Below are 129,661 nucleotides of genomic sequence, written 5' to 3' on the forward strand. Positions count from 1 at the left end.
GAAATGGATTCTCCATAACCAACCCGTATCATAAGCTCTTTGTGTACCAAAGATCTAGCTGAAACTATACTCCGCCACCCATAAGATGGAGAGTATGTTCGTATCGAATTCATAGAATTCGAATTCCGGTAATACCTGGCCTTGAAAACCCGAGCAAAAAGAGACTCTAGTGCCTCTATCAGGCGCCACAATTGTTTAGCCAACAATGCTGAATTAAAATCATCAACATTTCTAAAACCCAATCCACCCAATTGTTTACTACCATATAACTTCTCCCAGGCTAACCAATGTATCCCCCCCCCCCGATTGGCCTGAGCTCCACCAAAACTTTGCCACTGCACTCGTGAGTTTGAACGTGACCGTTTTTGGCAACCAAAATCACGACATAACAAAAGTCGGTACCGCAGTAGCGACAGACTTTATCATCACTTCTTTCCCTCCTCGGGAAAGCTGTTTTGCTGTCCAACCATTTGTGCGACTCTGAAGTCTATCCAGCCAAAGGAGAAAACTTTTGTCTTTGTCCCTGCTAAACTCTCAGGTAACCCTAGGTAAGAACCCATCCCTCCCAGGTTTGTTATTCCAAGAACCTGTTGCACCTCACTCTTCACCCCTTCATCGTTTTTGTGCCCAAACTGCACCGAAGACTTGTCAAATTTATTTGTTGTCCCGACACCGCCTCATAACTCTTTAAGATGTCCAAGATAACACCACACTGATCCTTATCTGCCATGCAAAAGAATAGACTATCATCCGAAAACAACAAATGCGTAATCGACGGACATTTATTCGCGACCTTGATCCCTGTTATCCGCTTATCCCGCTCAGCCTTATGAATATTCGCAATTAACACCTCCGTACAAAGAATAAACAAATAGGGAGATAGCGGATCTCCCTGCCTCAACCCTCTTTCTGGGACTATCAAACCATTAGGTTAACCATTCAGCAGAACTTTATATTCAACCAAAGGAACGCAAAACAAGATCCAAGATATCCATTTGTCCGCAAAACCCATCTTCCTGAGCAAAGCCTCAATAAAACCCCACTCGACCCTATCATACGCCTTGCTTATATCCGTTTTTATAGCCATAAATTTTCCTTTACATGACAGATTTGTTCTAAGGCCATGAAACATCTCCTGCGCAATCAGAATGTTATAAGAAATTAGACGTCCTAGAACAAAAGCTGATTGTGTTTCCGAAATAAGTCCTGGTAACACCGTTTTTAACCGTTGACACAAAATCTTAGAGATAATCTTATACCCCACATTACATAGGCTAATAGGACGCAACTCCGCCATACGAGTTGTTCTAGTCACCTTGGGGATAAGACAAATATGTGTTCGATTTAAACCCTTATCAAAAACCCCCTCCTCAAAAAACCGATTCACCATAGAAACCAAATCGGCCTTGATAATCCCCCATGCCTTCTGGAAAAACAGAGCGGTCATGCCATCCAGCCCCGGTGCCTTATTCGGGTGCATCATAAAAAGAACCCGTCTTACCTCCGCCTCAGTAGCTGGGGCTGTTAAGAGTGCATTCACCTCCTCCGTAATTACCATATCAATCTCACCCAAAGCTTCCTCAAATGAATCTGGATTAATCGAAGTAAACAGATCTTCAAAATACGATACTGCAGTATTGCAAATATCGTCATCCTTCATAGACCAGTTGTTATTCCTATCATAAAGACCAATGATTCTATTCCGAGCGAGCCGCTTCATTGTTTGAGCATGAGAGTACTTTGTATTTTTATCCCCCACACGCAATCAGCGATTCCTACTTTTCATAAACCAATAAACCTCCTCATCTCGATACGCATCCCGCAGGCGAGAACTTAAAACCGAAATGACACTCGGATCAATATTATCATCCCCCTGAGCCACCTCCAGCTGCCTCTTAAGATCCTCTATCGTATCCCTCCCAAACGGAATCTGCGTTTTACGCCATTTAGAGATTGCTTGTCGACAGTTTCCTATTTTGGCCATGAAATTAGGATAATCCTCTACATTGTCGCCAACCCACCCCTGTGAGATAGCATCCATCAAACCCTCCTGACCAATTCAACAACGGTCAAAAATAAAACACTGCCACCCTCGCAGTCATTTAGCACCGATACTGACCACTAGGGGTTTATGATCTAAAGCAATCATAGGCAAATATTCTGTGACCGTATCTGGAAACCGATAATGCCAGTCCTCAGTGCCTAAAGCCATGTCCATCCTGCAACGAATCGGTTTCTTGTCCCTCCAACCTCGTCAAGACAAAAAATCACCAAGAAACAGGAATCCCAAAAAACCACAATCCTGGATCATTCCATTAAAAGTCTGAAACGATGAGGCATGTCTTAGCGTACCCCCTCGTTTCTCATGGTTTCCAGTTAATTCATTGAAATCGCCAACAATCAACCACAATGTTGACCTGGAGGAGCTGATCCTTAGTAGTCGTTCCCACACCAGCTCATGGTTCTTGGGAACTGGGTCACCATATACAAAAGTCATATGAAAAAGCTGTCCGTTATGAATAGCTTCAATATCAATTAACCTGTTTGTCGCCAATAAAACAGAAATATTAAAATCATCTTTATTATAAAATAAAGCCAATCCTCCACTACAACCAATAGGTTCCACTGTTTTTAAATTTTTATAGCCAAAATGGCCTACAAATTGTTCCAAAAAAAAGAAAAGGTTGTTTTGTTTCAATTTTAAATAAAAAATCTGGCCGATATTTATTCCATAAATCCCTGAGATTTCCAATCGTCGCCTTATTTCCGAGACCCTGACAATTCCAGCTTAAAATATTCATCTAACAATATGAGGCTTTGGTGGCTTAGCCCCAACGTGATATCCCTGAACCCCTTCCTGGGTCTTCTGGGTGGTTCCGCTGACCCCAAGTCCCCACTATCCTCACTGATCGTCTGATCCACCGCCTCCTCCTCCAAGGAAGAACCATCAACCGCTATATCCACTTCCTCTCCAAACGTCTCCCCTACCGTCCCTCCCTCCGAAGCCTCCCCGCTATCAGCCTCAACTTCCAAACTGCCACCACCTTTAGTATCCGCAGCCAAAAGATGTTTAGGCAAACTTTCATGCTCGTTCATAATACGATCCATGATAACATCAGGAGCGACAACCTGTACGGGGACCGCAACCATTTCTCCCAACATCCGCCACTGGTACCTCCGAGTTTGTCTAATGAGACCCAAGAAAACTCTCCTCCCCCACAGGTGGAACTGCACCGCTCACATCCTCCTCCGTGCCCTCCAGAATTTGTCCTTCCTCAGAGAGACCTGAACCTTGAGCCACCTTAGCTATCTTTGCCTCCTCCACGGTGGACTCTTGAAATAGAGTTTTTTTAACCTGTTTTTGTTGCCTTTGTTCCACCACTGGGACCCTATCCTCAACAGGGACCGATGATAGAAAGGTACCATTCCGCTGTCGTGTGTAGGCATGACCAAGGTTATGGTTATTACGGTTACGGTTAGAAATATTATATATGGTGACGGTTAGAAATTTTATATAAAGTTAAAATGGTACGGTTAAATACGGTTGCGGTTAAACGGTTACGGTTATATACGGTTACGGTTTCTAATTATTATGATACGGTTAAAATTTAAAATTAGTATTGTGATTATTAATATATATCTCTAATAAATTAGAAACCGTAATTTTTTAAATTTTTTTTACTATATATATATATATATATTAATAATCACATTAATAGTCATATAGTCAAACACATATAAGTTTTTTTTCTTGTCACAATGAAAACAACATTTGGTCATTACAATGAGTTTTGTTAATTTTCTAGAAATATAAAATATTTGTAGTGCAATGATTATAATTAATGTCATTTTTTCATTGTTAATGACTCCAAACAATAGTAGAAAGTCCAAAAGAATCACCAAAAAATGATATTTTAGACTATAGAAATTAGAAAATTTCTTCTGGTAAGAAACCATTACATAGACTAAGTTTATAAACTAAGAATGAGTTGATTAACAGAAAATAGCTGTTATTTAAGGGTAGTGCCGTAGTGGTCCTAGCTAGTGGAGTGTATGGACACATTAAACTTATTTTCATTCGTTTCTTTGTTTTAGTTTTTTTTTTAAATGAACTAAATATATCTCATTTATTTTTTTAAAATAGAAACTGTTGTATTAAGAAAACGCCATATTTTCTAAAACTACATTAAATTAATACGGTTTTCTTCCAAAATGTTTTAAATAATTAGATTTACTAAAAAATTTAAATATTTAATACTAATATTTTTAAATTTGAGCGATAAATATGTCTTATACGTAATGTTTCTATAACATATTAATTATACATGAGTAGTTAATTGTAAAGTTTATTATATTTATACAACGTCTACGGTTATAATTTGACGGTTTAATTATGCGGTTAACCAACGGTTTTTATACGGTTAAGGTTAATTAGCGGTTACGGTTAATAATTTTTGTAACTGTAACCACTATGATTTTACGGTTACGGTTACAGTTTTTAACCGTTTTATACAGTTACGGTTAAAAACGGTCCGATTACGGTCCAAAATACGGTTACGGTTTAATTTTGGTCATGCCTAGTCTTGTGTATCCCCGAGCAAGACCAGCTCGACCCCGGTAATCCTTTGAGTTTCCCATGCTGGAGGAATCCTTGGAAGGACCCTTATGTCTCGATGAGACTCCTGAAGGATGGTCTGTCCTAGTTCGAGAGCCTTCATACTGAGCACCAGTGTGAGACCCCTTGGAAGAGCCAACATAACCAGCACCTCGCCTAGCATCTACCAATACAGCTCCCTTGTAGCTCATGAGTTGAGCTTTCTCAGATTGCACCTCAGAACCAACCAGGTTACCACTGTTAAACCCACCCCCAGATAGAGGACAGACTGCCTCATCATGGCAAAGGCTGAAGCATTTCTTACACCATCCATAAAGCCTCTCATAGAAAAGCTTAACAACCGTGACTTCCCCATTGAAGAACTCAATATCCAACTCAAAGCAAATAGGCTTTAAACCATCTATCGTAACTTGGACTCGACCTCTACCAATATCAACATCTTCGAACACACCCAGATCCGAGCCAATATCACGAAATGTAGGCTCTGCCCAAAACTGAATGGGAACATTAGAGACTTGGATCCAAAACTTCAAAGATGATGGATATGTGGGATCCACCACCGGTGTCCACCGGACCAAAGACACCATCCAGGAATCAAAGTGAAACGGCTCTTTTGACAAGACTTCAACAATATCCGACTCCTCATCAAAGTCGAACTGAAACTTGCCAGAACTGAGATCAGCACCTGCAACCTTCCCCTCAACCTGCCAAATGCGCGGCAACATGAGCAACAAGGACTTCATGTCCTGCATTTGTGGAATGAAACTTCGCCCAACAACCGTCTTGGAGTACCCCGCAATAAGATCAGAATTATTAAAATATGATATCTTGATCCTACGCCTTGGTTGTGCCTCACCCTCCTTCTGACCTAGCAAACCTTTCCCGATGAGACTAACCTGAGACATCCCGACCCAAAAACACTCCCTCAACCACACGGTATACTGAGACAGCAGAGATAAAGAAAGAACCAATGAAGGAAAGCTGAATGAGTGATGCCACAAATTGTTGGATACAACAACCCTTTTATACTGAAACCAAAACCCTCTCATCAATTGTATATGATACATTGAATCTCGAAGATACACCTGACCAATCCCCAAAGAAGGAAATTGATGACCAAACCTCGAAGCACTGAATCCCGAAAACAGACCCTCTTTCCTTAACAGAACAGATATGGAACCCATCAAGCCCTGCTCTTGTGCAGAAATCCCTGGAACAGATTGCCACAGATAAGGAAAACCAATCAGACCATTCAAACCAGGGATCCTCTGATCTTGTGAAAAGCAAAAGTCCCTGCTTATCTCTGCCACCAAACTAAATCGAATCTGTAAAGATCGGAAACCACATCCTTCCTTTTCCACACCAGATAATCGAATCAAGAAACATAAATAACCAAATCGACCCCAAATAAATGAGACCCAAATCCAACCAGATAACCTCTTACTTCATCGTAGAACAAAGAAATCCCCACACCCAATCTCCCAGAATCACACTCGCCTCTTCACACCATTTTCCATCTTAGATTCATATCTTTATCAACTATTCAAGAATTCAATTTTTTTGATAAGAACACTTAATCAATATTTTCAAATAACTTAAGAATGCACACTGAAAATGAACAAATTTGGACAAGTAACGAGGTGTATTAAAAAGCTGACATTTTTTTTTGCTTTTAATTTAGAAGAGATCCATGATTTGAACAATCTTCTTCTTCATTGTTAAGATAGATACAAATATTGTTAATGAGATAGATGTAAATCTCATAGAGATAAGTTCTAGTCTAGATTTATGTATATCTACCCATGTCTATATAAGGGAACATAACGTAATGGAATAACACAAGTCAGTTTAAACCATTCCTCCTTCTTAATCTTACATGGTATCAAAACCCAAGGTAAAAATTCTGGTGGACCTAGAAAAATGGATACGGACATGCTTCTTGTTAACCCGAGTAATAGGGCCCAAGAAGAGGTTTATTATCTGTCCAAGTGGGATCAGTTCGAGATGGAGTTATCATCTCGAGGAGGCGTGTTAAGATCTTATATGTGATCCTTGGTTTGAAGGGGAGATTGTTGGAATACAATCCAAGTCCCACATCTGAAGTTTGATAAAACTATCATTAATATATAAAGGGTTAGGGCCAATTTACTAATTGCCAATTGGTTTTTAGTTAGAAGCCCAAGATAAACCCAAAATTAACATGGTATCAGAGTAGGTTCTCTAACCTAAAAAAAAATGAGTGCTTCTGATGACAAAAAACAAGTTGCAGTCGTAACAAAATCCTCCAATGAGATCTTAGTGAGTTCACCTTACTACCTTCATCCCTCGGATAATCCCGGATCAGTGATCTCAGGGGTACAATTGAATGGTGAAAACTATTCAGAGTGGGCCACCGAGCGGGAAAACGCACTTCGTGCAAAGCTTAAGACGTGTTTCATAGATGGGAGCTTGCCAGCTCCATCCACCACATCTGAACTCCATGATCTGAGGATGAATTCGTTCCTCCATCTCTCCGAAGATCCGCTCTACGGTGATGTTTACACCCGAAGCATACAAGTTGTGGGTTGATCTCAAGAAGAGATTTGCGGTTGGAAACTCTGTTCGGGTGTATCAATTGAAGGCGGAACTTGCCGCCTGTAGACAAGAAGGTCTCTCGGTCCTCGACTACTATGGGAAGCTCTCTTCCAAGTGGGAAGAACTCAACAACTACAAGCCCATAAGTCATTGTTCCTTTAGAGGGACATCGCCGTATGTGAAAGAAAAAGAAGCGGAGCAGGTGTACCAGTTCCTGATGGGCTTGGACGAGTCTCGTTTTGGGAATATTTGCACCGCCATCATTGGTAATGATCCGTTACCATATGTGAATGAAGTTTATCAAAAGATTGTTAGAGAAAAGCGAAGGTTGAATTCTCTGAGGAATGAGCACAAACCCGATGCAGTGGGTTTTGCTACACGATCAGAGACCCATCCTGAGGCTATGAGACTGTCTGCACCTTTGGCTGCTGCAACACGAACACGAGAGCATATACCGTCGTGTTCTCATTGCGGACGAAGGGGTCATGAGAAAACAGAGTGCTGGCAGATAATCGGCTTCCCGGAATGGTGGTCAGAAAAATATCAAGGGACTCCACCAGGAGGCAGGGGACGAGGGTTATCTTCTGGCAGAGGACGAGGAACACCACAGTTCCGCGCAAACACTGCTCAAGTAAATGTCACGACAACTTTGCCGCTCCTAAACTTTACACCTGATCAGATGGAGTCCCTGCAACGTATGTTGGAGCAACATAAAAGCTCCACAATCCCTGAACGTTTGCAAGGTAAAGAACAAACAGGTGATGTTATACTTGATACTGGTGCATCACACCATATGACTGGGGATGCGAGTCTTCTTCATGATCTGCAGGATATGGTGTCTTGTCCTATTAATTTCGCGGATGGTAGTCAAGTGTTTTCTAGACAGTATGGCGTGTTTCCATTGTCGAAGAAGATTTCTCTCCAAAACGTTCTTCTTGTCCCAAATTTGAATTGCACATTGTTGTCTGTTTCAAAGCTGTTGAAGCAAACATGTTGTTTTGCTGTTTTTACTGATACATTGTGTGTATTGCAGGACTGGTTTACGAGGACGCTGATTGGCGTAGGTGAAGAGCGTGATGGTGTTTATGTTTATCGGGATGTAATAGCTGCACGAGTGCACACGGCTCAAATTGTTGAAGACAAGACTTTGTGGCATTGACGGCTGGGACACCCATCTTTTCAAGTTTTATCGTTTTTGCCTTTGGTTTTTGGTGTTGGTGTTGAAAGTAGTTCAAGGCAGCTTAGTGAATGTGAGATTTGTTTTAAGTCAAAACAGACCCGAGCTGTATTCTTTGATAGTATCAATAAAGTTTTCGAATGTTTTTCTCTCATTCATGTTGATGTGTGGGGACCATATTGTGTGCCTTCCTCTAGTGGAGCAAACTATTTCTTAACAATAGTAGATGATCATTCTAGGGCAGTATGGACATACTTGCTTCTTGAGAAAAGCGAGGTTAAGTTTGGGACTGGAAGCAGAAAATGTGTCTTTGTAGGATATCCATTTAGGAAGAAAGGATGGAGGGTTTATGATATATAAGCAAATGAGTTCTTTGTTTCTAGGGATGTTGCGTTTTATGAAGACAAGTTCCCTTTTGAGCAGATTCAGTCCCCTTCTCTTCTCATCTTGGAAGATCACACTCCCGTACAGGTTGCAGATGTTTTCCGTGAAGAAAGTCCGGTTCAAGATACCGAGCCACCAGCTCCTGTTGAAACAGAGGAGGTTGTAAGTAGTCCACCAGTTCCTGTCGAAGCAGAGGAGGTTGATAGTAGTCCACCAGTTCCTGTCGAAACAGAGACTGCAGTTGAAGATACAAATGAGCCTGAAGCTGAAGAACAACTTGGCAAGGGTTACAGGAGAAAGTTTCGTCAGTTAAACTTTGTGGGTATGAGACTTACAATGCTCGTGTACTCCCCGATAAACACCCACTTCACGTTCCTCAACCTGAGCTGCCAGCTTCCTCGTCGGTTCAAGGTAACACTCTGTATCCTTTGTGTGATTATATATCTGATCATAAGTTTTTAGAGCAACATCAGATCTTTCTAGCAGCAGTTAGTGCCGGAGTTGAGCCAGTTTATTATCATGATGCTGTTAAGGATGCTAAGTGGAGAGAAGCTATGGCTAAGGAGATACAAGCCTTGGAAGATAATGACACTTGGAGTTTGGAAACATTTCCAGCAGGAAAGATATCACTTGGCAGCAAATGGATATACAAGCTGAAATTTAACGCTGATGGGTCGTTGGAGCGTTACAAAGCCAGACTAGTCGTACTTGGGAATCATCAAGTCGAGGGGGAGGAATTTAATGATACTTTTGCACCAGTTACTAAGATGACAACGATGCGTGCTCTGTTGGAAGTGGCTGCAGCAAAATAATGGGCAGTTCATCAAATGAACGTTCATAACGCATTCCTACATGGTGATCTAGACGAAAAAGTCTACATGAAGTTGCCACCGGGTTTTCAAACATCTGATCTAACAAAAGTGTGCAAGTTGAAGAAGTCGTTGTATGGCCTCAAACAAGCACCCCACTGTTGGTTTTCAAAGTTGTCGTTGGCGTTGGTGAGTTATGGTTTTAAACAGTCCTATACCGATTATTCACTCTTCACCTACATCTGGGGTGAAACGAGTCTACGTGTTCTTGTTTATGTGGACGACTTAGTTGTTTGTGGAAGTAAAGATAGATACAAATATTGTTAATGAGACAGATGTAAATCTCATAGAGATAAGTTCTAGTCTAGATTTATGTATATCTACTCATGTCTATATAAGGGAACATAACGTAATGGAATAACACAAGTCAGTTTAAACCATTCCTCCTTAAACTTACATTCATCATTTGAAAGAAAATACTAAGCTTAATCAATCGAGACATATAAGATGGTGAATATTTTTAAAATTATGTGTCTTATACACTAAATTATATGAAGCCTATTCTTTTGCACAATTTAGATATATGTTAAGTTTTTGTTTTTTTCGATCATTAGTTTAATTTAGATAAGTATTCTTTCTTCTACAACCGTCTTCGGTAAAGAAGACATATCAAAATTGAATAAGTATAATCTTTTAGGATACAAAGGTTAAATGTATACTTACAAATGACATATGGAGGTTGAACAATCTACATATATCCTGGAAGATTACAAGAGTTTATGCAACTATTGTTTTAGAGAAGATACTTTCCAGTTTTTACATTTTGCGTCCAATATTTTTCTCTCGTTAAGTCAATTTATTTATTAAGGGGGGTGTATTGAATTTGATATTTTAGAAGATTTGCTGGGATTTTAATATTTTAGAATTTTGGGAGATTTGAGTGTAATTTTAGGAGATTTTGATATTTTGGCAGATTTTTTGAGATTTAGGTTTTGAGATGTGGTGAGATTTGATTATAAATTTTAGGTGATTTTAGAATTAAAAAAAGAAAGAAACAAATAATAAAAAAAAAACAGCTTGATTCAACGTCATGTGAAGAATCACATTTCATTCGATCACACTTAAGAAGAAAATAGACATTGTAGTTAAAAGGAGCCAAAGCATTTCTCAATAAAAAGTATTGGATAAAAAATAATAAACCAATAGAAAATATGAAAACAATCTAATATAAAGCACAATAGTATTGTATCATGATTCCATATTCATAGCATCTGTCCACATGTTTTCCGCTATAGTTGCTCTCCAGTTATTAGCAAGCACTCTTTGTTGGTCTTGAGTACCATGAAGCTGTTCTTCTTCATTATTCTCATCATCAACTCTTTCATCAGCGTCAGTTCCTTCTGCATTTCTAACATCTTCAAACAAGTCTGAACGACATTCTTGACGAAGATAATTATGTAAAACAACACAAGCAAGTACTAACTCTACTTGCGTCTTATATGGAAAGGGTGGTGCATATTTGAAAATGAGAAATCTTGACTTGAAGATGTCAAAAATCCTCTCTACTACGTTTCGTAAGCTAGAGTGACGATTGTTAAACAACTCATTTGCAGTTACAGGATCTTTTCCTTGTCCCCTAAAGTCTTGGAGATGATAGCGAGTACTTCGGAATGGAGCTAAAAATTGACGACGATTGGCGAATCCACAATCAACTAAATAATATTTTCCTACAATTTAAAAGTTATACAAATATAAGTGAGATAACATAAAAATTAATAACAAAGAATATTAGTTTTATCATAATGTAATGACGTACCTTCTAGAACTATTAATTTGTTGGTGTTCCTAGTTAAAGCATCGTGTAGTACCTTTGCATCGTGAGCTGAACCTTCCCAACCGCTAAGAACGTATGTAAATTCTAAATCAAAATTACATGCAGCTAACACATTTTGCGATAATTGTCCTTTCCGATTACGGTAGCTAGACGAGTCTTGTCCTGTTATCATTGCGGGGATATGAGTTCCATCAATAGCCCCTACACAATCCTAAGGAAAATAGAAACACAAAATTAGCTAGCCATATAGCTTTTTGAAATACTAGAAAACAAGCAGAAGAAAACAATCTCATACCTTAAAATAAGGATAAAATCGTGTGCTATCTTTTATTTTTGTAGGCACTGCAAGCCCAGGTTTAGCCATATACTTTGGAGCAAGTGCTTTTAACACCTTCAGAATTGTGTTAAAGCTCTTACTTATTGAAAATCTTGATCTCTGAAATCTAGTTTCAGCTGAAACATATCTTGAATTTTGACCAACGATGAACAAAAATGTGGCAAGCATTTCTTCAACTGAAACATATCTTGTGTCTTTCAAACCCATCTCCAATCTCAAAATAGAGCATAGATTCAAAAATGCTTCTGGGTCCATACGGTACAAACGTCGAAAAGTGTCACGTTTCTCATGAACCAATTGGTATTGTATGTATTCATGTCCAAGTCTTGAAGCTGGCTTTTTTATCTGGCGTGGTATCTGCAGAACGGAATATTGAATCTTCGCAATGATTGACAAAACCAGCATCATGATATCAATATCTAACTTGAAATTTCTCATCCGTCTTCTTTTTTTTCTAGCTTGTATCTCTTCGCTTTCATGAACAATGCGATCCATTATCGAAATCCTACACAAAACCATTGACAGACCTCATAAACAAAACATGTATTTTATAGAGAGAAACATCATCATATAGAGAAAGTTTATACATAAACAAGCATGTATATCATCGACTAGAGAACAAGCATGTATTATATAAAGATACAAAGAAAAACAAGCATGCATGAGGATGGAGAAACGTGTATCCTCGTACGTACATTTTTATATAACAATTAATTTAAAAAAAGAAGAACGTACGAGGATGCAACGGCTGCGGCTAGTGTGGAAATGGAGAACAAGCATGTACCAGGATGGAGAACATGTATTATATAAAGACACAAAATCATATAATAATATAACAATGTGGAGATGGAGTGAAGAACTTACGAGCAGCAACAGCGGAGGAAGGCGGCGGCTAGTGTGGAGATGGAGAACAAATGAGAGAAGGAAAGAAATCATATATATATATATATATATATATATATATATTCACCCTAATATGGTCTTTAGTTTTTTACCCGCCATAATATTGGTACGAACCATAATTTACCCGCCATAGGAAAGTAAAAGATGCAAATTTATGATTCTTTTGCAAATTTTGTTTTGGTTAAATATCTCTTGTTCAACTTTCATTCAAGAAACAACAAAAGAGTTGATTATTTTTAAAAGGAAGAAATGTCTTAAATCAAAAATAAAATAAAAAGAGAGCTCATAAGGTATTGCTAATTTGAAAACGAAAACTATTAAATAAAATAAAAGCCCTCTTCAATTTTTGTTGATGCATTCAACTTCAATCTCATGGTTTACGAAGGTTTCCTAGAATCCATCCCTTGCGATCTGCTATAGACATATGGACGAATCCATATTTCATACCTAAGCTGTGAACCAATGTCATGGCCTCATAACACAAACCATCATCCAAATCAGGAATTTCTTTGATAGCATCCCACACGTTATTAGCTTTGTCCTCAGCTTCTTTTTCTTCATTTTCCTTTTCCCATCTTTTTTGTATCATGCCAAAAATCTGCTGAGCTGAATCTTGCAGTTCATCAACAGCCTTGTTTGAGTTAAGTGCATCAGTTTCAGTTCTAGCCTTCTTTCTTGGAGGTAGCTTTCCCCCTCTTCTTGTCTCTAATGCAGAGAAAACTTCTTGAACAGATGTTTCTTCATATGCTATTTCTTCATCTTCTATTATTTGGTCACGACTTGAATTAGTTGTCCCTTCATGCTCTCTAACGTCATATGTATTTGTATCAATGGCATCACTTAATCCCACAGCATTCCTTCCAGTAGCAGTATTTGATTCAAAAATCATTCGTAAATCTCCAAAATCTTCAAATGAGTCATCACGCAGATTTGTTTTACCTGGATGAGCCTATTTGAAAATAAAAACATTTTAGTAATTTTGATACATATGAGCAACACTACTATGTTCACAAATTCTATGTTATAATTTGGTTACCTTCAAATAGTCAGCACATACTTCATCTGGAGCAGTGAATTTCTTCGTTTTAGGGTCCCACCCAAAACCAGAACTAAAACGAAAATGATCTGACAAGCCATTGTACTTATTCTTCAAGATCTTTAACCTATTTTTATACTACTTGAAGCTTTTGTTAATGCCAAGATTTTTGTTTAGTGTCGGTAACACTCTTGTCTCCACGGTTAATTTGCTGAACTTTCCATTACCATCACAAAAACCCTGATTGATTGCATCCACTAGCAGCTGTACTAACATCTTGCTTTCATGTTCTAACCACTGGTTATACTGACCTTTAGCTTTCACAGCCTGTGAATCTCCCATTGTAGTGTGTATGTTAACTATCCATACCATACAAAAAAAAACAAACAAACAATTCATGAGTTATGATATATCCCACAGATCTCAAACAAGTATTATTTATAAACTGGCTGGCCATCAAATCGATTCCAACTTAAGAAATTTCTTTCGTTGGTATGTATATCTATGGGATAACATACACACAAACATGTTTTGTATTCTCTATTTTCTTTATTCCCAAAGTGAGCAACATGATACAAAACGTGGAAATAAAGAAAAGTAAAAAGTAATAGAAAATACTCACTTTGACAGAGAAGAAAATAAACCTCAAGTATGATAGTAGGAGAGAAGAAAGCTGCCGATCTTGAATATATATATACACCAATAAACTAACCCTAGCTAACAAGAAAGGAAGGGGAAAAGCCCATATATTATAGAATTCTTTGATCCAAAAAGAGCAGCCCACTAATGCTAAAAAATTGCCAGAAAGAAAGAATGTCAATTTACATTAGTCACTGCATTCAGCGTGTTACCTCTGTATCGCAGCAGCTACATACTATACCACTTCCTTGCTTGTAACCCTGCAGAAGTTTCTGCGAGAAAAACAAGTGTCAGCAAAACCATTCAGACTTAAATTTGCAAAAAGAATAAACAGAGTTATTCAAATAATGAGGTTAACAAAAGCAATACAAACCTCTTCCATTTGCGGCCTCCAGAAACTTTCTTATGGCAGTCAATACCAAACAGATGAGAGGCCTAAGCATTTGCTATCATGGGTTCGTACAAATCTGATCAGAGAGAGGCCTAAGCATTTGCTATCATGGGTTCGTATAAAGACATGTTTTTTTTTTAACACCAATTTGATTTGATTCACGTTTGATGAATTTGATATCATACCATCAAATTAACACCAATTTCATCAAAAAGTGAATCAAATCTGCAGTTTTTTTTGGGTTTTTTTGCAAATTCAAAAGTACCTAAGAAATTTCAAAGGATTAGGGAAAATAAGCTGTAAGGATTCTCAAGAGGTTAATTACAAAACGATTTGAAGCTTTACTCAAGAATCAAGATACAAGACAGTTTACCTTATCTATTATGAAGTTCCAGATACCATCCATTGATTCCTGCAGAAGATGAACTCGATTACACATCAACAAATTATAGGATTTTTCCAAGAGAGAAAGAGAGAAATAGAGAAAGAGAGAGAGAGAGAGTTCGGCAAAAAAAAAATTGCTAGTGTGGAAGAAAAGTCGCTAGTGTGAAAAAAAATTGCTAGTGTTGGAAGTCGTCTTTTTTTTTTGTAGATCGAAGAAAAGTCTTTTCAAAACAAATATTTTAAAATATCACCTTTAGAGGTGAAATTTTGTAAGCTATAATTTTGAACTAAAAATGTTAGAAAAGTCTCATAGAATCCCATTCAATAGATTTTTTAAAAAAATTTGTGATTTTTTGAATAACAGTAGATTTGAAGTAAGATTTATAAATTATTGATTGAATAACAAGAGATTGTAAATAATTTTTATAAATTTCACATTCAATAACATAGGATTTCAGATGATTTTAAAAAATCATCAATTAAATAATAGGAGATTTAAGAATATCCCAAAATCTCTTAAAATCCCCGGTTCAATACACCCCCTAAGATTTATTGACCACAAATGATTGGAACATTTTCTTTTTTAGAGAGACTTCTTAGCTAAGTCAGCCTTTGTGGCTATTTCCATTTCCTCCTCTATTGGAGTATAAGACAATTCATTCTTTTGAATCAAGTTTCATTTTGCCAAAAATATACATTTATGAGAAAACTTTCAAAATTTTTCCTTATTATGAAAAAGTACATTTAGTATATAAAAAAAAATTGTTATGAAATTGCCCGGCCAATAATCTAACCCTCTATAATTAATCTAAAATTAGAGAGCTTTCCCAAATAATTGTAGTCTGCCTAAATTTTCTCATTGCTCTTTCTTTAAATAGCTTAAGAAAATCACTGGCCATATATCTCTAGTCACAATATATTATATATATGCATATATAGAAACATTACCCTTACCCCACAACAAACAATCTACACGCACAACAACAACAAGAACAAAATGTTTACAAAGTCAACTCTTTTACCTTTTCTTCTAATAATCATCTTCGTCTCAGCATCTCAGGCTAGTCGTCAACTTTGGGATGGTGGATTCAGTGAGATGTTTGGATCCAAATCTGGGTTTCATGGGTTTTCTGGATTTTCGGGGACCTCTGGTGGTTCTGGAGGAGGATTCGCTTCTGGAGATGTGATGAATCCGACACATACCTGCTCGGCGCAAGGACCTTGTAGCGGTAAGAAGCTGACGTGTCCCGAGCAGTGCTACAAATCAACCAACGTTAACAAGGATGGTTATAAAAGCACCAGCCGCAGTGGAGGATGTTCATTTGACTGTACGACCAAGTGTACTGCGTCTTGTTCAAATTAACATGTTAATTTGTATAACATATACATATTACATTTATTTCTTATGTTGTTATGTTATGTTATAGCACTATATAGTTTGTATATATATGAATATAATAAAACGGTCAGTTGTATTGGAGAGTTTGTTTCTTCCTTTGTATGGATCTTGATTAGCAGCTTTCTATTAATCTATGTATATGATATGATTATGAGAGAATCTCTTAACCTTACGTACATGACCTGATTTATAAGGCAAAGCTAATCAAGACATGCATGACAATATTGATCATTTATTTACGACTCTTAATGTACTAATTGATTGGCACTATATACTATAGGAGTTTCATTTCAAGTCTTTTTGAAGATGAACAAGACATAGCATCACATGGGTACTATATAATACTTTAGATTATGTAAAAGGATGTTATAAAGTTATAAGCCATTCATCAGATTCGTACGCATGTCATCACGTCTTACGTACGAATGTTAAAACTCTCACAAATTTTAAGAATCAAAACAGCCAAGTCTGGGCAACGCCTTCATTTGTTTTCGCACGTTCTTTATTAGTAAAATAAAATTTGTTATTTATATAGGTTCATTTGAGAGATCCGAATGATCATTATATCCAAAAGATAGATCTAATAGATTGTAATCTTAGTAATAATTATAGTAATTGTTGGTGCAGGATTTAGCACCCACGACATACCGATCTAAACCGAAGGTAAACCGAGTAACTTTGCACATCAATTAAATCGGAGAACCCCTTTTGGGCTAGCTAAACGGGCCTATAAGCAGAAGCCCGACGAAGACACTCGACCGCCTCCGAGACCGCCCTCTTAGCCTGACCTGATCATCAGAAGAGGAAATTTATCATATCTTTAATCCTTTAATCCGAGATTTATGGAAAATAGACTTATCTTGTAATTAATGCATTCATATAAATAGAGATGTACCCTCTCCTTGTAAAACATCCAACAATTAATACAAAACCCTAATTTCTACTATTGATTGAAAACCCTAGCTTGTTTTCCAAGAAATCTTAATCCTCTTTTAATTTCTAGCTTTGATTCGATTGTTGAGAGAGAGTTATTAAGTGAATTTCTTTATCTCTTCAAACAAATTCATCGTGTGAAACCCAGTTTCTACAATAATTTTAATTAACATTTCGGATTGTTGTTTATATTCTGTCTTCTCTAATCCGTTCATTTCATATCTTTCGTATATGCCTATATATATTAAGTGCTCATTGCATTTATTTAGTTTGTTTAGTTAGTTCTGCTACCAAAATTTAGTATATGAATAACATTTTAAATTATACCGATTTTAAAATAATAATTATTTGACGGCTGAAGTCACTTATGAAATTAGTTGTCAGGTGGTAAAAACTCGGATCACTCCCCGTTTACAAGAAATAGAAATTAGTCTCATAACCCTATTTTAATTATACCAAATTATAAAAAGAATAAATTGCGCATACTATAAGTATTTGTGATTTGAATGATTTTGTCGGATCACAATGACCACAAATACAATCATTGTCATTAGATCACCAATTCCATTTGGTGAAAATCTAATAATATCATTACCGAAACTTATTAATTTTAAATTAAAATCACCATTTTTTATTAGTATTATAGTAAATATGAACATAACTACACTTTTTTGAAACAAGGGAGTACAAAGTACTAGTATTATGCTTTGATGTGATGCGGATAGCTTAAACAAATTATTTGAAAATTTCTTAAAATAAAATCCGAGTAGATTCACTATCACAAATTATATGGTTAACTAAAATTAAAGATAATCCCAAAATCAAAATATTGTAGTCTCCCTTAATTATCTCATTACCCCTCCTTTAAATAGCCTTTTTAATACTCTTCATAGAATCAATTTCAAATTTAAACTTAAACTTCCGGCCTCTCTTATATCACAACTTCAATTAAAAACAGTTCTTACTTCAAAAAATATTTCTTCTGTTCAGTTTCTTGTTATTTAAAGTTTGAAACAAATGGTTAAAGGAATGTCTAAAGCTTTTTGGTTAGTTGCGGCCATCGTGTCTTCGGCGGCTACGGTGGTCTATGGGCAACAAGTGCCGTGTTTCTTCATCTTTGGTGACTCACTTTCCGATAATGGCAACAATAATAACTTGAAATCCAAGGCAAAAGTCAACTATTCACCATATGGTATTGACTTTCCAAATGGCCCGACCGGCCGGTTTACCAATGGCCGCACTATTCCGGATATTATCGGTTAGTTCCCGATTTATTCAATATACATTTGTATATCCTTTATCTAGTTTTGAAAATTGAGAAAGAAAATATTTTAAAAACTCATAAACAAATGAAAAAAAATCGTAATAGAAACTCTATAATTGGTATTCATCAATTAATACTTCGTAAAATAACATTTGATTCGTAAACCATTTTTACAATAATGTCACTAGATACAAGAGAATAACAAATATCTAGGTTAACACATATATTCAAAGTATCATTTAATCAAATATTTTCAAATTTTATTTATAATATATTAAAAAGTTAAAACTGTGACATCAACAGCTAGTCTCTCCATTTCGTACCTTCTGTGTTTCATTCATATGCGTAATAATTACGTATATTGAGATTTGAGAGACAAATACTTGTAGGTTCTATGCAGTTTTATTATTTGTATTATATTACGAAATTTGATGTCAAAAAAAAATCTTAGTCATATGTCTCGTATTATATATATGTATGCATATTCTTTACATGTGTTTGTGTAGATTAATGATGTTTTTTCTCGTTAGATGAACTATCGGGTTTTAAGGATTTCATACCGTCATTCGCCGGATCATCACCGTATCAAGCTCAGACCGGGATTAACTACGCTTCCGGTGGAGGTGGACTTCGTGAAGAAACTAGCCAACATTTGGTAAGAAGTAAGAACTAGACAAACTTATAAGTAGACTTCGTTTGGTGATAAATAACTTGCCGTTAAAATCTCATAAACTTTAGCTTAGCTCTGACCCAGTGGGCGATGCAGAAGTAATTTTTATATGGGGCACAATCTTAAAGAACTGATATTTTTGTTGATGTTAATAAATATACTACAACTTAGCATTTTTACTCGGGGCATGACCTTAAGAAACTGAAAAAAATTCTTGATTTTGATAGATATACCATACAACTTAGCTAATATTTACAAGAATTAAGAAAATGAGTATGGGGCACTTGCCCCACCCTCATAAGCCTAGATCCGCCCCTGCTCTGACCTCTGATTTCTTTGGAATTTGTTTAGTTTCAGTAGTTTTATTGTAATGCATGGGAGGATTTTCCCGGAGGTTATCTATCTTAACACTACTTTTGCTCATACGGGCTTAACTGTAGAGTTTTGATGAAATCTTTTAGTTGTAGTACCTTAATTTTTTAAATAACAAAACACTAATTATTGTAAACTGATGATATCTGGCTATATATATATAGGGAGGTAGAATCAGTCTAAGAAAGCAAATACAAAATCACAAGAGGGCGATAAAGAAAGCAAATGTATCATCAGAAAAACTGCAACAATGTCTCTACGCAATCAACATCGGAAGCAACGATTACATCAACAATTACTTTATGTCAAAGCCGTACACCACTAAGCGACGCTACACTCCTAAACAATTTGCATATTCTCTTATTATTATCTACCGTTCTCACTTGAAGGTAAAGTGGTACCATTTAAATATGTTTGTCATCTAACATATTTTTAAGATACTCGTTCATTGCTTATACTGAATTGTAATTATTTTGATTATGTGCATGTAGAATTTGCACCGTCTAGGAGCGAGGAAGGTGGCACTTTTCGGACTCAGTCAGATCGGGTGCACACCAAAGATGATGAAGTCCCACAGTGACGGTAAAAGCTGTTCCCGCGAAGTAAACGAAGCAGTGAAGATTTTTAATATGAACCTTGACGACCTTGTCATGGACTTTAATAAGAAGGTCAAAGGTTCAAAGTTTACTTTTGTTGATCTTTTCTCCGGTGGAGATCCCTTAGCCTACACTTTTCTAGGTAAACCGTATTGAACTCATGACTTTTAACAAGTTTTGGTTCCCTTGTGTTATATAAGAATATTTTAATTTTAATATAACAGTTGAACTAATTTTTCCACGCTCTTGTGATTTCATATATAGGATTTAAGGTTGGACACAAGGGTTGTTGCACCGTAACCCCGGGGGATGAACTTTGTGTCCCCAACAAGCCAGTTTGTTCAAACAGGACTGCGTATGTCTTTTGGGATGATCTTCACAGCTCGGAAGCCACCAATATGGTAGTGGCAAAGGGTTCGTTCGACGGACTCCTAACTAAACCGTACAGCATCGCCCAACTTGTAAAGGAATAGTGGCTAGCTCCTACACATTGACATGAAAATTTGATGACATTTTGATTTTGGTAGATCTTTAACAAGGACTAGTGAATGTGTATATATAACTCAATAACAAAAGTTTTTTTTGAGGCTAATCTCTGTCTCATTTAGTGGAAAGTAAAAAAAATACTCACATCTTTGTATATGAATTTAATTTCATAAAAGTTGAAATGTTGTTACATTTAACGGTTAGTTTTAGATTAGTGCAATTCTGATGCATTATAGGATTGAGTCTAAATTAATACATATAGGATTTTTTATATATGCATTGGGGATTATGATGACTATAGTCTTATAAACTTGCTGATAAACTAGGATAAATTCAATGCTTCGTTATTAGCTTTTTGATGCTTGTTGGGGTTGAGTTTGAAAACTAGAACTGAACCACACCTTCAATACTTATACCTGCATTTGAAACTTAGTCGAAGCATGGTGTGATTTGATTTCATTCCCTATCTTATTTGAACATAATACTGATTAATAATTATCAAGTAATGCATTGAAATTAAACTAATTAACACAACACACATACTTGGATTATCTTTTTCCTTTTTACCACATTTGTTAATCCAAGTAGTTGATTCCCATTATTGGAACAGCTCACCTGTAGTGACCCACATTATGTAGTATGAGAGGGACAGACGTGGAAGTAAGGACATGCCAAACTGAAAAGAAGTATCGAGAGATGACCGAAGAGATAACAATCGACCGACAGTCGATCAGTAAATCGATCAGCAACCATATGTGAAAATTGACCAGATGTTCAGTCGTACGGTCGATCGTACAGGCGTACGCGGGAAGGATAGGTCAGCTTACCAAGGGCCGTCGGAACTGGACCATGTCCGGGATGTGGGAAGGAACCCACTAAGTAGGATTTTTAAATCATAAAAATGGAGTTAGTGGAGGAGAACCCACTAATGATTTAATTAATTAAAATTAAGCACTAAGTGCAAAATATTCCACTAAGTGATTAATTAATCATAAAATGGGAGTAAGTGGAGGGAATATTCTCTTGGGAGCCACTTGTGATATGGAGTAGCAGGAGAGTGACACCTCACTCATCCATGAGAATCAATCATCAACCCTCCTTGATCCCACAATTTTTCAGAGTTTCCAGAATCTCCATTGTCATCTCTTTACATAAATAAAAGCAATAATAAAAAGTGAAATCTTACCATGGGAAAATCGATCAATGGCTTGGCGACTTTCTTCAAGACAAGAGTTTCTTCGTATGATTCTTTTCCTCTCCCTTTTATCACTTCCAATGAATCTATTTCTCCCTAATTTTCTAGGGTATCATTTTTTTTTAAATAGATCCCTTGATCTTTTTTTTTTAATTGGACAAACTTCCATGAAATCCAAAGTATGCACGAGTTTACGCGACATCCCTTGGCTCACTTCTTTGTTACCTATATTCTTATTCTTTTCTTCTCTTTTTTATTTTTTATTTTATTTTATTTTCTTTTTCTCTTTTTTTTAGAGTTACGAAGGGAAGAGAGAGGGGAACATAATTTTGAAGAAGTGCAATGTCTTGTGTGGCTTGAATGTAGAGATCTAGTCACATGTATACCAAATCCCACGGCTTGATAATTAAATCCGGTTTAGGTCCTATAAATGTTAGAGACAACGTTAGATCATCCGAATATCCATCGAATAGTGACTTTGGGGATTGTAGAGTCGGCTAACAGTCTTTCCGAACTTTGGTTATGTTGTCAAGCATAATCAAGATTCATAAGGGTGTTAATCCAAATCAAATAAATAGCTAGAATAAGATCATAATCCCCTACTAGTTTTGACTCAATAAAAAAAATGTGACTCGATAAAAACGTCATATTATTGATGTAAACAGTGGAAAAATGTCTCAAGTCAACAAAATAGAAAGTAGCATTATTATAGGATGGACATCCTTCCCCCCAGACCTAAATCACACCGTCCTCGGTGGGAAAAAAAGAGTTGAGGATTAAAAATCATAAGGAAAAGGTTAGGGTTTAAGAACAATGTCACCTTGATGGAATGATGTTGTGTCGACTCTTAGACGTTTTCAGGTTGCCTAAAAATTATCTAGAATTTGGCTGTGGAATGATGTGTGGTGACTAACCGTTTGTACTTCCTTTGGTTGCTTGACATCGAATATGAACTAGGCTAAGTCCATTCAAATTGTGTTTGATATATCTCTAAATGCATCCTCCTTGAAACAAAAACCTAAAACCATCAATAATAATGATAAAATAAAAATAGTAAAACATACCTAAGTAAATGAATGGTGATGGATGGTGGTAGGATGGTGTTGGTTTGGAGTTGTCTCACGGTACACGGATTAACGGTCGTGGACATCAGAAAATGATACGATGGGCATGGTACGCGGTACATATAAAAAATGGTACATGGCATTGGCTACGGTTGGTATGGCTGGTGGGGACTCTCGACATCGATCACATGAGGATTGTGATTGATCCGTTGCCTTCAGCGTACTTTGGTCATGTTGAAAATGGTCGGTCAGTAGGTGGACCTTCTTCTTCCCCTTTTTTTAGCTTTTCTGTTTTCTATTTTTTGTGTTTTTTTTATAAACCTGAACCTAAAATGCAAAAATATTAAAAATAATATAAAATAAATCCTAAAAATAAAAACTTACTAGACATGGGTTGCCTTCCAAGAAGCGCGCTTGTTTAACGTCGTTGGCTCGACGTTAGCTTGCTTTCTCAAGCAGGGTGAGGAGAGTTGGTTGTCCTTAGACAAGCTCTCTTGGATGTTTCTCCAGTGTAGGCATCAGGTGTCTCTCTTGCATAATCTTCTTCTTTACATCTTTGAGTTGTTGAAATGAATGGTTTAGCTTCATAAAAAATTTCTCCAATGATGTTGGTGAGAGTCATTCGTCGGTTAGGCCAGTCCATGACGTCTCCAGCTATGGCTAGGAATGCTTCTCCAATGATAAGTGGTGTAAACCTTCCTTTCTCAGCATGGATAACTTGAAAATCAGTTGGGACATTGCAGATTCCGAGTCTTTCATGAATGTCTCGGACCATTCCTTCGGGAACTGTGAATGAGGAGTTGGCGAGTCCTATGCGTATGTCTGAAGGTTGTAAGTGTCTCAAACCTATCTTCTTAGCAGCATCGGTTGTCATGATGTTGATACATGAACCAGAATCACATAATGCATCTTCGAATTTAACTCCATTGATAGAACAGGTGATAAGGAATCGGCCAGGGCTCTCAACTTTGTGTAGTGTTCGCAAATCTTTGGGTTCCAAAATCTTTAGGAACAGATCTCTAATGTCTTCTACTAATTCTCCGCTTTCCAAAAAGAAACGATAAATATCATGTTGGCACCAAGCATTCATATAAGACGTACCAAGGGGTAAAGCTTTAATGGCTTTGTTGAACTTCTCCAAGTCTTCCTTGCTAATGCGTCTTCTACGCCATAATTTTTGTGTTTCGGCTGGTGCGTTTGGATAGAGAGAGAGTCTCGCCTCTCTAAAGTGATCCTCCACATGTTCCTCAGTAATATAGCTCTCCATGAAGAAACGCTTCAATGAGGTTTTGCTCCATTTTTTTTTCGAATGAGATGTGGGGTGGAATAGCTTTCATCAAAGTCTTAAACTTGTCTCTTTGGGGCTCATCACATCTAGAGACTGTTTGAATCTCTGAAAACTTGACGATTTGGTGCTCCTCTCCTTCTCATACGATCGGCTCAGCTTCTGGTTCTCCTTGTTGAGGGTTAGAAAAATCGGATCCATCATCTCCAATGGACTCATTCTCATAATCGGTTTCATACTCCTCTTCTTCTTCAGCGATTTCTTCTTCTCCTAGACCTTATAGGTCTCGTGGTGATGAGGCTTCAAGATTTGTTACAACAAAACAATCCTTGGTAAGGATCGGAACTTCTTCTTCTCTAGAGATCTCTTGCAAATTGAGTTTAGAACTCTTGGTCTCCATCAAACCTTTTACCTTGCCTCCAACGAATTTTTCAAGTTATTCTTTGGATTCTAAGGTTGCTCCCAAGTCATGGTTTTGTAGAGGAGAAGTAGGATTCTCCCTTGTTTTTTTACGGCCAAAGTTTTCCTTTTCAAAAAGGAAACATGAATGTTTTCCCTTTTCGTCAAGGACTTCCTTTTTTCTTTTTTCTTCTTCTCTATTGATTGGAGTTTCTTCTTTGGTGTGTCCAGCAACACATGAGACTGAGCTCTCAAGATTATCTTCAAGAGACTTGATTCTCTTTTCAATGGTAACTTGCTTAGCTCCAATGTTAGACTAAAGTAGTGGAACAAGAAGACTAGTAAACTCTGCAGATAGAGTGTCTCCCAAGGTATCAAGTTGATTACCAATCTCTTCCACTTTGATTTCGGTTTTCTTAGCTCTTTCTTCATACTCCTCCATATGGTTGCATAGGTCGAGGGTCTTTTTAAGAATGGCTTTGGAATTATTATAGAAACGGCTCTCTAAGGCATTAGTTCTTAGCTTGCAATCGCTAATCTCCTTAGCGTTTTCTCTTATCTCCTTTCAATGCTGATTATGTTCTTCTTCAAGACAATGGAGCTTCTTCTCCATGGCTTCAGATTCTTTAGATCTTTGATCCTCTATGCTTCTAACTGTAACAGAAATGTCATCCATTTTTCCCAAAAGATTAGATTGGGCTTTGTCAAGCTTCTCATGTAACATCTTCATAGTCTCATCTTGAAGATCTGCTAACTGACTTATTAGGTTCAACATCCTTTCTTATTCATCTTTTTGTTGTGTAGACACATGAAAGTTATCTTGCTAAACTTGATGGGGAAATCGAATAGGGTCTCGGTAATGGTATGAGCGGTTTAAATTGGTTTCGACTCTCCATGGATAGGGTCTTTGAAAGCGTCTTGGACGGTAAATTGGGACAGGTTCCCAATCTTAATAAACATCATATGGTGCTGGGGATGGTCGGGTCCTAGGGTTAGCTTGGTAGAAAGCTTCTTCTTGATGTTGAAATCGTCGAAAATTGTTGTTTTCGGGAACTTCTTCATTAGGGATCTGATATGTTATGCAACAGTAGAAGTCTTTGAACTATTCTTCTTCATCTTCTCTAGTAGTTGATAGATCATAAGACTCATCATTCTCTAATGGCAAATCTCCATAATGGCATTCTATAGCTCTTTCCTCGAAATAAGCTTCTTCCTCATCGGTTGGGTAATCTTTTTCTCTAGTCCACTCCTTCGACTTGTTAGGATCGGTTGGGTCATCATGTGAGACTCCATATCCTTCTTCCGCATCAGTAGGTTGAAAGAATTGTTCATAACTCCAGCTGTTGCGTTCGTCTGGGTTGTTGAATAAGGTTTGTAAAGCTTCAATATTCCATTCTAGGCGGTTCTCGATGGTGTCAATGGTGTAACCCATGTTGATAATCTTCGTCCTATAATCATCAATATACTCCATGTTGTTTAAGAATTGATTGTTGACAGCATTGATTTGTTCCTCCAAGCGTGTAACGTCCTTGGTGATAGTCTCAATACTCATCTTATCCAATTTTGCATTTGGACTTTATCAGCCTCCTCTTGACTTGATATAAGCTCTTCCATCATATCATGAGCTTGTCTTCAGTGTGAGAACTCCTTGAAGTGATTGGTTTTCGAGTGTCATAGAAAAAAATTTCTTTCACATCGACATTCATGACTTCTTGCGGATCAAAGTGATGGTCTGTTGCAAAGCATGGCACATCCGCATGGTACGACGTGAAAGAATGGTCAGCTGGGTAGTAAGCTGGTCCCATGAATGATCCATCCTTGAGATTGTTGAGTGAGAGAGTGATACTAGTATTTTTGTATGTCCTAGCAGGTTTAATTAACCTTATGCAGTTGTAATATTTAAGGTGTCAATTCAGTTGGCAAACTTTACTGACAATTTAGATGCAATCAAGGAATCACAAGTCAAGCCAATTCAAAGAGTGGTTTTATGTATGATAAGAAGTAAACATGAGTGAAAACGAAAACGAGTCTAAGCAAGAACTAGATAGCAAGATCAGAAACGGTCTCAGGAATGCAATATCAATCAGGAAGATATAAGTCTTAAGGATAGGGTAATTGATGTCACTAGAGTCTCTTAGCCTACAGAGTGTTTAACAAGCCACAAGCAAGCTATCTCTAAACAATGAACATCACAAATTAGCTAATCCAATCTCTTGACAGAAGCTACTCAGACTCAACCACTTCCAAACCTAGCTCTCGCTAGAGAAACATGATCAAGCAGGCATGACGAACAAGTTCATTCACGTCAACAAACATCCTAGGCAACTAATCTCTTAGGCTAGGAATGTAAGTCTCTGGCACTAGTTGGTCAGACATTTCATCAAACACCTTTTGGGTGTGTTTATGTCTAAGACCTAGTTCCAATTGATCAGAGAGAAACTAGTATATCTAATTCTAGTCCAGAAGGGAATCATACGAATCTACACTTGAACAACCTACATACGAAGATCATCCACCTGATCTATCCCATCCTCGAGAACTCTAACACTACTCAGATCTAGAAATCATCATCAATGGTAAAGCTCAAAAAACATTGAATCAAGCATCATTAGATAGATAAAAATGGGATGAACAACTTTGTAGAAGAAATTAAATGCAAAAACTGAATAAACTCCAAGATATCAGATTACAAATTCTCAAAACATTTAGGTGGCTAGGTAAACCTTAAGGAAAAGAACAAAAACGAGATAAGAGATGTACTGAGCAAAGACTTAACAAAATGTATATATAGTCAAACATGGAAAGCCCTAAAACTTAAAACGACAAGGTAAAGAGTCGGTTAGGGAATCTCCTGAAGTGTGTGAGACAAGCATCTTTCTTCCTAACATGTGCGATCAATTCGGTGCAGCAAGGTGGATCGAGCGAGGTTGAGTGATGCGCGGCTCGAGCGGCTCGAACGGGTGGCTCGAACGGGTGGCTCTAGCGGGTGGCTCGAGCTATACATTTCCGACATCTCCTAGATACCTGAAATACTCCGATATGCACAATGTATGCAACGATGATGCAAGAACTACCTCAACATGCAAGATGTATTAAAGGCTAGAAAATGATGAAAAACAACTAGTTATCCTAGCTAAATTCATGGAAAATACATGCTAAGCAGAGGAAAAATATAGACATATCAGAGAGCGGCGACAAGGACGCCTAAGTGGTGGTACATGAACTGGTCGAGAGTGACCAAGGAAAGGACCTTGCAGCGAGTGAGCTTGTGGACTGGATGGGTCCTTGTCCGTGGCTCGATAATGTGGGATGAGTTGTGCGGTTGTGAGATTCTCAAAATCTCTTGGGAGAGCGTCGATGTTCATCCTCAAGGTCTCCTGAAACAAGTGAAAATCAAAAAGAAAAATTTAAAAGCACGGTGTCCTAGACGTAACTCTAGTTCCCAGACTCTTGTAAACAAATAATCTCTCCCCGGCAAAGGTGCCAAAAAGCTTGTGATGCGTGTGATATTTCGATTCAAAATCTTTTACCTTAAAAAGATCACACGACTACTGCAAGTGCAAAGTTCATCGGTAGTAGTATTTAAGGATCGATCCCACAGAGAGAGAGAGTTGTTGTTTAGAGAATCCACCAGAAGATATGCAAGGCTAGGACTCAATAAAAATGATGTTTTGGTTGTCACGGACGTAAGTAAGCAATAACGTAAATAAAAAGCAAGTAAAATAAATGAGACAAGCGTTGGGCATCAAGGGAAGTCGCAGGGGATCAGTGATCTATCTATCTAGGAAAGTTTAAGATTAGTTTGTTTATCTAAGACTCGGACTACGAAACACAAATGAACTGTTAACTTATAGATCACAAGCTAGCTGTCTAAGATCTCTATACTTTGTTGCTCAACTTTCGCAGGCAACGACGCATAGATCAAAGCATTTAAAACAGGTTGGAGTCTAATCCATGCCACGACACACATCTAAGCTAGGTTAAGCACAAGTGCAAGTTTTTGGTGACGGACACACACTTTAGATCATAGTTAATTCATGAGGCTAACTTAAAGCATTAAGCAAAGACTTAGAATTAACGTATAGAATAAACACAATATAAATCTAACAAATCCTAAAAATTGCCACCTAAATTAAGATCATCCCCCCCCCCTTGATTATCCCTTTAGACCCAACTAGAAAACTACTCTAGCATGTTTAAGGGAATCATCAAAGCTAGGTTTAAACAATTCATAAACATAAAAGAATAAATAGAGAAAAGGGTTTTAGATATAACTTCAATGATTTTCAAACAAAGTTGTAAGGATCTTCTTCCTTTAGAAAACTAGAACAAACGATGGAACAAAGAAATAGAAAGAGTTGGTGGATCTTCAAAGGCTTCGAGAGAGGGATGAAAGAGAGCGTCAGGTTGTCGGTTGCTCCTCTTGTCGTGTCTCTAGGCTGCTCCAATGATTGCACACACTAAACCCTAGGTTTATAAGAGTATTTATAGGGGTTTTGAAGGCTTAGGGTTTTATAAGGATAGAAATGTCTTTTCTTGTTGAGTGCAGACAAGGGGTGACTGAGGAAGGTTTTGGACCGTCATGACTCTTCCGCGTCGGGCCGCCGTGATGGTTGCTAATTGGGCCGTCATTAAAGTCCACTTGGCTTCAAACTTATCTTATCGTCGGTTTATGACACATCTCGGTAAATCGGGCATAACTTCTTAGTGAATGAACAGATTGATTTGATTCTACTTCGAGAAGAAAGATTGTGTATAACACGTCAAAATGTGTGTTCTGGAAATTCTTCAAAAGTGGCCGTAAAGCTCTGAATATTTCATGAAACATATTTTCCTTGTCTTTTGGTCCTTTTTGCTATAAAACCTGTAAAATTTTCTTGAAACCTAGAATACTTGATAATATAAATTAAAGCCTTGAAATCATATCAAACTCTTCCTACATGTATACTAAAACGATAGCTAAAATGGGTAAAATAATGATGTTATCCCACTGAAAAACTGATTTATTTTACAATTGGGTCGACACCAACCTTGTCAGCAGGCGGCTGATACTTGTTTCCCTGATTTGTTTGTGTTTGTTTGTTGCTTATTTAACATTAAATATCAGTTGCTTATGTGTATAGCCCAGTAGATGAGAGGATTGTCTAACTAAGTGTTTATGACAATACTCATGCATCTCAATTTGTGTTTGTGGTGCAGGAAAAGGCAAAGTGTGATCGTGGAATCAAGGGGATAAAGAGGAGGATGATCTAGAGGCTTGGTTGTCTGTTCTATGTTGTTGTTAGGTTGCTATGATGGAATGTAGTGGTCTAGAACTGTTTTTTAGGTTGCGGTTTCATTGTTCTATGAGTTGGTTATGTTATTTGGTATGGATGATTAGATATTACTGAATTATTTATTCGGTTATTTAATTCATTGGTTTAATATTTGGTTATTTCTGCTGTTTGGTTTGATTGTGGTTAGGTAGTTGGTGAATATAAGATCACTAGATTATTATTATTATTTAAAAAAATGGGTCGGTCGTTTCAGGCTTTCACTAATCCCATGAATTTGAATAGTGTCAATTTTCTATTACGTATACAAGTAGATATTGTGGACTGATCATCCACCAAATATTTTTGTTATCAATATGCAACCTTGATTTTTCGAGAGTATTTAGTTAATTGATGATGGTAGTGAAACCATGCTATGTAATTGACATAAATGACTCTATATGTCAAAGTTCGTATCGGGCCAACGAATTATCATGAGTACTCTCCATTACAATTGGTTTGTATCATAAACAAGAGATATTCCATCTGAATGTGTTACACATGTAAAGTTGATCCACCACATTGATTAAGATGGTATTTGAAAGAATGTTGGAAATATGTTGGATATAAATCTTTCTTGATGATTGAATATCTTGAGATGCAAAGGCTGTTTTTTTCAGTGAGTCAGTCTTTCCAACATTAGGGGGAGGAAATAAACAGCTGGAAAATATATATATTTGAAGAAATTATATTTATAGGGAAATAAATCAAAAGATTATATTATTTTGCATATTTGACAAGGAAAGATATTGTTTATTCAGTGAGTCAGTCTCCCAACATCAAAGCAAGAAAATAAATAGCTTGAAAAGAAATATATTTGAAGAAATTATATTTGTAAGGAAATAAATCAAAAGATTATATTATTTTGCATCTTTGACCAGGAAAAAAATATTTAACATATTTAGTGTTGTTATATATTATATATATATATATATATATAATCAACTAGGTGAAGAACAACTCATAAAAAAAAATTTGAGGGAATATCACTAAAATAATTGCTATCACTATGAAAACTTTCATGACATTTTGTTTTACCATTATGTTCATCATATCTTTTGTTCATTGTCTTCATACAACTGCTAAAAGTCCAGGTAATTGTTAATTATTATTCATACCTTCCTTTTGTAATTATCATCATGATGACTTCACTCTTTGTTATTGGGTAGTGATTATTTTCAATATTGTATGTAGGTTATCAACCTAGCCGATTTGCGCGATCACCAATCAAATGCTACAGGGATAACGAGTGTGAAAATGAACTCTGCAGTCATACTTGTTTTAATATAGGATATAATCATGGTTTTTGTCTTGGTAAATCAAGATGTTGTTGTGAGACTATTTGATATTATAACTAGCACTTCTAAGATGAAATGATGTAATCACATTTATTGGTATGTGTTTAAAAATATAAATCTATAATTTTCACATGTTTTTGAATTTACAAAGAAGATCTAGAGTGGAGTACATAAACTTTACCAGATCAAAGTTAGATTCATTTTCAAGCCATAGATTTTCTGCAAGTTTAATAAAAGCTAATATAAGTTAATAATTGAATATAGAAATGCAGAAAATTAAAAAATAGTGTATGTGTTTCATATATTGACTATATTATTCTGAATCTTATATTCCCTCTGTTTCATAATAAATAATGTTTCATAATAAGTAATGTCTTAAAGAATTATTTTCTTCATATTCTTTGATGTTTTCATAATGACTTAGATTTTTGGGATATTTTCAAAAATACCCTTTTGAAAAATACCATTGTTCTGTACCCTTTTGAAAATACCCCTTCGCTATACACTTTTGCAAAAATACTCTCTCTTGTTTTCCATTTTCAATAATACTTTTTTCTACATACAAAATGACTAAATTATAAACTCCAAACTCCAAATCTCAATTTCTACTCCCTCAAAACAATACCCTAAATATAAAATAGAGAACCCAAACCTTAAAAATATTTCTGAAAATCAATTTAACAGATTGTAGTCGTGCAAAAGAGAGAAAAAAACTTAAAATGGCGAAAATGATATTTTTGAAAAGGGGTATCTATAAAAGGGTATTACTAATAATTTCAGTTAAAGACTATGTAAAATCTGTTGTTATTTAATCAAGATTTTTAAAACTTTGTTAAATTTTGGTGTTATTAGTTTGTGATTTGTATAAAACCACTTAAAATCTTAATAAATCTAGGGATTTTAAATTCTGAATTTTATATAGACAACAAAAGTTTTGTGTTATTCAACTAAAAAAAACAATCTAGGATTGTAGACAAATTCAGTTATTATATTATTGGTTTATTATTTTATACACATTTTCACACAATAAAGTAATAGAAAGTATCATTAAATGGAGATACTGTTTGGGAGACTTTACAAATTTATATAAAAACTAATCAATAAGATTGTAGAAAAATCTCTAGCAATCCTTTAAAATCTTTCACTTATTCATTTTCTATGATTTTATTCAAATCATCAAAATTCTTTAGAAATTAGAACCATATAACACCCCTTAAGTTAAGCTAATATTAAGGTAATTTTACAACCATCAATACTGATCAAGTAATGATATTTAGAGAACTTTTTCAGTACTAGTAAATTAATATTTACAGTCATAGAGGAATTTACCCAATGTGCTACAACAGAAAAAAGCTTCTAAAATATAGAGGTTTAGTGTAACATCCGTGAACCAAAATGTGAGTTTTTGGAAGGGGTGTCGATCGACACCATAGGGATGTCGGTCGACACCAATAATATTTGGTTCGACCAGTTCGTTTTAATTCGCGATTTTGGGTTAGTTTGGTTTATTTGGGTTATCTAAACCAAATATATAAGTGGGAAGCGACGAATTGAGGGTTTAGAGAGAGTGTTATATCTCCGTTTGCAGAAGAAAAGGGAGAAAGGAGATAACTTGGGGATTGAGAGGTTTTTGGCTTGTTTTAGGTGATTTTGGTGAGATCTGTAGCTGTGGAAGGGAGAGTTGTTGCTGGGAACGAAGGAGAAGCTTGTTTAGGGATTATTTCCACCGTTTCTCAACCAAATCTTCCTGTAAAAGAGGTGAGTGCTTGACCATGGCTGATCTAAGCCTGAGTTCTCTTTTGTTTTGGTTGTTCTTTGTTGTTTGTGGTTTTTTGCTTGCGTGGGTTGGTTAGTTTCATGTTTCTATAGGTTCATGTGGTGTTTGGGAGAGTTTGGGATGGATTGGAGGCGCTTTGGAGCGGAGGTTTGTCGTTTGGTTTCGTGCAGATCGTGTCTGCGAAGGTGAGGTCGATCGACACCAGTTAAGTGTCGGTTGACACCATGTTTGTTGAGTGTCGGCTGACACCAGACCTAGTGTCGGTCGACACCGACCTAGTGTCGGTCGACACCAGACCTAGTGTCGGTCGACACCAGACCTAGCGTCGATCGACACCGGACTCAACTGAGACTTGTTTTCCTGGTTTGATGTAATGTTTTTGTTTGGTTTGTTTGTCTTAATATTAGAATCTTAGTTGCTTGTGTGTATAGCCTAGTAGATGGGAGGATGGCCTCACTGAGTGTTTATGACAATACTCATGCACCTCAATTTGTGTTTGTGGTGCAGGTAAAGGCAATGTGTGATCATGGAATCAAGGCGATGAGGAGGAAATGACCTAGGGTCTCTTTGTGTGTTGTTGATTATGATATTGTTTATTTTTGAACCTTGGTTAGAGTGTTGTTAGTTCGTTGGATAGAATGGATAGGAATGTTATTGGATTGATGATACATTGGTTTTGTATTATTGGTATGTTCCCGCCGTGCATTATGTTTATTGCTGGTTTATTAATGAGTTGTGGTTGGGTTGGGTTAATTAAGTAGTATGGGATGCTTAATTATATATTGTATTAATTATTAAAAAAAACGGGTTGGGTTGTTTCAGTTTGGTCTTAGAGCCCTTACGGTTCTCGGGCGGTTAAGTGGATTGGTATTAGAGTGGTTTAAGGGAATTTAATTCGTTGAATTATTTTCCTGTTGGTTGATGCATGATGATACGTGATGGAATTGATTATGAGTAATTAGTCAATTTGTATGTGGTATGGAATCCTAGTGTCATCCTCTTCGAGCCTTCAGTGAGATTCCACGGTAAGATGTGTGCTTTGTGTGTGGTTGTGAATTGTGTGCTTAGCTTTCTATTTTGAGTAGTGCAGATGGCTAGAGGTGGTGCTGTTGCAGCTCGTGGAAGTGGACGTGCTCGTGGACGCGGACGTGATCGTGGACGCGGACGTGGTCGTGGTAGGGGGAGAGCCCCAGTGGTTAGTGATGTTGTGGAGCAGAGTGAGATAGTTGAGGGTGTTGGCGAATCGCTGGGCTTCCAAGAGGGGTCCACGAGTGTGGCCGGTGGTGGTATTGATAGGACCATAGGCACCGAGGGGGTCGGTGTGGGTGGTGTCATTGCTCGAGTGGCCGGTGGTGCTAGGGTTCCGGGTGCGGGAGTCCCAACACGTAGATCTCCTGGAGAAGGTGTTGACCTGGCACGCTTGTTGAAACAACTGTTGGAGTGGACACCGGGAGTGGTACCGTCTCAGGCTTAGGTAGTACCGCCAGTGGCGGTAGAGGTGCAGCCAGTGGCTGCGGGTGTAGGAGTTCATTCTCAATATATCAGTATGCTGAGGGAGATGAACTACATTGGTACCGAGCGGTTTTTGGGAGGTATTGATCCTACTATTGTAGATGCGTGGAGTACGAGGAGTTTTGGGTGGACATAGGGGTCCACAACCTGAGTGGTGATGCTCAATTGTGGTGGAGATCAATGGCTGCTAGGAGAGTGCAGAGGGAGATGTCTTGGGCTGACTTCATCGAGGAGTTCAACCGCAAGTATTTTCCTAAAGAGGCATTGGTCCTGAGTTGGCCGATTTTTATGGCTTATGCTCCTACTAACCATGAACCACACCTGCCATCCCTACAACCACCACACAAGCCACGAGAGTAGGCACCACACCAGCGACCGGATTAGTCACCACACCAGCCAACACCTCAGCTGCCAATTCTCCTTTATCTAACACTTCTTCCACCGTATGAACCTTATTTGTATTTCCCCTCTTTTAGGATGATGATCTTTTATGTTCTAAACTCTCTTAGGATGATGATTTGGTATGATTAGGATGAGCTTTTGGTATGATTAGGATGATATTATGGTATGATAAGGATTATCTTTTGGTATGATTAGTATTTTTAATTATCAATTTCATTTTAACTAATAGTGTTTTAAATTGGAAATTAACCAATATCAAACATGTGACCAGTTTCTGACCAAACCAAATGAAAAATAAAAACTCTAAACTCAGACTCTTGTAATTAATCCCAAAACTTTCCCACTATAGAACTTCAAATATGGTCAAAAAATAGTCCTTCAGTAAACTTCGTTGCATTTTAGTCAGAAATGTGCAACTCCCACTACTAGTCACTTTATATACGATTAAACTTTCTAGTCACTTATATACGACTATACTTTCTAGTCGGAACTAAGTCGCAAATAAGAGACTATGTTGCGATGTTTTTTTACGACGGATTTAAGTCCAGTTATCATACGGCACGACGAGCAGCACCACATACATTTCAGGTTCTTGGTTGTGGTGCAGAGATTACTCCTCTCTTGGCCAGTGTTTGGCAGGTTAAATGCCCACCTAAAATACAGCATTTTATGTGGCAAGTTTTGTCTGGGTGCATTTTCTTTTCATCGAATTTGCGACAGATGGGTTTCGTGTGTGATTTGGGTTGCGCACGGTGTAGTGGCCCTCACTACAGAATAAAACTTTCCTAAGGAATTGAACAGGGAAAGGCTCAAAAAGGAAGAGAGATCAAAGCAGAAAAGAATTGCCGAGAGATATTCGAGGAAAAGTAAATCGAGCAACAGGCCGATCAGGTTGTCAAACCAACGGACGTACCAGCGGACAGTACCGTAACCAAGGAGGGTTACGGGAAACGGGAAGGAACCTGCTAAATAATATTTAAATCAAAGTGGAGTTAGTGGCTTTAGTGGAGTTAGTGGATGATTAATTAATTAATCAATAGTGGAGGATTCCACTAAGAGATTGTTTAATCAAATTTGGGAGAAGTGGAGGGGAATATTTCTTATTTTCACTCGACTTTGTGACATGGAAGAAGGAGGGAGAGACACCTCATCTCCACACTTTGGACAAGTGTGAGAAGAGTGAATGTGGTGGCGACACATACCCCCTGCGTGTGTCATGAAGAAGTCGCTCACACTCTCTATATAAGTCACTCATTTTTTCACTTGGGGAAGAAAAAAAGAGAGTTTCGCCCAAAGGTTGTTCGAGTGAGAGTAGAGAGAAGCAGAGAGAAATTTTCGCAAGTGTGAAGCTTGGATCGTTTATGTGCTTAGTCTGCAAGAAGAGTTGTTGAAGCGAGGAAGAGACTGAGTTGGAGTAGCTGAAGATCTGCAAAAAAACTGTGAGTTCAGGGAGTATATCTTCGATCTACTTTGGTGTTGGTAGGCCAAACTAGAGTCGACCTGCATGTGCATATAGTTGCATTCTTCTTGATTTCTTGTTAGTTTTCTTGTGGTTTTCCATTTTAGTTGGTGAATTCCATGGTAGATCACAAACGTTGATAGAGATCCGTTTGTTTGATCTATTGCATGTGAGGAGAATTCCATGGTAGATCACAAACGTTGATGGAGATCCGTTTGTTTAATCTGTTGCATGTGAGGAGAATTCCATGGTAGATCACAAACGTTGATGGAGATCCGTTTGTTTGATCTATTGCATGTGAGGAGAACCAAATGCAAGCAATCTGCAATAGTAGGATCAGTACCTTCCTCATGCTTTCTCTGATTGATTGTTGTGTGTATTGATTGATTCCTTGTGATTTGGGATTGGGATGGGAATCTAATCTTCTGCAGGGACCCCAAAGACTCACTAAGTAATCTTAGATTACTTATGATAGAATTTTGTCCTACAGGTAACCAGTAGTGAGAAGCTAGAGGGCGTATTGGACGACAGGAGCCCAGAAATACTTTTTGTGCCTTGTGTAAAGTAAAAGTATGTTTTATTCGTCAAAGAAAAATATGTATAATCTTTTTGGCATTAGGCCTGACCATAAACTCTTTAAATCTTTATGTTAAACTTGTGAAATATTTTTAATTCATGAAGAAATCGGTTTTATATTCGTGTACGAGTATTGGCTGATAATGACCTAGTCCGGGTCGGCTCAACACTTGGGCATCACAAGGGTTGGCAAGCCTAAGTAATGTCTAAAGTGGTGAGAATATCATCGATGAACTGGCTAAAGTTCTAAATGAGTTTTAGAACCTCATCCGGATCATTGGTGAATATTCCTATAGTAGCATCCATGGTCGTTCTGGGCGGGTTTGGTCATAGAACGGTTTGGGGGTGTTACACACGGTGTGGAGCCGATGACGAAACGATAAATCATGCCGTTTTTGTTTGTCCACCGGCTCGGCAAGTGTGGGCTTTATCCAATGTTCTGGTGGGGCCACTTTCTTTTCAAACGGACCACAAAAATCCAGGTTCTCAAGCGTCAATATTTTCCTGGGTTTTGTGGTACATCTGGAAAGCAAGGAATGCACGGGTTTTCAAAAATAAGGATGAGCAACCCGAGGAGCTAATTCGGGTAGCAGCGGGTGAGGCGTTATCTTGGCAGCAAGCATAGGAAGAGAGTCAGGGTGAGGATCTCCCCCTTGTCCCCGTCGACTCTAACCCTCGGCTGAGGGTGGCGGCCGTTCCAATTTATACCATTTACTCGGGTTATCGGTGCTTCGTTGATGGATCTTGGAAGGTCGGTAACACGTTTGCAGGTGCAGGATGGTTTTGTACGTTGTCTCAGGATTCGTCAACTATTGGAACTACCAATTTGCGGCGAAGTTTCTCCCCCTTATATGCTGAAGTAGAAGCATTCATCTGGGCTATGTGTTGCACGATTGGACATGACTACCATGACGTGGCTTTCTATACTGATTGTTCAGACTTGGTGAAGATTATGTTTTCTGCTCAGGACAGGCCGGCTTTCTCGACATACCTCGACAATATCTAGATTGACAGGGAGGAGTTTACCACTTCTTTTTATCTTTTATTTCTAGAAATTTCAATGTATGTGTGGATGTTTTGGCGCGTAAGGCGCGTACAACTCCGTATCATGTTTTGTATTTAAACAATTTTCCATCTAATTGGTTTATATGAGCTAATATTTTGTTGTCAAAAAAGAAAAAAATAAATGGTCGCTAAGTAATAGTGAATCCCTTATTTTCGACTACTTAACGACTATTATAAGAGTCGTAAATGACGTGTTTTCTTGTAGTGCAGAAAGACCAAAACAGTCAGTACCGCAACAACACTTTCCTCTGTTGTGTTTACATGTTCAGATTACTATCTCCTACCTTAGGGAAGCTTTAATAGGCTAGCTTCGCATGTGAATACATCCACGACATCATGCACAACTCACATGATGATATGATTCATAAACTATATTTATGGGTTTGCGGCCTCTCTCTCAAAAGCTACTAATATACATATATTTAAGTGCAAGACACATTCGGACAATCAAATATGAATTTTGACAAATTTGATTTCTTTTGGTCGTCTACAGTAATATGAATTTTATATTTAAGTACCTAAAATTCACTTTCTCTATTATAAATAACCGAAAACTAATATAGTAATATATATATATATATATATATATATATATATATATATATATATATATAAAGTGACAGCCCTCCATAACTTATAACTACACCCTTTCTTTAAGGTGACCATTTTGCTTTCACCTATTATTAACCATTAGCAAGCCTAGCTTTGTGCTTGGTTCTGATACACGCTGGTTAATCATACACACATATATATTGCTTTCAATGCGTCGACTTTGCAAAATAACATTTTTTTTCTTTTTTTGTTAAGATGTTACCGTGTTACCCAATTTTCAAAAATACCCTTTAATATTAGTCATTTTCAATAATACCTCATTTCTATGAATAGAATCACTAAATTCTAAACATTGAACTCCAAATACTAAACTCTAACCCCTCAAAACTATATCCTAAATGTAAAATGAAAACTCAAACCTAAAAAAAAAATTCTAAAAATTAATTTAACATATTGAAATTAGGGATTTTTCCCAAAAAAAACCACATTCTCAAAAAAACTTTTCAGCAATGCCACATTTTGTTTTACTTTTTAAAAATGTCATAATTCATCTTTTATAGTATCTGTATGATTACAAAACTAACCCTGAACAATAATAATATTATATAATTAAAAAGAAAGGAAGAAAATATTAAATGCAGTATGACATTAAATGCTTAAGTGGTGGACAAGTTTAAATTCGAGACATACTTGTCCATAAAAAAACAGAGTATGAGAATCAGTAGACTAACGATTGGCTTGGTCGTGGACAAGATTAGAGATAATAATAGTGGATTTCATATCAATTCTTGTCCACTGAGTATTAAAGTTGTCTATGGAAATTCTTTACAAGCAAATATGAGTAAAAGATGAGAAAATAAGTCAAAATTATTGTCTATTGGGAATTAAAAATTGTCCATGAAAAAAAGTTGTCTACGGAAGATTAAAAGTGTCCACTGATGATTAAAGTTGTCCATTGATACTTAAAGTTGTCCATACAATTAAAATTTGGTCCATTAGAAAAAAAACTCCGACTCAGATTTGAGATTTGGGCATGTTTTTTGTGACTTCGCCATTAACATGATTCAACCGTGTTTTTTCTCAACTAGATTCTCGACGAGAGGGTGTATAAAAGAATTTAGATCTAATCATAAAACCAAAACAAAAACTCTTCTAAACCACCTCAAAAGCAGCTATAACACATAATAAAACAAATCAAACGAGAACATATCTGACATACCAGATTGGCGAGTCATAAAACCAGATCGAAAAACTTCAACCTCCATGAACAAAGAGGAATCCATGGATCTGACTATAAACACCATAGAAAGTGAGATGTTGAAGAACAGATTTGAGAAAGTAACATCATTTTTGTTTTCTTAAACTTCTAAGTGTTGAAGAAAATGAAAAGTGTGAAATGGAAAAGAAGAAGACGAAGCCTGAGGAATTAGAAAGAAAAAAATGAAAAAAAAAAAAGAGGATAAAAACTAGGCAGAAAATAAAAGAATAGAATGAGACACGTGCAATTGAAAATGCTTTATGATGAAAGGTTATTATGATCATTTTAAATTCTTCTTGTGGCACTGCGGAAAAGAAGTTAGCATTGTGGCATTTTACTTAAATTTTTTTACTGTTCATGGCATTACCGTTAAATAACTCTTGAAATTATGTAAAAGAGAGTAAAAATGAAAATGTTCAAAAAATATGGTAGTTTTGAAAAGGGGTATCCCAAAAAACGTATTTTTAACAAATTCTCAAAAATAAGAGACCACAAAGTTCTTCACGAAGCTAAATATATGTATCCTACTTTTTATTAGTTTATACAGCTATTTTCACAAACACCACGTGTTTTTTGTTTTTATGTTAAGATGTTTTGTCATAGTCTTTAGGGACATTTTTAAGAATATACTTAACTTTTTAAGAAATTTGAAAATTACACTCAATATTATAGTTACTTGAAAATTATACATTTTGAAATAAAAAAAGACACGTATACCCTTTTTATTAAAAAAAATTTAACAATTAATTTTTTTTTAAACTAAATTTAAATTTTAAAGTAATTCAAATTTATAAATATATTACTTTTAAAAAAATTTAAATTCGGAATAAATTAATATACATTATAACAAAAAATATTTATTCTATTTTAAATAATGATTACATAAATTAAATTTTTATCTTAAAATTTTGAATAAAGAAAAAGAATTAAAATATTTTTGTTGAATTTAAAAATAAATAATTCAAGATTATACAATTTTGAATATATATATATATATATATATATATATATATATATATATATATGTATTTATATCAATGTTTTAGACTTATTTAATCAATGTTAATTTATTTGTAATGTCGAGTTTTTAAACAATCTTTTTGTTTAGCCCTTGGACTTCGGTTTTGACGGTGAATTCAGTTCGGTTATTTCGGTTTTTCTGTTTTTTTGAGTTTTGAAAATCTTACTCAACTGAACCGGTTATTTCGGTTTCTCGGTTATTTTTGTTTTAAAATTTAAAAACCGAAATTAACCAAAATTTGTTTATAAACAAAAAAAATCAAATTTTTTGGTTATTTAGAGATAATTTCGGATTATTCAGTTTTTTTGTTTTATTTCAAATATTTTGGTTTGGTAGGTTTTGGTTTTTTTGGGTGGTTCGGTTATTTTTGAAGTATATGTCGGCTTTCTTAGATTTTTCCTAAACAATAAAATAAAAAAATTTTAAAAAAAAAAAATCGGTTAACCGAAAACAAAACAGAAGTAACCCAAAATATTTCGGTTTTTTGAAAAAAAAAATTTGTATCGATCGGTTTAGCCGCCATAACCAAACACCCAAAATATCAGTTCGGTTTGGTTATTTCGGTTTGGTTTATAACCCCAGGCCTAGTTTTGTTTTTTACTTTTGTTGACTTAATTATCATGGTCATCGACTTATATTAAAACAGTTGACTTATGTTATGGCTAGTGACGTAGTCAATTTTTTAAAAAATGTTGACTTATTTTTTTGTTCATCGATTTATCTATTTTCTGTTGATTTGTTTATTCAATGTTGACTTATTACATTTTACATTGATTTATTAATAAGGTCAATATTTTAAATGGTTGATTTAAGTTTAATTTTTGTCGACTTATTTATTTTTCCATCGATTTATTTTAATATTCTCAACTTTTTTTCGTTTGATTGTTTTTTTACATAGTAGACTTTCAATGATGTTGACTTATTTGTTTTGTTTGTTGACTTAGAAAATTTGTTCGTCGATTTGTTTGGTATGAGTAGACTTATTTCATTTTACGTTGACTTTTTGAACTGTAACTTATATTTTATTCCTGCTGATTTATGTTTTATTTTTGTTGACTTATATTAAAAATGCCAACTTTTTTTTTATTAATTAATTTGTTATATAGTCGATTTTTTTGAACTGTTAATTTATTTTCTAAAAGCTCATAATATTTAATTATTTTATGAAACTTAATAATTTTTAAAATAAATTAAAATTATTTAACTTATACTCAAATTTTCAGTAACATATTTAATATATCGAAATATATATTTATTTTTCATAAAACATTATTGATTGAAAAAATTAAAGAACTATTAGTGAATTATATATATATATATATATATTTATATTTATATATATATATATATATTTAAAACTATTATTATCTGAAATTTTATTAAACATAAATCTAAAAATAATAATTTTAATTGGTTTAATTATATATTTATATAATAAATTTTTGAAATTAAATTACCAAATAATACCAGATATTTTAATTATTACTTAAGGGCATATTTTATTTATTTTATCTAAATATTAATCTTTTATTTATTGATTAGTATTATATATAAAAAATTAATTTATCATTTTCTTTAAAAAATTTAAAAAATTCGAATCTCTAGTTTAGACTTTAGACAATGTTTTTAGAAATAATTTTTCTAATGAATTAATTTATTTATATTGTATTTATTTTTCATATTGTAATTAATTTTTTATTAAGAACAAAATAGTCATTTTATGCTATATATAAGGTATATTTTAAGAACTTAAAAAATTTAGTATAGATTTCAGATTTCCTACTAAAATTAAGATATGTAATCAAATTTTTTCTATTCTTTATTACAACTCACGTACAAGTTGACTACTGAGGAATTTGCCTAACAAAAAAAACAACTTACGTACGTACAAGATGATACATAAAGATCTCTCTGAAAATCAAAATAATAATGTCCCTTGATTTACTCGTTATCTGATCTGTCGTCTCTAGCCTTGAAATAGAATTTACATCTGCCAGTTTTTGTTTTTTTTTTTTTTTTTGGACAAAGTTGTTGTCCGTTTCTCTCTATTTATGTTTATACGTAGATTCTTCTTTTTTCAATTCAACGTCAGCATTTTCAGATTTCTGGTAATTAATTTCCGAAAATGGCCGAGGGAAGGCTCAAGGCATTGTTGTGTGTCTTTGTGGCCATGACATTTGCACTGGCCGAGATGGCTCGTGGACAACGGGTACCTTGCTATTTCGTTTTCGGAGACTCTGTCTTCGACAATGGTAACAACAATGCCTTGAATACCTCGGCCAAAGTCAACTATTCACCTTACGGTGTAGATTTTGCTAGAGGTCCTACCGGTAGGTTCAGCAATGGTCGTAATATTCCTGACATTATCGGTTAGTCCCTTCTCTTTGCCAATATTGTTCTGAATAAAATTGTTGATATAAACTACAAAAAAAAAAAAAAAAGTGTTATAAGAAAATAGTAGCACAACGTTTTTTTTTTTTTTTCCTAGTTCCAAGTTTTGAATTGTAAGTATTATTTTGTGAAAAAAAAAACAAAAAAAAAGAATATAGGAATTTCTTTGTTTTGTTTACTATAGATAGTTAAAGTTTGTCTCCACTCGTTTTTCATAACTATTATGTATTGCGGAATAAGTTTTTCAAAATTTGTGAATGTTCCTGTCTAACATATTTTTCTTTCTAATTCAGCTGAAATAATGAGATTCAGTGATTACATTCCACCGTTCACGGGAGCATCGCCGGAACAAGCTCACACCGGAATAAACTACGCTTCGGGTGGCGGTGGAATTCGCGAAGAAACTAGCCAACATTTGGTGAGACTTAGTAGACAACATTAAACTTGGTCAGGTATATATTGCTTCCTTAGAAAAGATTTAAACTAATCTTTTCATGGATTTTTTATATGATATATTCTTTTTCACGATATAGGGTGAAAGTATCAGTCTTTAAAACCAAATAAAGAACCACCGGAAGATGATTATGACGGCGAATGTTCCACAAGAGAAGCTGCAGAAGTGTCTATACACAATTAATATTGGAAGCAATGATTATCTCAACAACTATTTCATGCCACCTCCGTATATGAGCAATCGCAAGTACAGTTTCGATCAATATGCTGATTCTCTCATTCGAAGCTATCGTTCTTATTTGAAGGTACGACTATGCCGCCTAAGGTTTTAGGGAAGAAAATGTTGTATTTGTGTATATCTTTTTTTGGTCAACCAATGCTCTTTTTCAAAAAAAGACTTAGTGATTATCATAAAGTATCATATTATAGAAGAATATCTATATCGGAATTTAGATTGCATTTTCTAAAATTATATCATTACTTATATTACATACCAAATAGTATGATTCTTTCCACAACAAATAATAAAATACAGACGGGAAATTTTAATAGTATAATAGTGGTATTAAAAAATTAATATATTGTATAAGGAAAATAAAATATCAATAGCTATATATATATATATATATATGTGTGTGTATATTTTGTTAGGTAGATAATTTAAAGATATATTTTGTGTATAGTCATTGTACGTTCTAGGAGCAAGGAAGGTGGCTGTGTTTGGGGTGAGTAAGCTCGGGTGCACACCTCGTATGATTGCCTCCCATGGTGGCGGTTATGGCTGTGCTGCTGAAGTGAACAAAGCGGTTGTACCTTTCAACACGAACCTCAAAGCTCTCGTTTTTGAATTCAATAGAAACTTTGCTGATGCTAAGTTCACCTTCGTTGATGTCTTCACCGGCCAACATCCTCTTGCATATCTCGCCTTAGGTATGTAAACTATATATATTTGATTATACTCGTACTACATAGTTTTTTTTCCTACATTTCTTAATCTAGGAAAAAAACTATTATAGGTTTTGTAAAATATTATCATGACTATTATCCAGAAAACTATTTATTTTTTTCCTACATTTCTTAATCTAGGAAAAAAACTATTATAAGTTTTGTAAAATATTATCATGACTATTATCCAGAAAACTATTTACTAAAAATAAAATTGTCCCTTTTTATATACTATAAATTCATAAAGATGGAGTTTGGTTTTCTCACAAATTTTAAACAAATTATCAATTAATCAATTTATTTTCATTTATGAAGTAACATAAATGCATGCTATCTTTGGATTATTTTCCTATAATTTAATCATATATATTTGTAGGATTTACGGTTTCAGAAAAGAGTTGTTGTACCGTAAAACCAGGAGAAGAACTTTGTGCGACCAATGAACCAGTTTGTCCGGTTCGAAGACAGTATGTGTCCTGGGACAATGTCCACAGCACAGAAGCATCCAATATGGTGGTAGCAAAGGCCGCGTACGCTGGACTCATTGCGTTTCCGTACAGCCTTTCTATGCTAGCAATGTGATAGGTGCAACACTGCAAAATATATAGAGAAAACATTTTTTTAATATTAAAATTACATTCTTTTTATAAAGTTAATATGTATGATGATTAACTTTTGTTCGTCAATTCAATTATTTTATTTAACAAGATTTCAGAAGACTTTGTTTCAACAGGTGAACGTTACTATATGAGATGATATCTGTTAACCAAAAAAAAAAAATTATATGCAAATTTATGTACGTCACTGAATTTTCTAAGCTAAAATAACAACGTTAGATGGCTTAGTTTTCCAAACTCAGAAAAAAAAACAAAATGAATACTGCACGAAACCCTCTTAATTATGCTAAATAAAAGTAATAAACGTTAGTTTTTACGAGTCGAAGCATATATTTAGGGAATGAAAGCAAGACTAAAACGGAAAAATTGCATCTTCTTTTTTCTATTTACACTACAAAAATTCGACTTATTTCTTTATCTCGCTATAATAGTCTTTATTTCAACTTTTAGTGTTCATCATAATTTTTGTATTATGCTAAAGAGTTTCTAGCTAGTTTTTTTCTTTTCAATCTTTATACAAAAACTTTGATGTCAGACTAAGCTTGTATGCTGAATATATCCGTTAAGCTTATAACGCTTCAGGTGTTATATATAAATTAAAGATGTATTTTTCCATACTCTCTATAGAAATTACATTATCATGTCATAGTGATTGTTTTTAATTTTGCATATATATGTAACCAAATCCCTAGTTTGATGGGATTCACGACGTGTGTGAAGTTTAAATAATTTAGCAAACTACAGCTCATTGTAGAGGTCATCACAATAATTAACGCCAAACATGTCCAGTGTGTGGACTTTGCAAACTAATCTTTTTTTTTCAAGTTATGAAGATATGGTCGTTTTATTCAACTAAATAAGATATTTTTTTTTAAAACAAAGGTTTCTCTATCCCACTCAAATTCCAAAAAAAAAATTACTAAATACTTTTTCTAAAACACCACGAGGTTTTCCCTCTTGAAATAACTTATAATTTTCTCATTACAAGTTGACTTTCGAAAGTTTTTTTTCCAAAATAAAAAATTGATTCACGTCAAGTTGAATATTATTGAAGATCTTTCAAAAAAAGAAAAAAAAAACAAATATTAAACATCACTGATTTACTCATTATCTATTGTCTTGCGTATGTGTCTCGCTCTATGTATGCTTATATATAGACTTTTCTCCTTACATCAAAGTTGTCATTACATTTTATTTTTCTGGTTTATTTGCATAAATGGCCGAGGGAATGTTCAAACCATTGATGTGGGCTTTTGCCACGGCGTTTGTAATGGCCGAGGCAGTTCGTGGACAAGAAGTGCCTTGCTATTTCGTTTTCGGAGACTCCGTCTTTGACAATGGTAACAACAATGACTTGAACACCTTGGCCAAAGTCAACTATTTACCTTACGGCATTGATTTCGTTAGAGGTCCTACCGGCCGGTTCAGCAATGGTCGTAACATTCCAGACTTTATCGGTAAGCTTCAAATTTGGTTTATCTCTTTCGCCGATAATATAAATTACTAATTAGTTCTGTTTATTGGAAAGTGGCATAACGACCTGGCTTGAAGTTTTAAGTGTAGGTATTATTTGGTTTTAGCAAATGATCAAATGAATTAGTGTATACACTTATTTTATTTTTTTAACCATATAGTACTTCTATTTATTTTCCACTATAAATGAGTTTCAATGATTCTTTTTTCCTTTCAGCTGAACTAGTGAGAATCAGTTATGACATTCCACCATTCACCAAAGCATCGACAGAACAAGCTCACACCGGAATAAACTACGCTTCTGGTGGTGGCGGAATTCGTGAAGATACTAGCCAACATTTGGTAAGAACTTGAGCAACTTCACGGCCAAAGAGATTAGATTATAGAGATTTTTTTTTTTCATTCATTTTCATTAATAGAGATGAAAAAAGATGAAAAAAAAGGTAATCGTTTTTCATTATGTTTACATTTAAGAAGACATAATATTTTAAGGATTTAATATAGAACATTTTCTAAAAATATCCAGTTAATATTGATAATAAAAAAAAATACGTACTTTAATGTTATGGATTATGATATAGGGTGAAAGAATCAGTTTCCAAAAACAAATAGCGAATCACGAGAGGATGATTGTGACGGCGAATGTTCCACAAGAGAAGCTGAAGAAGTGTCTATACGCAATTAATATTGGAAGCAATGATTATCTCAACAACTATTTCATGCCAGCTCCGTACACCACCAACGCCAATTTCAATTTCGACCAATATGCTGATTCTCTCATTCAAAGTTATCGCTCTTATTTGAAGGTACTATATATATATATATATGCCTTCAATTTTGATTGTTTTGTAGAAATTTCACATTAGGTATATATTTTATATCACTACAAAATTTGAATATCTAGTGATTCTATGTTTTGTTCAAGAATAGTTTTAAAGCATTATCTTACTTATAAGAAAACTGAAATTAATTTTATAATTGTAGAATGATGATCTTATCGCAAGTTGGATTGCATTTTCTAATATATTATCACAACTTATATGCCATGGGTGATGGGTCATTTCTATGACATATATCTAGCTAATAGCGATTCCCTTGAAAATTGATAATCAAATCAAAGACAGAAGTATTTATTATATTTTTGTAGGAAAAATGTGGAAATTGAATAATTGCTATATTATGTAAAATAAAAACAAAAAAAATCTCTAATTTTCAATATAACTAGATTTTACCCCGCGGTATACCGCGGGATTATATATTTTACTAAAATCATTAAATTTCAAGTTGTAATTGTTAATTAATTTTATACGTTTTATTTAATGTTTAAGATTGTATAGTTGTATTTTGATTGTTAATTCTATGATTTAATCGGTGGTATACAGCAAAATAATTTATTTTTGTTCTAAATTAATTTATAGTATTAATATCCTTTTATATTATTAAGTTGTACCTGTTTGTTTATAATAATCATTTATATAGAGGTGTCAAACAGGTTGGTTCACATTTCTTTTTTCTTGGACCCCAGCGGGTCAACCCGCTAAGACCGCGGTCTTTAAAGTTATGCTTAAGCATGTCCTCGACCTAAATTTTATATTAATTATTTTTAAAAAATTAGTGGCAAAGAAAAAAAATAACTTATAATATTGATATTTTGTAAATCTTAATTGGTATACATTAAATTTTCTCACATTATCACATATTTCACGTATTATATATACATAACTATGTAAAAATATTACTTATATATAATCTATTTATTTTAATCATATATTTGTAGTTTTCGGGACAACCCGCTAACCGCAGACGTACCTTGCTAAAATATGTAATCCCTATAGACTTAATTTTGAGGAACGTCTTTTAACGGTACACCGCATGCCTATATTTTCTATATAAATTATATCTATAGAAATTTATTTTTTAGTATATAAAGCTGATTGTCATAGCGATGGATTATTGACATTTTAAATTTATAAGAATACCGATCATAACCCGTCCTATAATAATTTAAATTTATTAAAGTTTATTAAATAATATATTTTAAACCTTTTATAAAAATTAATTAGCTATATAGATAATAACATTAAAATTTTAGACAAAAACTAAAAATTTTGAAGTAATTGAATATGATTGATTGGGGCGAATATAGATTTTCTTATATTGGAATGGCAAAAATTTTGTTTAGTTTTGCAGAAAATTATGGTCGGAGGTGGAGATAATTTAGGAACATTTTACTTGATTGATATGATGATATTTAATTCACATACCTTATTTTTGTATATTTCGATTTTATCTTCTTTTTTTTTTAAATGTTTTAATGATAATGGTATTGGTTGTAAATACTTTTAAACTTTAAGACTACTTTGACAAAACTACTGCAAAAATAATAATATAGATAAATACATTTAAACTTTAACACTACTTTGACAAAACTGCTGCAAAAATAATAATATAAATATTTAAAAAAACGTAGAAATGAGGGAGTAGATTGGATCTATATCTCTAATGTATATTCCTAATCATATATCTTAGATATAACGATACAATTTTGTGTAGTCATTGTACGTCCTAGGAGCAAGGAAGGTGGCGGTGTTTGGGGTGAGTAAGCTCGGGTGCACGCCGCGTATGATTGCTTCCCATGGTGGCGGTAATGGTTGTGCTGCTGAAGTGAACAAAGCGGTTGAACCTTTCAATGAGAAACTCAAAGCACTTGTCTATGAATTCAACAGAAACTTTGCTAATGCTAAGTTCACCTTCGTTGATATCTTCAGCGGCCAAAATTCAATTGCGTATTTCGCTTTAGGTATGTACACAATATATATAACTCGCTATTTTTTTTACCTAATAGGAAACAGTTTGAACAAAACTAAAAACATAGATTATGAAAATATTTCAAAAATAGTAAATTTTGTGTCATCATCACGTACTATTATTACTAATCATAAAATCTATTCCATTAACCACACACGTGTCCACACAAAATATATATAATATCGTGAATAAGTACGATTTTAATGGTGTTTGTTTCTTGCAAGAAACAATATGATGTTTCCGATTCTGTTTATATAATTTAATCATATATAATTTTGTAGGGTTTACGGTAACAGACAAGAGTTGTTGTACGGTAGAATTGGGGCAAGAACTTTGTGCCGCAAATAAACCGGTTTGTCCGTCTCGAGAACGCTACGTGTACTGGGACAATGTCCACAGCACAGAAGCAGCCAATAAGGTGGTGGCACAATCTGCGTTTTCCGGACTCATTACGTCTCCTTACAGCATTTTTCTGCTTACTATATAACATTATTTGGACAATGTGTATACTTATTATTAGTATACATACACACATAAATTCATCATATATTAAAAAAGAAACAAATGATCATTACCAAATAATAACCCATTCTAAGTCAAATTCATTACAATATTATTACCAAATGTTTTAATGGAGAAGCACGATCTCTAAATTCAGTAGCAATCTTCTTATAGGCCAAACAATAATACTGTATGTAATTTATATGTGTGAATTTATTAATACAGTTCAAAAACCACAGCAACAGAATTATAATTCAAATGAAAATGCATAAATATTTGTATACGTCATGTATATAACAACATATATAAGCCTAGATATCTTCATAGAAGTGTTTCTTGAAGGCCTCCATGTGAGTAACTTGTAGACAGGTAGCGAGTATCACCGAGCCGTCTTCGTCGTGATCCGGCAAGATCAGTGAGTCGCCGTCGAAATCATGCGTGCCTGGTCCCGTGTAGAATTCCTTACCCCATCCGAAATCAAGGCCGCACATTGGCAAAGTTAACCAGCTCACCAATCCAAGATTAGGGTTCCCGTAGAATGGACCCTCCGTGCTTCCCAAGGCATGTAGGTCTTGAAACTTCTTGAGATCTTCTTGGTTCTTGAGATACTCTATCCCAATCATCACGTATTCGTTTGTCACATTCTTTATGGCTTTACTGATTAAACTCGCCGCGAAACCCAATTCATTCGATATCAGTTCACCTATAAGCATCACAACATTGTCGAAACAGACGTTGCATTGTAGAATTAATACTAACCTACCTTTACCTTCAAACCCAAGAGAAAAGGCAAAAAAGAAGATTAAGAAAAAAAAAATATAATAATAAAAGAATAAAACACGTACCTGAGGTGCTTGCTGCGACCACGTCAAGAGTAGCATTGCCGAAGTAGCCGCGTGGAAGAGGTGGCTGCATCCGACTTCGAGTATCTATACAGATTCCTAAAGCCGTGGGTTGCTCCGGAGAGTGGCCACGTGCTTTACACGCACACCTCCACACATGTCCCGTGACCGTTTCGTACCTAGTAAACCCTCTCGATGAATCAGAGTATTTGCTTCCGTTCGCTTTACTTCTTAGACCATCTTTAGTGGAGAACCGATCAATTGTTTCTCAGAAAAAAAAAAAAAAAAAGATTTACTATACATTTTTCTTTTTTATTTATTTTTAATATGTACACCAATAAATGAAAGACATGTGTCTAGTTTCAAGCAAGTAACGATTCTTAAAGTTCTCCAGCAAGTAACGTTTCTTTTGGTTTTAGCTTCTCTCTCCTCTTTTTATTACTATTCTCAAGCTGAGACTCGCTCAGTTTTAGCATCGCCACAATCGTTTTCTTCTTTCTCTCTTCTACATTGTCCTTCTCGCCAATCAAAAAAGGCGGCTGATCAAACTCTTTGTGGTCGAACTTTGGCGGCGATGCAAACGGTGGGAGCGGTTCGCCAGCCCAGAGGATTTTCCGGTCGAGAAATGGAATGGTTTCTAACGGTTCACCGCGAGCGAGTCTCGCCCATTCAGAAATAAAGTGAAGCGCGCTTTGGCCATCGACGATCGCATGAGAAATGTTTACACTAAGACTTAATCCACCGCATTTGAATTTGGTAAGCTGAGCTAAAAAGAGAGGAATCGTTTCGATAGGGTTTTTATAGTTAACTTGCGGCATAAGGTTCTCGAACTCCGGTGTCGGAGAGAAATCTTCGAAATCTGAAAGCTTTCCCTCGGATTCAGCTTCGATGAACTCCACTCCTTCGGCATTACAATTGAGCTCGAACCGCCCCCGTGGGAGCCAACGTAGACGGCCGGCCATAGGGTAGAAATGGACTAGCACACGGCTTAACGAGTTTTTTAGGGTTTCGACTACATTGCCTTGGAAAGATTCATATGGCTTGTCATAGAAGTAGAGGGTGGGAATGTGAGATATTGTACCAACTTGATCCCACTCAGCTAATGGAAACCGACCGATCCACGTTGGTTCGGCCGGTACTATAGTGCAAGATTTCCTAAAAGTTATGGGAGCCATAACACAAAGTCACAAACCCCCCTTCTTGTTTTTCTCTTCTCTTTTCAAACTTTGTGCTAAACTAATGTTTATATAGTATATTCAATAACATGATTTTATCTTAAGTTTGTAGCACTTAGTCAAAAATGTATTTCTCGTGGTTGATTTTGTTGCCTTGGAAGCAGCTTATTTAGTGGAAGTGATAATAGGGTTTAGTTTTGTTCGGTTGTATGATCATGCGTATTGTCCTTTCTCTACTATTATATTCACATTGATGATGAAACATTCCATGAAACAAAAAGAAGTTCCGTCTACACTTTGGCATATTTAGGAAATGCATAATTTATTTAAAATAAAAACGTTTAGAATTTAATTCCCCAAGTGTAAATTCTAAACTAAATCCTTAAATCTATACCATGTAAACTCTAAAAACCAAAAGACAATTTTCATAAATACCACTAACATAAATTTTTTCCAAAATGCAAAATCCAAAATCATTAATACTACTAGCTAACCAACCCCTGAAGAAAATGATTTGCTTAAAAAAAAATTTAAGTCCATTTACTCCCGTCTACATACTTAATGGGTAATTATTGGGCCTTTAAAGCCCAAATAGGGTGGTGTATTTAAAAACCCTAATTTAAAAACCCGACCGACTAAACCTTGACCCAGACCCCGACCCGACTGGATCTCCTCCTCTCTCATATTATTTTTATCATTCTTCTTCTTCTTCTTGACCAGAGCTCTCTCTCTCTTTCATACACACACGATCACGATAATGGAAGGCGATCAAGAGACGGAGGTTTATACTTTGGTCGCAAGGAAGCCTAGCTTCGATCTCCCAACAGCTTGCCCTAATTGTCTTCCCGCTTACATATACCTCAAATTAGCCCAGCTTCCTTTTGAACTTGCCTTCAATTCAACCTTCCCTGATTCAGGTATCAACGCGATATCTAATTGTTTAGAATAAGGTCTCGGTTGCGTGATGTGTTTGTGGTTGAAGTCCTCATTGGTTAATTCGGTTAAGCTTGAATTGAGATTCGAATCCTAGACAAGATACGTTTCAGAATGACTGGTCATTCTTCCATAAATACTGTTTTTACCAAAAAAAAAAAAAGATACGTTACAGTTCTTGATTCAGAGTTTTAAATTGGGGTTTTTAGGTTATAGTAATTCATGTTTCAACTTTTTGGAAGTGTTCAATTTGACATTAGATAACATTGGTGAACTCTTCTGGATACGAAGAGTTTTATAATTTCTTCTTATGGCTTTGGTTGAATTGCTCGTTCTCGTACTTGATTCGAAGAGAGTAATGGTGTTTTGTTACAATGCCTGTGTATGAGAATTGTATACAGAAGGAATTAGTAGTTTGATATTGGTTTTGTATCTTAACACTGGTGCAATGGTGTAATTTGATAGTATCTCCTAAAACTTTGTGTATGTACTTGCGTTTTGCAGTTGAGATTTTGAGTAACCTTTGCTCTCTGATATATACAGATTTGTGCATAAGATGTTTTGAGCTTATGTATTGAGTATTTACCATGTTATCAATTGTTTCCTTTTTTTTTTTTTGTGGTTTTGTGTAGATGAACTGCCGTACTTTGAGAACGGTACTTATGTTGCATATAACAATGAGGATGGAGGAGTAATTGAAAAACTGAAGAAAGATGGGATCGTCAATCTTGACGCTCAACTCCAGTCTCTTCCGGAATATTTATCGTTGAAGGCTCTTATTGCGTCTTGGCTGGAAGAAGCTCTTACCTATGAAATATGGGTTGGTACCGAGGGAATATCGACATCGAAAATCTACTATTCCGATCTTCCTTGGGTGATTAGCAAGGTCCTGTTTTATAAGCAGACATGCATGGCCAAGAACCGTTTGGGAATCACCAAAGAAAACGCAGAGCAAAGAGAAACACAGGTCGGCTTTACTTAAGTGTTGTTGTTACTTTAATGAGACATGTGGTTTGTATCATTCGAACTAGTCTACTAAAGTTCATAGTCTTAAATGAACAGATATACAAAAGAGCAGGTGAGGCATATGAAGCTTTGTCGACTAGGTTAGGCGAGCAGAAGTTTCTCTTTGAAGACAGGTATTGCAATCATATTGATGAACATGATTCTCTCTCTTAGGCTTTCTTTAAAAGATTGACAATGTTTTTGTTATTCTCTTCCCACAGGCCATCGAGTCTAGATGCTTTCTTACTCTCGCACATGCTTTTTATAATCCAAGTATTACCGGTGAGCAGCTTTAAAAATTTCCAACAATATACTCTCCACTTATTGATTAATCAGGTAGAAACTAGCTTCAAAACAGTTTATGAAGTAGTTTTGTAATGATACATGATCAGGAAACATCTGTGCTTCGCTGCAAACTTCTGGAACATAGTAATCTTGTCAGATATGCTGAGAAACTTAAGGCAGAGTTCCTCGAAGCCTCTTCTTCATCTCCATCACCTCCACTTCAGTCGTTCCCTTCCTCATTTACTAGAAAGGGTAAGACGCATCCAAGCCTTACAATTTCCATATCATGCGCTCCTCAGATTTTGTCACATCTGTCATATATGCAAGTATATTGGATATGTCTAAGCCTGTAAAGGAAATGAATTTCATCTCTTGTTCAGGTTCGAAGCCAAAGAGCAAACCAAAAGTGGAAAAGACCGAAGAGGAGAAAAAATTCAAGAAAAGAGCAAGATTCTTTCTAGCTGCTCAGTTTCTAGCTGTCGTTATATACTTATCCGTGATGGGAGGAGGTAGTTCCGATGAAGTGGAGTATGAAGATGAAGATGACTAAACCAAAGCTTCTCTTGTTATTGAATGATCCCAGTGGTATCCCGGTAACTCAGGCAATCTCGTCTTCCTAACTACCATAAAGGAACCAGTAATCTCTGTGCGTTTTTTCTTGAACTCTTAGTTAGCGAGAGGATACAGATCTGAGATTTATTCACATTATAATGGTTTTTGTTCTGAATGAGATTCAATTGGCTTTTACATAAATTTAATTGGTTCAAGACAATGTATCAGAACTGGAAGACTTTTGGAACATTCTCAAAATCAACTGAACTAACTCTATTTGTCTTACTAATAATAATACGGATCTCATCCATCTATAAACTATCTTCTGATAGCAAAAGATGATGCCAAAAACCTACCTACAGTAATTCTAAACTCTCTAAAACCAAATAAATTAAATGACAATTAGGAATTGAAATTTACATCCGGCGGCTGCTCCGACGTATCTTCTTCTGGTTGGCTACCAAGCTTCGAGTGTTCATCAGCCGAGTTGATGGCAAACTCAGCGAGTGAACTAACTGCAACAGACATTCCATGGCAGAGAACCTTCACTGCAACCTCTGCAAGTTTCTCAGCAGTCATCACAACATCTTCATCTACCTTTTCAGCCACCACAAGGTCCATGCTCTCTGATCCTGAATATCTCCTGGACCCGCTACCGCTCCAATTGGGATCTTCCCTAACTTGCCTTGCATAGATTGAACCCATTCCTGAGGCAAATAACTCAAGTTTGTCCAAAACCGGTTTCTCGTTCAAGCTGTTAAGCAACCTTGACCATTGGATGCAGACTCGGTATATAGGATGTGGACATGAGGATAATCTAACTTTCTCGGGGTCAGGGTCGCATCTGAAACATCTTAGAAGCCATCCGGATAATGCTTTAATATAGGATCTCTGAGATGTGATCCATAATTCGAAACAGGCTCTCCAGTTTCGAAGCTGAGCTTCAAGATTCAAAGCAGATTGAGCTAATCTTTGAGAGTTGATAGCCTCTGGCGTTATTGAAGGTTGTCTCTTCTTGTGACGTTTTGAACCTGGTGTGCCTGCAAGTAACAGTTTGGCTTCGTCTAGTGTTCGTTTCTGTATCTGGTGACTTTCTGCCATCACTTTCCACATCCTTGTTAATCTGTTATGATCATGATTACCATTTTTTCAGTGTGAGGGTTAAAGATAAACCAAAGAGGAAGAAGAAGTTGTTGGTGTTACCCTCTTACCCTTGAACCAGCTCAAGAAGCTGAGGCAACAGTTCTTGGTCACGAAGAGTCTCAATCCTTTTAGAGATGGATTCAATCGAGTGTATTGAGACCTTGATCTGTGTGTCAAGATCTCTGATTGTAGCCCTTGTTTTATCAACCGCAAGTGGATCATCTCCTTTCACGTCCTGATTTTTCAGCTGCATACATTTCTTCTCATATGCTCTTCGAACACGTTCCCCGGACTGTTACAACACCAGAAAGACCATTTGTTTATAATCAACACTCAACAGAGATAAAATCAAGATTTCAACTGTCACCACTTGTTTAGATCTCTTGTCACTTACCCTAACTTCATCGTAGAGTTTCTTCTCCCACGCAAAAAGTCTGTCCAATGTTGTTTGGTGGCTACCCGAAATCATGCAAGATTCATCTGAAACATCGCTTCTGCTTTCAGAACCACTCTCTCTGGAACCACCAGAAGAAGTGATCAAGAATCTTGAAGAGGAAGATCTTGATGAACCCGAGCGGAACAAAGCTACTGGATTCAGAATTTTCCTGGCTACAAACACAAAGAAACAAAAGAGAATTTCATTTGTAAGTAAGTCATAAACCAAAAAAAGATATTGCAACATTGTATCATGAACTTACCACTATGGTCATTCGAAGATGATGCGTATTGAGCCTTACTAGCTTCCAATAGCCCCGAGACTTCTTTAGCCGCGTCACAAATGGTAGTGAACTGATCTTCAAGATCTTTGATTACCTCAGCCATGCTTGTTGGTCTGCGGTTCACATACACCGTGAAACCTGGAGACTTTGTAACATCTCTAACACCAACAACATTCTTCATCTCTTGAACCTTCCCTACTCCAACAACATTCCCTGTAGGTTGTTGTTCTCCTCTTGACACCTCAACTTTCCTCTGCGTTGGAGCTACGCATTTCTCACCCCCCTCATTCTCACTTTCACACCCGCTATCCGTAAACTCCCCATCATCATCATCATCATCCTCATCACCATCATCTTCATCCTCGTCCTCATCCTCATCAACATCTTCAACTTTAACTTCCTCATTGCAACAACTCTTATCTATTTTACCTCTACTTTCTTCAGTTGCTTTCGGATTCGGATTAGGATTATGAAACCTCACAGGTTCAGGTTCATTAGGCTCATCATCTTCTTCCAAATCAGGAATCCCTTCTTCCTCTCTAACACGTCTTAACCCTTTAATCTCATCATCCATACCAGTACCACTCCTATTATCAACACTTGCTCGATCATAACTATTGTTATATCCATAATAATCCAATGAAGAAAATGGATTCCAGAAGAAATCCCACTGAGAATTCTGCGGTGAAGGAGGTGGAATGTTATGAGTACTCAACCTTTGCTCAGGAGAGCTCAATGGATTCCAAAATGAAGATGAAGTCGAAGCAGAAGTGTTCATATTCATATTCATACCAAAGAAACCATCTGATTCACCATATTGGTTACTAGGTGGTGAGAATGTCTCAACTCTAAACGTTTCAGGGGATCTCTGTTCGACTCGAACAGGTCTGCTTCTATTAGCCATCAAGTAACTAGCTTTAACATTCGATCTTGGCCTACCTTGAATCATCTTAGGAGGCATTGAAGAAGGCGTAATGGAGATGAACTCACCGCTGCTGTTACCGCGGTTGCGGCGCCTAGGTGGTCTTCTCTTGACCGGAGTGATGAATGAGTCTTGACTCAGAGGAACGAACTCGTTGTTGTTGTCTCCTTGGATGATAAAGTCATGGAGAGCATCAGAGACTTTTCTAAGAGATTGGATATAAGCAATGTGACCAGAAGCAAACTTAGTTCTATGTTCTATAGCTTGTTTGATGAAACGTTTCCTGTCTTTACAGATCTGAACAGCTTCTTCATCATCTAACTTCGAATGAGAACATCCCATTTTCTTTATTGAAGCTTTTTCAATCCAAGAGACTCATACAAAGCTACGGAACAACTGAAGAAGAAGAAGGAAGTAAAGAAAATAAAGACATAGCTTAGTTTTATTAACTGAGAAGATTCTTTGCTTAATATACAGACAAAGCTTTTTGAAAACCCTTAAACCCTCTTCAAGAAATGAGTAGATTTTGCGATTTTACTCAAAAAACGACAGAAACACAGATGAGAAATCGTGTGAAAATCTTTGGATTTGGTCTTGAGAAATGGCCAAAAGAAGAAGAAAAAAAAAAAGGCAAATAAGCAAACCCAGTAAAGAAGTTAAAGAAGAGAGAGAGAGAGAGAAGACAAAGAAATAAAAAACCTAATTATGAGTCAAAAGAGAACTGAAGGAGGAGCGTGAGGGATACACAGTAGACGGAGAGAGAGAGAGAGAGAGAGAGAGAGACGTTGGAGAAAGCAACGGTCAAAATTACTGTCGGATTATAAAGGAGAGTGAGACTGAAAGAGAGAAGTCAAGACTCTATTACTCTACTCTCAATCAAGATGGAGAAGAAGACAGAGTTACTCGCTAGCACACACATTAGGCAACAAGAACATTAATAAAAAAAAATCAAATAAAGTGAATGGGGAAGTTGGAGGTGGAGGCAGAGCTGTAAATAAAATATGACAACTAGTAATATTTTTAAAGCAACGGCGACGAGAATAATAATATTTTTGGCTACGAAGCAAAAAGACCGGACACGGTATACGACTTGCTGTTTTGTTTCTATCCTCGCTTTTCATCTTTATTTTCGCTTTTGCCACTCTCAATATTTTTTTTTGAGTTACTAGGTGGCTAATCACAACTCGAGAAAAAAAGCTAGCAGTATCGATAATTTTATTTATGGGATTTTTGTCAAATCTGTCGTATTTTTTTTAAAAGTTTTCAAATGTGCCGTATTATTTCAATCTTACGAAATATGTCATATTTGGTATTATCATAAATTGTTGTCCACCAAAATAAAAACAAAAAGGTTAAACTTGTCCATGAATGTTGAAGTTGTCCACCAAATATCAAAAATGTTAAAGTTGGTGATAGAAAGGGTTAAAATTGTCTTAAACAGTTAAAGTTGTCGACCAAAGTGGTTAAAGTTGTCTACCAAATATCAAAAATGTTGTCCACCAGTTTAAGTTGTCCGCCAATTATTATCGTTGTGGCACATTTGGAAAGACTTAATCGATTATGGCAGATTTGAAAAGGAAAAACATTGTTCATGGCACATTCGATAGTTTTCTCTTTATTTATTTATGATATTATTCATCGATAAACTTCGAGTCTCCGATAGTGATATATCCATGCAGGGTGTATGTCTTATTAATTCATGTGCAATGGGCAACATGCATAATTTTGTTAGTCATTCTACTATATTAATGATATTATATATTTGCTAAAAATCAAATTACTTTCTGTCTTGATAACTCTTATGTTTTTTTCACTATAGGCGTTATTAATAGAATATCACAGATGAAAATTATATTCATATTGAATCAATCGTTGGAATATGAGAGTATAAATTGTGATAGCAAAGCAATGGAGCATTATAGTAACTGCGGACGCATCACCAGTGGGAAAATACGTTGGAAGAATTTAGGAAAAGCAAATCAAAAGAAGGGGACCTGCATCAGCCTCACTCAGCCCTGTTAAAGTAAAAGCCAGTATTTGGACCCTACCATTCGTAAAGATACATCATCGATAAAAATATGCCTCGATACCTGATCTTTCTCCTTTTTTGTTCCTGTGTACTCATTTTATTCACGACAATGCCATTGACATTCATACTGTATTAAGCAATGTTTTGAACCCGGACTGGACCGACCGGTTGAACCGGTTTTAACCGCGAACCGAAAGATATCCTAATCCGGATTATACCTAAAATTCGGCTATCAAAAAACTCGGTTAGAATCGGGAAAACCCGGTTAAAACTGGCTAACCGGATGGTTAAACCGGCGGTCCGGGTCAAAGCCATCATTTAATTCTTAACAAATTAAGTCAATGTATGTAGAGGTTATGTTATATAAAGAAGGAGTAATGAACTTTTTCTTCTATATTTGTTCGATGTGGGACAAAACAGTTTTCTGTTTTTTTTGGTTAAAGATTTTGTTTTTGTTCTGTCATGATTGTCACTATTTAAAAGTTTTTGTTCATATGTAAATTTCTCTCTTTTAAAAAAATGATAAAGAATAAAAATTTATAACTATAGTTCAAAAATATATATTAAAATAATAAGAAATAGAAAATATTGTTAGAACATTCATAAAACCAATGTATATAACATATATATATGTATGATATATATTAAAATTCAGTAAATTATTAATCCGCGGTTGGACTCGGTCGACCCGATGACCTAGTAACCCGGAAGGTTGTCCGGTTTGAGTTTCGGGTCGGGTTTAAAAACATTGGTATTAAGTAGAGAGGTTACCTCCCAATCTGGCTGGCCCAATGGAGAATTAGCCCGTAGGACTTGTATATTAACCTCAATCATTGTGTTGTGTTTTCACAAAGTTTAGCCCAACATATATTTTCTATTGTGTCACATTGCCACAACACGTATTTTGTCAAATATGATATCTTAAAACCGATCATAGTTATATTGTGTGATTCGGTCTCGACCAAAATTATGCTTAACTTATATGATATTTTGTAAACGAAGAACTCACATTCAAACATGTTTTATATATGGTTCATGATTTTTGTGATTGAGTGCAAGTTTTGTTTTTTTTTATTAAAAAAGAAAGTATACAAATAACGAAATTCAGTATATAGTTTGAGTAAAGTTTTATCACCCTCAAATGTATGTTTGACTTATTTACATGAAAATAGTATTTCTTTTAGAAAAAAAATATTGTATCACCATATTTTAGTTTATATGCTAATGTTGGCTGTTGATCGTATGTCCTAGGCGTGGGCATTCGGTTCTTTCGAGTTAAACGGTTCGGTTTAATCGGTTTTTCAAATTTTCGGTTCTTTTAAAATCATGTCGAATTGAACCGAATAAAAGTTCGGTTCAGGTTATTCGGTTCTCGGTTTATTCGGTTTGGTTATCTGAAAAATTTAACATTCCGAAATAAACCAAAAAAAATCTAGTTCGGTTAATTTAAACCGAAATAGACCTGAAAAGGGAAAAACATATATAAATACTGCTAAAAACGGAAGCGAGACCATTAAAAGTTACAAACCAAGTAAGACCACATGAAACACTTCAGATATGAACCAAGTAACTCTAACCAATGTACTTTCTAAGTTAGTAGTTACACCAAAAAGGCAGCATCATATTAACAGGTTCAAAGTTCACAGAATTGACTCAGTACCATCCATTGTTCAAAGGAAGAAGGTACTGACTCAATACCATCCATCGTTTAAGCCTTTAAGGCTGCAGGCTGCTTGCTAATCCACATCAAAAACAAAAAGGACAAAAGAGCAGCTTCCATGATCCTAGGCTGCAAGCTGCTAATCGACATCAAAAAAGACAAAAGAGCAGCTTCCGTTTCAAACATGTAATCATTGAAACAAACCACAAATTAGCATCTGAACCATACATTATACTAAAAGAGTAAAAGTTACTGAGTGAGCGTTGCATTCCGAGAATCTACAAAAGCAAACATATTGTTAATAACTATAAAGAGCTAAACTTTTATACACAACTACATTTGATTACTTACCAAGAGACTCAAAGAACGCAGCTTCTTCCAACATTTGCACCAAGTTAGCAACTTCTGCTTGTGTTTTAAAAGAAACCCGCAACCACTGTTGAGTGCATAACAACAATTCAACCATATAAGGAGTCAGAGAACTCCTATATGGATCCAATATTCGCCCGCTAGTACTGAAAACTGATTCTGAAGCTACTGATGAGACTTGGATAGCTAGAACATCTTTAGCAACTTCTGATAATATAGGAAACTTTTGGCTATTACACTTCCACCAAGACAGAACGTCATAAGGGAAACCCAAAGTAGTCTCCACTCTTATTTCAGTTTTTTCATTCAAGTAGATATCCAACTCACTGCTACCATCTACCTTTCTCTTAGACTTAACCAACTTATTGTACATAACCTCCATCCTTTCACAACCATCCTCATCATCATCATCAGATAGTTCACAAGTAGTAGTAGTAGTAGGTGCTGGCTCTGAGTCAGTTGGTTCCTCAACCTCAACAGGTTTGCTAAGTCTCAATTTGTATTCCTCATACAGTTTTTTCATTGCACTTAAGACTGAACCACTAAGCTGCGTACATTCAATGGTATCCTTACCATAGAGTTGTTCAATGCATAGATTAGCAAACTGCATCTTGTTGCGGGGATGAAAAACAAAAGCCACGATCACAAGCGGATTCATATTTATCATCCATCCCAGTATTTTTCAAATTTATCCCTCATTATGTGTGCATCCTTTCTGACCTTCTCATTACTGCTGCCACACTTGGTAATGAGATTTCTTTCAATGTTTACAATCTCATTATAACAAAGAGTGGAAGTCACTGTTGTTGAAGCAGAGAATAGTAGAGTACACTTGTAAAAGATCTTGAGAAACTTAACTAACCTTGAAACATCTTCCCAATCAGAAAAAAGGGGTGGTCCAACCCGTTTTTTCTTTGTCTTCTCATCGGTTTCAAGGAAATAATCATCATACAGTTTGTCTTCATTCAACATCCTCTCAAATGGTACTCTTAACTTCAGAGCAGAAGTTAACATCAAGTACGTTGAATTCCACCTGGTGGGAACATCCATAGGAAAACTGCCTCTACTAACCTTTCCTGAATCACACCTCATAGCAAAAGACTTCACTCGATTGAAAGATGATCTAACATATTTGAAAGCATTCCTAATAGCAATTATACTAGGCTTTGCTACTTTAAGACTATCTCCCACAATCAGATTGAGGATATGGGCACAACATCTCATATGAATGAAATCACCATCTCTCACTAATGCTTCCCCTCCTCTGAGCCTCATCTCCTTTTTCTCTGTCAAAGCCTTGTCATTTCCTTTAGCATTGTCAACTGTAATAGTAAACACTTTCTGAATCCCCTATTCTTCCAAGCAATCCATAAGTTGTCCAGCAATTGTGGTTCCTTTATGATCTGTGACCACCTTGAAACTGAGTATCCTTTTCTGCATTTCCCAACATCCAATGACCTGTGACAACCATGTAGTTGACAGAAGTTGTTGAAGACACCCAAATATCTGTGGTTAGAGAAATCCTTTGCTTCTGAACACTAAACAAATGTTTAAGCTCCTCTTTCTCTTGCAGATACATTCCAACAATATCTCTACAACATGTCCTTCTCGAAAAGGTCTTGTATATAGGCAGGATGTTAAAACAGAGACGCTTCCAACCCTCAGATTCCACAAATGAGAAGGGTAACTCATTCACCACAACCAACTCATTAACAGATCTCCTAAAGAGCTGAGGATCATACTTAATAACCCTCATATTCCCACTCTTATCACCACTCAAGACATTCTGTTTCTCCCTTTCAACATGATCCTTGTACATTTTACATCTTTCTATGTGAGCTTTCATCGGACTAGTCCCTACTGCCTTCGTGTCACAACCAAGCTCTGCACCACAATACCTACAGTTGGCATGCTTATCATCCTCTACCCTTTGTATGATGTGTTGCCATACCTCTGCTCGTTTAGCATACTTTTTCTTTGGTTTCGGTGGTAAACCAGATTCTGGTGTCGCCCTCTTCTTTCTAGTCGCACCATGTTTTTCTATGGTTACAGGTTCTCCAGTCACACCAGGTTCCTCTTCGTTATTACCTTGAGAAGCCATCTACAAAACAGAGTACAAGTTTAGCGTTAGACAAAGTAAAACTTCAATCGATTTACAAAAGTTAGCGTTATAGTTTGATCTTTGAAATCCAAAGATTAAAAAAAACAAAAGCTCAGAAATAAACCTAGATGAATAAAGATGAAAAAATGAATCGATTTCTCCAAAATTAGAGTTAGGGTTTACAAACAAGTTGAAATTAACAAAAATAGAGAATTATAGATTCTAAGACAGCTTACAAAACAAATTAACAAAGGGATTACAAACAATTTCACAAACTAAGGCTAAAGAAGAAAGAATTACCTCAGAATCTTGACTAATCTCCAATTCTCCACTATCGAAGCAACGAACAAGAGGCAGGAGAGGAATAATTGTTTTTCTGAGCAACTACAAAGTACATAAATAGGTTAGTCTTGGATATAAACAAATAATTTTATTGGGTAACATGTTAGTGGATCACATATTTTTTTAATTTGTAGACTTATTAAATACAGGTCCATAAGATTTTGTTTGGGCTTACTAAGAAAAAATAAAAATAGCCCAATACCAAAGCAAATTAAAAATGAAATTCAGCCTGACCTAATGAATCATCGTGAGAGACTTACGATTAATGGCAGCCGCAACCTTCCTTAGTTCTTCTTCTGCAAAACACACTGACAGAGGCTAACAGATGAAGAAGAAGATGTGGTGATAGAACATAAACCGAATAACCAATCGGTTATAGGCTTCCGAACCGAACCGAATCAAAAACCAAAACTCTCTGAAAAGTCTGCCGATCGGTTCGCTCCTTCATTCATCCTCGGTGCCGAGAACCGAAAGAGTCGGTTCTTTCGGTTCGGTTCTTTCGGTTAATTTCGAACGCCCAGGATGTCCACTATAACCTGATCGTGTTTTTCACTGTGTACATATCATGATAAGACACTTGTCTCTTGCCTTTTCCCTTTTTAATTCAAAGACACCTTCACTTATTTGGTGGCAGTGGTCTCTAGAAGAGAGAGAAAGAGAGAGGTGGTGACAATGATCTCTTCAAGAGAGGAACTTGATAGAAAGGATTGACCCAATATGAGAAATCTCAGCATTATCGTTCGAGCCCTATGCTTAAATTGTCAAATAGTATCAGTTGAGAATATAATCTTAAACTATTGGCATGAAAATAGCGTTTTATATGTAGTTTGGCTGGTTAGTTTAATTACAATTCGTAGTTCAGGTATTGACAAAAAAAGAAGATGAAAGACTTAAGAAAAGATAAATGGTACGTCGTATTCGTCGTAGAAACGATTATATTATCAGTTAGTCTGTTACCAACGTCCGTTGATATACATATGCATTTGGACATATGAAAATTTCAAGATGAATGACCAAAAGTAATAATTATAAAGTTTCAATACGTGTAATTAAAAACATTATAATAGAACTAAATAGATGTACATATGCAACCAAAGTTCTTTGTATGACGGAATGGTCATCACTCATCAGGATGAAAGTGAATCTCACAAGTCAATGCGTAGTGGTCGAAATACTTTGCATCAAATCTATCATATAACTCCAAGGTGGGAGTATCTTATATTCTCGATCGTTAAACGGTATGCTTTTCTTTAATAAAGATATGATTATGATAAGATTTAACTAATTAAATTATACAATTAAGCTTGACCACCTCATTGCTAATTTATTTGCGTTGATCAACCTTTATAACCACATTATCAACTTTTCTCAAAAATATTATATATTGACAAATAATAGGTGTCCATTATCGTTTTTATGTGTATTCTAATGCATCACGATACCATATCCATTAATATTTTACTTCGTATCCGTGTATTAATTTTATACAAGAAACTAAAAATTTTAATTAAGACCGACCAAGAGATTCTAAACCTCCTATGTTTTTAGAAATCTATTAGTCAGATGCTTAGATTTTGACGATTCTACTTAAATCAAACTATGAAATTAATCCCATAGTAAATATCATTTGCTTAATAATTAAGTTTAAGCTTACAAAACTCAAACTAACTAGGATTTAACCTAAGATATACTGCGGGACTATATTTTTTAATTTTAAATATTTAAAATACATAGATTATATTTGTTTGTTATTTTGCTGTTGTTTTATTAATTTTTAAATTATATACCTATAACTATTTATTGAATTTACGGGACGATTTTAATGTTCATTTATGATTTTAAATAAAATGGTTAAGTTTTTTTTTTGTTTTTAATATAGATGTTACTATGCTATCTAAGTTTTGACCCGCGGTACACCGATTGATTGTGTTTTTTATGTAGAATAATATAGATATATGTGAGAAGTAATAGTTATTTTATGTGTTTAATGTATATAAAAGTTAATTGTTTCTATTCTCGATTTTAAGCTAATATTATGTATATTTCTTCAATAAATGTATTAAATATTAAATGGAACCTATTAATTAAGCCGAGATAATTTAGGAAAAATGACAGATTTTTTCTCTAAAGATCTATTAAAAAATATGTTTGAAGATTTTTATGGGATTAAAAATTTATTATGTAGATGTTTTTGGAAAAATCAAAATGCATAGATGTTGCCCAGCTATTTATGGCAATAAACATATCAAATTAGGTAGATTTAAATAGTTCCATTAATTGAGTTTCTACGAAATGTTATTTTAGAAAAATTGTTAGGGGTTAATGTTGTAAATAAAACATATTAAATAAGCAAAACTTGAAGGACATAAACAAAAATGTACTTCAAAAATAATAATATAGATTTCCGTCACATATGTTCTCTAAATATAACCTACAGAATAAAGAATTAAGTTCATAAATAAAATGTTTTCTGGAAAAAAATACTATATAGAAAAGATTGAAAGAGAGATGAATTGTTTAGTGATCGAAGTCTGAATATGAAATGTTTCCGATATTGACAAAAAGGTAGAGAAAACTGAAAATAATAAGTTACTATTTTTGAGAAAAAGTTCCAAAGATTCAGGAACTATTATTTTAATGTATCAGGTGGTAGAACGAATATAAGCACAACCTATTGAAACACAAAAGAAGTTTTCCTTATTATTACATTCCAATTCCAATTTGATCATATGTTCTTGCTCACTATACGTAGGTGTATTTTATTGTTCACCCGCACTGTGTATTTTCGTACGATATATATTTATAGACCTATATTGTTGGCTAATTTTGTTTGCCTTTTCAATATCTCTTAATGAAAATTTAACAGTTTAATTTTATTTATAATTTAGAAAAAGAATTTTATATTTTACACTTTGGGTGATTCTTCCACCACTTCAAAATCGTTTGAGAAAATATAGTGGATGTGTGTGTTACTTTGAACTATTTTACTCTTTTGGAATTTTAAAGGAATATGTGTGTTTTAAAAAAGAAAGAGAAAAAAAATAAACAAATCGTTGGTACTTGGTAGCATGCGGTTTATTCAAGAAGAATAAGCTATTGTAGACTTGTGTATCGTGAACATAGAGAATGTAGAATGTTTTTGGAAGTCAACGCTCGAACAAGTCTATTCGTTAGAACTTAGAATAGATCCTGAAAATATTGTCTACCTAATATGTCATTCTGTGATAAGATTTAAGTATTAATGCATAGATATGCTTTGCAATTTTACAGTATCAAAGTTGTTTATCTTAAGAAGATTCAATATGGGATGGTGTGATTTTTTTTTTACAGCTTATGCATATCAGCATATGTTATGCTTCATGTATGTTCAGCTTCATTTGGATCGATCACAATTTAAATAGAAATACAATGAATTATAAGCTGAAATAACTACCACTAACAAATAGTGGTTGTTCCACTGGCGCATGCATGACTTCTTTGAAAGAGTGAGAAGTCTTGCCCTTATATATGAGTGATGTTTGAGATATGATTTGCACTAGGCCTCGGCATTCGGGTAATCTGTTCAGGTCAAGTAAATAGGTTTTGAAAGTAGAACTCTTGGGATATTTTTTTATATATAATTTTGGTTCGGTTCGGGTACTATCTAGTTTGGATCGGTTTGGGTTATAAATTTCAGAATCTGATTAGTACCTGAACTACCGGGTATCCGAAAAAAATCTTTAGAATTAATTAAATTTAAATAAATTTAGCTAAATTTTGACTTATTTAACAAATAATTTTAAATTTTTTGATTACTTTTTTATATTTAGATATGAAACTAATTGAAATATTCAAAATTATAATTAAACTTTTGGGTAATTATATTATATTAATGTGAATATTATAAATATTTTTAGATATATTTATATATTCGGATTTGATGGATACCCGAACGGATATTAAATATTATCCTACTCTAATCCAAACTCACGGGTATTGAAAAATAGAATTCAATATGATTTTATAGGTAAACCGGTATCTAATCCGAATTTGATTTTTTTTGGATCGTATTCCGAATTGAGTATTCATGTATGATTTTTATGTCCAAGTCTATTTGCACTGGTCCAAATGTTGTAACATACGAGTCTATACTAACCTTTTGGAAAATAAAAAATAAAATATTTATATGATCACTCAAACTATACACGTAGGTATTTTTATAGGACCTAACCCCCAGGTACAAAATTTGTATGGCTATTCGGGCTATTTCGTATTCTTATGTTTGACTATGATCGAGGATGTACGTCCACTTAATTTGTTAATATATAACAATAGTTCATTTATTTTAAAACCCAGTACTATTCGTTGCTATTAAATTTTCTTATAGAGAAAATCAACGTTCAACCAAGATTACATAATAAAGACAAGCCACTCAGGGAATCTACAAATCTTTAAAAAGTAAGACTTTGCATGTTGATAGTTGATTTATATTAATACTAGATTAAAAAAATGAAGCAAAACAAATATAGTTTCTGCAGGTTAAACAGATCATGCATGTGAAACAATGGTATAAGATGAACATAACAAAAGTTGAATAGTAACTATAACAAACGAGATTAGTTTTGACTTGTTTTCAGTTTTCTTATAACATTTCAAAGAACCAAATTAATTTTTTTTTCTTTAAATAGATACCGATATTATTAAAATAAGAAAGTTACAATTACAAATGCCTAACTGGCAAGAAATTTCAAAGGAAAAAACTATGCTTACTAAGAACAAGGAGAAAGCCTACCAACCCTACCTGCCCACCAGCTGAGAACGACGATGGGGAAAAAACGACAGCGAGTTCCAGGGACATATAGAGAAACCAGGAAGGATCGCATCAGTTGGAAGAGATGAAACCATGTGCAGAGGATAGAATCACCCGGGGATGCAGAGCTTTGTTCGAAGGAGAGAGGATTGAGTCGGGCTCTTAGCATCAATTGTATCTCCTTGATGATGAGCGAGTACGGCCTAGATTTACCAGTGTGAATGCAGAGAGATTTCGTTCTTTCCAGATAAAGTAGACTGAAGCCTGGAAGGCGAGTTTGATTATTGTGGAGATGTTCCTGTTGTTCGACGCTCTTTTCAACCAAAGTAACGAGTCCATAAAAAGCGACGGCAGATTCAAGTTTGCTCTCTAGGTAAAGAACTTCCAGATTGCAGCACTATACTCACACCGGAAAAACAGGTGATCGCGGGACTCGTCGTAAGTATTGCATAACACACAGCCAGGAGGGATATTCATCCCCCACCTTCTCAGTCGATCCCTTGTGTGCAACCTGTTCCAAGTAACAAGCCAACAAATGAAGGCATGCTTAGGGATTTGATAACGGAAACAGACAGCAGAATGCCAGGGCACCGGATCCCCAGGGGGATGTATAGCTGTCCAAGTAGTGGCCGTTGAGAACCTATTCGAAGGCTGCTGCAGACCAATTTTCCACAAGTAAGAATCATCCTGCTCACACTCCAATATATTGCCGAGATCAGGTAAGCAGGTTTTTAGCAGGGAAATGATTGGATTCCGACTCCTACTAGAGGCAATCCACCATTCGACTCCTCTAACTGCATCTCTGACCACCGCGTCGATAGGTAGACCAACTGTTTGGGGACCAATGGGGCCTGTCAGATCGATGAGGGGACCAAGGCCAGTCCAATTATCATGCCAAAAGTTAGCTTTAACTCCCGATCCCACGTCACAAACAATAAACTGACGAGCCATTGGGCGGATCTTGCACAGCTTACGCCATATCCAGCTTCCACTCGAGTTTGAATTTAGTTCCCAAAAATTCTTATTCTTTATCAATTGCAGTCTCACCCAGGATACCCACAGAGACCCTGCCGCAGAGAAGATAAGCCAGATCAACTTTAGAGCCATCACTTTATTCCAAGCTATCAATCTCCTCAAGCCTAACCCTCCAGTTTCTTTAGTTGTACAAGCAACCTCCCACAAGATTTTGCTCCTTGGGCGGAGTTTGGGGCTCCTTTCCAAAGGAATGCATTACACATTTGCTCCAGCTTAAGTAAACATTGATTGGAGAGAATGAAGATAGAAGTCCAGAAGTTTATTGTGGAAAAGATCACCGACTTCAGCAGTTGTAACCTTCCCGCAAAGGATAAATGTCTCGCAGTCCAAGAGCTGAGCCTGTTGTTTACATTATCCAACATAGGTTGACAGTCTTGTCTCCTCATCTTTTGAGTCATTAGCGGGACCCCCAAGTACCTGACAGGCAAGGAACCGTGTCCTACTCCACATTGAGTTGAGAGAGATTGACATCTATCGAAGTCCCCCCATCGATCATCAACGCTGTCTTGTGTCTATTTATACCCAACCCTGAACCTAGTTTAATGTTATCTAGGATCTCTAAATGCCTTCTAGAGAGGATTGAGAACCGTCAAAGAAGACGAGGACATCATCTGCGAAGCTGAGATGAATTATGAAAGGAGCCACACATTTTGGATGAGGCTGGAATTTAGCTTCAAGAGCGCCTTTATCCAAAGATTTGGCTAAGATGTCCATGACAAGGACAAATAAATGAGAGGACATAGGATCACCTTGTCGAATACCCTTCTTTCCTTGAAGTACCCAATTAACTCTCCATTAAATGTAATACTATACGACGGGAGGAGACACATACTCTTATCCAGCTGATGAATTCTGAAGGGAGTTCGAAGGCGTTGAGGAGGTTCATCAGAAATTCCCAGTTGACATTATCATAGGCTTTGGAGAGGTCAATTTGGAGACACCCTCTTGTTGTCTCTCCAGTGACATGGAAGTCCTCCACTAGCTCCGAAGCCAGCAATACATTCTCGCAAAGCAGCCTACCCTTGATAAATCCTACTTGGTTTCCCTGAACTGCTTGGGAGATAAAGAGCTTGAGTTTCTTCGAAATGAGCCGAGTTATGACCTTGTATATTGTATTGCAACAAGCGATAGGTCGGAATTGAGTTAAGAGGTCAGCTCCAGTTTCCTTGGGAATGAGTGTAATTGCTGTGGAGTTGAACTTCTTCAAGAGATGACCAGTTCTGAAGAATTCAGTCACTGCTGCCACCGTACTCTCCTTAACAATGGGCCAAGCTTCCCAGAAAAATTCCACCGGGAACCCATCAGGTCCAGGAGCCTTATCCTTGGGCATGGTGAAAATAGTTTGAGTTATTTCCTCCTCTGTCGGGATCCCTGACAGCTGGGTAGCAAAGGTGGAATCACACCGAAAGGAATGGAGAGACCAAATATGGTCGGTAGAGAAGGGACCAGCCGTGTGACTTTGAGAACCCAACAAATGGGTGTAATAAGTCACAATCATTTGCTTGATTTGATCCACTTTCTCCACCCTTGCCCCATCCTCCCCGCGCAGGGAACGAATAAGGTTCTTTGCATGATTCGCCAGTACAGTTCTGTGGAAAAACTTGGTGTTAGCATCCCCCATCACAAGCCATCTTATTCTTGATTTTTGTCTGTAAAAAGACTCCAAGGCCACAACAAAGAAATCCCACTGTTTCCTTGCAATATGCTCCTGCCTGAACAAGGTGTCTGAAGGGTTTGAAAGTATTTGAACTTGTACTACCTCCAAGGATTCCATTGCCTCGCTAGTTCGTTGCTGCAAGTTACCGAAACCTTCTCTATTTAGGGTCTTACAAGCCATTTTTGCTCTCTTCAAATGCTCCCCTGGGGAGAACATTGCCGAACCCACTGCAGTTTGTTCGTTCCAGGCTTCAGTTAACCGAGTAACAAAGTTGGGATAAGTTGAGAGGAATGAAAAATACTTCAAGCTTGCCTTTGCTCTGACTGGTTCGTTTATAATATTCAGGATGCAAGGGGAATGATCTGAGTCTCCCGGAGGATCAAAGGTAGCTATTGCGCTAGGAAAAGTCCAGTTCCACTCTTCATTGACCAATGCCCTGTCTAGCTTTCTGATAATTGGGTTGTTCTGCTGGTGATTTGACCAAGTAAAGACTACCCCCTCGAAGGCAGGTCTACCAAGTCACTGTCTCTAAGACAGTTCTGCAAATCCTCCATCCCTCTCAAAGGCATCGCAGACTGGTTCACCGAATAGTGCTCATTTGCGGAGAGTATTTGATTGAGGTCTCCCATTAGAACCCATGGAGTGTCTTTTAGAGGAGTAGAAGAGGCCAAATCTGAAATATCAGCCCGTGTCGTCTCTTTGAATTTGTGTGCTTTCCATATACAAACGCCACCGCAAAGGAATTGGTGAGAGTTGGAAGTTTTATACTACAAAGGATCAGCTGATCAGTTTTTTTGAAGATTACTACTGATACCAAAGGATCCCAAACGATCCAAATTCTGTCCAAATCAGAAGAACAATAGTTGTTATCCATTCTCCAACCCGGAAGGGTAGTGGCCAAAATGTTATAAGCATTAGCTTCTGCCACACGAGTTTCTAGAAAACTGCCTACCAAGAGGTGATTTGAAGCTATCCAGCTTCTTACTATCCGTTAACGAGAGTGGCTATTCAAGCCTCTTACATTCAAGCAGAATGTCGCCATAATAACAAAAGGGGGGGGTGAAAGCCGAGGCTTTCAAAAATGTGTGAATCCGCTCGAGGCTTCTCCCCGAGCAGGAGCAGGAACCCTTGGATTCTTAGAGCTAATTGAATTGTGCTATATTTTTAATTGTTTCTCCTTGACCTTAGAGGACATTGTATCCCAACCTCGAGGGATGGGAAAGTTCGGATCTATCCCCTTCTCAGGCTTCTTAGAGGCCTCTCTTCTGTTGCCTTCCTCAGTATCGAGACTCAGAGAATCAGTAATGTTAGGAGCTTCGAGATGAGTAGGAATCGAAGCAGGAATCATAGCATAAGCTTTACCAGAGACATTGATATCCTGTTTTGCCACCCATTGACTTTTACCCTTAGGATCTGTTATGGGGGAGGAGTTAGAGATCTCCTTCAGAAATCCATTACGTATACTGATCGAGGGTGGAGTACTTCTAGAACGCTTCTTTGATCTGGAGCGCCTTCTACTCGTTTTGACAGCCTTTGCACACTCTTTCCCTGAAGGCGACTGGGATGACTCCTTGGAGGCTACTGGATCCGAAGGCAGGATAACAGAAGTGTGAGTTACTTCTTTGGAGCCGACATGAACATCTTTTTTGAATGGGGGTCGCTTCATTAATGGCTTGGGGCATCTACTTAATAAATGCCCATATCTACCACAATTAAGACACTTTGGAGGAGGTCGGGGATATTCAACTACCACACGGGCGGAATTACCCTGTACGTCTCTCACCACCACCGTTGATGGAAGAGGAGAGCTTAGGTTGATAACCACCTTTACTTTAGTCGCTCCTATATTTATCGGATCTAGACGGGATTTCTCAGTATGGAGAGGTTTTCCAATAGCACTAGCTATGACACTGATTCCTTGGAGAGAGTATAGCTGGGGAGGAACGTTCTTGAGAATTGCCCATGTTGGCTCTGTGTGAAGCTCTTCTAGCTCAAGGGGACCTTCTGGAGACCAAGGGTACACTGTACAAGAACAGTTACCAGCTTGCCAGAAACCGATGTCCACTACCCACTGTCGAGTGTTTATTGCGGGAATGTAAATGAGCGCAGCCGTCTCAGAGATGATACGAACTGTGATGTCACCGAAATGACCCCAAATTGGATTTAGGTTTGCGTATATCTTACCATCTGGAGGACACAGTCCGTGGAATTGGGTAATTAGGTGATCCTTCCACATTTCTGCAGTCTTCAGCAAGACAGACGGTGGAGCAACCACCAATGGGGTTCCGTCTTCTAGGAAGGTCGGAGGATCCATTTGTGTTAAATTTCGAAGAGAGGCCTTAAACGTGGTAGTCCAGGGAAGCTTAGCTTTGGAAGGATTTTTGGATCCCCTTCTTGAAGTCTCCCGGAGGAAGGATTAAGGTGAAGGGAGTCGTCTGGTGATCCCTGAGTTGAAATGTTCAATGCTTCCGCGTCGGGTAGGAGAGCAGGAACATAGTTTGAAGTCGTCGCTGAAGAGGAGCCCGTCGCGGGATGCTCAAAGGGGGAACCCTGAGTATCGACCTGGGTAGACGGGATCTGAAGAGTTGTGCCAGAAGCATCCTTGGAAGACTCAATTCTCATATCAGGGGATAAAGGAAGCGCTCCCTTATCCTCGACTGAATGGGAAGAATCGACCGGCGGACTAATTAGAGGGGATGAGCTCTCCATTGCAGGGGGTGAAGAGGTCATTACTGCCTGAGTTAAGACAAAGACGAACTAGGATGTACACGGGGGCAAGACGGAGGGGGCTTCCTTTTCTTTTTGACCATTGCAAAATTCTCATTTGCCAGCAAGAGGCCAGCAGAAGGCGGCGATTAGGATTACGACGCACTAATCGCCTAAAATTTTCTCTCTCTATTTTCTCACTCAAGATCTTCCTTTTCTTTTTCGAACCAAATTAATTTGCTCTACATAATTTCATTGTGTTGGTCGAAAAAATATATTTGAGTAAGGTTGTTTGTAACAATCTAACATATAGTAACTGTTTTCTATTATTATTATTGCTACAATAAACATGACCAAGATGTAAGGTTTCTCACTTTGTTCAAAAAAAAAAAAAAAAAAGATGTAAGGTTTCTCAAACCTAGAAAATGAACTCGTAGCCTCTTCCTCTTCATTATGTTCCATGTTCTCTTTTTTTGTCTTCATCCATTGAAATCAGAATTAATTGATTGAGAGTTGAGTTTAAAGACAGAGATAGATTCAGGAGATAAAAATTAATCAAGGTTTTCACGGTAAATCGAATGTGATAACCTCAACAAGATGTAAAACTTGTATAGATGTTGAGAATTTTTTTTAAAAAGTACTTATATAAGCAAATAATTTCAGGATAAATTCCATGTATAGGGATATTCTTAATGCAATTTTCAAATACAAATAAAAGATATGCATGGTCAAGTATGTGATAAGTTTATAAAGTTATTTAAAACAATATTATAGTAACTGAAAATAGAAAATCGACCATCAAATAAAAATAGTACACGCAAGTCAAAAGATTGAATATCCATGTCTATGTATATGAAAGTCACATGACAGACAATATGAACGACTAAAATAGTCTGTTCTTACACAAGAAGTTCGTAAAATGAAAAAGTAAAATAAAACTAGAATATGATCTAATAGTCTTACATTTATATAGTAGTGTTAGAAAGCTAGTCGAGATATGTAGGGTGAAGTATAATTAAACTGAATTCTAAATTTGTCTAAAACAGCTTATTTATGCTTCAACATGATTTTATAGCTAGGTTGGTAAGAAGATATATATATAGGGTAGTTTGCATTATATGAATTTATTGGAGTGACACTAGCAAGCAGCCTCACTAACGAACATAGAGTTTTCCACTATTTGTTTATGTTTTTCCACAGTAGTACCTATAACAATGGGTCAGACTCATATATATAATTTGTAACGATTTTGCTGCGACTCTTTGTGGATCACGACGTCGACAATGGTTGGCGGCAGCGTGCTATTTTGCAAAACTTGTTAGCTAGTCTTTCATATCACTACGATTTGTTTTTTTCCCCGTATTTAAGTGGTTCTCAATTATAATTTTAAATTTTATGATTAACCAATTATACGAATTAGTGAAATGGTTCATATTGTAAATAATTTAAGTTTTCATTTTACTTATGATGTAAAATTCTTTAACATGCATCTTTAAGATGATTGTCTTCGTTCCCAATTCATTTCAAACCTAATTCCATTTCAATAATCACCAACTTATCATATATGGGATAGTTTATATATGTAGGTCATCTCTTGGGGGGGTTTGATACCATCTCAAACCAATTTATATGAATTATGTAGGTTATCTTGGGGGTTTGATACAAATTTCAATATTAAGATCAACCGGTATCTTTTTAGTATATATTATTTTACATCTCATCTCATTCCAATTTAGGATTTCTAACATGTACGATGTTATATACTATTCTACATATAGGTAAAAATAATATTTTTCTACTACAAATTACTCATTCGAATCTCCTAAGTTTCTCATGTGTATAACTATAGCATTATCATGTAATATGTTACGGTACAAATAATCAAATTAGTTTTTGTATAATTTCTCTATAGCCACAAACTTATTATTAGAATTAGAAAGATTAAACGATCTTTAACTGAAATTTGTTGAACACAAAATGCTGCAACGTGGTCCCTATAATGTCCCAAATTTACTGAGGTAACGTTTAAATTAAGGAAAAGAGGTAATAAGTCATTAAATTCTGAATACTAACAGCCCGCAAAGAAAAATCCAGTATATGAAATTATATCAGTACTGTACTACTGTTCAATTTACGATCTATTGTTTTTTTAGGTCAGGTTTTAATAGAAACACACTGAAATGATATAGAGTGGATTTTTCTATAATGGTTATCACATTGTACCTATTCCAAAATTTGGAATGATTTTCGACCAATGTTGAGAGTATGCAATTAGCATAATCATGAATACCATGTAAATTGTTTGAACCTTTAGCCCAAACCCAGATTTCCCAGACAAAATAAATTTTCTTTTTTTGTTTTCAGGGTAGGTCGAACATGTGTTAGTTCCTTTCATCATTTCTCTAATTCTCTCCTACAACTAGACCACGGCCGTGTGGGCATCTATGATGCATTCTCAGCTCTCGAGAGCTTATTCTTGTTTGAATAAATAGAATTTCTAATCTCTAAGATAAGTTAAGAAGAAAAAACATAATTCACATATTAATGATTTAACTGATTAAAATAATTGGTGTCTTTATAATATTGTTAAATTCAAATTCAGTTCCAATTGATTAGAAAGAATTTCACATTTAATAAAATTGCCGCAAATATTATCATCAAAAACAGCTTTCAAACCTAGAAAGACTATAAGACTGAGACAATTAGGTGATTGCATTGCTATGAGCCTATATATGGCTTACTCTATAACATTCCATAGCTCATCCGTGATATCATAAAATGCATGATTTAAGCCGTATACGTCTTTACTCTATCTGTTTCTCCAAGCAAAAGTTATATATTATGCAACCATGTGAAATTTTTCAATAAAGTATACAAGATATAGGTAGATAAGCTACAAAAAGTAGAAGACAATTGGTGCGTTTCGTTAAAAGAATGTGTAGTTAATTATTTATAATGATAAAAATAAGAAAATCGTACCAAAAACTAATAATAAAGTAAGCAATGAAATGAGGAATCACACATGGATTCCATTTTGTGACATTCCACTTTTGGGTGTTTCCACTAAAATTTTGGTAACTTTGAATTCGTGTCTTTCACTCACGAGATTAAATCCTCTTTTGATCATTTTTTTGGTCCAAATTAAAATACAATCTAGCAAAAGTTATTATTAATAATAGTAACTAGGTACTGACTCGCACGCACGTACGTGCGTGATTGATTTAAAAAACTATGTTTACTATAAAGTTTGTATAGATATAATTATTTGTTAAATCATTTACAATTCAAACTTATATTAGTTTGGTTTTATTCAGTTTGTGATTTACGAAATAATAATAAAATTAAGATTCACAAAACAACATACCTGAATCTAACGTTTACCGAATTAGTGATTAATCAGAATTGTTTAAAACTTGTAAATTATGAAACTGATAAAAACTAACAAAAATATTAAAACTTCTCTAAACGAATGACCTAAATTCTTAAGCGGATCAAACCCGTCCCAGTAGCCATACTCCATAAGGGGTATAATAATTTTTTATCTATAAAAAATCATCCCTCGAAATCTTTAAGAAATAATATTAAAAAATATATCAGATTTTATATTTTTTAATATGTTAGTTTTGAAATTAAGGAATCTTTAATATATGTTGTCTTATATATATATAAGAAAATTTTTATATGGAAAACTGAAAATTAGGATTTACATAAGTTTAAATATTTTGTAGTTTAAAATAAATTTAAGAAACCGTCAAATTGGTTTTATAAAGATTTTCCAATATCTATTATTCAAAATTAATTTCAATTTTTTTTGGTCAAAAAATTGTAAACAATAAGAAATAATATTATTTATATTTTTGAAAAATGATTTAAATATATATTTTTACAACTCATGTTAAATTTTTTTATTATATTATAATACATAGGTTTTTAAAATAATTTTGAAAACATGTAGGGGATAATATTAATTAATATTTGAAGAATATTTACCAATTTTAAAATTTATAAGAGCAAAATATTGTGTATATAAATAAATTGAATAGCAATGACATTTTTATGTAATATTATAAAATATTAAGGGCAAATAATAAATTGGGCACATAGCATTCTGGCGACGATACATCAGTTTTTCGTGAAGAATGTTTATCTTTTAATATATATGGGATTCCAATTCGTAGATATGTTATATAATAATGTGCCCTAAACTCGTGACGTATTGGACCTTTCCAACTTGTAAATGTTTTGTAATATCAATACTTTTCATTAATAACCATTTTATATAGTAGATAAATAAAAGTTTGCCATATTGTAACAAATTAATAGCGATTGTCAACAAATTAATAGCGATTGTCATAATTAATAAGAACATAAACATTTACATATTTTTTAAAGAGTTAGAATAGTCTATAATCCATTATTAAGAATAAATAGTTAACTTAAATATGGGAACTGAATCTTGAACATAGGAAACTGTCGTGTAAACTAGGAAAGATAGGAATTGAAAACAAATATAGTAGAACCTCTATAAATTAATATTCGTTAAATTAATAATCTCTATAAATTAATAAATTTATTCGGTCTCAAGTTTGGACTAGTGTAATTTTGGACAGAATTCGATAATATAATAAGATAATAATTTTTTTAAAAGTCCTTTGTAAATATATGGTCCCATCAATAATATAAATTAATAATTATATAAAATTATCTAAATATATGTATATATATATATATACACATTAATTTTTATTTGAGTTCATTTTTAATATTTTTACTGTATTAAAATCTTGAGTACATTTTTCAAAACATGATAATTGCTACAGTAGAACCTCTATAAATTAATACTCGTTAAATTAATAATCTCTATAAATTAATAAATTTATTCAGTCCCAAATTGGGATTAGTGTAATTTTGGACATAATTCGATAGTATAATAAGATAATAATTTTTTTGAAAATCCTTTGTAAATATATGGTCCCATCAGTAATATAAATTAATAATTATATAAAATTATCTAAATATATGTATATATATACACATTAATTTTTATTTGAGTTCATTTTTAATATTTTTACTGTATTAAAATCTTTGAGTACTATGTTCAAAACATGATAATTGATATTTTCATTTTAATTGGTTTTATAAAAATATTAATTATAACGATTAAATTTTATTTTTAAACTTTTTTTACCAAATTAGGAAAGTTTCTTTATAAATTAATAATTATTAATTTATCGAGAAATTAAAACCTCTATAAATTAATAAAATTTTATGGTCCCAACATTATTAATTTATAGAGGGTTTACTGTAACAAAACATAGCTTACATGGTTAAAAAAAACATGAAACCCCATATAAAACCAAGTTATAGTTCCAAAAATACCAAAACAACTAGATTTTAACCCGTGGTACGCCGCGAGACAATTTTTAAAAAATAATATATATATTTTTTTATATTTAATTTGTTTTGTTTAATTAATTTTGTTTGGATTGTTAATTATTAGAATAATAATAAGAGAATTAAATACGTAAATATGTAATTTATAAGCTATTACCTCATTAAGTCACAATGATTTAATTGTATTACAAAATTTTAGTTAAATTACCTGATTTAATATTTCTCATATTCTAATATTAGTAGTATTGACCATATAATTAAATGATGATTTAACCCGTGTTTCAAGACCGAATTAAGAATATTTTATATTTATACTAATGTTAATTCAAACCATCATGTATATATAGATATTCAGTTTCTAAATAACATATATACTGAATTAAATATATGTCCTCTTGATAAAATTAAATATTTGTGAATATTGGTTTTCTAATCATTCTAAAATTAGATTTTCGGTTTAGAAAATTTATTAATGTTAATATAATTCTGGAGATTATAAACTTTTTTTGACAAATATGTTGTATATCACTTAAATTAGAGAGATTTTAGCATCCATAAAAACAGTTTTCGAGATTTAATGGGTTAATACTTTAATAGGTAGAGTTATATTTAGAAAAATCATAATGTATAGATGTTGTTAAGATTTTTGGGCAATAAATGTAACAAATGTTGGTCAATTTAAGAAAGTTTAGTATTTGAGTTTCTCTGCAATGTTATTTATGGAATTATTTTAGGGGTTAATATTGTAAAAAAAAAAAATAAGTAAAATCAAAAGGGCATAAACCAAAATGTACTTCAAAAATAATAATATAGATAGTAGTATATAATAAATTTAGGTTTAAGAAAGGTTTAAATTTTTTAGTAATGATTCTTGTATCACTTGGTACCCTCTTAGCCTTTGCCAATAACATTGTGGCATTTTTGATAATCATAAAAATTTCGTGGTAATTTTGGAAAAACAAAGCATGGATTTTGGAACACTCTTAATTTACCTGATAGAAAAAAAAGAACAAATTATAAGTCTTGAAATTCTTACCCCTGGAAAACAATTAAATAGAATTCATTATCCATAAATATATTTGATAGTTTCGAAAAAATGATAAAGAAACCAACCAATCATCTTTCATCTAACATTCTTAGTTGTCTGCCTATATAAGCAATTACCATTTTCTAGACCTCTTCACCTCAAATCTTCTTCTCAAGGTTCTTCTAACACTTCTCTCACTCCCTCTCCCAACCTTTTATGCTTAAACCTAATCTGTTCCAACCGATCCAAACCAAACCAGTCCGGCCTTTCTTCTCAGCTTCTCCTCTTTGCTACTATACTAGCTTGTAATCTTATCTCTGATCTCTGGTAATTTTCTACTTCTTGATTCACATATATTTCATGAGAAGTGATCTAAAACAAAACGCTCTTCTTCTCTTGCAATTCTTGGATTCCAAAAGAGAATAGGCAAAAGTTGATTCGTCTTCGTCCTCGTAGTTGAAACTTTTTTATAAAAAAAAAACGAGATAGTGAAAATTAGTTGGCCTGATCTTTAATTATTTTTGTATTTTTGTTCTAATAAGTAAGCATTTTCAAGAAGAAACCACAAAAACCCATATCCAAAGTTTCATCCTTTTAAAAAAGAAATGAACAAAATCTTCTAATTGACATTTAAGCCAACACTTCAAAAAAGTTTTTTGCTTTCTTCTTTTTTTCCTCCTCAAAAACAGTAGTAAAGTAAAGCCATAGTTAAAGCCTATGTATAAATCAATAATGATTTAGTTGTTTTGATCAACTTTTAAAACAGAAAATGGCGTCGTCACAAAACAAAGAAGAAGAGAAAAAGAAAGTGAAGAAGTTGCAAAAGAGTTACTTCGACGTTCTTGGAATCTGTTGTACATCAGAGGTTCCTATTATCGAAAACATTCTCAAGTCTCTTGATGGCGTTAAAGATTTTTCCGTCATCGTTCCGTCGCGAACCGTGATCGTTGTTCACGACAGCCTCCTCATCTCCCCCTTCCAAATTGGTAATATCATTAGTCTTAAAAATTATTTTAATTTTTATTTTCCCCAGCCAAAAAATAATAATTAAACTATCAAATAATTAATTCGTTTTTCATACGAAAATCTCACTTCATTTGTTGTTTAATTTAAATCTCTTTAATCAGTGGATTTCACGTAATAGTTTCACGTCATGGTTTCATACGCAAACGCCATTTTTGATCACTAGATTGTCAAAATATGTGATCCAACAAGTCACTTCAATTAAAAAGTGTAAATGTTCTACCACTAATCTTTCTTTAACCAAACTACCCTTTTCTAATGGCTTTACTTTGATTTCTGTGTTCTGCTTTAAGTGGGGTAAAATGGCTGTTTTCTTAATTTTTGTTTCTCGGTTGAAGCTAAATGTAAATTTTATAATTAATAGTTTTTTTTTGTTCTAACAACAAAATAGGATAAACCGTTACTAAATTTTTTGTATTCTTTCCATGAAACTCGTTCAGCTTGTATAACTAATGATTGTGAATAAGTCAAACGGTATCTAGAAATCTTACAAATTGAAAATGATAACATCTCTACATAAACGCAACTTTGGCATAATAACGGCAATGATATAAAGTTTATAAACGATACATGTTTTTTTTTTAATAATATGTACATGATTTAAATTTTGCTTATTCTAATACTACCTTTTACCATAATGTTTTTTGGAATATTATAACTCACCTAATACATGCATTATGCATATGTATAACGCATGATACGTGTGTGAGCAATATATCTAATTGACATCATATATAGGTAGATCTAATTTCCAAAACCTTGTATAGGAAAAAAGTTGTTAGAAAAAGCCTGTCGAGATACTTACCAAATCTTTTGATACGAATATTTAATAGGAAGTGGTTCATACTCGTTACGTAACTATATTTTATAATTTTACAAAACAACATATTCCATAACAGACATTAAAGTTAAAATAATCAAATAAAAGTACTATTCTCAGAACCAAGAAAAATACACTACTTTCAAGTTATGGTTTAGGTATTTAAATTTTAATTTTTAAAATAGGCTAATTATTTGTCTTTTTCCCTCACTTAGTTTTTTTTTTTAAGTATTCTTCCACATTTGTTAATTAATGATTTAATTCTGAGAAAATTTGTGTTGTAGCTAAGGCACTGAACCAAGCTAGGTTAGAAGCAAACGTGAGAGTAAACGGAGAAACAAACTTCAAGAACAAATGGCCAAGCCCCTTCGCGGTGGTTTCCGGCTTACTTCTCCTTCTCTCCTTCATAAAATTCGTCTACTCGCCTTTACGTTGGATCGCCGTCGCAGCAGTCGCCGCCGGGATTTATCCGATTCTTGCCAAAGCCTTTGCTTCCATTAAAAGGCTTAGGATCGACATCAACATTTTGGTCATTATAACCGGTAATACCACTTTTTTCCTTTCTTTTTTGTTGTCTTATACCACTTCTTATTACATTTCTCTATATATATTTATATTTATTCCGTGACTTAAGAGTGATGTGTTATATAATGATTTTTTTGTTTATGGTTATCCGTGATCGATGTAACAACCTTATAGTATTAGTTGTTAAGAACGAAAACTTAGCAAATTGTGGTAAATTTAAAACTACTAATATATATAATTTCTTAAAACTTGTGATCGAGTCTTTTATTCTGTATTTAGCCCTTTTATGGTACTTTATAAAAGCTTTGAAAACTGCTTTCCCTGCGAACCCAACACTCCACGAAACCTTTTTTTTAAGTTTCCTTTATTTTTTCTTGATATTTATAAACACCAAAACATATACTAGTATATATAATGTTCAATTTTTCTTATAGAAGTCCTACATAAAAGATAAGAATTTAAGTTTGAATATTTTGTTGTATATACAAGAGTTTCTTTGAGTTATATAAGTTACTGGAACATTAAAACCGGTTTATATATATGCTGCATGTAATGTAACTTTGATAAAGGAAAACACCAAAAATGTTCTTTGGATATTATTAGGATATAGGGAAAATGAACATGTGAAAAGACTTGAAAGTTGTTGGTGTGGAAGATATCGCAATAACAAAAAGGTACACTCAAAATATGGAAAAAAGAAGAAGACGCCTTTCTCTTTTCTGTTTACAAAACCATTCAATTTAGTTCATTTCTAGATTAGGAAAAAAATTATAGGAACAAAAATATTTTAAAATCAAAATTTTCTATGAGGATAATTTTCCTCGGATTCTCTCTTTGACGATGCAGAAATTGTATGAATTACTTATCTTAGAGAAACAAAAATTAAAGACTAGAGAAAATTATGTTTTATTAAAAATATATATATTTTCTATGTAACACCCAAGAAAAATACAAAATAATTATATTAAGATTTCTTTTCTTTTTTTCCTTTTCCAAACTACAGAAATTTTCAAACTAAATATCCAGACTAGTTTTCGAAGTTTTTAGAAAGTCTCGAAATAATCATTTTTAGATATATTTTACAATTTTATAATCATTTTTAGATTTATTGCAGTTACGTGCTACAGAAGGAAACACCTTTAGTAGGTTTTGATTGGCTTTTCTACAACTCAAAATGGAAAAAGCATCTTTAAGGCTTCAAACAGAGAAAAGAACAAAAGTGTATAAAATAATTGAATATAGATCATCAAATCTCAAAAGTGAAGAAATTATTTCAGAAACTTGGAACTGTATTTTTAAACTAGACTTACCCTGCGTCATTGGCTGATTATGGAACTGAGTCAAATTTATTTGTAATTTCCGTTTAGGAAACCTGATTAGCAAGAAAATCATATTAACTGTGAATTTACTTTTGTGAATATTTTATTTCGTTTGGAAAATGTATATAGTTACTTGAATCTTTCTTTGATTTTATCAAAACAAATATTGTACTCTGAGAGGTTATGATTGTTATAGGTTTTAACTGATAATAGTCCAATTTCATCAACACAGTGATTGCAACACTTGCAATGCAAGATTTCATGGAGGCTGCAGCAGTTGTGTTCTTATTCACCATAGCTGACTGGCTCGAAACAAGAGCTAGCTACAAGGTTTGTTAACTAATAATTTTGAAATTTCTTGCTATCTTTATAATGATATGAAGTTGCAAATGTAAGTACTGATTATGGCAAGTGTAAAATTTCAGGCGAGTTCGGTAATGCAGTCTTTAATGAGCCTAGCACCTCAGAAGGCAATAATAGCCGAGACTGGAGAAGAGGTTGAAGTAGATGAGGTTAAGGTTAGCACAGTTGTAGCAGTTAAAGCCGGTGAGACTATACCAATTGATGGAATTGTGGTGGATGGAAACTGTGAAGTAGACGAGAAAACCTTAACGGGTGAAGCATTTCCTGTGCCTAAACAGAGAGATTCTATGGTTTGGGCTGGAACCATCAATCTAAATGGTATGTAAATGTAAACCTCTCTAAAACAACTTCAAGCTTTGTCTCTTTCCGTCTTTTGATCTTTATCCATGTGACTTTGCAGGGTATGTAACGGTGAAAACAACTTCTTTAGCTGGTGATTGCGTGGTTGCAAAGATGGCTAAGCTAGTAGAAGAAGCTCAGAGTAGTAAAACCAAATCTCAGAGACTAATAGACAAATGCTCTCAGTACTATACTCCTGGTAAGCAAAAACATAACCATAACTTGTTTTTTTTTATGTTCTTAATTCGCGTATATTAAGACCTCTGTGTTTCTTGTTATGTTTCAGCAATCATCATAATATCAGCTGGCTTTGCAATTGTCCCTATTATAATGAAGGTTCACAACCTCACCCATTGGTTTCACTTAGCACTAGTTGTGTTAGTCAGTGCTTGTCCCTGTGGGCTTATACTCTCTACACCAGTTGCTACCTTCTGTGCACTTACTAAAGCGGCTACTTCAGGGCTTCTGATCAAAAGTGCTGATTATCTTGACACTCTCTCAAAGATCAAGATCGCTGCTTTCGACAAAACTGGGACTATTACCAGAGGAGAGTTCATCGTCATAGATTTCAAGTCACTCTCTAGAGATATAACCCTACGCAGCTTGCTTTACTGGTAAAAAAAAAAACAAGAAAACTTGTGTTCTGACCAAAACCAGTTTGGTGAGATAGCTTGTGACTGAGAAATTTCTTGTTATAAAATGTTTTAGGGTATCAAGTGTTGAAAGCAAATCAAGTCATCCAATGGCTGCAACAATCGTGGACCATGCGAAATCTGTTTCTGTTGAGCCTAAGCCAGAAGAGGTTGAGGACTACCAGAACTTTCCAGGTGAAGGTATCTACGGAAAGATTGATGGCAACGATATCTACATTGGGAACAAAAGGATTGCTTCTCGAGCTGGTTGTTCAACAGGTACATTGGCTACACAAACTCAATGGAATGATGTTTTGTATATTCTATAGTATAATCACTTAACTGTTCTTTCTTTGACAGTTCCAGAGATTGAAGTTGATACCAAAGGTGGGAAGACTGTCGGATATGTTTATGTAGGTGAAAGACTAGCTGGAGTTTTCAGTCTTTCTGATGCTTGTAGATCCGGTGTATCTCAAGCAATGACAGAACTGAAATTTATGGGAATCAAAACCGCAATGCTAACGGGAGATAGTCAAGCCTCGGCGATGCATGCTCAGGAACAGGTGAGACAGAATTTTATTACTCTCTTAATCCAAGAGGTTATTTAAAGCCTTGAAATGTTTTTATGAAACAGCTAGGGAATGTTTTGGATGTTGTACATGGAGAACTTCTTCCTGAAGATAAATCCAAAATCATACAAGAGTTTAAGAAAGAAGGACCAACCGCAATGGTAGGGGACGGTGTGAATGATGCACCTGCTTTAGCTACTGCTGATATTGGTATCTCCATGGGGATTTCTGGCTCTGCACTAGCGACTCAGACTGGTCATATTATTCTGATGTCTAATGACATAAGGAGGATACCACAAGCGATAAAGCTAGCGAGAAGAGCTCGGCGCAAAGTTGTTCAAAACGTGTTTCTTTCCATTACTTTCAAAGCAGGAATACTGGCTTTCGCCTTTGCTGGTCATCCTTTGATTTGGGCAGCGGTACTGGTTGATGTAGGGACTTGTCTGCTTGTGATTTTCAATAGTATGTTGTTGCTGCGAGAGAAGAAAAAGATTGGGAACAAAAAGTGTTACAGGGCTTCTACATCTATGTTGAATGGTAGGAAGCTTGAAGGCGATGATGATGTTGTAGATTTAGAAGCAGGCTTGTTGACAAAGAGCGGGAATGGTGAATGCAACTCAGGATGTTGTGGTGACAAGAAAGCTCAAGAGAAGGTGATGATGAGACCAAGTCATACAACCAGTTCTGATCACTTTCACTCTGGTTGTTGTGGTGATAAGAAGCAAGACAATGTAAAGGTTGTGAGAGATGGCTGTTGCGGTGAGAAAACTAGGAAACCAGAGGGAGATATAGCTTCATTGAGTTCATGCAAGAAGTCGACTACTCATGTCAAACATGACCTGAAAATGAAAGGTGGTTCAGGTTGTTGTGCTAACAAAAATGAGAAGGGTAAGGAAGTAGTGGCAAAGAGCTGTTGTGAGAAGCCCAAACAGGAAATGGAGAGTGCTGGAGACTGCAGGTCTGGCCGTTGCGAGAAGAAGAAGCAATATGAGGAAATTGTGCCGAAGGAGATTCTTGGTAAGGAATTAACTGTTTTGGAAATAGAGTTGAAGACAAAGGATGGTGAAACCTGCAAAACAAGCTGTTGTGACAAAAACGAGAAGGTTAAGGAAACAAGTTTGTTGCTTTCAAGTGAGGACACATCTTACCTGGAGAAGAGAGTGATGATTAAAGATAATGTAAACTGCAAGTCTGGCTTTTGCGATGGTGAAAATCAAACTGCTGAAGTTACAATTGTGGATTGTAGCTCAGGATGTTGCGAGAACAAGGCGACAGAGAAACAAACCTGCCATGAGAAGGCAGCTCTGGACATGGAAAGTGGTGTAAGTTGTGATCTCAAGCTGGTTTGTTGTGGTAAGACAGAAGGGGAAGTGGGAGAACAATCTGATATGGAGATAAATATTGAAGCACATTGCAAGTCTGGATGCTGCATTGATGAAAAACAAACTGGAGAAATTAACCTGGGTTCTGAGGATGATACAGCCAATCAGGATTGCTCCTCGGCATGTTGTGTGGACAAAGAAGAAGTGACACAAAGCTTCCATGAAAAGAAGCATGTTGTGTTGGTAAATGAGGAAGGTTTGGACAGGGAAAGCGGTGTATGTTGTGAAACCAAGTTGGTTTGTTGTGGCAGCGCAGAAGGGGAAGTGGAGGAGAAATGTGATATGGAGCTAAAGAATGAAGGTCACTGCAAATCAGGTTGCTGCAGCGATGAAAAACATACCGGGGAAATCACTCTGGCTTCAGAGGAAGAGACAGAAAGCACGGATTGTTCCTCGGGATGTTGTGTGGACAAAGAAGAAGTGACAAGTATCTGTCATGAGAAGCCTGTTAGCTTGGTGGTTGCAGGCTTGGAAACTGAAGGTGGTGGTGATTGCAAATCACATTGTTGCGGAACTGGTTTGACACAAGAAGAGTCTTCTAATTTGGTCAATGAGGAGAGTGCTCAATCTGGAGGCTGTGGAACAATGAAAGTATCTAGCCAAAACTGTTGCAGCGAGCGAGAGATAGAGAAAGTCTCTAGTCAAAGCTGTTGCACAAGTCCTATTGATCTGGTGTTATCTGACTTGCAAGTGAAGAAGGTTGAGCGTTGGGAGAGCTCAAACAGACCCATCAAGGTAGAGACCTGTTGCAAAGTGAAGACTCCAGAGGCTTGCGCATCAATATGTAGGGAAAGAGAGATGCGTCACAGTAGTAAAAACTGTTGCAGGAGTTATGCAAAGGAGTTTTGCGGCCACGGCCACCATCATCACCGCCACCACCACCACCATCACCATCACCATGTGAGTGTTTGACGGAGACTATGATTGAATAGCTTAAACTCACGCATCCAACTTTTCACATAACTTTTCGTCTTGCATTCCATTAATGGCGAAATAAAACAACCATATATATATATATATATTTGTTCCAGCAAATGCAGTAGTATAGATTAAGCAACTGTATATTTATTAAGACAATGCCGGTCTTGTGTCCCTTATTTATGTCAAATCCTAAAGTTCTATACTCTCTCTTCTTGAAGATGCAGATAATGTTGCAAAACGGATTTAAATTTTGATCTTAAGAGTCTTAAAAAAAAAAACAAAAAAACAAGCAGTTGAAACAGATCTCATAGTAAAGTGAGTGTTACCATTCATAAGTCTTTCCTTTTGTTTTCCAAGTAGCCATCTGTGAAAGTGAAGGAGAAAATGATGTTACAAGAATATGATTCTTCATTGATCGATGATAACACATAAAAAACAAAGGAACTGTGTTTTATAATAAAGGAGATGGAAATACTAAAAGATAGTGGGATAATATATACATGATGCTACAATAGTGCCCTGTGTGGGTATATGATCTGTTCATCTATGCTCTCTCCACTACATTTCCTAATCATCATCTTCTTCTCCTTCATGACAAAAAAAAAACTGGTTGAGAGAAGCTAAGCTACCATTAAACCAAAACTCATAGCTACAATCTTTTGTAGTTCTGCTGACCCAGGCCACAATCAAAATCCAAAACCCTCTTGATAGAGTCTTCAAACCGAGGGTAATTATCAACAAGTTCCATAGTTATTGAGACACAAATGCAGCTTCAACGTAAATTCACTGTGAAGGCCTACGATCTGGACGTCTGAAGGGTGCAGCTTCGACGTAATATTGTTACCCTGTAGCAGACTTCATGTCTACCTCCTCCAGATATCAGATCAAATGTAATTTGAGGATAACTAGTCTCTTCTCGCCAAAGCCTGTCCAAAATTTTGCTTCCTCTGATTCCCATGCTGCCTGGAATTCCTATACTTATCCCCAGACATATCAAAATCATCATCCAATGATTTGTCCCTTTGAAAATGATCACTTTTTGCAAATGTCGATGTCTTCAACTTCTCATCATTTTCTGGTGGTGCTGCCCCTGACCTGGATTCAGTTTGCATATCAAAAGATTCGATTCTTGGTCCACCTGATCTGAAATCTCTTTCACTAGTTGCCTTGGGATTATAACTAGGTGCTTGAGGAATTGGAAAATCCTGCGGAAGAGAGTCCATTTCCATAAAACAGTTCCTGGCTCTCGCGTCAGTGATCAACGCTCCCCAGTCCTCAGACTTCATCAGAGCAGAGGCATTTCCCATCACCTATTCAAGACTATAGTCATTAAAAAAAAAACATAACATATTTATCAAATAAATTTTGTGCTTGCAGAGAGAGAGAGAGAGAAACCATACCCACAGAGCTTTTCTCGCACGGGTAAGAGCAACGTTCATCCGCCGGATATCTGAAACAAAGCCAACCCCGTGACCCGAAGCACGCACACACGACATGATTATGACATCACGTTCTTGACCCTGAAACGCGTCTACTGTATTAATATAAATCTCTTTCAGTTCATCTTGTCCCAAAGCATTGCCAAACTCATGCTTCAGGCATTTCAGCTGCAGTTTGTACGGGGTTATTACCCCCACAGATACTTTACCCGCATTCAACAACTTTAGATTTTTCTGAAGATGCATGTACACCCCAACACAGAATCGAGCCTCATCAACATTCTCGTAAGATAAAGATCCACCTCTATGGGACTCTCGTCCATGGCTGATATTGAAGAAAAGATAAGGCTTAAGAATAGGATCTTTATAGTAAATCTCATCAGGAGCACTGGATATACTTTCACTGTCTTTGAGGCGTCCTTGGTAGAAGTACCTTGAAGGAAAATCTCGAATTTGGGGATGCATTCTGTATTGAACATTTAACAACAAAGTCGGACAACCTGCTAGCTGAAACCTTTCAAAGAGACTTCTACTATATAAAAGAGTTCCAGCAGCCTTGCTAATCACTGTTGCAGGTAGCTGCTGAGGATCACCGACAAGTACACATCGCGCAGCACCAAGAGCAAGAGGAGGAAGAACTCCAACCTCACTAGCTTGGGCAGCTTCGTCAATGACAACCATATCAAAACCATGAGTAAGACGAGAAAACAATTTACGACCACTGCTTGATACGGTGGTAAAAACTATTTCAGCCTCGTTTGCAAAACTTGCCTCAAGACTAGCTCGAGCTTCTTCAAGATTAAAATTTATACCAGCACGAAACTTTCCCTCCACAATAAGAAGGCGAGACATTTCAACAAGAACTTTATCTCTGGCTTCAACCACAGCAGCAAGGTGCTGTAACAAAGCATCTCTTTTTTGGTCTCTTGAAATAAGAACTTCAGGGTCAACTCCCACAGATCCCTGAGAACGTGTGGCAAAGGCTGCAGCATTAAGTTCCCTTTTAAGCCCAGCTATATCTCGAGAAATATGAGTTTCTTGTAGTCTAAGGTTATGCATGTGTCGTAGAATCTCGTCACGAGATATAGCTAATAGCTGATCACTTCTTCGCTCCACAGAAACTGCTTGGGCAGCTCGCGATTGAGAATCAACACCAACTCGAGCAACATCAGGGCGATATACCCTCATCTCCCCATCAATGAAACCACGGTCAAGGACACGTGAAAGAAGTTCATCAGTTGCAGCATTCGAAGGAGCACAAACGAGCATCCTCGGTTTAGCACAGAGTTTGGGCAGAGTGCGGAACAGATTCTGGTCCATGTTTTGTAGGACTTCATCAATAGAGCCTGACAAAATATTATCTGAACTGCACTCGTTTGCTTGATTGTAGGTCATAGGTGCTAATTTCTTCAGCAACGAAGTGTAATAGTGTTGATACTGAACCAAATGGATGACATTCAACATTCCCCAAACAGTGTGTGTCTTGCCTGTTCCTGGAGGGCCCTGAACAAGAGTAAATGGCCATAGTTCTTCCTTTTTTCCCCCACTACTAGTACCAGCTGCAGTATGCATGCCCGCCCAGTGGATTGCAGCGAGCTGCGGAGCATTAAAGCTTCTATGTAAATGGTCTGCAAAGCTAGTAGTGAAACAATCAGGCATTCCAGGGGTTTGTTCCTCATAACTAGGAAACTGCTCCGGCCTAGGATTGAGAATGGCATTTTGCATCTAACATATATTTTAAGCTTCATCAACATCAGCATATTTTAAAGCATCTATAGGAGATCTGTTTGAGAATAAAACAAACAATAACCTGTGGGTTAAGTCGAGAAAACGCATGAAGTGCAACATATTCCCTCTGTGTGGTTGCAAGTGAACCAAGCACTGTTAGATGCCTGATATCCTTAGGTTTAAGCTTCCGTAAAATATGACTATCATCAATCTTGCTGTAAAAATAAAATTTCCATGCATATACATGGAAAGAGATGATAGACTGTATTAATATTCTTTCACTCTCTGATAGTTCATGAAAAATAGAAGGATAGATACTCAGATAGAGTATCAACAGAATAAACATAGAACATATGTACCTACCAGCCAGTCCCACTAGAATCTCCAACATAGAAATGAAGAGTAGCTCCAAGAGGATCACGGGTATCAACTGGTATATGTCTCCTAACTGTACCAGCTAGACGTCCAGCATCCTCATGGTCTTCAGCTTAGCATAAAGAAAAGAAATATGATACAAAATGCACAGAAGCTAGCAATACAGAAACAATCAGACATCAACATATCCAAACATACCTGATTCAGAAAGTGGAGTTGAAAGAATTGCAACATCTCCCTCCTTGAAAGCCCATTTACAGCCGTTTAAAGAGACAAGTATTACATCATACCACCCTGAACACATAAACAAAGACTAGCAGTCAAGTAATTTAACAGATGCTTGACAGTGTTTCCCAGACAGGAAGACATAAAAGGATATGAATAAGGTTGTCAATCCAAAGAAATCCAACATATAAGAGAGCAGTCTCCACAACTCAAACCTACTAGAGAAGTTAATAAACAAGAAAAATTAAGCGCAAACACTGTTGTTATAAGATAGGGAATTAAGGGAAAAATTATTTTCTAGATAATTTGTGTGCTTTTATTAAAACTTTCTGAAACAAGGAGAAGAAACAAAGTCCAATATGTCTAATAATGAAAAAAAGTGGCTCATTATGCATGCTTACACAAGTGAACATGATCTAGGGAAAGTTACCTCTCTCTCTTCTTTCGATGGATTTTATTCGAACTTTCACATATGCATTTGCCTCAGCCAGTTCTTCCCATGTACTGTAAAGTTGTGCCCGGCATTCCTCAAAAAGTAAGGGTTCAAAGACTCTGACATACTCCTCCATAGATTCAAACCGCTCAGGTACACTTCGGAGTTCGGTAACCTCTAATAGACAAGAAAAATTAAGCAACATATTCAAATGCGCGAACGAATACACAATGAGCTGAAAAATTATGTTTGGAAGAAACCAGCAAACATCTCCACTATAAAGTCTAGAAAAAGATGGAAGACATATAAATCAAAAAGCGAACTAGTATTCAGTATTCACTTCTCACTAATATACCATTCAACTTTTAGATATAGCATCTTCTCAGCTGAGGAGAATTTTTATCCCAATATAGTTTCGACCAAAGTGCCAGCCTGATAAACAATTTCCATCGACCAAGAACCAGGTCTAGTTACAAAGCTAGACTTTAAGTTCAGTGCCTTAATATGAAGGCAACAATATCAATGGTGGAAATAGATAGGGATGTATCTGCCACAAAATAATTAAAACTTCTATCAAAATCTATATGAGATCTTTCTCACTAGAGAGAAGCACGAAATAAAACAAGAACAAGTCAGATCACTTAAGTCACTAGAATTCTTCAATCTACTTTTACAGTACGATAGTTTTGTTCCAGATTCCATATCTTTTGGCTTGTTTGATTCTCCAGTCATGATTTCAGAAGCAGTACATTTTTAAGAGCAATAGGGAAATGGCTTCAGAAGTAGTAAATTTTACTCGCATAAAAGTTTCTACCATAAATCAAAATTCAATTACTTGTAGGGAAGTAAGACATATTTACGAACACGTTCCATAGGTAGCAATGTAATATTTTAACATACCAGGATGACGCCAGAAATTTTCGTTGGTCACCTCTCGTATAAGACGCTCCACTGATGTATCCTGATATTGGGTACTAGTTGTGGCTGGCTTCGTGAAAGATCTTTGGCTGTAAGAGACTTTTCTACTAGATGAATGACCGCTCTTAGGCTGCTTCCAAGAAGCCTGTCTTGACACAGATGTTCCCATCCCTTCAGTAGAAGGTCCATCATCCCCGTTGAGCCTCCCAGGTTTACCAAGTAAACTCGAATTTGATTCACCATTACTTTCAAACTTGTGTTCATCAGATTCTGGATGTATACCGCCATTAGAAGCAAAATAAACCGATTTCTGATCTCCATGGCTTTGAGTTTCTCCTCCATGGTCAGCAGATGGATTGGCTTCAAGGGAACGTGTAACTACAGGCAGTGGAAAGTTCTGTCTCCTAGGAGTTGGTGTCGAAATAGTACTTGCTTGCTTAACATCTTCAAGATTAAGAAACATGGTCTGCCTATTGCGTTTCTTTCCCAACATTGCCTCTTTATGTTGATCCATCTTTCTCTTCACAGTGGTATTGCACACTTAATAGCATGACTTGCTTCAACTCCTTTAACCTCTCTCTGATTCACCGCCAAACCTTGTTCCTGTAGATCATCTCTACCATTGCCTTCACCACCAGTTTCTATCATCCCCTGCTCTTGCGTCAATAAACCCTTGTTCTTGGCACAAGGATCAGACTCCATCAATTCTTCTTCTTCTTGTCTTACTACACAAGTTTATACAGAGAAAGGTTAAAACCCCAAATTAGAACTAAAGCATAGTGATCAAACAAAGTTGCAAACCACTGAATCCGCGACCACGTATATATCTAGAAGAGATGATTATAAATTGAGCAACCAAGCGTTCATTCATCAAAGAGAAGATCAAGATTGAGCAAACGAACCAGTGACAGAGTCGACGGCGACGGCGACGGCGAAATAGGGTTTTAAAATCGTCCAATAGAGATGCCTTACGTGAGCAAAAAACCTAATTTCACTCTCCTCTTACGCAGAGATTGTACTTATGGGGGTATACGGTTCAATGATACTAAAACATCAACGTGTTTTCCGATATCGCCGGCGACGGAGATCGGAGGTTTTATAATTTGCTTCTCTCTTTGTTTGCTACTCTCGGTGGGGAGAGTAATCTGATGATTTAGTGTCTACAAGACTTCGTGTGAGACTGGGTTTAGGACCGTTAGATTAAGGGATTAGTACATAATCTGACGGTACTAGGAGCGAGTTTAGCTTATGAATCCTTAATTATCTAAAACCCTTTTGACACTTATTTATATAGATAGAGAAGCATAGAGTTACTTTTTCATAATTCGTATTTTCAGATTCTTTTTGTCAAATATAATTTTAGGTAATCAAGGGTTTAAAAAAAAAAAAACTCTATTATGTAGTTTTGTTTTTTATCTCGCAGAACAAATATACTTGTTTTTTGGTTATTCTTGAGAATCATTTCATTGGAATGATAACTTAACATTTCTATGCAGTTTAAAAGGTATTTTGTCCTAGTCACTCGAAGGTCATGTTCGTTTTCTGTATAGACCATCAAGTTTTTCTTAGAATTATGATTTCGAATTATGAGAGCAAATCAAATTTTGATCCACATTGAAGGTGTCTGTCTCTTTCAAAACCACTGATCCAAAAATTTTGATCACTACTAATCAAGTTGGTAGGTTTGGACCTATACAAATGTTTTTTCGGTTACTTATTTCCGATTGTATAAGTATAATCATTATCATCTATCAGGCAAGAAACTAGTCAAGACGTCAGAGACTTTTCAATCATAGTGCGATTTTGGGTGGTTCGTGTTTGCTTGAATGCAAAACTACGTATTTATTCACAACACAACGCAACGTCCAAAAGACGGCAAAAATTTACTAATGTTTAATAGAGTTTTTGACGAGGTCAAGAGAAGAATCACATTATGTATTTTGTAACTTGTTTGACTTTTCCCCAATAAACAAACCAACCAACCACACAAACGACACCACATATATCTCTTCTGTTTTGATCATTCTAATTCGCCATTGACAAACCAAACCTTCACGGAGTCTTTAAATATATTTGTCTAGCTTTCTAAAAAGCAGAGAGACTCTCTTCATAAATCATATGCTCTCTCTCCATCTCTCTCTCTCTTTCCTCTAAGCTTTTTTTTTCTTCATGGTTTCGTTCTTCTTGACCCTCTCTTCTTTCTTCTTCCTCTGCTTCTTCATCCATGGCTCTTCCGCCGTCGACACAATCTCCGGCAACTTTAATCTCTCCGGCGACCAGACGATTATCTCCTCCGGTGGAACTTTCGAAATGGGTTTTTTTAAACCAGGTGCTTCGTCAAACTTCTACATAGGTATGTGGTATAAGCAACTCTCTCAAACCATCCTTTGGGTAGCCAATCGAGACAAACCAGTCTCCGACAAGAACTCATCTGTTCTCAAAATCTCCGACGGAAACTTGATCCTACTCGACGGTAATAGCCAGACTCCGGTTTGGTCCACGGGTCTCAACTCCACCTCTTCCTCTGTTTCTCCCCTCGAAGCGGTTTTGCTCGACAACGGCAATCTTGTTCTCAGAAGCGGAGGCAACGTCTCATCAGCCAACGTGTTGTGGGAAAGCTTCGATCACCCGGGTAACACGTGGCTCCCAGGAGTGAAGATCCGGTTGGACAAACGAACCGGAAAGAGCCAACGACTCACCTCGTGGAAGAGTTCTGAAGATCCATCACCAGGTTTGTTCTCTCTCGAGCTAGACGAGTCCAATGCTTACAAAATCCTTTGGAACGGTACGAATGAGTACTGGTCAAGTGGTCCTTGGAACCCTCAGAGCAGGATCTTTGATTGGGTCCCCGAAATGAGACTCAATTACATCTACAACTTCAGCTTTGTCTCCAACTCCACGGAATCATACTTCACTTACTCCATCTACAACCACATGAACGTGTCCCGTTTCGTCATGGACGTGTCTGGACAGATCAAACAGTTCTCTTGGTTAGACGCAAACAAAGAATGGAACTTGTTCTGGTCTCAGCCTCGGCAACAATGTCAGGTCTACAAATATTGTGGCTCCTTTGGGATTTGCACCGAGAAGGCTGAGCCTTTTTGCCGATGCCCTCAAGGGTTTAGGCGCCAGTCTCAGAAAGATTGGGACTTGGAGGATTACTCTGCAGGCTGCGTTAGAAATACTGCGTTACAATGCTCTCCTGGAGACGTCAACCAGTTTTTTCCCATTCGAAATATGAAAGTAGCTAATCATTCAAAGGTATTGACGCAAACAAGTCTTAGTATTTGTGCCTCTACTTGCCAAAGGGATTGTTCTTGTAAGGCTTATGCACATGATGAAGGCTCGAACCAATGCTTGATTTGGGCTAAAGATGTCTTCAATCTTCAGCAACTCGAAGAAGATAACAGTGATCAGGGGAATACGTTTTATCTTAGGCTGGCTCCTTCTGATATTCCTAATGGTTCTTCCAGTAAGAGTAACAAAGCGATTATATTTGGCGCGGTTATTGGCGCGTTAGGAGTAGTAGTCCTGGTTCTGTTGGTGGTAATCTTAGTCTTAAGGTACCGTAGAAGGAAGAGAATGAGAGGAGAGAAGGGTGATGGTACATTGGCTGCGTTTAGCTATAGAGAACTACAGAATGCGACCAAGAATTTCTCAGACAAGTTAGGAGGAGGAGGTTTTGGTTCGGTGTTCAAAGGTGCTTTACCGGATTCTAGTGACGTAGCTGTGAAGAGGCTTGAGAGTATTAGCCAAGGGGAGAAGCAGTTTAGGACGGAAGTAGTGACAATAGGAACGATCCAACACGTTAATCTAGTGAGGCTTCGTGGGTTTTGCTCCGAAGGAAACAAGAAACTGCTTGTTTATGATTACATGCCTAACGGTTCTTTGGATTCTCATCTCTTCTTTAATCAACAAGTTGAAGAAAAGATCGTCCTCGGGTGGAAACTACGGTTCCAAATCGCGTTAGGGACAGCTAGAGGGTTAGCTTATCTACACGATGAATGTAGAGACTGTATCATTCACTGCGATATAAAACCAGAAAACATTTTGTTAGATTCACAGTTTTGTCCCAAAGTTGCTGACTTCGGTTTGGCTAAACTAGTGGGACGAGATTTTAGTAGAGTTTTGACGACAATGAGAGGCACAAGAGGCTATCTTGCACCAGAATGGATCTCGGGGGTTGCGATAACAGCTAAAGCCGATGTTTACAGCTACGGGATGATGCTATTCGAGCTTGTTTCCGGGAGAAGAAACACGGAGCAATCAGAGAACGAGAATGTGAGATTCTTTCCGAGTTGGGCAGCGACTATACTTACCAAAGATGGAGACATCAGGTCGCTACTTGACCCTAGACTAGAGGGTCATGATGTCGTGGATATAGAGGAGCTCACGAGAGCTTGTAGAGTGGCCTGTTGGTGCATACAAGACGAAGAGAGTCATAGGCCTGCGATGAGCCAAGTTGTTCAGATTCTTGAAGGTGTCTTGGAAGTGAATGTGCCGCCTTTTCCACGATCAATTCAAGCGTTAGTCGATACAGATGAAGCTGTGGTCTTCTTTACCGAGTCATCGTCTTCGTCAAGCCATAATTCTTCACAGAAACACAGTCATTCGTCTTCTTCTACTTCTTCCAAGAAAACGACCAACGAGAACTATTCTGTTTAGCTGGTATAACCTCTATAAATTAATATTAAATTAATAAATTTTTCCGGTCTAATTTTGGGATCCATGTAAAAAATGACACATTTTAATAAAATAATAAAATAATATTTTTTTGGAAATTCTATGTAAAAATATGATCTCATCAATATTATAAATTAATAATCAAATAACCTAAATGTTGATCCAAAATTTATAACTCTATTGTTGTTTGCCTATTCTTGAATTTGTTATCTAATTGGAACCCATCTCTAATCTTTTTCATTATTGTCTTTTCAGTCCAAAAATTGTGTAGAGTCTAGATGTGATAATTGATTATTTAGTAATGGTTCTAAAAGTACCGCATTATCTTCTTCGACTTCATCATTACCATAAAGGATAATGGTAACAATTTCTTCTAAACTCTAAACTTTTAATATTTATCATTTTTACCTTGATAATTTAGTAAACAATTAAAATTTATCATATTAAGATAGCCAATATAATAAATTAAGAAAATTCTTTAAAAATGTAAATGATAACAAAAGTATTTTATGTTGTAATAGAAAATTTTTAAAATTATGAAAATAAAAAAATCTCTTCATAAATTAATAAAATATTAATTTATCTATCAATTAATAATTATTAATTTATCGATACATTAAAACCTCTATAAATTAATAAAATTTCATGTTCTCCACCTTCTTAATTTCATAGTGCTCATAATTATATATGAATCTCGACAATTAATTGATCTTACGAGGACTCATCTCAACAAAATGCGTTCAGAGGTTAACTAAGAATCTTCTATGCTCATCCAGTGCTTTTCACTCTATCATTACATCATATCCTATATGCATCAATCAATCTGTTGATTTTTTAGCAGCTTCTTAGCATAGCATATTTGAGATAAAAGGATTCCTCCATCGTTTTTCTCAATTTTCATTCCTATAAGAATGATGCAACTCGATCGCTAGACATATTTCTTGTCTTGCGATGTCAAATCATTCTGGATGATCTTTGCAGGTCAAGATTTTGGTTGATCCTTGTCATGATGAACTGCAAGATGATCTCGACAAAATGCTTTTTGAGGTTTACAAAGTCGTCTTTGCTGCTCATTTGTTTTTCATTATGCTATTACATCCTATGTGCATTTCACTCACATGTGACTAAAGCTTAATGCTTATTATTTTTCCCCAGATCAATCCAACAGAGCAAAACCAGTTCATTGTGGCGCCATTAGGTAATGATGTTGACTAACAAATCCTAGAGCGCTATTCCATTCTAGTAAAAGTTTTCACAAAAAACTGAAGTATACTTGATAATCTAAATGACAAAATATTGATTACAATAATCTTTGTTTTTTTTATTTGTTCTAGGTTGTGTTGATATCATAATAGTTGACCAAAGAAACCATATTACACCATCATCTTGGGAAGATAAGGGCTTTAACCACCAAGCCACTGGTATGCCGAAGAGGCCATGACCGTCAAGGAATCGGAACCGTAGACAAAATTCTGTTACCAACACCAACAATTATCCATGTACCAACACCAACACAGACACAACTGGATGATCCAGAATTTTCAGATGATAATGAAGCTTTCGATTTGGGGGATGATGACGGCGGACTACAAGTTTTGTTAGATCCTAAACAACACTATGTCCCTAGAGCTCTTGCAGAAAAAAATCCTAGGTGAAGAAAGATTTAGTCTAATGGAGAAAAAAAGAAACTTAAACAACGCTCCAAAGCTTGTAGATTCTAAAGGGAAATTTTACTTCTTTTGGCCTACTTTACCACTACCTCCTAAGTTTGTCTGTGAGAATGAAACCATGTTGTATTTTGGAAACATAAGGGATCAATATGGTCATCTCTTATGTTGGGATTACAACATGTGTGATTTGGTGAGTATTTCAGCTGTCCTATATAGACATGGAGGAGTATGAACCGTTGAGTCAACTGTATATATGTGCACATGTTGATAAGGGCAGCTACAAGGAGAGAGTAGTTGAAGATCCTCATACTTGTGAGCGCAAAAATCATAGTTGATATCCCTATTCCGTCAATGCAACACTCAAATTTATTAAGAATTCTAAAGGTATACCTAAAGTCAGTGAGATGGAGATGAATGCAGAACAATTTAACTACAATGGTGATAGACCTCTTATAGATGGTGAAATGTTATTTGACATCAAGGATGTGTTTAAATATCATACTTTAGAGGAAGCTTTGAGACGCTTAGAGATGCATCCGGTGATTGCAACTTTACTTTGTTTTGAGGGTTGGGAAGAATCAAGAATCTACCGAGCATTTTTTAGTGGTCCTTGAGTTCCTGTTTATATTAAAAAAATATTAAAAAACAAATCAATAAGTAAAGAAAATCAATTTGATTAGCAGGAACATGTACTTAATATGTGCAAAATTTGAATGTTTATATTTGGTTTCATCCATTCCTTTAGTTGAAATGCATAATTATATTCAATAAGATATATATTTAAAAAATTTTAACTTGGATATTTTAGAATAGTATTCGTTTAGTTGAAATGCATAAAATATTTTAGAATGTTATATTTTACTAGGTAAAATTAATTAAGATTTCAAATTATAACACTGAGTAAGCTTATGAGTCACATGGTTAGCTATTAATTAAAGAACATGTTGAATCAAACAATCGGATCTCGTTTAAAGTTTAATTAGTTTTAAAGAGATGAACCGCATCGTTATTTCACATGGACATGTGTGACCTGTGATTATAAATTATAACCTACAACTTTGATTAGACATGCTTTAAGGCTTAAGCACACAAAAAAGAGAGTTATACGTACATGCTGTTACCATTATATATAATGATCAAACAATCAAAATCTTACAATTACGAGATGCTTGGATATTCAATAAATCACTTGACCCATAATAATGATTCTTCTACAAACATTCACTAAAAGTATATGTTTTCTTTCCAATACATGCATTATGTGTATTTATATTTCTTTATAACTAATTCTTTCTCTATTTAATGAAAAAAGATGATACTGCTTTATTATAAAGCAATAGTTGCCAAAAAAAGAAAAAAAAGTAATAAAGCGATACTTTTTAGTTTGGCACATCTATTTGGCTATATCTAAAGATAAATCATTGGATAAAAAAATTAAAGCTGAATTGTTCAAAATTATATTAAGAATCTTGGTAAAATTACACTTTAAAAACTTGGAATATACGATGGAATCTGAATACATGAGAGCAACACACTAAAGAAGTGGTGTGGATCAAAGTACTTAGAAATTAAATAATTTGTGTAGGGTAATAACAATGGTTATAGTTATCACAATTACGATTTATTAACCACTAGTTATAGTTAGAACTTAGAATTTTTGTTTAAAATTTAAGTGATTTAACATAATTGTTTATTAAACGGTTAAATACGGTTCTGGTTAAAACGGTTATAATTATATACGGTTACGTATATTTGATAATATGATACGGTTTAATATTAATTGATGATATAATATAGTTGACATTATTTATTTTTAATTGATACATGATTTTAGTGTACTCATATTTCTATATATCATATAATTCATATTAAATATATAATTATTAGTATGTTTACTATATTTTAAACACGGTTACAGTTAAAAAATTACGGTTTAACTATACGGTTAACCAACAATTTTAATAGTGTTACGATTAAATAATGGTTATGGTTAATATAATTTAATATATAATTATGATTAACGGTTACAGTTTTTAATCGTTTTATATGGTTTAGATCGTGTCTAGTTACTTTCCAAAATACAGCTACTATTTGATTTTGGTCATGTCTTTATATTTGTGTGTAGAGTGTAGACCGTTGACTTGACTTAGTACGTGTTAGACTTTTCGATTAACGACTTCTTTTTTTTTTTTGTATAAATATTTGGTTAGAAAAAATATTGTGTTTATATGTTATGTGGATAAAAGTATGTTTACAATTACACCATCAAATTTTCTGGATAATAGCACGATTTTGATTCAAATATCCGTGAGAATTGTCTTTTTTTTTTTTTTGACCTCAAAACCGTGGGATTTGTCTATATATACGTGAACAAATAAAAATAGATTGGCACTGTCGTGGGGACTGGGGAGTAAATGGGTGGCACGATCTTTACTTTGTTCTTGCTTTAAGATATGTCGAGAGCAAATTATTATTATTACTATTTGTTATAAAAAAATGGAACCGGAGAGCATATAATAAGTAGATAAAAAAATTTATAGGTAACTTTATTTAAAACAGTATCTATCATATATATATGTAGTAGCTGATCTAGTTTATAATACACATAACAATCACAAATGGTCTTTAAAATCATGAAAAAATATTTGAGTCTACTGCAATATATAGTTTGCTTTTGAAATTTGAATCTAGAGCTGTCAAATGGTTCGTCCATGGACCATTTGGCGAGTCCGCTTGGATATTTTTTAATATAGGCGGAAGTTGGACAATCCCAAATAAACAATGGTCCAAAATGTGTCCATGCCCATTAAGACTATTTCCAATTGGTCAATAACCATGGACAGCTTAAGAATTCTCACAATTTGCTAAAATCTTAAAACTTGTCAAATTTTAATGGGAATCAAACTAATTATCAATCATAACTCTTAAGGCAACATTAAAGCAAGCCCAAGAAATTAAAACCCCCAAATTCTAACAAGTTTTTTTCAATTTTCGTCACTTTATGCAAAACAAGCTCCAATAATCATTACCCAAGGTTCACAAAGCCTAAAACAAGCATAATCTTAGCCAATAATCATGTAAAATCTAGATTTTCCCCCCAAATTGTAAAATTTAATTTTTCTCCCAAATTGTAAAACCTAGATTTTTAAGAAATTTGGGCTGTCCAGTGTCCAAATGGTTATGTCCATTTGGTCAGCGAGCCCAATGGTCTTTTGTCCATTAAGACCATGTTATTTTTGGGCATGACCATAACCGCCCATAAAGATGTGGACATGGGCTCACCCATGGACCGCCCAATTGATAGTTATAATTGAATCTACATGACGACACCTAAATACCTAATAACTGAATAAAAAATATCTTTTTTTTTCTTGCTTACAATTTTATATTAAAACAGAAAAATAAGTCGAAGTCAATGCCCACTAGCATAAGAAAATATGATTAAAAAAATTATGACAACATGTAAAAGTAAACAATCCACACAAGGACGCTTATTACTTCACAAAAGTTATTTTGATTCATTTTACACAAAATTTAAAATTTTTAGTTACACATACATGTTTTATTTAATATTTATAATTCACAAAGAATTAATGGTAAATGAGGAAAATAGCGTAAACATCAAAATAATTTTTTTAATGACATTTTTTGTAAAACAAAAATAAAATCTCTAAAATTACACTCTTTGTAAAAGAAATGGGAGTATATTTACAACATATTTTAGTTATAATAATTTTTTGTTTGTAAATTTTTCCTTTTAACTAGCCAAAAGCAAATTAATGATATTCATACACCCTAAAATAATTAAGTAAAGAGTTACAACCTTTTAGACTTTTGAATTTTTTTTAGAAAAATTAAATCAGGACAAAAACATCTACACTGGAAAAAAAAAAAAAAAATCTAACATGCGTTCCTTTGACGGGACATCAAATTGACCAACCCAACAAATCGATCTCGACTTAAAACTGGATTAAAAACTCTTCAACGTAAAATTCGAACTGAATTCGAATTATCTACAAACGACTCAAAATTGTAAAAATCTCGAATTTAATATTGGTACAGTAGAACTTCTATAAATTAATAAGATCGGGACCATGAAATTTATTAATTTATAGAGGTTTTAATTTATCGATAAATTAATAATTAATTAATAAAATATTAATTTATGAAAAGAATTTTTTATCAGAAATTCAAAGTTTAGAAGAAATTGTTGCTACTGTTTTTTAAGGTGATGATGAAGTTGAAAAAGATATGACGGTACCTTGAGAACCAGTTACACGTAAGGAAACAATTATCGCGTCAAGAACTCTCTACAATTTTTGGATGCGATTTGAGAAGACAACACCAGAAGTTTTTGATGTGGTCAGAAAAATTAGAGATGCTCTCCAACAAGAATACAAATTAAAGAACAAAAAAACAATAGATTCATATTTCACTAGATTTTCTTAGATATATATATATATATACTAATTTATTTGATTATTAATTTATGATATTGATGGGACCATATTTTTACATGAGATTTTTAAAAAAGTTATTAATTTATTATTTTATCGAATAATATCCAAAATTACACTAGTCCCAACTTGAGACCGGAGAAATTTATTAATTTATAGAGGTTATTAATTTACCGAGTATTAATTTATAGAGGTTGTACTGTAGTTTTTCAAATCGAACCGAACTAAACCCAACCAAAACTCAATAAATCTAAATCATACCGAACCGAACTAACCAAACCAAAATTCAATTCTTACTGGTTTATTATAAAGTTTCATCAACAAGTGCGTGTGTTTTATATGGTATGAAGTAAAAACACAATTACAAGTAGCCAATTATAAAATTACACGTTAATGCTATAACATAATTTAAAAATATATTTGTAAAATAAAATATTAATCTCTCCTCTTTAGTCTCTCTCTCTACCTCAAAATAAAATATTTACTTCTGTTTTTGAACCGAAGAGTCTTCTTCTTCTTCTTCCTCTTCATCTTCATCCTTCGTTCTTCGACTTCTTCGTCGTCTGTGTACAGATAACTTCATTACTGTAAGAGCGAGAAACAGAAGAAACAAAGAGAGAGAGAGAGAGAGAGAGAGAGAGAGAGAGATCAGAAGAAGAAACGAAATCGTGAAGGGGGAAAACACTTATAGAAGAAATTGAAATATTACCTAAAAGGAAACGTTTCAAATTCGTGCCTAGATATCGACACTCAATACTCTGAGAGATTTTTTTTTTTAATATTAAGGTTTCTGTAACTTGCGTAGCTCTCAGTTGTTCGTTCGCTGTGAGCTTTGATAATCTTCTTCTAGATCTTTGGGGTGGAGGACACAAAACAAGCTCGCAGAGCTCTCGCCGCCTCTAGGATCCGATTCCGTTCAGGTTACATTTTCTCGGCTTTTGGATACTTTCGTGTGTGTTCGTTTATGCGTAGATTAGTCTGGATTTTTTAGGATTTTGTGGGAGCCGATTTGGTTTCGGATTTGGAACCTCTAATTGAAAACGCAACCGGACTTTGATAATTTCGATTTCGTTTTTCGATCTCGTGATTTCTGTGATTTGGGAAACATTCGTGTTGACTGAGGATGTTTTGCTTTGAAGCAATGTTCGTGGTGATGGTTTGTTTTTGAATTTGGCTATTAGAGAAGCTCTGGTGATGGTTTTGACTTTTCTTGGTGTTAGATGTAGATAAGACTTTTTTTTTGATTTGTTGTACAAGTTTGAAATTGTCAATTTATTTCCCTGTGGATGTTTGATTCTTCTATCTTTTATGTTGGATCGTGACAAGTTTCTTCAGCTATAATGGTGTTGTTGAATCTAGCTTGTCAACTTGAGTTTCAAACTTTTGATGTGATACGAATTTGTATGACATTCTTTTTGTTCCTTATTGCTGGATAAAGCTAAAAGAGACTGATTGATTTGAGATTAATCTCTTGATCTGGTCTAGTTATTTCATAGTTCTTATACTTTTCTACTGTTTACCTGCGTTCTGCTCTTTATAGATATCTGATGTTCAAAAATGGGGTTTGTCTTGTATCTTTTAGGTTTCAACTGGTTTCTAGCTGCCTAGTGGAATTTCTCATTTTAGCTGAAGAAGCAGATTTTGCAGTGGGTTAAAGGATAATTGAGGTTGAGGTGTTGCAGTATGCGATAAGAGGTTTTTATGAGATGAAGGCAATTAAGGGGTGGCGTCTAGGCAGAATAAATTATCTGCAGTCTTTGCCTGGGGCTCGCCACCGTGCTCTTACAAGGAAGCCAGTATGGATCATCGCGGTGCTTTCACTGATAGCAATGTTTTTAATTGGTGCGTTCATGTTCCCTCGTCACAGCAGAGCGGCTTGTTATATGTTTTCGTCTAACGGGTGCAAGGGATTAACTGATTGGCTTCCACCGTCACTGAGGGAATATTCGGATGACGAGATTGCAGCTCGTGTAGTGATTAGGGAAATATTGAGCTCCCCTCGTGTTATAACAAAGCGTTCTAAAATTGCTTTTATGTTCTTAACTCCCGGTACGTTGCCTTTTGAAAAGCTATGGGACCTCTTTTTTCAGGTAGACTTCATCTCTTCCCTACTTCTTTTCCCACATCAATTGTGTCAGAGAGGTTTCCCTCGGACTAGGATTATAAGAAGTACAATGTACTCTTTTGAGTTTAAGCTGGCCATTTATGATGTTTGGCAATTCATCAAAATTGTAGACTTTGTCTGGAAAATCGTTTGACAACTTGGATGCAGCATGTTTAGGCGGAAGCATACTTAGCTGTGCATTATGAAAGCTTGCAATAATTTTAGTATCTTTATGTTTATTTGATTCTTTCTTTGACTTATTTCTTCCACTGACGATTTTGTGCTTTTATCTCTCCTCACAGGGTCATGAAGGGAAATTCTCTGTTTATATTCATGCATCAAAAGATACTCCGGTTCACACCAGTCGCTACTTTCTTAACCGTGAGACACGAAGTGACGAGGTATGTGTCTTTCTCTATGTCTGATGTCTATAATTGTAGATACCATGTCATCCCTCTTCACGGTCATGAAGAGAAAAACCATAGTTCTGGAATGATTACATTTAGTTGGTGGATGTTACATAAATTTCTCTTTATAGTAAAATAATCATATATGTTTTCTGAAGGTGGTATGGGGTAGAATATCGATGATTGATGCTGAGAGACGTTTGTTGACTACTGCTCTTAGAGATCCTGAGAATCAGCAATTTGTTTTACTTTCTGATAGGTAATCTCCTGGAAACTTTATTTCTCTTCTTACTGATTATTCTGAGGTTCCCCTAACCAGTTTGAGTGTTTCTGGTTTTGCAGTTGTGTGCCACTACGAAGTTTTGAATATATGTACAACTATATGATGTACAGCAATGTCAGCTATGTTGACTGGTAAAGATTTTTTTCAAGTTGATGAGGTTTGAGAACTATAACTACACTTTTTTTTCCAGAATTCTTCATATAAGATATACTCTATTATTCTTCAGCTTTGACGACCCTGGTCCACATGGAAAAGGTAGGCATATGGATCACATGTTGCCGGAAATTCCAAAGGAAGATTTTCGAAAGGGTGCACAGGTAAAAAATGTTTTACTGATCCAGTATTAAGCTTGCTCGTACTCTGAAAATATATGCGAGATCATTAAAATACAAAGACTCGAATAGAAGGGGCCAATTCTGTGTCATTGTTTGAACCAATTGATAAAACAACAAGTTTATAACGAGAATTCTTTGTGGAGTAATTATAGCCACATAGTATGCATATTACCTCTGTGTATAGGAACTGGATTCTCTTCAAGTCCAAATTTTCCCTTGCGAGTGATTATTTGCTACCACCTAGTATTAATATCATCAATTAAACACATTGTTCCGCATACACATTTGCTTCCATCCATTGTTATTGGGAAAGCACTTTGATCAACTGACGCTACAAAAATCGCCATGAGAGAGTTTTTCAACAAGTTTTCATCACTTACTCATTTATCTCTATATCCGTGCAGTGGTTTTCCATGAAGCGTCAGCATGCTGTAATAACTATGGCAGACAGTCTTTACTACTCTAAATTCCGGGATTACTGTGGGGTGAGTACGACCTAACCTTCAAAATAGATGTTTTATTATCTTTTTGTCGATTTTATAGAGGTGTTACTTTTTAGATACATAGAAAAAACACATGTAAAATAGGAAGGTTATTTTTTCTTCAGCCAGGTGTAGAGAGCAACAAGAACTGCATCGCAGATGAACACTATCTGCCAACATTCTTCCATGTGAGAATCCATTTTGACTCTTACTAAAATGAAAATGTTTGTTGTTTTAGTAATTTCTTTATCCATAATATACTTTGGTCGGATAAACTTTGCAGATGCTTGATCCTACTGGCATTGCTAACTGGACAGTGACATATGTTGATTGGTCTGAGAAAAAGTGGCATCCTAGAAAATACATGCCTGAAGATATCACACTCGAGTTAATTAAGAACATCACGGTATCATCACTAAACCGCTATGATCTCTTAGAATCTACCTTGACAATTCCCTTGCTTGCTTCCATTATGATAAACTAATTGGTGTACATTTTTAATCCATTTACAGTCCATTGACGCAGTGGCACGCGTTACAAGTGAGGGAACGGTACACACTTTAAAACCAAGTCTTCTTCACTTTTAATTAGTTACAGATTTTCTTGTTTTTTCTCCTTTACCGAAATGATAATCTCCCTTTTTTTTTTTCAAATGCCTGCATATATAGGGAATAGTATCATGGACGCATTGCATGTGGAATGGGATCAAAAGACCTTGCTATCTCTTTGGAAGAAAGTTTCACGCTGATACTCTCGATAAATTGATCGACCTCTTCCCAAACTACACAAGCATAGCATAGGGAGCACGGACAATTTTGTTTGATTGATGAAATGCAATGCAAAGGAGGTATTCTTTTGACTCGGATTCTTTGACCAACGTTCAGTTTACACACATGAATCAAATTAAAACTTGAATCATGGAACCCCTAGAAGCTGTTACTCGCTGCAAAGTCCTTTAAAGAGCTTAGAAAATCGTGTGATGTGGAGAAGCTTAGAAAGCGTTTGGGGTTTCTTTTTCATTTGGTTGGGGACGTTGGGACATTTTTTAACTCATCTGTTTTCAGTACATCTCATTGTTATCTATAGAATTTTCAGAGTGCGTTTTGTGTTTCTCTCCCTTAGGTGAACTCTTTTGTTGAAAATGAAATGAAAAAACAAGGCATGAGGTTTATACAGTTTTAAGCTGGGCATTTGACATATTAATGGAGTTTTTATATCAATAACTAATTATACAAGCTGCTATAAAGCATTTTCCTTCTTTTTTGGTTTTTATCAGACACAATTCTCTAGAACTACCCTCTTATTATTACTGCATATTACAAAAAAATAATATTACAACACCCAAAAGATTTGTTCATCGCCGATGTCCTAGAGCCACCACCGGAAGCCTCACCTTATGCCCTCGGCTACCTTTCAATTTCACCTCCCCGAAACTGTATTCTCCAGAAACCGATCTCACGGTCATAGTGACTGAGAAGGTTCTAGAAGCGCCTGGTCTGAGTGTCATTGCTGGTGGGTTCACTTCGATGGCGATAGAAGGCTGCATCCTAGCTGTTATTGTGTATGTTTCTTCTACTTCTGCCACATTCGTCACTCTCCTTGTTATTGTTTGGGTCCCCACGAGATGTGAAACTGCGATAGATGGTGCATTGAAGTTTGAAGGATGTTTCATGTCGTAGTTACAGCGTGTGTTTGTGTAGTTTCTTATCTCATGGGCACTGATCCCAGGGGTCGTGCACAAGAATCCTAGATAGTCCTCATACCCTACGAGAGAAAATCAATTAGTCTTATCAACCAGAAGATCAAAGATCTTTGGTCTATCATTGATGAGATATAGCAACGATACCTGCATCAAAGATAAGACCAGGATCTAGAGCAGCACTTGGATTGACATGACCACTTCCATAATCAAAAGGAGTAGCTTTAACAAGTGTTACAGCCTCAGTGTCTGAATATTGCTGCGCCTGAAGAAGCCTTCCTGCTCTATCTATGACTGTTGAGGTTGTCATCAAAGCTGATTTGATAGCAGCTGGGCTCCATTGAGGATGCTTCTGCTTCACAAGTGCAGCTATCCCGGCTATGTGTGGTGCAGCCATGCTGGTTCCTGATATTAGCGCAAATCCTTCACCTGCTCAAGATCCCAAAGTAAGAAACTATAGTTCGTTTCAAAAGGACACACCACATGTGAGCTAGAGTACTTTGAAAAGCCTACCAACATAATTAGGCTCATCTGTTCCATTTGGACACCAAGCCGCCCATATCAGATAACCGGGTGCAAGAATATCCGGTTTAAGAAGATCAGCATCTTGAAAGCTGAAATCCTTGGTATTGGGTCCTCTAGCTGAGAACAATGCCACTTGAGGTGCTGATTTGTGAAGAACAGGTGTTAAGCCATCTCCGATACTTCCCTTGGCATTAAAACTTTTGACTCTTCCTGTCCAATCCCTTGATGTACTGACGTTGTAGTAATCGATCAAATCCTAAAGAAACCCAAAAACAGCATTTCAGATCTGAGAAAATAGGCTGTGAGGAGAGTAAGTGAAAGCAATTGAAACTCCCATTACCATTGACTTAGACACATCTGTAATCAAGATTCCTGGAACGGCAGAAGGTACAGGATCGAATTTGGTTCCCGGAGATACATTTTCAACAACAAGAACAAAACCAGCAGCACCGAGATGCTTAGCTGTTGCAACAACTTTCTTGATGGAAGCTGTGCCAACAACAAAGTTGAAAGAATATCCACAGAGAAGAATGTTTCCCTTGACCAATTTCTTGTTAAAGACTTCTGGTCTCTGGCAATCAGATGGATTATACTTCGAAGAAGATGAATCCAGCAGAACATCATTTGAAGAAACCAAAGTGTACAAGCGATGAGGGCGAGTTGGTGCTGCAGAAAGCACGTAACAGTTCATCAAAACAAAAAGTTAGAATATATAGTGCCATGCAAAATGTTAAAACAACATTATTATTTATTCTTACGAGATAACCCCATCCCAGCAAGCATTTTCCCATTCCCAAGAGTCAGATGATTTTTGTATCTGCGATCATCAATTGCAGCGGCGACAGTTGTTATCCAGGGGCTATATGATACCAAAGTTTTCGGAAAGGGCCCTCCGTTTCCAGCAGCTTGAGCAACGAAAACACCAGCTTTTACGGCACCAAGAAGTGTAGCATCAAATGGATTTAAGAACGTTGTCTTAGTAGTTGTTGGAGGACTATTTGGACCAACCGAGAGGCTCAGGATATCTACTCCATCATGAACAGCCTGTCATGAAAAGTAGCAGTATAAGGATAAATCATTATACTACCCCACACATCACCTCAACACAGCAGGATAAATCATTTCATCTAAGCTGAGATATTTTTCCATGGTACTTTATGATCAGTCTTTCCTAACTTACGCTAAGTTCTTACTCTTACCTGATCAATGGCAGCAACTACATCAGCAACAAAGCCTCCAAAAAGCCGGTAAAGAGCCTTGTAAACAGCAATCCTGAACGAAACTAGCTTTTATAAGCCAACCAACGTGAAGAATACATCTGTCAATAAAACTGCCAGTTTGCACATCTGCCTACCTTGCACGAGGAGCCATTCCACTCGCTCTTCCAAATTCATAACCATGCATCCTCAACTGAATACCGTTATTCCCAGCTGCTATAGCTGCTGTATGACTGAGAAAATCCAGCAGAACCAGACTTGCTTAGTACAATAGAATACATGCTCACAATGATGCAGACTTATCTCCCCTAAGTCACAAAACTATAAAAGAACAAACCTTCCATGCCCATCACCATCCAATGGAGATGCATAGTCGATATCCGGGTTAAATGCCCCAGCCGCTTTAGCAGCTTCAGCAAAATGTTGAGCTCCAACGATCTTCCTGTTGCAGAAGCTCTTCTTGGTATGAGGATCTTCTTCACATTTCCCTTTGTAATGAGGAAGAGGGCCATAAGGTAATCTGTGGTGAGAGGCAAAACTCGGGTGATGAGGATAAATTCCCGAGTCAACAAACCCGATGACAATGTCTTCTCCTGCTCTATCGAAACCGCCTCCTGTTGGCCAAACATCAGTTGGAAGTCCTAGAAACTCTGGTGTATGTGTGGTGAGTCTCCTCACTTTCCAATCTTTGTCTACAGACTTCACACCAGGGGCGCGACGAAGTGTTTCTGCCTACCAAATATATAGTGGAATAGTGTAAGGGAACATGAATTCAAGAAAATATATATTTAGCAATGATCTCAAGTCGATTTTTTTCACCTGCTCTGGAGAAACATGAGCTGCAAATCCATTTATAAGGTGTTTGTAGCTGTAAAGCTTTTTGTATGATCCTTCCTCAAAGAGCATCCCAAGAATCATATCGTGCTTCCTCTCTAAGTGACGAGCGTACATTGTCACCAATTCACTAAAACAGTAACAGATTATTAATCTAGCAAGCGATGTATACACAGTACTAATACAATTGAAGAAGAGAAACTATCTAATAAGTACCTTGATGTATCAATCCTCTCATCAGATTCGACAGCAGTTGCTTCAAAACCATTTTCTCCACCTTTGTAACTTATAATTGGATCTCCATCCATAGTCACAATGTAAACCTCTGCTGCCACAGTAACAAGAAGCGCAGAAACAACAAAGATTCTCAACCCGACATCCATTTTGGTTCACACAAATGTAGCTCCAACTTGAAACTGCAGCATCAAAATCAAATGAATGCATTAGCATCCTGAAACCAAAACCACTATCAATGGAATACTATCACTTCAGCCAAACCACATAATCAATCAAAAACGTTAAACAAAAAATGCAGACAACACATAGTCAAAACTACTGTATAGAGAGGCACAAGAATCAATCATCTCCAAGGCCACCAACAAGCACACAAGAAAAAAGCAAGGAAGAGATTCATCTTTCTCACTGTTTTAACTTGAATTTGTCAAAAACCAAACACATAAAAGCATTATAACCAAACCCCAAGAAAAAGAACTTGAAAACAAAGAACTTACTCTAGAGAAAATAGCCTAAACACAATAATCAAGTAAAGAAAGTTCAGCTCCATCTTATACCATTTATATAAACAAGAAAAAAAGCTACAAACCCCCAAAAACAGTAAGTAAGTACAGTATAACAACTATTGCTCTTCAATTAATGAGACAAACAAAGAAGAGGCAAAAAGAAGAAAGAATCTTTAATCTCTTTAAAACTTACATTTTGTGAAAATCAAAGTAAAATAACAAAAAAATCAAGACTTGAAGTTAGAATAAAACAACTTTCACAAATCACAACCCAAGCAAAGAATCAACCAAACATCAAATAAAAACCCAAAAAGAAAGATCCTTTGAGGAAAAAAGAAACTGTAGCAGACAAAAAAAAAAAGACAATAATAATGTGGTACGAAACTTACATTTGCTTCACGAGACGGATGAACAGAGAAAACAAAAAAAAAAGTAAGCTTTTTGATACGAAAGGATTGAATCAAAATACAAAAAGATTAGAAATTTAGTGACTACATAAACCACATTTGCATAAAAAACCACAGAACAAGTTGGTTCAGATCTCTCTAGACTCTAGTCGAATGATTAAAAGATTACTTTTTTTTTTCTTTTTTTTTTTTGATTCTGGGTTTTTGTTCGTAGAACAGAGAGAGAGATCTAGCAAAGTATCCAAAGAGAGAGGAAAAAAAAAAAAAAAGGGTACGGAATTTAAGTTAAAAATAAAAAAGAAGTTACAGTACTGTGAATATTTTAGTGATGAATGAAGTGAGAGTGTGTGTGTGTGTTTGTGTTTTTGGGTATATTAATTAAAATTTTCTTGATATTGATTTTGATATTATAGTAAATGACTTAATATGCTAAGGAGACAACGAACCGAAGATTATGTATTTAAATGGTTAATTAGTAGAGTTATATAGTTAAGTAATTGTAAAATGTAAAAAAAAATGTGTTTAGTAAATTAATTTTTTTATGGATTCCGTAATAATAATGATAAGTTTATATTTGGTGGTGTGTGGATGGATTTACGTAAATGTCCGAAGGTGGGAGGAAGGAGAGTGACCATTCGCGCGCCAGATTTGCTGTCAGCTCGTACTTTAATGACGGTTCTGCCCCTTTAAAAGTAGATAATTGATATCAATGTTTCTTTTGTGTTAAATGCTTGCTGATACAACAAATCCTATTTTTCTTTTCGTTTTTAAATGTTTCTGAATTATAATATATCTTTAAAAATCTCAAAAATAATAGAGTGAATAATTTATGTGATTTTATTACCTGTGCAAGAATTTAATTGTGTATACTCTATAGAAAACACGTTGATATTTTAGAAAATTGATGATCCACACTATTTATAGTCTCATGTAATTAATGGTCTATTTTATTAGTTATTTCAGTGTTTTTGTCATTTCACCTAATAATCACTGATGATAAAGTGAAAGATTGTCATTCTTTTTTTTTTGGTAGGAGACCGGGAGGAAACCTCCCAGAATATTATTCAAACTTAAAAGTTATACAAAAACTTGGCGTAGATAGCGGAAACTCAGCTCATCCTCCCTAAAAATCGACTGAACCTCAGATGGAACAGACTCCAACAAAAGAAAACCCAAAGGTAATGAAAAAGCATGGTTAGCTAAACCATCTGCGAGACGATTAGCTTCGCGGTAAATATGAGTAACACGGACTGACCAATCCTTCTGCATAAAGCCATGGCACAAGCGTACCAGGAATGACAAGGGATGAGTGTCACCGACCTCCTTGTTAAGCAAGCCCACCACCAACTCTGAGTCTACCTCCACCTCGAGACAAGAAACCTGTTTTTCCCAGGCAATGTATAAGTCGTAATATACACCCCATAGCTCCGCCATAGGTGCCGAACATCGACCTATATTCAAAACAAAACCTCCACACCATTGACCACCACCATCTCTCAACACACTCCGAGTCGTGGCCAGACCAGGATTCCCTCTTGACGTACCATCCGTATTGAGCTTCATCCAGCCAGAACTCGGGCTTCTCCAGCCAATCATACGTTCTACTCGAGGTCGTGGAAAGACCATGTCCTCTCTGTTAGCATTCACAACTGTCAGTTCCGTAGCTAAGTCCTTAACGAACTTCACTCGATCCCTACATTTACCACTCACCCCAAAAACGTTTCTACATCTCCATTTCCACCCCACCAAACTGCAACTGCAAACAGTGTAGACCAAGGGACTCCATCAAGTATGACACCATCTGAGAGATTAGCATAGACCCAATCCAGAAGATGCCCTTGAACGAAAACTTGGCACATAAGTACCGGGACCAACCTTTCCCATACACCCGACATTGCCGGACAATCGCAGAGAATGTGTAAACAAGTCTCCATCCCACCCTTACAAACAGTACAAATAGTTGACTTACTCAAGTGTCTCCTATGCCTTTCCACATTCGTTATAATAGCTTGATTCCCAACAAGCCAGAGAAAAACTCTTATTCTTTCTGGCACTTTCACACCCCAAATCCTGCTAAAGAACTCTGCCATATTCGGGCTTGGAGACATATCTCTGGTTAACAAAGCATATGCAGATTTAACCGAGAACTTCCCATCCATTGTTCCACCCCACGAAATCCGATCCTCATTATCTGTATCATTAACAAGAATAAAAGCTGCCAACTCCAACCTCGTATCCGAAGAAACATAATGTAATATCTTATCAAGGTCCCATCCTACACCAACTTTCCACAAGTCACAAGCTTTCTCATGAACCGCCTCCGCGGGTACATCCCTTGTCGCCAACTCCACTAGCGGTGAATGTGACAACCATCTGTCAGTCCAGAACTTGACTCGTTGACCATCTCCCAACACCCAACTTTGACCCTTACACACCATTTCCCGTAGGCCTGTACCAATGCTTCTCCATGTAGAGGACCAGTTTGACTTCACCGTCAGCCAGTCAGGATTATTCACCTCCCCGACCTTATACTTACTTCTTAAGACTCTCGCCCAGAGACTCTGTTTATCATGTAGAAGCCTCCACCCCACTTTAGCGATTAGAGCTTTATTCATGTCCTTCGAAGCCTTAATACCTAAACCCCCATCCCCTTTAGGCATACAAACTTTCTTCCAATAAACCAAATGTTGTTTCCTTCGTTCTCCCGTACCACCCCATAGGAAGGTGCGAGATATTTTATCCAGACTAGCCAAAGTGTCTTTAGGCAGCATAATCGTACTCATTGAATGAACTGAAATGGAAGAAAGCACCGCTTTAGTGAGTGTCAAACGCCCAACCAAGCTTAGAGTATGGCTTTTCCACCCTGCCAACCTCGACGAGACCCTCTCTAAAACTTCTCCAAAGGTCTCCTTATTCAACCGCTTCTGCAGGACATGCATTCCCAAATACTTCCCCAAGTCTTTAGTGCTCTTAATTCCACTCTCTTCACTAATCAGCTTCCCCAATTCTCTTGACACATTGTTAGAAAAGAAAATCTTTGAATTCTCCAAACTAACTTTTTGTCCAGAGGCACCACAAAACTGTTCCAAAACACTTCGTAGAACCCGGATTTGAGCTATTGACGCTTCAGCAAACAGAATCAAGTCGTCAGCGAAACATATGTGTGAAAGCTGAGGGCCTCCTCGTGAAAGAGAAATTGGTTTCCATTGTTTGTTCACCACCACCCTATCAATCAGATGACATAATCTTTCTATGCATAGGACAAACAGAAAGGGTGACAGTGGGTCTCCCTGTCTCAGACCCCGCAGAGGTTTAAACGGTTCTGTATTCTCTCCATTCCAGAGAAGATTCATTGTTGGACCCGAAACACAAGTCATGATCCAGCGAATCCAAACCTCAGACAAACCCACAGCGCCAAGAGTATCCTCCAACGGATCCTATTATAAGCTTTTTCCAGGTCTAGTTTTAGAAGCATCCACCCCTTTCTCCCCTTCTTCCGCTTCATTGAGTGCACTGCTTCTTGAACCACAACAATATTATCCGTGCTTAGTCTCCCAGGAATAAAAGTGGCATGTGTAGGACCCACCAATTTTGACATAACCCCCTTCAACTGCTCCACCATTGTTTTAGTAATAGTCTTGAATAACACATTACACAAACTGATAGGTCGAAATTGAGTGATCCTTTCAGGTTTGGCAACCTTTGCTATTAAAACCAGCAATGCATCATTTGTGTTCGGAGAAAGAGTCCCTGAAGCAAAAAAAATCCAGCACAAATCTGACTACTGATTCACCCACCACATCCCAACCATGGTTATAAACGATTGGCTGATAGCCATCCGATCCTGGAGCTTTAAAGCTCCCCATACCTCGAATCGCCCCTTCGATGTCTGTAGGCAAGAATGGCCTATTCAACATAGCATGATTAGCTTCCGATAGCGACATGAAACCACTACTAGGAAGTTTCTCTACCACCGCATCAACATCTTGCAGAGAATATAACCGTGTAAATAGTTCACCGCCAAAGACTCCAACTCCTGAGTATCCGTAATCCATCCTCCTTCTTCGTTTTTCAACATCTTTATCTGGTTCCTTCGCCTATGTATAACTGTAGAAGTGTGAAAATAGGAAGTATTTCTATCCCCAAAATTGATCCACTTCTCTCTTGACTTTTGAAACCAGAGCATCTCCTCTTGCTCCAGAACTAAGTCAAAATCCTTTAGCAGGCTATCCTCTCTCTCCAAAAGCTCATCTGTCAGAGATAGTTCAATAAAATTCTGAACCCTCTCAAGCTCTGTCAGCAACAGTTCCTTGCATTTCTGAACCGCACCAAAGACTTCCTTATTCCATCTGCGGAGTGTAGACTATAGTTGTTGCAAGGCTTCCGGTGTACTCAGGTCTCGTCGCCAAGAAGCTAACAACAAATCCTTGAAACCCTCATGTTTAGTCCACGTAGCCTCAAACCTAAAAGGCCTCCGCTTAGGGTCCCTGCTAATCTCAGGAGCAAACTGCACATATAAAGGGGCATGATCTGAAGATAAGAAAGGAAGGTGAGTCATCCTAGCATCTTTCCACTGTAACCTCGTTTGAGCAAAGTAGAAGACCCTATCCAAACGTTTCCCAACCAAAGTACTCTCAACTCGTCCTCTTTGCCAGGTAAATTTGTTACCCCGGAATCCCATATCAATTAAAGAGGAGTCATTTATCCAATCCCCGAAAGCAAGAGAATCAGAAGAGAGATGACCGTTACCTCCAGCTCTCTCATCCAGACGGACAATGGTATTGAAGTCCCTACCCACAACAAGAGGACCAACCACACCCGGCATAACCTCAGTCAGCCGATCCCACAACCTGCTACGCCGACTAACTGTGGGGGCTGCATACACCACAATAAAGTTTAAGGACTCTCCCTCATCACTAGCTTCGCAAAAATGAATTGGTCAGAAGCTTCCACTACCTCCATCTCACCAATCCCAGCTCGCCAAAGTAACCACAGCCCTCCACTTTGACCAACCACGTCCACCCGAAACGAGAACTCGAACCCCAGTCCTCGACAAATCTGCATCACCCTATCACCGCCGGCATGTGTCTCAAAAATCGCCAGAACATCAGTGCTCCACTTCTTTACAATGTATCTAATCGATCTCCGGAAATTGGGTTTATTCGCCCCCCGGCAATTCCATAGCAGTAGATTAATCATTGATCTTGATTTAACAAAAATCGGAACAACCGGGGGAGAACCTCATTGGGTCTCGTTAACCGGACACAAACTCCCACCTGGGTCATCAGCCACGACTCGCCGATCCTCAGGCTGACCACCTACACTAGGTTGCCCAGAGTCCAAACCTTCAGGGACCATCGTATTCCACTGATCCATACCATCGCCGTCCGGACCAATCTCACACCCCAATGCGACGGCACCACCCAATCTCCCCCAGCTCTCCTTCTCGACTCTGAGTCTCTTGCCATTCGAGGACAATTCCAATTCCCCACGAATTGGGCCGAAAATCAAACCCGGGGTGGGCTTAGTTACCTTTGTTTGTTTGGGCCTAATCATATTATTCTCATGGGCCTTCGAACCCCCAACTCTTCTCTCCTTAAGGCCCTCCTTGTTCCCATTTTTAGGCTTTACCACCACTCAAGCCTGCGATACGGTCTTACCTTGTGCAAGACTCTTCTCCCGCATCTCTAGATTTTGAGGAACTAGATTTTGAGGAACTAGATTTTGAGGAACTCTGTTTTCCTTATTAACATCATTCATATCATAATCCCTTAACTCACGGGATACCAAATCCGCCTCTAACCTTCCAAAACTATTAGCCAACGGAATAATCCGAGATCCTGTTTCCTTAAATGGTCCACCGCTATTAATCCCTTGCTCACTACCAGAACCACCCGCCGCAAACACCACTGGCGCCACCGGAGACACTGCTCTCCGTCTCCTCGACTGTACCACCGTAAAACCCTCATCAGCAACAGCAGTACGAGCCGGTTCCGTCCCCACAGGGACCTGCAGTGGTTGAGTTACCTCCACTTGAACAGGTTTATTTTGAGGACACGAGTGCACCAGATGGCCGTATAGACCACAACGAGAACAGATATTGGTTAGGCCTTCATACATAACAAAATACCTTTCCCCATTAATCATCACCGTCCCCTCTAGGGGTTTCTTCAGGTTTACTTCTACACACACCCTCGCAAAACGACCCCGCTCACAGTTCAGGGTCGTCACATCCGCCTTAATCGGTTTCCCCAACCCTTTCGCGATAGCCATTAGGATAGACTTATGATAAAAGTTGACTGGAATATTTGACAATCGAATCCAAACCGGAGTCGTAACAATCTCATCACGTATAGGATCAAAAGATGGAGTCCATCCTTGCACCATAAGATAGCTGCCAAACACCTTCCATGGGCCGCCAGTTAAAGCCACCATGTACTCCTCCTCCGATTCAAAACGAATCAGAAAGAACTGGCGAGGCAGATCCATCACTGACATCACTCCGACCGGCTTCCACAACTCCCTTAGCCTCCTACTCAACACTGAAACCGAGACGTTGCGACCAAGCACCTTCACAATCATACACCTTTGCCATAAGCCGTTCATGGCCGTTAACACTTCCTCCTCAACTGTTATCACCGGTTCCCCATACTTCCCATGTGGGAACGACAAACTCACCCTCTCCGTAACAAAGTCATCATCCAACACTTCATCCAGGGAAAGGATCCTACCGCCACCACTACCTTTTACCTTCTGCACCCACGACATAGACTTGTCCGGAGGGTCACCCGGAGGCTTCCCCCTCCCCCCGATTTCCGCCATAGTAGCATCCTGGTCCTTCGTGTGCGAAACCCTAAAATCGCCTTCCATTAAATCTCGTATTTTTTCTTTGAAAGATTGTCATTCTTTGTAGCTAGTTACTTTGATATGGGAGTAAGTTCAGCAAATCAGTTTTATCTCAAACTCTTGTTTATCTTTGAGTTTTTGTAGTTTGTATTACCCATAGTTTTAATTAGTTTCTATGGAACTTAGGGTTTTGTATCTTTCTTTTGGGTTTATATTTCTTTTGGTTTTTTGTCTCCGAAATATTTAGTGTTTTCGTCTATATATATAATTCGATAATGTATCTTATTTTTTTATTAAATTAAAACTTATAATTGACTTTCAACTCAAAATCAATTCACAATAAATTAATTAATCAAGATCTTTTAGATAATACTTAAGTACCTTGACATCCTTGTAAAGTGGGATATTTTTCACATTTTTGCAATTTTAATAAAAACAAAATTGAAAGATTGTTGACAGAAAAAGGTTATGAACATGGAAGAGGCCGAGGAGAAAGAAAGAAATTTTTTTTTGTTAGACTTAAATTGGTTACAGCCTTACAGGTGAAAAGTTAAATACTATATTCATAATTAGAGGGCCAATGTTATTTAACTCAATTATGGTGTTTGATCGCCGAGGAAATACAATTATTTAACTCAATGTTCCTTTTCAATCATAAACACGTCTTTTTCATCCAAAAGCATTATGGACAATTGAAATACAACAATTATACAGCTAAAAAGAGTCTATATATCCAATCTAACATGTGAAATAATTTAAGATTTGGTGTTAAGTAAAGTTTATGAAGGTTGTTATCATTAATGTTCCACAACATAATGTCGTTCTAGAATGATATTTTTGTTAACAATAAATAGGAAGTATATTGCACAAGCCAACATTTTAATTTATCTCTGATTAAAAACTTATAAATTCTGAACTTAATTTATCTTAAATAGTGTTATATATACTGAATAGAAGTCTATTTTTATATTTTTAGGTTTCTTAAAACTTCTTATATAACAAATTCTTTAGTATATATATATGTATGATAAATGTCAAAAAGGCAGTTTTTTTGTTAAACCAAAAGAAATATGTTACAGTCTATAAAAATATCACCAAGATATAATCCTGTGACCATGTCATATAAGCTGAAATTCTATATTACTCGAAAGATGAAAAGTACAAAGTGATATTTTAAAAGAATGATAAAAGATAAAAAGTAACAAAAGTCCAATTGGCGTAATAAAAACAATTGTAGAAGACACGCAAAGTTCAAAGTAACTTACTTCACTTTAGAGGAACAAATATGAATCCAAATCAGACGTTTATTCGGCCTAATAAGTTTTGTTAATTGATTATAAAGCAAACTTTCTTTACCATGGAATGGAAAAATTTACGAGTCATATATGTATATATATATATATATATGTTGCACCAAAAAAGTGAGGACTCCTAGATACTTCTTTATGTGAATATTACATAGGACATATTTTTATAGTTAATAGGTAGTATATATACAACATACTTTAATTTATTTAAAAAGTAGCAAATAGAACTTTTTTTAATCGACCAAACATTAAATTAAAAGAGAACTCCAAGATTTGTTGTCCAACCCGGAGGAACAGAGTTTACAAAAATTATTTATGAAATAAAAAAACGTGAAGAATGTGAAAGACAATCAGCCTTCGCAATGGTTGTACGCGGAATTCTAATTAGGGTGAAGTCAGAGAAAGATGATCTGAACAAGCTGAAGACATCCAGAAAATTGGAAAAAGCAGGTCAATCATCCGGGGATTGCACCATCGCAATGAGCTCTGCACAATCGAACTCGAAAAAGTGACAGTCGACGCCAACAACCAGAAGAGACTCCATCGCCCAGATAAATGATTGTAACTTCGAATGAAGAGGTGATGAGCTCCGTCTAAGGCATCATGATCGCAAAAGTAACGTCTTATCCTCCATATCGCAAAAACATCATCATAGGGTCCAAGAATTCTACTGAGCAAATAAAAAGTAGCAAATGGAACCAGAGAAAAGTGATTAGTACCACATTTGGATCAATTTTGGTTTATTGGTTTTTTCATATTAAAACATTTACATGTGGTCCAAAAAGGTTTAATTAGACTCTCTTCAATTTTACTAAATAAGAAATTTCTACTTTACTCAAACGCGTTATTACATGCAGCTAAAATATAATAATATTGTCATAATCTCTATTTTGTTTAATAACTTTGTCAATGTTATTTGAACATAATCATTTTTCCTTAAAAAATACAAGTTAAAAATTTAAGTTTTTAGAGTACTTAATGTCAGAGAGATTATTGTTTACTTGACTGAATATTTCTTATTAACTTTTTTATCAAAAAAAAAAAAAAAATCCATGCCACTTCAAATGAACCTTTACACTGACCTACACTGCTGAATTTAGGAGAGTAGTAAAAGAAAGTAACTGTCATCCCCAACTAACTTAGACGTCTCCAATAATCTTTATCTACCTTGCAACGTAGGGTGTAGGCACTGATGGCTTCCCTCAAGATATAATGTAAGAGACTCCAATCTCGAATAGTAAAGTCCGGAAATGGTCTAGGATAAACCGGTTTACTTAAAATATCTGAAATTAATTGTATGAAGCATCGAAGTCCCTTCTTCAAGACAATTCATTTCAATATGTTTGGTCTTTCATGATAGACTATATATAGATTATTAGCAATTTGAACCACCGCCATATTGTCACAATATTATATAGTCGGTGAACTGAATATGATGTGAAGATCAAGTAGTAAACTGCGTAACCGATCACGGTTTCACAAATTGCATAAGCCATACTTTTGTATTCAGCTTGCTTGAGATACAACATAATACTCTATGAACTTCCATAAAACAAAAGAAGGACCAAAGAACATTCAATATTCGGGATTGATCTTCTAGTGTAAGGACCAAGGTCTCCAATCTGCATCCAAAGGGCTTCAACTCGAGAATATAAGCTAAAGGAAAAAAATTCCTTTAACTGTCATACCGTTGATATAATGAAGCAATTTCAAAATAGCTTGAGATAGACACACGGGGGACATATGTGTATTGAGCCAATGTAGCCCAACAAATACCAGAAGGTTGAGTAATGGTCAAGTAGATGAGTTTGCCAATAATGCTCATAAGAAATCCTTATGTACGTACATAGACCCCAAAACTCGATACCTCTCGCCCGTGACATTCCTATACTGATCACTCGAGTATGCCCAAAAAAATAAAATAGTACACGATTCTAAGCTACTTTGTACAACAATATATACACGTAAACAACAATTGATGCAGTTGGATACAAGAGATTTTCCAAGAGATTTCCAAATTTATTTCTCGACAAGCATGTGTTACAAAGAGTGACGTGAATTAAGAGAAAGAAGGATCATCAACTAGCATGTTGTAAGCCAATACCCAATAAAGTGCATTGTGCAATTGTTCTTCTTGCTTTGATTGAGACATTAAATATGATCAGATCACAGCTATATATACATCGATAAAGAAAATGATTATACTGAATGTATATTGTATAGATATAGAAAGATCAATCTAAATTACGAATTGGAGGTATATGACAGTTTAAAGTTAACATCTGAAAGCGCACATGTGAGTAATGTTCCCACAAAAATGTCGTCTAGTCCAAACACATCATGTGTCCAGTCATTTTTTTCTTTATCTAAATATTAATAAATTGTTTTCCCTCTAACACCAACAAAGCAAAATTCGTACATTCATTTTTTTTTTATTGTAATTACTTATTTTTGTTTGGTTAAAAGATAGTTTACTTCTTTATTCTCGACGTAGCCACACACCATGCATGAGACAAACCGTTCTGGTATTATAGCGATGCCGCAATCTCTCTTTTATCTTTCTTGTAATGAGAAATATTATATACTATAAACAATAATGATGGGTCTTTTTTATATATAACTGGGGTCTTTTAAACTGAAATACAAACTATTTAATTGGATCTGTAAAATAGTAGGGTATGCTTGTCGATCGTTTGAGTAAATGATCCACAAAAAATATTACGTATCGATGACAAATTTTATAGTATTTTCTTGAGGTAGCTCTTTCCTATCGTGGTTTGGAGTTTTCAGTTTTTAGTTTAAAAAGGATATCATATAAATATATACTTACATTTTTGTATTTTACAGTCATGACTAAATGAATCCTTCGATCATTGACTAAAGGATTTTTGTAATGTAACATTTTCATTTTCGTTTTCTTCGTTCCCATTTAGAATATGGGAACTCTGGTTGATCTTAGTGAAAGGGACTTTGAATTACCTTTCGGTTTGGAAAAGACAATTCTGCTATGTTAACTTTTCGTGACTCTTCTATTTCCTATTGCTAAGTTGCCTTAGTAGTATAGTGAGAAAAAGAAATGTATATAAAAAAGTCTCACAACTTGCATATTCCAAAAATACTAGACGAAAATCATGTGAAAAAGGCATTTTCCCTTGAGCGTGAAGATTTTATAAAAGAGAACTCATAATCCTCAAATGTGATTTTGAAGCAATGTGTTTCACTTATGATGAAAAGCTTCTCTAGATACTTCTTCGGAATATACTAAATATGCAATGCACGTTTGATAATAACTCCCAACGTATACATATGGCCCATAACGTGTTAATGTCTATGAGACTGTGACTACTATATGTATTGTATAAATTATTGCTTTTCTATAGGTTTATACTGGTAGATGTTGAGACAATTTTAAACCAAAAAGAAGAAGATGTTGAGAGACAATCAACAGCTTAATTAAATCACTAGGGGATTTTGGTTTATGGTTAGTTTAGATGGAAAAATTGTCTATTAATTTCTTCAAACAAAAAAAAGCTTTGGATGTAAAAAACGATATTTCTATGTGAATATAATGTTACATCAAGTTTCTTTTGTTCGAAGAAACAAAAAGAAAAGTAGTCCCTCTTAAACTGAAAATAAACTAAATCCTGAATGATCTAAGCAAATTACATGGGAAATTTTGTAATTTTTGAAGTCATTTCATTCATACATATCTATTTTTTTCTTTTGACACAAATTCAAACTGAGTTTAAGATTTTAGCTTTAGAATGGCTGCCAAAAAGCGGGTTATTAACTCTCCCCTATAGAACATTTTTTTTCTTTCAAATAGAGAATATCAAAATAAGAATAAGTTCAACCTTCTTATCAAGAAGATTTAGGATTGGCCTCTTGATCAAACCCCACTTGATTATGGTGGGGATTTTAGTCGTTTAACTATATCCATATCTCTGTCATAGCATTATGATATGACTTCCAACGTACAACTATAAACTCCAAATTCACGTGCATAATATAAACAACACTTTATGACATGTGGACTCACAATCTCCCATATTCACGTGCATTTACGTACACAAACACACACATGAGCATAGTTCCCTATTCTTACATTTGGAAATTATGTCAGCAAATATTATTGGGTCAGCGAATCCTGCATATTGCATCAACCAAGAAGACTATTCTTCAGAGCCACCGGATCTGATCAATCGTGCCCATTTCAAGCCCAAACTACTCGTCTTTGTTAGATTCTCGTTTTAAAATAAAAAAGAAAAAGAAAAAAAAATGGTTTGCTCAAACATTAATAATTAAAAACAATTTTAAATTTTAGAAATGGAAACAAGAATAGGGGGAATGTTTTTCTTGGAATTGAGCTAGTTGGAAATCAAGAGTAAAAAACGTCACGTACTTTGAGTTCTTTTAAGAAGTTCTATGCAAACGTCTTTGAAGCTCAGTTTGATATATAATGAAGCTATATATGTCTATAAACATTTATGAACTCGGAGGTGGCATGCATGTGTTTTGTGTCCTTAGGCATGGATTTCATGTCCTTGGTCGACCAAGGGACGGTGGTTATGCCTACGCATCTTACAAAAGCTTGGGGACAACCCAAATCAAGAATCATCACTCTCATCTTCCATTCACAACTCTGAGTTTCATCTAACCATAATCAGCCCTTGCTTAGAATAAGTAGAACATCTGTGCTTTAGGACATATATTATGATTAGATTTTAATTTGAGGACTACAAGAGCTGAATATACTTTAGTCTAGTCACTACAAAAAAAAAAATAGTTGATTGCATCATTTAAATAGTATCACAAATGTAAATGATATTAATTTAAATGACTTACTGATAAATGATGCATAACATATGGTTTAGTATCAATTGTAATTATTGATGTGGTAATCGAATAATTTGACATCAGTTCAATAAAAGTGACACAAGTTTATTTTAACTTGCATCACTTCAAAAATATTTACCAAAAATATAAATTTACATCACTTAATATAATGATGCAAATTAAATATCAATTAATAAATGATACAAAATTGATCTCATAATAAAATATTATTAAAACAATATATTAATATACCACAAATCATTTCCATAAATTAATAATTATAAACATATATTATTTGTTTGGATTCCAGATGTGGTTTTAATATTTAAAATACCCAAACCTGTTTCTTTTCTTTTTTAAATTCCTCACTTTTTATTTGTTCCAGATGTATTAATTTAAAAAAAAAAAAATCTGAAATTCATTTCCATACTACTCACGATCTTTGTAACTTCCCAAAAAATATAATCTTTGTGATTAATTAAAGGTGAAAGTGGTTATCCATTAGCAAAAACAAACAAAAAAAAATTGGGAGTGATCAAAACAACAACGTTTGCATAAGTTCTTCTTTGCATAAGACTACTGGTGAAACAAATTATGCATCTACAACACATCTTGAGCATATTATCATCACATCTAAGAACATTTGAAGGTAAGTGTAATTTTCTTCTCTATATTTTTTTTATCAATTTTTTTATTATCTCATGTAGAATTCTAACTTTTTCTCAGTTATTTTTGGTTATATACTCAGAAAATCTCAAGATGAAACAACAATGTTATCAAGAATCTGGAAAAGAAAGGCATGGAAGACAAGTAAATGTGTTTCATATAACACTTAAGCATGGAGAAATACATATAACACATAAGCAAGAAAAAACCATAGCTAGGTTATGAATTTATGATCTAAGTTCATCTTACTTTTTTTTTCTTTTTGTAAATTGATGATGAATCTATAATAATTGGGTTGTTATTTGTTATTTGTTTTTACTATTTTTGTAAATAACGATTTTAAAAAAAGATATTAGTAAAGATTTGAAAAGATTTTAATAGATATCGAAAACAATTTTCTGCATATTAAAAATAATTCGAAAATATTTAATGTAAAAAATCTGTTATTAATTTTTGTATTATTAAAACAAAAAAAAAATTATTAGTATCGGTTATTCATAAATGATACCAAAATTAAAAATCATTTACAAAAAACTGACACAAATAATTAAAATCATTTGTTATAACTGATTTAATAGAGCATCAATTTGAAATAAACTGATACAAATTATTTGCATTAACAAATAGTAAATCATTTTTAAAAGTGATATAAGTTATTTTTACATCATTTAAATCTGATGCAAAAATATAAAATAAATGATTTAACACAATAGTTTTTTTTGTAGTGAGTGTATCTTTCATTTTTCGTAGAGCATCATTAATGGGAGGGAGTTCAGTCCAATACTGTATTTTAGCAACTCCAAGAACTAAATTCTTTTTCTTCACCTCAAATTTCAATATTTTTAATTTTAAAAACTTTTGTTATTTACGTCAGAATGATGTATTATATGTTCGTTAACTTTTCATTTTTATATAGAGCATTTGGTTACTTAAGTTTATTCATATGATTATATATCTTTGTTGGAAATTTTACTGTTTAAAAAAAAATATTTTCAGTTCATTGTACCTTGTATTCTGTTCTTCATTACAATGTAATATATATATATATGTAATCAAATCTTATATCTAAAAAAGTTTATTATTTTCATAAGCCTGTTATCATAAATATAAAAGTAATATCAAAGTAATTTAATACTAAATATATATTTAGTTTTCATTCTAAAAACTAGGAAAAAAATTGGGCCACAAAATGTGTTTTTTTTTTTAATCCAACTGTTAGTCTTGACTTTTCTGTTGACAAAAAAATTTCTGGATTTTTAAACCATATATAGATTAGTAATAATTTTCACGGCTATTTTTGTGAGTGATGAAAGTGAATTCAAATTTTTAAATCAATAAAAAAGAAACGCACAAAGAAGAAAAAAAACAAAACTGAGAGTAGTTACGTTGTTCCATGTGTAACAAAGCATTTCGTGGAGAATCTCATCATTTGTGTGAATTGAATTTGTGTATCGGCATTATCTAGGTAAATTGGGTAAACTTTGTGCAATTGTAAATCAAGTTACGTTTTCCATCGTCTTTTTCTTTTTGACTTACATCTTAAGATAATCCTCTGTTTTCATGTTGTGTTGTAGGTGAAAAAATAGGAGAACTTATGTGGGTCGCAAGTGAAATAGCCAATGTCTATGCTTTGATTACCTATGTGGACCATAACTTATTTGCTCTATATATGTTTGTACTCCGTCGAATCTTCTTCCTCTTCTTCTACTTCTGTTTGATAAACATACGGGTTGTGTTTTCCTCTTCTTCTATTTCTGTTGGATGTTTGTGTTTGATAAACATACGCTGTTGTGTTGGGATTCGTAAATAATAAGAACTCATTCAACTAGTCTTTGGATCGTGAAACAACATCAAGATTGGTTGGCTGTGTTTCTCATTACCTACTAAACTATGTTTTGGTTAGCCTTTAGGTAAAAAAGACAAAAAATAAACTAAAAAGCATTCGAGTGTCTTTATCCAAAACGTGTATACATTCTAGGTTTTAAAGCTAAGAATATTGAGAAAAAACCAAATGAGCGAACAGAATAATTCGTGATCAGAGAAGACAACACAACACTATGTTAAGATTAAACAGAAAGCCTTCCCAAATGAATTCATGAAATCTATGTATATCCCAAATTAAGCATATATTGACTTATTAAAGTTATGATGAAACAACGAAGAAGAGAGTTGATAAAAAATCTTGTGGGAGAAATAGTTGACATTTAAAACGAAGTAGTAAAAGGTCTAAAAAAAGCTATAAAGTTAGCATAAAAAATAAAATTCCAATATATGTGGAAACAAAAGTAAAGTTGTTCAAGT

General features: G+C 35.6%; 15 protein-coding genes, 1 long non-coding RNA gene and 4 pseudogenes across 32 annotated transcripts; 10 read left to right on the top strand and 10 right to left on the bottom strand.

Annotated features, from left to right (window-relative positions):
- Positions 1-6,850: 6,850 nt before the first annotated feature.
- On the top strand, positions 6,851-9,562 carry LOC147950304 (uncharacterized). The gene is given in 5 exon segments (XM_087512825.1): positions 6,851-7,086; positions 7,088-8,117; positions 8,223-8,341; positions 8,750-9,161; positions 9,224-9,562. Coding segments are annotated over 5 exon segments (2,136 nt in total).
- A 3,241-nt stretch (positions 9,563-12,803) lies between these two features.
- Positions 12,804-15,262, bottom strand: LOC104701025 (uncharacterized protein At2g29880-like; annotated as a pseudogene). The gene is made up of 6 exons (XR_015596293.1): positions 15,073-15,262; positions 14,682-14,775; positions 14,521-14,580; positions 14,292-14,386; positions 13,670-14,028; positions 12,804-13,582 (listed from the first exon to the last, which is right to left on the bottom strand). The product of XR_015596293.1 is annotated as an uncharacterized protein At2g29880-like (transcript).
- Positions 15,263-16,035: 773 nt separating this feature from the next.
- On the top strand, positions 16,036-16,565 carry LOC104701038 (uncharacterized). The gene has a single exon (XM_010416670.2). The coding sequence runs from the start codon at positions 16,081-16,083 to the stop codon at positions 16,444-16,446; it is 366 nt and encodes a 121-aa protein (XP_010414972.1). The 5' UTR covers positions 16,036-16,080; the 3' UTR covers positions 16,447-16,565.
- Positions 16,566-18,351: 1,786 nt separating this feature from the next.
- Positions 18,352-20,995, top strand: LOC104701047 (GDSL esterase/lipase At2g19010-like). The gene is made up of 5 exons (XM_010416680.2): positions 18,352-18,673; positions 19,210-19,334; positions 19,886-20,110; positions 20,213-20,459; positions 20,582-20,995. The coding sequence occupies exons 1-5, from the start codon at positions 18,433-18,435 to the stop codon at positions 20,788-20,790; spliced, it is 1,047 nt and encodes a 348-aa protein (XP_010414982.2). The 5' UTR covers positions 18,352-18,432; the 3' UTR covers positions 20,791-20,995.
- Positions 20,996-30,980: 9,985 nt separating this feature from the next.
- Positions 30,981-31,488, top strand: LOC147950305 (uncharacterized). Its single transcript, XR_015563843.1, has 2 exons — positions 30,981-31,152; positions 31,253-31,488. It is a non-coding gene; the product is annotated as an uncharacterized LOC147950305 (long non-coding RNA).
- An 11,543-nt stretch (positions 31,489-43,031) lies between these two features.
- Positions 43,032-45,474, top strand: LOC104710582 (GDSL esterase/lipase At2g19050-like; annotated as a pseudogene). Its single transcript, XR_015596294.1, has 5 exons — positions 43,032-43,347; positions 43,663-43,787; positions 43,903-44,127; positions 44,506-44,752; positions 45,144-45,474. The product of XR_015596294.1 is annotated as a GDSL esterase/lipase At2g19050-like (transcript).
- A 987-nt stretch (positions 45,475-46,461) lies between these two features.
- LOC104701066 (GDSL esterase/lipase At2g19060-like) lies at positions 46,462-50,266 on the top strand. The gene is made up of 5 exons (XM_087461648.1): positions 46,462-46,841; positions 47,075-47,199; positions 47,439-47,663; positions 49,411-49,657; positions 49,947-50,266. The coding sequence occupies exons 1-5, from the start codon at positions 46,601-46,603 to the stop codon at positions 50,150-50,152; spliced, it is 1,044 nt and encodes a 347-aa protein (XP_087317774.1). The 5' UTR covers positions 46,462-46,600; the 3' UTR covers positions 50,153-50,266.
- Positions 50,267-50,337: 71 nt separating this feature from the next.
- LOC104701057 (spermidine hydroxycinnamoyl transferase-like) lies at positions 50,338-52,262 on the bottom strand. The gene is made up of 3 exons (XM_019229162.2): positions 51,451-52,262; positions 51,012-51,248; positions 50,338-50,869 (listed from the first exon to the last, which is right to left on the bottom strand). The coding sequence occupies exons 1-3, from the start codon at positions 52,181-52,183 to the stop codon at positions 50,478-50,480; spliced, it is 1,362 nt and encodes a 453-aa protein (XP_019084707.2). The 5' UTR covers positions 52,184-52,262; the 3' UTR covers positions 50,338-50,477.
- A 554-nt stretch (positions 52,263-52,816) lies between these two features.
- Positions 52,817-55,159, top strand: LOC104701077 (mitochondrial outer membrane import complex protein METAXIN). Its single transcript, XM_010416709.3, has 6 exons — positions 52,817-53,100; positions 53,749-54,083; positions 54,179-54,255; positions 54,343-54,403; positions 54,514-54,658; positions 54,787-55,159. The coding sequence occupies exons 1-6, from the start codon at positions 52,941-52,943 to the stop codon at positions 54,954-54,956; spliced, it is 948 nt and encodes a 315-aa protein (XP_010415011.1). The 5' UTR covers positions 52,817-52,940; the 3' UTR covers positions 54,957-55,159.
- LOC104701085 (nitrate regulatory gene2 protein-like) lies at positions 55,121-58,755 on the bottom strand. The gene is made up of 4 exons (XM_010416716.3): positions 56,800-58,755; positions 56,496-56,710; positions 56,170-56,393; positions 55,121-56,081 (listed from the first exon to the last, which is right to left on the bottom strand). The coding sequence occupies exons 1-4, from the start codon at positions 58,082-58,084 to the stop codon at positions 55,361-55,363; spliced, it is 2,445 nt and encodes an 814-aa protein (XP_010415018.1). The 5' UTR covers positions 58,085-58,755; the 3' UTR covers positions 55,121-55,360.
- Positions 58,756-61,238: 2,483 nt separating this feature from the next.
- LOC104701089 (zinc finger BED domain-containing protein RICESLEEPER 2-like) lies at positions 61,239-65,032 on the bottom strand. Of its 6 annotated transcripts, none has more exons than XM_087461684.1 (5): positions 64,504-65,028; positions 64,202-64,285; positions 61,783-63,901; positions 61,660-61,709; positions 61,239-61,567 (listed from the first exon to the last, which is right to left on the bottom strand). In XM_087461684.1, the coding sequence occupies exons 3-4, from the start codon at positions 62,465-62,467 to the stop codon at positions 61,681-61,683; spliced, it is 714 nt and encodes a 237-aa protein (XP_087317810.1). In that variant the 5' UTR covers positions 62,468-63,901; positions 64,202-64,285; positions 64,504-65,028; the 3' UTR covers positions 61,239-61,567; positions 61,660-61,680. The 6 variants fall into 6 exon arrangements, with proteins under 6 accessions (XP_087317810.1, XP_087317805.1, XP_087317808.1 ...); XM_087461679.1 differs by having other exon boundaries at positions 61,239-61,570; positions 64,504-65,026; XM_087461682.1 differs by having other exon boundaries at positions 61,239-61,709; positions 64,504-65,032.
- On the bottom strand, positions 62,579-72,766 carry LOC147950306 (uncharacterized; annotated as a pseudogene).
- Positions 72,767-72,880: 114 nt separating this feature from the next.
- On the bottom strand, positions 72,881-74,038 carry LOC147950307 (uncharacterized). Its single transcript, XM_087512836.1, has one exon. It carries the CDS (start codon positions 74,036-74,038, stop codon positions 72,881-72,883), a length of 1,158 nt encoding a protein of 385 aa, XP_087368962.1.
- Positions 74,039-80,871: 6,833 nt separating this feature from the next.
- LOC104747756 (putative cadmium/zinc-transporting ATPase HMA4) lies at positions 80,872-88,946 on the top strand. 2 transcript variants are annotated; one of them, XM_087461690.1, is made up of 10 exons: positions 80,872-81,178; positions 81,618-81,837; positions 82,979-83,236; positions 84,771-84,868; positions 84,964-85,219; positions 85,302-85,439; positions 85,527-85,854; positions 85,949-86,151; positions 86,233-86,435; positions 86,507-88,946. In XM_087461690.1, the coding sequence occupies exons 2-10, from the start codon at positions 81,621-81,623 to the stop codon at positions 88,733-88,735; spliced, it is 3,930 nt and encodes a 1,309-aa protein (XP_087317816.1). In that variant the 5' UTR covers positions 80,872-81,178; positions 81,618-81,620; the 3' UTR covers positions 88,736-88,946. The 2 variants fall into 2 exon arrangements, with proteins under 2 accessions (XP_087317816.1, XP_087317819.1); XM_087461693.1 differs by lacking the exons at positions 80,872-81,178; positions 81,618-81,837 and having other exon boundaries at positions 83,099-83,236; positions 84,735-84,868.
- A 188-nt stretch (positions 88,947-89,134) lies between these two features.
- Positions 89,135-94,905, bottom strand: LOC104710629 (putative helicase MAGATAMA 3; annotated as a pseudogene). Its single transcript, XR_015563863.1, has 8 exons — positions 94,765-94,905; positions 93,845-94,587; positions 92,942-93,121; positions 92,485-92,580; positions 92,275-92,398; positions 91,994-92,126; positions 90,145-91,908; positions 89,135-90,054 (listed from the first exon to the last, which is right to left on the bottom strand). The product of XR_015563863.1 is annotated as a putative helicase MAGATAMA 3 (transcript).
- Positions 94,906-95,862: 957 nt separating this feature from the next.
- Positions 95,863-98,643, top strand: LOC104701131 (G-type lectin S-receptor-like serine/threonine-protein kinase At2g19130). The gene has a single exon (XM_010416775.3). It carries the CDS (start codon positions 96,032-96,034, stop codon positions 98,525-98,527), a length of 2,496 nt encoding a protein of 831 aa, XP_010415077.2. The 5' UTR covers positions 95,863-96,031; the 3' UTR covers positions 98,528-98,643.
- A 6,424-nt stretch (positions 98,644-105,067) lies between these two features.
- On the top strand, positions 105,068-109,458 carry LOC104701165 (glycosyltransferase BC10). Its single transcript, XM_087461795.1, has 11 exons — positions 105,068-105,592; positions 106,255-106,762; positions 107,079-107,177; positions 107,342-107,442; positions 107,526-107,597; positions 107,693-107,783; positions 108,206-108,286; positions 108,409-108,471; positions 108,567-108,689; positions 108,796-108,834; positions 108,952-109,458. Exons 2-11 carry the CDS (start codon positions 106,379-106,381, stop codon positions 109,081-109,083), a joined length of 1,185 nt encoding a protein of 394 aa, XP_087317921.1. The 5' UTR covers positions 105,068-105,592; positions 106,255-106,378; the 3' UTR covers positions 109,084-109,458.
- Positions 109,459-109,473: 15 nt separating this feature from the next.
- Positions 109,474-114,269, bottom strand: LOC104701141 (subtilisin-like protease SBT2.5). Of its 8 annotated transcripts, none has more exons than XM_010416784.3 (11): positions 113,688-114,269; positions 112,775-112,974; positions 112,544-112,688; positions 112,062-112,456; positions 111,862-111,957; positions 111,707-111,779; positions 111,266-111,551; positions 110,848-111,173; positions 110,496-110,763; positions 110,130-110,411; positions 109,474-110,047 (listed from the first exon to the last, which is right to left on the bottom strand). In XM_010416784.3, exons 2-11 carry the CDS (start codon positions 112,939-112,941, stop codon positions 109,638-109,640), a joined length of 2,448 nt encoding a protein of 815 aa, XP_010415086.2. In that variant the 5' UTR covers positions 112,942-112,974; positions 113,688-114,269; the 3' UTR covers positions 109,474-109,637. The 8 variants fall into 8 exon arrangements, with proteins under 8 accessions (XP_010415086.2, XP_087317893.1, XP_087317888.1 ...); XM_087461767.1 differs by having other exon boundaries at positions 113,875-114,121; XM_087461762.1 differs by having other exon boundaries at positions 113,794-113,980.
- A 2,809-nt stretch (positions 114,270-117,078) lies between these two features.
- LOC147950308 (uncharacterized) lies at positions 117,079-118,904 on the bottom strand. Its single transcript, XM_087512849.1, has 5 exons — positions 118,673-118,904; positions 118,169-118,580; positions 117,910-118,054; positions 117,574-117,802; positions 117,079-117,455 (listed from the first exon to the last, which is right to left on the bottom strand). Exons 1-5 carry the CDS (start codon positions 118,902-118,904, stop codon positions 117,079-117,081), a joined length of 1,395 nt encoding a protein of 464 aa, XP_087368975.1.
- Positions 118,905-118,946: 42 nt separating this feature from the next.
- Positions 118,947-120,527, bottom strand: LOC147950309 (uncharacterized). Its single transcript, XM_087512858.1, has 2 exons — positions 119,358-120,527; positions 118,947-119,237 (listed from the first exon to the last, which is right to left on the bottom strand). The coding sequence occupies exons 1-2, from the start codon at positions 120,525-120,527 to the stop codon at positions 118,947-118,949; spliced, it is 1,461 nt and encodes a 486-aa protein (XP_087368984.1).
- Positions 120,528-129,661: the final 9,134 nt, after the last annotated feature.

This window comes from Camelina sativa, chromosome 1, assembly GCF_030686135.1.
Source record: "Camelina sativa cultivar CO46 ecotype springtype chromosome 1, ASM3068613v1".
In the NCBI taxonomy this organism is placed as follows: Eukaryota; Viridiplantae; Streptophyta; class Magnoliopsida; order Brassicales; family Brassicaceae; genus Camelina; species Camelina sativa.

Coding starts and splice junctions, on each gene's coding strand:
- LOC147950308 (XM_087512849.1), bottom strand. CDS start 118,904: ATGATTAATCTACTGCTATGGAATTGCCGGGGGGCGAATAAACCCAAT. Junction 118,581..118,672: donor ACTTTGGCGAGCTGGGATTG/GTGAGATGGAGG, acceptor TGGTGTATGCAG/CCCCCACAGTTAGTCGGCGT. Junction 118,055..118,168: donor CCTAAGCGGAGGCCTTTTAG/GTTTGAGGCTAC, acceptor TACACTCCGCAG/ATGGAATAAGGAAGTCTTTG.
- LOC104701165 (XM_087461795.1), top strand. CDS start 106,379: ATGAAGGCAATTAAGGGGTGGCGTCTAGGCAGAATAAATTATCTGCAG. Junction 107,178..107,341: donor GTGAGACACGAAGTGACGAG/GTATGTGTCTTT, acceptor TGTTTTCTGAAG/GTGGTATGGGGTAGAATATC. Junction 108,287..108,408: donor AATTCCGGGATTACTGTGGG/GTGAGTACGACC, acceptor TTTTTTCTTCAG/CCAGGTGTAGAGAGCAACAA.
- LOC104701057 (XM_019229162.2), bottom strand. CDS start 52,183: ATGGCTCCCATAACTTTTAGGAAATCTTGCACTATAGTACCGGCCGAA. Junction 51,249..51,450: donor CGAGTCTCAGCTTGAGAATA/GTAATAAAAAGA, acceptor TCTCCACTAAAG/ATGGTCTAAGAAGTAAAGCG. Junction 50,870..51,011: donor GGTCGCAGCAAGCACCTCAG/GTACGTGTTTTA, acceptor TGATGCTTATAG/GTGAACTGATATCGAATGAA.
- LOC104701141 (XM_010416784.3), bottom strand. CDS start 112,941: ATGGATGTCGGGTTGAGAATCTTTGTTGTTTCTGCGCTTCTTGTTACT. Junction 112,689..112,774: donor GAGAGGATTGATACATCAAG/GTACTTATTAGA, acceptor TTACTGTTTTAG/TGAATTGGTGACAATGTACG. Junction 111,552..111,706: donor TAGTTGCTGCCATTGATCAG/GTAAGAGTAAGA, acceptor TTTTCATGACAG/GCTGTTCATGATGGAGTAGA.
- LOC104701077 (XM_010416709.3), top strand. CDS start 52,941: ATGGAAGGCGATCAAGAGACGGAGGTTTATACTTTGGTCGCAAGGAAG. Junction 53,101..53,748: donor TTCAACCTTCCCTGATTCAG/GTATCAACGCGA, acceptor GGTTTTGTGTAG/ATGAACTGCCGTACTTTGAG. Junction 54,659..54,786: donor TTCCTCATTTACTAGAAAGG/GTAAGACGCATC, acceptor TCTCTTGTTCAG/GTTCGAAGCCAAAGAGCAAA.
- LOC104701085 (XM_010416716.3), bottom strand. CDS start 58,084: ATGGGATGTTCTCATTCGAAGTTAGATGATGAAGAAGCTGTTCAGATC. Junction 56,394..56,495: donor AACTCTACGATGAAGTTAGG/GTAAGTGACAAG, acceptor GTGTTGTAACAG/TCCGGGGAACGTGTTCGAAG. Junction 56,082..56,169: donor CTTCTTGAGCTGGTTCAAGG/GTAAGAGGGTAA, acceptor TGATCATAACAG/ATTAACAAGGATGTGGAAAG.
- LOC147950307 (XM_087512836.1), bottom strand. CDS start 74,038: ATGGATCCTCCGACCTTCCTAGAAGACGGAACCCCATTGGTGGTTGCT.
- LOC104701038 (XM_010416670.2), top strand. CDS start 16,081: ATGTTTACAAAGTCAACTCTTTTACCTTTTCTTCTAATAATCATCTTC.
- LOC104701047 (XM_010416680.2), top strand. CDS start 18,433: ATGGTTAAAGGAATGTCTAAAGCTTTTTGGTTAGTTGCGGCCATCGTG. Junction 18,674..19,209: donor CACTATTCCGGATATTATCG/GTTAGTTCCCGA, acceptor TTTTCTCGTTAG/ATGAACTATCGGGTTTTAAG. Junction 20,111..20,212: donor TCTACCGTTCTCACTTGAAG/GTAAAGTGGTAC, acceptor ATGTGCATGTAG/AATTTGCACCGTCTAGGAGC.
- LOC104747756 (XM_087461690.1), top strand. CDS start 81,621: ATGGCGTCGTCACAAAACAAAGAAGAAGAGAAAAAGAAAGTGAAGAAG. Junction 81,838..82,978: donor CATCTCCCCCTTCCAAATTG/GTAATATCATTA, acceptor TTTGTGTTGTAG/CTAAGGCACTGAACCAAGCT. Junction 83,237..84,770: donor CATTTTGGTCATTATAACCG/GTAATACCACTT, acceptor TCATCAACACAG/TGATTGCAACACTTGCAATG.
- LOC147950309 (XM_087512858.1), bottom strand. CDS start 120,527: ATGGCGGAAATCGGGGGGAGGGGGAAGCCTCCGGGTGACCCTCCGGAC. Junction 119,238..119,357: donor GTCTTGCACAAGGTAAGACC/GTATCGCAGGCT, acceptor AAACAAACAAAG/GTAACTAAGCCCACCCCGGG.
- LOC104701066 (XM_087461648.1), top strand. CDS start 46,601: ATGGCCGAGGGAATGTTCAAACCATTGATGTGGGCTTTTGCCACGGCG. Junction 46,842..47,074: donor TAACATTCCAGACTTTATCG/GTAAGCTTCAAA, acceptor TTTTCCTTTCAG/CTGAACTAGTGAGAATCAGT. Junction 47,200..47,438: donor AAGATACTAGCCAACATTTG/GTAAGAACTTGA, acceptor ATTATGATATAG/GGTGAAAGAATCAGTTTCCA.
- LOC104701131 (XM_010416775.3), top strand. CDS start 96,032: ATGGTTTCGTTCTTCTTGACCCTCTCTTCTTTCTTCTTCCTCTGCTTC.
- LOC104701089 (XM_087461668.1), bottom strand. CDS start 62,467: ATGATAAATATGAATCCGCTTGTGATCGTGGCTTTTGTTTTTCATCCC. Junction 61,602..61,782: donor TGCGTTCTTTGAGTCTCTTG/GTAAGTAATCAA, acceptor TTGAAACGGAAG/CTGCTCTTTTGTCTTTTTTG.